Genomic DNA, 121896 nt, shown 5'->3' on the forward strand with positions numbered 1-121896 from the left:
TTTCTAAGAAGAAGATTTATAAAATATATATGTATAACAAACGTATATACGCGCGCATGGGTGTGCATGTGTGTGTAGTTCTTCTAATTGTAAGAAGTATTTGATTAAACCAATATCGCAAATCATATTAAATATCACTACAAATGATAAAATTTTATACACGCGACACACAAACGTATTGATATTTCTGCAGCAGCCCTGAACAGACAAAGCTATAAGTATAATCTCTGCAAATTGTGACCTATTTCTAATATAAAAATCTGCCAAGCCTCTCTCCCTGTTGCTTACACGTCACGAACGTGTGTAAATACATTGAGATAGTCGTATAGTTTTCGAGCAAGATCCACGATGCGAGACGAATCTCTCTTGTGAAACAAGTGGAAAGCTGCCAAGAGGTCTTCGTCGCCAGTTGCAGGGCAATGTAATGCCGGCACGTAACTGTGACCTACAGAGGGGGTAAGAGAAATGCGGCGGAAAGGTATATAATTTTTCCCTCGACGATGCTAAAATGAAATAGGGAAAGGGAGCGCGCGAGAAGATGGCGACAGAAAAACGAGAAACAGGAGAAACAGCGAGAGAGAAAATTGAGAGAAACGTGGCGAATGGAAAAAATGTAGGAGAGAAAGAGAGTTAGCGGGGAAACAAGAAAGAAAACAAGAGGTTGAGAGGAAGAAAAGACTGAGAGAAGAAACGCGTGGAGAAATGCCACGGGTAAAATTCAGTGTTTCTTTCGTTGATATTCAAAAAATCAGTGTAGGCAGGGGAAAAGAGGAAGTGTGTGCATGTGCGTGCGTGAAAGCCCGTTATTAAAATCCGGTTAAAAACACATCTCTAAATGCAAACGCATATTAAACTTTGCCGCTAGTTTAGAACTGCTTCGAGATGAGAATGAAACAGCAATTCAGGGCGTGCGCACACAAGACCTATGGAGATAAAAAATTATTAAATTCATACAAATGCCAAACTGCAATGAGAACATTAATTGATACGTAGACTTCGCGTGTATTGTTTATTTCGCAATTTTAACTTAAAATACCATAACTACCTTTCGACCCGCGCAAATGTTATGATATAGAATTCAGCACCATTTCAGTATATTAATACAAGGAAGCCTCATACATCGGCCAACAAACGTAATTAACATGTAAACTGTATAATTATTAAATTACGTGTTAATTTAACAGACTCGTATAGAATAATTGCGTAAAATTATGTAACGTGACACGATATTTCCCGCAACGGAATAAAATTTATACCTTTGGCGTGAAAGCCGTTCGCTTAACAAAATATATGCGGAACGATATCCGCAAATTAGCGAAGGAAAACTTTCGACATTTTTTCCAGCTGGCGCTTAAATTTCTGGACAACACCGCTGACCACAACGCGCGGGAATTAATAAATAAAACTTTAAGCGATTTAGCGTGACGTGAGCGGATTGGAGTCGCGGCCACCACCACCACCACCAGCAAATGCACAGAACCGCCTGGGCAGACCTGCCTGCGCTTGCATATAATTAAAACATGCTTAGCCACAGTTACATCTGCATGTGCGCCGGGCGAAACGGGCTGGCCGTCCCGCCCAGAGTTTTCCTGACGCGGGCACAGCCACGTTACCCCTTCGTCGTCTTTCCTCCTCGCGCGTGCAGAACATAAAGGGATGAGGGGCGAGCAAAAATAGACGAGAAAATTATGCTGTGCCGCGTACCGCACAGTGCATAAATAATAACATCGTGGGGACAGGAGAGACGGCAGCGGAAGGGAATGGAAGTCCGCCGTCGATTTATCCGCGGGCCACAAGTGTAAAAAAGAAGAGAAACGCGAAGTTACGTCGCGGGGGAGGATAACGGGGGTGGACGGTGAATCACGCGAGTAACGCTGAATAACGACTCAGGCTGGGATATGTTAGTGCATTTTTTAGCATTTGCATGCATTAAGCAGATACGAAGATTAAATGCCGACAAGGAATTCACTTGTTTGTTTACGGTGTATGATAATGCAAGCAGGGTTCCCCGCAAGAGTGTGCAATCTGCTTTCTCTTTAATTGTGAGCTATCGTTCGTGTATGTGTGCGTATGTGAAGGTGGAGGAAGGGGGAGGTTCCGCTTTTTATCTACTGCAACGTCGCTTTCCGCGTTCTCCACCTGCTCTTAAACATTCTCGCGGATTACGTTTTGCGAAATTAATTGCGTATACCACACACAAGTTGTAGTATAAAATTAGGATTATTGGATTGCTTTACTTAACTCGTTGCTACATTACAGCGTAAACCGTGTGTTTACGTCTAGTCGTAGTGTGCGCAATCTCTACTGCGAAACATGCAGATTTTTTTCGTTACCTTCATATAATTAAAATCTCTTTAAACTTTTTGTTCTGGCCAATTTAACAGTATGGTTTTATAACATGAAAAAATTTATAAGATATACATATATATCTTGAATTAAAATTGTCCTCCTCTACTTTTGACCTTAATTGTTCAACATATATAATTTTCAGAGAATTACGGTAAGTTTCATTATGTGAAAAAGAAATTAAGAAAAATTTCGGGATAACAATAATGCAAGGATAATTGCCTATATATATAGAAAGATTATAAATGTTATAATTACATGTAAAGGAAGCATTATTTTCTACCTAATACCTAGGTATAATCTTTTGCGAGAAAATATCTTAGATTGAAAAAACGCATTTTATGCGACATGTATTTCAACGGCGCTTATTTCGATTTGGATTGCAGACTGCTTATTCGCTCGACGCTAACATATTGTGCAGCAACATACTATTTACTCGCGATGAGGAAAATGCGTTTAGAGTTGCGAGTGTTTGCGAGTTGCGAAAAGACTGTTTCCTCTTTATTCTGTATTTTCGCGAAATCGCAACAAAATGCATACATAAACATAAAATGCATATATAAACGAGGGAAACTACCTATTTATAGCTGAATCTGTCTCGAATAAAAAATTTTCGTCCATGTCGCGAAATGAAAACATGAATTTTCTTGCTCTCTCCTTTCTCTCTCCCTCTAATTATTCTCGAACGATATAAATGTTGTATGTGTACCAGCCAGTGTTGGCTGGTTGATATTCGCTCAGTGCTGCATAGAGCACACGTACATAGAGACGTATGCATTATTCCGTAAGATCATGCCAGTACTTATAGAACGGTATTATCTTCGTCGTAAATACCGATTGCCAGTTCGCCCCTAGAGCGCTCGAAGCCGGAGCTCGGATATCCGATTACACGTGCCATTAAACAAGTACCACGACTTAAGAAAGTTTAATTTTAACGACTCGGGAACGAGTTTTTGAACTAATCCGCGGGACCACAATTATGGTGATACGCAATTCTTTTCGAGATCCATCGTAACCGCCATTAAATTCCGTAAAAAACGAGGAACACCTCTCTCGTCGGGGCAGCATAAATTGTAATTACAAACGGATAAATTTCGAATGCTGTGTTTGCTCACTAATTGCGGCCATGGAAACTTAACCGTCCGATAAAATTTACATTTTTACGAGTGTCGCCTCTTCTTTCTCTCTCTTTCTCTCTCTCTCGCTACGAAACCGACTGTAGTTTCACATCAAATAGCGAAACCTCAAAGCGTCTTCCACCACCGCGTCCAGTCAGTTTGTTCACTTCACTGCCGCTTTATCGAGCAGATAACAAATGAACAATTACGCGCATACTATTCATGCAGCCGGCAATCAACCGCCGAGATAGACACGGCGGGATAAAATGAAGCATACAATTTTGTTATTTTCTCTGAACTCACGAGAGAGCGAATGAACGTACAGCAATGAAAGTGAAGGCAAACAGCAAAAGGAAGAAATATTCAAGTATCGAAATGCGCGTTCGCGTATTTTAGAATTCAACCGTACTGACGCTGTAACGAAGTTAAGATACGAATGCATACTCGTGATGAAATAGGGCGCAGTTGGATATAAAACGGGATTTACCGGATCAAACCGCGTAACTGGAAACCGGAAACTCCGCGTGCACGCATGGTATTCATTATTTGTCTGATACGCGAATTCCATCGCGTATCATTCTCGGCGGAACAGGTCCTGAAACAATAATCGATAAAGTTTCGAAGATCTCGCGCGATAGGAGTCAGATTTCGAAAAGCAGACGAGAGCAACACGAGGGCATTGCAGCTGATACGTCTAAATATGACCAGCTAATCTGCAAACGGAACTGCGAAACGTTGCCCCGTTATCCTAATCCTCGCATTTCACGTTTATCGCGAAATTAAGCGGGCATGCATTCACGATAGTCCACTTACACCGTATCGTCCGCACTTGGATAATGCGCTTTGTCGTAACTTGCTCTGTTACGTTTCCTCGTACCTTTACTGTGCGTTTAATGTCGCAAGAAGACGCGGGAATCTGCGAATCTTAATCACCCGCTCGGGGACGCCGGGGGTGGTGTCTGATTCGTCGCGTCGGGTCGCAACGTGACATCCGCTTTAAGATCCCCAAGTAATTGGAACACGACAGTCTTAAGACGAATGTTTCCGTCTCATCAACCACAACCGAGTGACCCACAAAAACTAATCGCTCTTTCGTGATGGCTGCAGGGACGTCCGCCCTCGCAAGAAACTCTCACCGCGACAATACCGTCATCACCACCTCCGCTATCGTAAAATGCCACGTAGCACCACAGATACAAGCGTCTTACCGCGTCGAGATAGATAAATAAGGAGCGAGAGAGACGGAGAAAGGGTTAAGGCCCGGGAAAGGGTGGACGCGATAGAGAGGCGGCACAGGGAAGAAGGAAAGAGCGATGGAGAAGGGTCAGGAAGCGCGGCGGGGTAACGAGAGAGAAGACTGTCGCGAACGTGCTCGTAACTAAGCGCACTATTTCGAGCAATCCCGTTAGTTAGTAGCAGCATCACGTCAGGGGATTTATCTTGGACTGTGGACCGTGGACGGCTTAAGTGGGTGAGGTTTCGCGGTCCTTCTCCTGTACGTTCTCTTTCTCTTCTCGTCCTCGACCTTCCCCAAACCCTCTCTCTCTCTCCTCTGCCTTCACCATGGCCTTAATCACACGTAGCGAGGCATTCACCGCAAAGAAAACGCGGCTGAAAGGGCTGAGCTCTCGTTTCTGACACTCGCATGCCCGTGAGTGTGTGTATGTGCGTGTGCATCGACGTGTGTCCACAGTCATACCGATTTTCACCACCCTCGCCTTGTCTCTTCCCACGAACCGCAGACGCAGACGTACGTACATGCATATGCATGTATGTATCTCGCCCGCTGTCCTCAAGGGTTGCTGATGTCACTCTGAGGCTGCGCACAGGGCGGATTGCCGCTCGTAAATCTGTTATTTTGACGGATGTAAAAGAAGATTTTGACGCCGCGATTACTTGGCTCTTATCCTTACCGCGATGCACAATCAAATATATGCATGTTGTGTGTGTGTGTGTGTGTGTGTACATCTATATATATATATATATATATATATATAGAGAGAGAGAGAGAGAGAGAGACACGTTTCAGGATTTCGCCAATATTACGCCGGACGCCATGGCCAGCATGGGCAATTTTATTTCAATCGTTCGTTACGGACAATCGAGAGAAATGACGGACAGCTAACCATTTTTCTCGATTTCGATCATCGATACCATGTCACGTCGCACGTTATCTCGATGCAATTTTTTTATGAACAAGCTACGCGGAAATCAAACGGAGCATAACCAGGAATAAATTTAGCGTTAACATTATTCTTATACGAACGGCAACTGAAGCTAGTAACATCTCACGGAGTCATACAGATGAACGTAAATGTATCTTGTCGATACATGTAATATCATATATGTAATAATATGTATAATATTATTACATAAGTTATATTATTTATATGTTTAAATTTTTCAAAAGTAAGTTTTAATAAATTGAAATGAATTAAAGCAAACAGATAGAACATTATGATATGTCAGTAACACATACCATTAAACATCAAAGTACAAAATTTATTTAAAAAAACACTTATCTTGCATCTCATAATTAAATAAAATAATAACGATACAATATCTAAATAATTATTTCTTTTCTCGCATTAATGTGCTCGCTTAACAAATTTATAATAATTCTTTCTCTAACTGTGTAAAAGATGATATAGATTTGATTTAAAAAACTTTGTACTCCCTGCAGTCCATTGTAATATATATAAAGCATTGAATTTAACAGCAAACGTTTAACGGAGAGTGTGGAGAATCGACGGAAATAAGACTTGATCGCCGTTGTCGATCCGTGAAAATAAACCCAATACTTAAGCTATATGCCCTCGTAATCGGTTCTTTTCCCATAGAGAGAAAGTAGATCGTGGTAAATTGCCAGTACGATACTGAGAGGGTGAGGAACGGTTGAACGATCCGAGGTTCGCTTGGAAATAAATCTGTCTCTTCCCGCGAGACTAAACCGGATTTATTCCCGTAGTTGTAACTTTAACCGCGCCGCGAGGTTCATATAGGTCAGGCTCGTAAGTCTCCATAGTTTGGACATCGTTTAAATCGCGTCGTGTCGTGCAACTTCCGACGCAAGCCAGTTTTGTTACGCCGACATGGCAACAATTGTACAACCAAAGCCCGTAATCCACATCAATCCATGATCGCGTCGCATTTATGTAAAAATAGTTTTATAGAAAAACAATGATTCGGTTATTACAAAATATTAAAACTTATCGCATAAAACTGTTATATAATAGTAACAATTGTTGGTATATTTAAATGGCTTTTTCAGAATTGTTATCCATATTTTTGAACTAATATGGCATGTTATTTGATGACTACTAAAAAAGATCAATCCAGAATGTAATTAAGATGTCACAATTTGTACATGATATTATACAATATTACGCACACAACGAAGAACGCGTTAACACACAAAAATCGAATATTTCGATGATATTAATTCAATTTTCGTTGATTCACAAAAGTATGAGCAATCCGCATATCTCGAATTTCTCGCTCGTTATCCTGACATTTCTACATGTGCGCGCAACTACGAAACGTATAGATCAAATTCCATAGTAAAACTGCCGGCAAGTTTTTCGGGAGCGATCAGACGAGCGGAAGCGCACGGATAAAACATGGGGAAACTGGGAAAAGAGGGAGGTTTGCGCATAGAAGGAGTCAGAGAGGAAAGAGGTGAACCGTGCAAGAGAGAACGAAAAGAGCCCCTGCAGTCGGGGAGACATTCGTCTTAGAGAGGGCAAGGATTATGTTTGCGAGTGATCTCATGCAAAAATCCCATAAATTTTCTGTGTCGGTGCCGAAAGGGGTTTCCAACAAACGAGCGTATGAGAACGAGAAGGCCACGAAATGCTAGGAAATGTCAGCAATTTAGGTAATGTGCTGCAGTAATGAGTCAGCGGCTGTGGTTCGTACCACATAGGTTTGAAGAAATAAACGTATCCCTAAACAACCTTTTTAAAAAAAGAAAAAATATATACGCCAAGTACATAAAAAATCCCAAAAAATCCCTCGTCAAAAACCAAAACTAGATATTTTTCGCAAATTTCACATTAAGAATTAAATTATTCAAGATTATAATTTAGATAATAAAAGTAAGATAATAAAAAATAATTATCGAAAAAATTCTTTCCTTTTCCAACTTCATTTAATAAATCAAGACAAAATGCGTTAATAAGATTACGTTCAACCCTGGTAGAAATTTCGTGCATTTATTTAGTAGTTATTGAACAGTTTTGTTACATTCTGCCCAGTAATTGACGAGTAAAACTGTTGGGATCCCGATCAAGATGTAACGTTTTTCCTACAGTTACTGGACGAATAGAAAACACAAAGAGAATAGAGTTCGATTGAAAGGGTATGTGTAAGCAGTAGCTAACGTAACCAGATTGACGCCAGTAGTCAATTAAGTTTAAGCTTCTAATACTAAATTCGTCATCCTTTGTTAAGCTCTCTCTCAGCTCAACTCTCCTCAGTCAGGTTTGTTAGTTTATGCAAGCAGTATTAAACTTAGCAATCTCACTATGAAATACGATCATTTAAACGTTCCATTATGAGCACTGCTAATGAAAAACAGGCTAATGAAACGCCTTAATAAGACATTAAGTTACACTAATTGGATCGCGCAAATGTTATTACACGGATGTCAAGAAACAAAAAATTAAAAGACCTGTAGTCGACTTTTTCGCTTCAGGCGGCGTAGATCGGCAGGTCCTGATGTGGAAGTCCAATATTTGTAGGGATGACATAGCTAAGAAGACTTCTAAGCGATTAATACTTCCTGCCAGCAAACTCTCGATATCGGTCTCGATTATCTTCTATATCTTACAGACCAGAAATACAAAAGACGCATATAGGAATGATAATTCGTAATTAATAATCTTACACCGAGGAAAGCGGTATTTTGATATCTAGGTTTTTCTTTATATATTATATATTTTACGAATGTACTTTGGCAAGAGAATAGCTATTTCTGTCATGAGCGATATTTCAAAATATAATACAGAGTCAGTGCATTAAGCACGGAACATCAAAATCTTGCCAGTTCATACATGAAAGATGGCAGGACATGGACGCTTTCGTAAATACAATAAAACATTCCCCATAAATAATATCCAACTGTCAGCACTTGCTGTATCCAATATTACTTCGTTCTCTCGGGATTTATCGCGTGCAGCACAATGTGTTCTTACAATGTGCAAAAGAATTTAATACTGCAGAATGCACCAAAGAAATATTACGTACAATAACGCTTTTCGTGTTACTGCGAGCGAAATTCTTCTTAACCGCAGACTCTCATATATTCTGCTGTACCTAATAGTTTAGCGTGTTTTTCGTGAGGAATACATTTGTGTAGCATGCAATTTTTGTACGTCAAAGAAAGACGAAACGTTGCCCGCGCCGTAGCCTCATTACAGTTTAAAATACTTCACATCGTCACGTTTCGATGAACATTGCAAATGTACTTTACTACGTGCCTTTCAGAATCAGATTAATTAAAACATACTTCAGAGAGAGATATCAAAATTCTCTTTAATTAAGCCGACTGTGTCGCGAAATTATATTTTTCCTTCTTTTCGCGCGCTGTGCTTTTTCCAATTGTTTCATTGCTTCCTGCGTGTCTCTGACGCTCCATTGCGTAATATCATATAGGTACATTAAAAATAAATCAAGAAAAAAATTAGAAAAGAGATTATGGTTTTAATATTGTACAATATAAAACTGTCAATAAAGATAGTCTGCGCCGTTTCGTAACGTTTCAATAGCAGCGATATTTCGAATCAGCATTTTCCGCTGAAAAACGAGCATTACGTAACATCGACAATTTTTTCTGCAGACCAAAGTACTCGTATTGCTTTTCTTCGTTTTTTGCGAAGAGGGAAGAGCTACGAGTTGTTTGTTACGAGTAGTAACAAACAGTTTTTACAATGATCCGCGAGCGATGGAAACTTCGGAGTTACTTCGGAATCTACTGACGTGTTTCACATGCAAGAACAAACAATTAGTATTTGTCTTGCTGCATCGTGCGAATTACCATCAAAGAGCGAAATCTCTGAAATGTAAATAAACACATTGATAAACAGCAGTTATATCATTATCGTGATGCTAGCACGAACGTAAATCTCACAAGTTAAGCAAGTCGACCGAAGCGTTGCTGATCATAATTAAAGATCTTCATTTATTGGCGAATTATCGATCAGTTTCGTACACGGTCGCTAATGCGCGAGGTCAATGATCTTCTGCTTGTGCATCGAGTATGATCGATAATGGACGTCATCGGGGAATAAACACCAAATGATTTATCGAGCTTCGACTATCTACCATGACGTGGTGTTCTCCTACGCCTTTAAGACCTATCCTTAATATCCTTAGCCTCATCTATACTGTCTATCCCTATCATTAGTTTTTACCCACGAACACAAGATATTTAACGATAGAGCGATAAATTAAAAACATTCTGTACGCAATGTGAACTAATTTTACTGCACGCATGCAAAACACTACTATATAATTAAACACTTACGGCATGCGAACACCGAATTACAAGCTCTCTCTTTCTCTCTATCTCTGTCTCTTTCCTCTCTTCCCTTCTCCATCTCTTTTGATATAATTACACATATTATATGCATAACATGAAACATTTCTCAAATATCCTTAATTCAATGTTACTTTATCATTGTGATTATGCTTTATTATCTCGCAGTACTTCCGACGAAATATTACATCGTCGTGCGCTTATTATTTAATAAATAGTAAATTTAATAAAGTATTTACTTTAGGTGCCATTACAGTAGCGTATGTCTCTTACCAGTCGTGTACGCGCATTAATCAAAAGCTGTTTCAACACGACTTCGTTAATTTTTTAAAGTAACTCGCAGTTTCATATTTTCGCACAGTATTACTATTACGTTTGCGATGTTGGGAAAAGTCCATTTACGGCGTGACAAAAACTGTTCTGCGTTTCTCCTGACGCAATAACGCAAGTCTTATGATCTTTTATTTTCTTAGCACTCAATATATATGTGAACCAATTCTTGTATTTGATCTCATAAATTTAATAAAATTTAATAAATTAATAATATTTATTAACAAATCAAATGATAAATATTGGATCCTACATAGCTTACTTTTTATCCGACGAATGACAACTCTATACTCTCTATCGATTATTATAAATATAATATAATAAATTGATATAAATATAAAAAAATATATAAATCTATTTTAATTCGATTAAATTCTATAGTGCAATTGTGCAATTTGTAGCAACAACTAACCAAAATTAATCGATTATTGTTTAAAGCAAACTTATTAGAATTACTAAGCATAATTACTATTAGATTTCAAAGTACACTTTAATGGATAATCAAGAAAGATCACGACGTTTAAAAAATTATAAAAGATTTAATGACACGAACACAAAATAAAGAAGGAAGCTGATCGAAAGAGCATATCGGAGAGGAATAGAGCGCTTATTTAAGGTATTGTAAAACTCCGAATGCTGTTATCGCAGTACGTCTCCTTATCTACCTCGAAACTTGAACGAAAGGGTCTAAAAAGGCAATCAAAGTACCTTTTCTGATTCACCCTTAGATACTTTCGTTTGTGGTATCGCGCCATATGTTACAATAGCCGACCATTTTGGTCCGTTCATTCTATCGATTATTGCATCGTAGTTCGTTTTCTCTTTTTTCTCAAATAATTCAGTCTCTTTCGGTTATCATCACTATCCTTTTCATTTTTGGATTTAACTCGATATCTTCTTTAATTAATATCTGCCAATATCGTAAAATATATAACAGAGGAAGAACTGATTCCTTATTATTGCGCAAGGAATCATCTCTTTTCCTTCGTGCTACAATTTCAATGCGCAATTTATATAACTAAAAAGTATTATTTATCTATTTGTATTGAACTTATATCATAAATAAATATTAAACACATCACTCACATAAGAAAGATTTAAATGCACACATGACTTTCCATGATCACAGGATTAAATAAAATTAAATATATATATTTAATGCGCACATTCACCAACGCATCTATCGTGATTATTGCAAAAATCTAAGGGATCTAAGGAACGTCGCGTATTCTCGATATCGGTGATGGCACAGCGCATAAATTACCGTCATGTCAAGAAAAGCCCGTGGCGGCAGAATTTATTCACGGATTATCGCACTGCCTCCCGCACTACCTCCGTCCTCAAATCCCACCATTCTATCGTGAGAGCTGTCGCGTCGGTACGTATATTAAAATTCGCCGGACCACCAGAGGGTAGGGGACGATAAAAAAGATTCGAATTTAAAGGACGCCCGCTGTCAGGCCACCGTCCATGCGTCCATTCAATTTGCCGTCGATTACGGGGAACTCTCCTCTCCCCCGTGACCCGTATCTATCGCCCGTATGATCGACGAGCATTAACCCCTTCCGTCACGCGAGCTCTTTGTGAAAAAATTTTGTACAAAAAATTGGATCTGATCATACTCTCTCTCTCTCTCTTTCTGTCTCTCCCGTTTCATCTCAATCATGTGAACGAGTGATTCATGAAGAAAAAGTTATTATAGATATTCCGCTGGTGCTTTATATCTGACCTGACAGTCATTATTTGATCCTTTACCTTTACCTTACGTTAATAATACAATTGTGTTTTGATTCTGAATCTTAAAATTGTCTACTTCTGAAGTGTAAAATACGCGCATAATAATTGCATACAATAAAGTAGTAGAATCTTTGAATACAGTAGAAATTTAGTAGAAATTTTAAATACAGTCTTTTAGATTAAAAGACTATAACTTCTTATAATTTGCAGAAAGAAAGCAGTACAATTTACCGCTTTTCCGTAAAAGTGAAAAGTTAATTAACTACCATGCCACTTGTTATGAGACAAGCATTGTTACATTCTTTCTACAGAAACTCGAAGAGCAACGCAATATCGGAAAATTGAACGACGACAGGATTCTCACTCCGTAACTAAACACTTACGAAGTAAATATCGATATTTCTTGAAACTATAATAAAATCAAACTGAAAAACGATAATATTTATTTTTATTGCACATTATGCATGATAATAATCAAGAGCCAGTATAATAAGCAGCATTGAATCGCTAATTTATGCTGAAAATTTTTAATGGGCCATCTTATCTAAACTTTTGTGGAAAGGTAGCCATATTATTTCCCAAAAAATAGTGAAAATGGAAATAAAAATTATAAATCACAATTTACATACCTTTGTTGCATCTGACATTAATTATAGCTTAACTGTAGTTTATTCAACGTTATAGCAGTTTTTAGTGAGCACATGAAAAACTTTGCAGGCAGTTGAAGGTAAAAACATGATATAATATTCACAATATCGTTATTTGCACGATTTGCTGCATATTAAATAATACACGCACATAAATTACTGATTATCTTTAAGTTTGATAAATATTGATTATCTTTGAGAATGACTATAAAAACTATTTAGCGATTATTAGAAAAATTACAGCCTATGGTTAGCTTTCCAGTATGATTATTATATTCGCGTTTACCCTACATACGAATAAACGCATTCTTTTAAAGAGTTAAGTCGCTTTGGAAGGCTTCTATACGTATATATCTCATGCATTATTAGAATTTTTTATATCTGCTTGATCGACAATTACTTACGTTGCAGTGCCTGACTATGAGCTCGCCACATTGAAAATAATACGAATTTTTCAACCGCGGAGCACTTGTATATTATTCTTGAAGGTACAAACTACAAATCCAAATACAAAAAGTCTTTTTATCCTCCGAAGTGGCTTAACTTCTTGATTTTTCTCATTATTCTCTAATAGTTTAAACATTTATGATTGACTGATAAAAGGTGTCAATTGAATATTAATGATTGAAAATTACAGAAAAGGGAGGAAAATTTTTATTATAATATTCCGACAGCTAATAATTGTAAGTGATAAATAATGAGAAAAGAAAAACGTTCAAGGTAACCCGGTATCTTCCTTGACGTAGGAATGTCATATTCCTCAGAACTACTTACGTGCGTACATAGGTACGTCGACATGCACGACAGAGTAATGAGCATTCCTCTGTGCCACGAGTTACGTGTAGCAAGTTGGCCTTTCCTAATTACCAAATAGTCCGTCTTGACGCTAATTACTTCGTCAATTAGACACGATGGCACATTCGCGGATTAAGGGTGAGTCACTGTATTTTAAGCATGCAATTTTTCCCGTCGGAGGCGTACGTTTGTGTGAACAACAAAGAGATGCGAATAGGTCGAATCCCTGCCATCGAAAGAGAGTACTGTGAGTACACCATGGTAAAATTCGAAGCGGCTCGTTATCCACGTGTAAGAGGCTCAGACAAACAGCCTCGTTTGTCACGTGCTGACCTCCCTACCAACTTACCCCTATTCATTCCACCATCTCTCGTTCATCTCCGCCTGCTCGGAAGTCTGACACAAGGATGTAATATATTCCCCTCTTGGTCAAATTATACGTAGCGTGGTACTTTATAGGAATCAAAATACTCTTTTAATGTCTTCTCGTCCCTATCACCTTACACTTTGAAAAATTGTAAAACATATATTAAAATACTTTTCATCTCTTTATCCGATTTTAGAAAAATCGGAGAATTCGTTAACATTCCTCGCGCTAAAGAAATGCGCTTGGCTTACTTCGTAAAGGGAAATACTTGCACGTACCCTGGAAAATAGTCGATTCACGCTCCCTTTGTCGCCTTGCCAGCTTTAATAAGAAAAAATGGAAAAAAGCGGCAGCAGACCGAGATTAATTACGGACGACCGACTTTTTACTTCTGTAATTGACGCGGTCATGTTCACTGTTTTAACGGTGCCGCGTGTAAAATCAGTTTTAAAAATTAATTAAAGCAAAATTCCACGTAACCTTAGGCGTAAGCTGCAATTGAATAAATTGGAATTTATAATATATTTGTACTTTTTTCTTTTTTCTCATGAAAAATAAAATAAATGGTGACGGGGCTAAAGTGATCTTAGCGGCCACAAGTCTAGACGCTCATTATTGATCGAGCGTCACACAGAAAATGTTTGTTAATGTTCCATCTAAACTTTAGAAAAATTTTTGTTAAAATAATATATAAATTATATATAATAATTATAACTAGATAATAATCATTACATGAATTAGACAAAAACAAATAATGAATTAATATAAGGGTAAATACATAATTACTGCGTAAGATGATTTAAAATGATAATAAGTGAACATATAGTTCGTTACGGCTTCGATTATCGGCACTGAATAATTTTTAATTCAATAAGCGGCTAGAGTCAATTTTATTTCCAATTCGAATCGATAATAAATTTCCTCATTCTCTTGCTAAACAGCGTCGAACGTAGAACGACTCCTTCCTCCGTCATAATGAATAAGCCATAACGAACAATTACGCGAAAGTAATTCCTTAAACTACGAGGAAAATTCCAATTAGATGGAAGTTGGGTAGTAGTAGCTCAATAAAGATATTGCGTTAAGCACCGTAATTGATTAGCACCAACATTTAGGTCCTTAAACTTTATATTCATCGAGTTGAAAGCCAATCTCATGTTGATTATAAGAGGCCAGATGCATTGGTGATATCATAGATTTGGCAGCAAATATGTATGTGTGTATATTATAATAAACACAGATATATTTTATAACACATGTATCATTTAAACTAATATTAAAATGTCTGCTTACATTTAGAGAGAATAAAAATTTCTCCCTGATATTTATTTAGACCATTATTTAGGCTATTTAAAACGCGATTATGTACTTTCTCATTTTTTTAAATAAAACATGAGTCTTTAAAGATTTCCTCTTTTTTTACATATTAATATTAATTAACCACAATTTCAGCTTGGTACAAATGTTCGCATAATTACAGTTTAAAAAGCCGTGTTTATTATATTTTTGTTCTTTTCCACTTTTATCTCGTTTTTATTTTTAAGCGCCGGATCACATTTAATGTTCCATCTAAACTTTAGAAAAATTTTTGTTAAAATAATATATAAATTATATATAATAATTTACATTAAGGCAAACGGCGCCGTGCGAAAGCATGAGAGAGTACGGATTTGCGGGCTATTTCGGGAAGTTATGATGCCCTGGATGTACGAAACACCAGGAGAAACGTAACAAGCGGTAGTTTCGTCGACGCGATGGAAAAAGCTACGAGAGGCTACTGAACTTTTCGAAGTAGCTTCTGACTATGTACTGCCGCGGCGACGACAAATGTTAGCCCGGAGCAACGAGTTCGGGACAAATATATTTTTCACGCATTCTCTCTTATGCAAAGTGATGAACCTATTACGTTGAGCGATAGCGTGTTTTCCAGACATTGTGATATCCACCACGACGGTCTCTCATTTATTCACGAAATAACGTATCGGCGGGTTTTGCGCGAGATCCGCCAATAAGTCTGGCCAAATAATAAGTCACCGAGAAATAGAACGTCACCGCGTATTCTCCTTCGCAGTTTTATCTTTCAAGATATATATATTTCAATATTTTCGTCTAATAAAATATCTACGACAAATATACATATTTGTGAAAAGATGAATGTTGTGTTATTTATTTATGTATTATTTCCTAAAGTTATAAACTAAATGCATTCTGCCGAAGAAAATCTCTGTAGTATCATAAAATGTACAGTGTTTATGCAGGAGTTCCCGGCGACTTAATTCTATGACGTTTTATTTCTTAAAATAGACTCTATGGAGTTCGATAAGAGATACAAAGTTGAGATGGAAGTGGAAAGAAAGCACTTACTTTCATTCGCGCGTTCAACAAAGTACAAACCATTGTTGGAATATTATTAAATTGTCTTGAAGATAAACAACTATCGAGAAGCGATAGGTAAAATACAGAGGAAACAAAACATATATATTTGAAGTTACAGCGAGACATGAGAAATTTGGAATTTAAACATATCGCGTTTGTGTCGATACTGGAAAATCCGATAAATGTCATAACGTCAATATTTAGGGTCGGTTTTTCAATCATAGTTCAAACTTAGATCTAAGTTTAAACCATGATTGAAAAACCGGCCCTTAATCGACGAAACAAATTCTCGCTTTCATTAAATAAAATTCATTCATTCACGCTGTACGTATATATTGTGTGTTACACGATAAGAACAGTCGATCATAATTTGTATCTCGCCACGCTCAATCGTGTCATTTCAGAAGAATAAATTTTTCACACTTAAATTGACTCACAGCAATTGTCACGCTCAATTAACAGCTACATCTGTAACAATCCATTGAAAATGCAATTTTATTGCACAGTAAGGACGATAATCTGCTTTACATTATGTTAATTCGCACAGAAACTCAGGCTGGTAAATCGATGAATATAATGTCACTCGTGCGCGGGCCGTTTTCCCTATTTTTCGCATTTCCGAACAAATACGTTATTTCGGTACTTCGTACCTTTGAAACGTAATTGGTTTAATATCCGCTATTAAATCGTGCGTGTAACGTTTGATCAAAATAAGTTAAACAGAGCATTACAACAAACAAGCGATACAACTTGACGTACGGGTTTATACGTCCCATTTTATTAGCACATGATTATTCAAGAGATTGAACCGTGATAAATTTTTCGAATTTGTACGATCACACTCAACGTTACTCCCATGAACGCGTCTATTTTCGATCTTTACAGATTCCATATCAAGTACAGTCTTATACAGTCTTATCGTTTTTACTGCTTTCCATTATCTAGATAAAATTATTTAGAATTTTTTAAAATTCTTTATTATTCATTTATTATTATTTTTTTATCTAGATGCGATCATTGTTTATTTTATCTTTTACCTATATAATTAAAGTATGTAGCATCTTTTTCTGTATCTCAGATAAGAAAAGTAATATATTTTATAAAATTTTATTTTATCTAAGATAATGTAATCACTGCGCACTGCAATTTTTCTCAAAAACTATCGCGTATTCGCGATCAAAACATTGTTAATCCATTTTACATAATATTCTTATTATATGTAATGTATTGATATTGAAATATACCTCTATTTTTCGTAGTTGCCTCGAGCATATTATTTTTATATATCCTAAATTGGTTTAAATAACATCTTAAAAGTACCTAGATTAATGCATCTTTTAAAAATATCTAAATGCACTCAAATCGGAATTATCTTTATCTTATCTGAGATGCAAGCGAATATATTTTATATCTAATCTGTATCTAGATTATTTCAAGTTATCTAAACGCAAGACTGATCGTTTTAATGAGCGTTAAGAGTACCTACGCTATCAGTAACAAACGCTAGAGAAGCAAACAACAATAAGTCAATTATTTTGGAACTACCATGTATACTCGATATAGATACATTAGACCATCGAACCATGATGCATTTAGCTTACAGCATCAAGTTTGTAAACGACAGACCAGCTAACTACGTATCGGCTACAGAATGCTAATTGGTTGCTCGTCATGCAAAATTGGAAGTTCGTATGTAATAAGCGAGTTCGGCGAAGTAAGTATCGCGCAAGCAAGGTAACTTGGTACTTTGGTAGCGTTCCTCGTTTTGAAATATCTTGAAACATCATATAAAGAGAAAACTATCGTGTGGAGACGCAGAATACACAAAAAAGATTAACGAGGAATATCACGAAGGTATAAGGACCGTGAGCTAATCTGAGGGATTAGTCAGACGATATTCCTTAACTTGATTACCGCGCAAACTGCGTCAACACGCGAGTTCGGGGTTCACGGTATTTACGTGGAGCCGGTATTTAATGACGAGAAAAAGTTGGAAAGTTAAAGGGCTAAACTCTCTTACTGCTGCATTCCGACCTGTATGCGAGACTTCCCGCTGGATTACCGATTAAAAGTTTAACAGTCCGAACTCCCTTCCCAGCAAGTTCGCACAAAGCAGCCGAAGTCGAACGGGCAACGCCTGTGCCGTGCTAAAAAGGAGTGTTTTAAAGGCTGATTATGCATCAGTAACAACCATCTATCTGTTTTAACAGATTCCCGAGCGAGTTATTGGGTCGCGCGCGACTCGCCGGCCGGCCGTTAGGGAAAGCTCCCTCTTCTTTCCTTTTGTTGAAAGTATTAACCGAACGAAGAACTTCATGAAAGTAAAACACGCTGGGTCCCACGTTATGAAAGCGCCGGGTGATATTAGCATACCTTCTCGGCCTATAGGAGGTATATCTCCATGATAGAGCACGTCGAATATCGCGCGACCAAAAATGAACGGGGAGATTGATGGAATTTTTGAGTTGTTCCAAATATTCGTTCTCTTCCTCCCCGCTGTCTATCGTGTCAGCTGATGTGATGCCACTCTTCCCCTACGTACATGTGCGCGCATATTGTTTCAAATATACGTAGATGCGCGTGCCATCTAAATGAAAATGTTTTACTTTGTCGTTTGCGTAGATATACGTAAGCATAACTAACACATTTAGCATCCTGGCAAAAGAATTGTTTTCCAGAAAATGTTCGTCGTCGCGAAGGGAAACGCAGGAACGACCGTGTCGCGCGCGCACGCGAGAGACAATAAGTCGGCGAAAAAAGCTGAAATATTATCTTTTAAAGCGCGGACATTAAGAGCGTTATGAAGTTACGTAACAAAGGAGAAGTTTAGGTGCCAGGAATATTAAGTTCTAGCGGCGTGAGCTCAAAACAGAAAAAAAGAAAGAAAAGACGAGAGCGAAAAAGAGAATGAAAGTTCCGAGGATATAGTAAAAGGGAGAAAAATTAAAGTCGCGCGTTGTTAGCGACAAGGGAAAAATGGTGGGACATATTTCTCCGTAGGTGGACGCCTGAGAATCCGTCCGCGGAATCCGCGTGCGTCGAATTGAGACGTTGATATAATCTGCATATTTACTTGTAAGGCACGATTCCACGCACTCCGCGAAATGACGTGGGCTTGTTCGCCACAATAGCGGCAAACGTCGGGAAGAGAGAGGATGAAACAATGAAAATGCTCCACGAATGCGGAGACGCACGGGGAGAGGAGCTCTCGCCAACATCCTCTTGTGTCCAGAAGAAATTTCCGAGTGAAAACAGCGAAGCTATTCCGACGACCGCTTCGTTGCTTCTTCTAGTCTCGCAGTTCCGGGGGAGCGAAGTCGTCCCCGTTACCGTCCTTCCTCATCTGCATTTCGCTTTTATATACTTTCTTTCGCCTTATTTGCGCACCGTCTTTATGTAGCGAGGCAACGCAGAAGAAAGAAAAGCACTCCGCTCTCACGCAGATATTTCTCTTTATATACACTTGACATGTAAAAATTTCAACGGCGAGAATAATTCGTACCGTTTGTAAACAGAGCTCCGGGCAGTACAGCTACTATTGCATTATTGTGTATCCAAGCATGATAACCAAGTTAAAGGGAGATGAGGCCGGATATCATAAAGTAATACGGCAGAAACCACTAAAACGTTATTCAACATTTATGAAAATGAGAGCAATGTTTTAAAAAAGAAAATAAACAAAGTAGTTACACTAACGTTATAATCTTACAATCCATGTGAAATGCATTACTGTCGCAGACACGTGAAGTCGTGAATTGGTTTCGAATTTCTAATGGAGCTATTTTCAATCATTTTAGTAGTTACTTTTATAACCTTCAACATGACAAAATTCCAGCGGAGACATGTAATTGCTTTATAAATTTTGTTAAAAACAGAAAAAATTACTTATCAAACTATTAGATCGAAGAATGAGTAAGAAACAAGTTTCTATCAAACATGGCCATTTTACATGTTCTGCTAATGCAGAATATGACGAGGTAATACATAAAATTGATGATAATATCCTATCCATTAAATTACCGAAGGACAAACGTCGCGTACAAACCGTGGATACCGACGAAAGAGTTGCTAAACCTGCGCCTATCATCGATGTTAATTGTTTCGATAAGTATGGTAAAATCATTAATATTTTTATTATTATACAATATATTTTAGTTTAAATATTAAAGTTTAAACATTTATCTATACATGTGCATTATACATTTAAAAATGCATTAAATCCCTAACAAAATATTTTGTATATTTATGCAAGGTAATAAATGTAAGAAAGGCTGCCCGAAAGTCAATGTGATGCATAATCAGATACCTCCTCCGAAAAAACCGGAAGAAGAAATGTTATTACTAAGGACAATGAGGGAAATTACTCCGGCGGACGATATGAAACATATTCTTGAAGTGGAATTTAAATTACCACGAAATTATATTCCGTTACCGGAACCAGGGCCTCCCCCATCCATAATTATTCCAAAAGAGCTTGTCGAGAAAAAGACTAAAGATTAAAGTGAAAAAAAGGAATAATAAAGATAAATATCGAACAAAGTTTTCAAGCACAATCCGTGAAAAATATTTTATTTGCTTGAGTACAATCTGCAGAGAATTTTTAATTTGCGTGTAAGAATGATAAAAGAACAATAAAAATAACAATGCGAAAATGAGTTTTAATTTAATCACAAATTCAAGAAAAATTTGTTAATACATTTACTTAAAATTTTAATGATAATTAAACATTCTTTAAATTTAATTTTAACATATTTTAGCATATCACATATATATACATATATATGATATTAATTAAATTTAAATTTAAATTGCATTTTCGTAAAAACAAAGAATGTCTCGCTTTTTAATAACTAGCAACACAGGCGCGCGCTATTTTATTTTTCAATATTAATGTTTTATTTATCAATATTTTATCAATATAACCGCACTGACAGCCACTATGACATTCTGACATTCGCAACACGAAGTTCAAGCCACACGAAGTTCGAGCCAAGCGAGAGAACCAATCAGCATCGCGGAAAAGAGGCAACAATGATTTCGATTTAATATTTAACACGGCTTTTTTAAGAGTGGATAAAAAAGAAAGGAATATAAAATAAGCTGTAGTTCTTCAAGCACGTGATAGCGAATGTGTTAAATGGATTTAATCTCTCAAAATATATTATAATTTATTCCAAATATCTCATGCGACCACGCTAACTATAACAGTTTCATTGATAGCGCTCGTTCTTTCATTATTGTGACATAGATTGAACGAGTTTAGCGTTAGGTAGAACGACCGCCTTATAGATTTACGAGTTATGGGCGAAACTGTGTGAAGTGTTAGCCACTTGGCCGAAAACATGGAACCGAGTCGCCGAGCACGGAGTCGAACAACGGAGCGATAAATCACCGGTGGTATTATATTCTTGCTCGTCTTGGGAAACAATAGATCATACCACGCATACGGATACGTCGGTATTAAACGTTTTTCGGCGCATTGTCGCCCAACGTCGCCACGACGGCGGTGAGCTTTTTAAGCCGCGCTTTAAGTTTCCACCCTCTCGTCGATAAATCACGACGATTCTACCTGCATAGTAAGGGAAACGTGAACTTGAACGCGCTCAAAGGGAATCGGGCGTCCGATAAAGGATTGAGAAAGGAAGGATCTCCGCAAATATTCCATTACGAAGCGCAGCTAAGAGCCGGAAAAAGTATCACTCGAGGCTCATATTACATCCATCCTCCAAGAAGCTGAGAAGTATGTGGTAACGGAAAGGAGAAATGCGAGAGGATCGATATACGTCAGAATGATAAAAAAACTTTTGCTCAGTGTAAGATATTTATTGGAGCCGCAAAATTTAGAAAGCGAGATTCTTCAGCGACTAATTCTAATTTTCTAATTTTAAAATTCTAATTTTAGAATTTCTTTTGTGTAGCATATAATTTATTAAAATATTTTAATCGCAGTTAAAGTATACTTTTATACCCTCCTCCCCCTAATATTTATATTTCAGATTTTCTCCTAGCCTGCAAAGATCAAAGGCCAAGCTTCTAGAACCTTAGATTCATTTACTGTCCCTGCGTGATCTGCGTCCTCGGATCTTTGAATCAGATTTAAACTTTGAATTTCATCCCTCCTCACATGAATCAGAGCGCTTACGAGTGTCATGATTTGCGGTAAAGAAAATGCGCGGAAAAAAGCAAGAATAACGACGAAAGCCGATAAAAGATCACGTGGGTGACATTTTCGCGGCAGCGTAACGAGTGACGAATCGTTCCTGGGAAAAGGCATTGTAGTTACACTCGAAAATTGAGGAGAGGGATATCACTTCAGCGAGGGTCGGCACGAAAGATACATTCACAATCGAGAGGGGTGGAATGATGAAACGCATCATTTGTTCTGCGGACCCGGAATACTTACAGTAGGTACTGAACACGAAGAACATCGGGTGCGGTCACGAAGTCGTAAAACCCTGGCAACGACAAATACATCCGCCCGTTTCAAAGGTGCGCGCCAGTACGTACGCGAGTGTTGGCTCATACTGTAATTGGACGCTGATTACAGAATTCATTGCCGCGTTTAGGACCTTAAACGGCCGGGAGATGGATGACGATTAAACGTGGCCATCGGTCTAAATTCTAATGCCCCGTAAAACAGAATGTGATACTAAAGGCAACGTAAAAACTAAACGCGCATACGTATAATTACCACAAGCTTTTTGCAAAAATACGACGTGTAGTATGCAACAGCATAAAATATTTAATTGAAATAAAGTAATGCTTCTAACAGCATTTATCAATATTTATGAAAATTCTGCATTATACAGATAAATTATTACTTATACTTAATTTATCTTTTATAATATAAAAATTATTATTGTAAAAAGGAAAACTCTCCATATAGGTAAACATACATTTTGCTTCCGCAAAATTCTCATGATGCGTATTGTATTCCCGTAATACGCGTTCATACCGATAATCTGGCGCAACCAGGGGCAGAAATTTCGTTGCCACATTTAAGACCAGCCTAACCATAACACGGACTGGCTGCGTATCGAATTCGACGTTGAGCAAAGCTGGTGGAACCGCAATTTACATGCACCACGTACTGCCTTTAACGCAGCATGGCTATAGTCGGGCTAATGGAGGGTCTTAGCACAAGCGAAATTGATGATCGTAATACCAAAAGCTTAAGTCTGTTTTTCGATAATGACGAACATGTCAAAATTATAAACATTCAAATATTTGTACGAATAAATCTTTCTAACAAACTTTCTATTTCTTCAAAAACTTGGAATCATAATTAATAAACTTGCTGATATTTGTAAAATATAAAAATCAACTTTGGAAATCAAATTTGGAAGTAGGGGCTATTTGGAAGTCCTGCCACAATTTATTACTACTATACATTATTTTGCACCGCAAGAAAAGGAGCATTAATATTATTTTTTTTAAATAGAAGAAATATTATATTTTCAAAAATATAATAGTATAATAAAATATAATAGCATGCAAATGCAATTACGTATTAATTACGTAGAAAGCAAAGAGCTTAATGAAGCACATCTAATGAGCACGTAAACATCATATAAAAGTCTTTGTAAGTTATATTTCAATACAGGAACGTTTCATCCGCGTATTCAGAGTAAACAGCTTTTGCGTTAATGAGTATCAAAGACAACACAGTCAGAAATTTGATAACAACTTCAATGCAGAAAATCAGGGTGTAAAATTATTTACGTGATATGTCATTGTTTATATGTTCCAATAACGAACTTGCAATCGTATCTCTCTCTGTGTGCGATAGAAATATAATATAATGCTATATAATTATTTCATTTCGGTATTATATCTCGACAAAAATACATAGAATCAATGGGAAGAATAATTAAATCTGACATTGCTATAATTAAATTAAAACCAAATGATATTGTGTATTATAATTGAAGAAAGCATTGAAATTATTTAAGTCAATCATAATTGCATAGAGTGTAATATTTTACACTAACAACAAAGCATGTTAATTTAATATGTTTTTCCTTACAAAATAGAAAAATATCTTTAAATTAATTACTTAATATTATCTACATAAGTATATCGACTATTTTGAGTACTATACAATTTGTAATTAAATTTATTTAAATTATTTAATTAAATTTATTTAAATAAATTTAATTACAAATTACAAATAAAAAAATAGGTGTCGTTAAAAACTATAAAATGCGTGACATAAATAGAAAGCATGAAAAAGCAACAAACTAATCGTAACAAACAAAAATTTTATCAATATCAAATTTAATCATTTCAAGTTTGATATATTCTACATTTTATGAACCTGTACATAGAGTACATAGAGTAGTGAAAGCAAGCATGCGGAATTTGATGTTACCGATCGTAAAAGCATTCGCCTGTAGTTTAAACGATCTTCCCTAGCCCCCATTGTATAATTCAATAAAATTTGAATTTATTGCCTTGCATGCCCGATGCGGGCGGCGATTGTTCGCAAACGGTTCGTTGGAATTTCGTGTATGAAAATCTTACACGTGTATACACACGCCCGAAGCCCCGAATTCGCGCGCACATATATTTATAGGTATAGATCCATTTGTTACACGTTGATATGCAATAAATTTGATTAATCTTTCGCTCCTATCAGCTCTAACCGGCATCCGTGAGATGGTCTGGTGAGATGGATTAAATAAAATTTTAAATAAATGTTTTTGTTTAAATTCCATCTTGTTGTTAACTTAACTAGGAAGTTATATGTTTAATATAATGGGCTGAAGCAATATAAGCGAGCAATGTAAGCGAGGAACATGATTCTCTTGCTCAGATGCGTAACACTAACGGTCTACACTAGCATACTTTATAATTACTATGTAGTCGACGTTTCCATAGCGTTAATTAAATTTATCTTGATTAATCTTGTATCTGCAATACCCATACAGCACAGAAGCTTGCACCAACATTGCAGCAACGTTGCAACGTTGCAAATTGCAATGCAACAGTACAAAGACATTGCAGAGATATATATCCGCAAAATACCAGCACACTTGTAGCAACGTGACATTAATATTTCGGAAACATTGCACAATCAAAATTTGTAATTAATTAATATTAATAATTCATTTTATTAAAACATTGGAGTCTTCCTATCCTAACGAGATTCGTCCAAATCTATTCGACCAATGATGTGTGATGACCAGAATCTGAGCTCGGTAATATATATGTGCATGCGGTGTTTGTCTCTTTCGACTATCTAAAGACCATGGTGGTTGTACGACGCGAGCATCATTCTAAAAGAAAGTAGTTACGTAAAAGAAAAAGGTAAGTACTTTTTTATAATATTATGTCTAATTATAGCACTTGTGTGCTGTTAATCTTGTATCTATTAATTATAATAGAGAATCACTCTATTTGCCTATCTCACGGTTTATATCACTATAACCTCAAAATTATGGAAATTCATTAGAAAACTGCATATTAATAGTTGTAATATTTTTAATAACTTTTTCTGTTATAGAAGCTGTTCGTGAAATACACTTTCATGCCACTGATGCAGAAATTGCTGAATGCATTTCCAAGTGGCTTGCTCAAGCTCCGGTTAGAATTGAGAGATCAAAGTATGTTATTTTACATATAATTCTATTATACATACTTGCAGTATGTATATTTTTATGTAATTTTATGCTAATATATGAATTTTAATTCCTATTTTATTTTTACAGGCAACATACAAACAAAAACGAAGAAGATTCAATTATTTAATTAAAGGAAAAATATTTGAACATATAATTAAAGGAAAAATAATATCTCAAGAAGAGGATTTTTAAGTTTTTTTTTATAAAGAACAGTTACTTTTTTATAACAAAAATAGAGAAAATGTTTATTTCATTTTTTATTACTATTGTTATATTACATATAATTTTCTATGTTAATAAATAAAAATATTTAAAGTATAAATAATGAATAATTATAATTATTGCAAATTCATTACATTGCAATATTATTATGACGTTTCGTTGCAATGTTCCGAAAAGCGGACATTTTCACATTCCGGCAATCCCATAGCAATGCTGCAGAAACATTTCGCAGTGAATTTGCAATGTTGCTACGTTGCGGTGGAAGATTCCTGCAATATATATGCAATCTTTTCGTGCTGTATGGGTATCGACAAGCACGGATACTCGCTTCTAGATTCGACGCAGATATCGCGCTATTATATTTTTTCATAGCTTTCGCCAAAGGCTCTATTCAAAGCTCTATATTCAAAATGCGAGTCTCCGATCGCGAGTAGCGAATGCACGCTTTTTATGGTGCTCTCGGCACACAGTATCCAGGAGGCAGAACCTTCCGCTCGATCCTCCCGCGCACTCGCGAGACGTTGTATCCAGCGTGCCACGCGATAACCGACGTTATTCGAACACGTTGTGATTTTCCGCGGAAAATAAACCCGCCGCTGTTTTCGCGGCGTGCCAAGAATACGCGACGAGGAATCGGGACAAGGGTGAAAAGTCGACGGTTGACCGAGCCGACGCAAGAGAGAAGGAGAGTTTTGCTGCACACGACCAGTGCAACGAAATTTATCTTATTTTCCGCTTTTACGCACCCTTCCGTTATTTTCCGCCACCCTCGAAGCGTATAAACCTTTCGATGGTATCTGAATGTATCAGCGATAAGACCAAATGATCGTTCACCGATATCGGCATTACATGACCGGAAACTCTTGAATTTTCTTTATCATTCTATAAATACGAGAGATATTAACTTATCGCTTTGTGCACATTTAGCAATAAATCTTTCCTCCTTTGGTACGTGTAAAATTTCATCTTTATCTAAACATCGTTGGCTGTTCGTTGATGAATAATTGTTGGACAATGATAATCGCACGCGATGTCAATCACGTGTACTTTAAGCCCGTTTTAGACCATGCAATATATTGCGCATCTGCGACAATAAAAGTGGAATCATTGCGCGTTTATCGACCAGCGCATTTGTTCTACCAAGCAGCGTATGTACGCTTAACGTTGTATCGCGCGTCACGCATCGCGCGTCACGCATCGCGCAGAGAGCATTTCATGAAGCCAAGCGCGATCTCTGTAACGCTTCGTTTTATCTGGTCGCGTACATTGTTGCGCAGCAAACGTCGTCATGGACGGCTTTACGGCAGCAATCGACGGAATCGAATGAATCGGCGCATAAACGAACGCTGTCGCGCGCGGGTTTCGCGCCGAATGCATTCGCGCTCTCACGCGCTCGCGATAATACCGGCGGCGGCCAGCGCCGGCAAACAGATTAAGCGCGTTCGACGAGTCACGCAGGTGAACGCCAATTGCGTTCATTATTAACGTAATCAGCTGCAGCTGAGCCACGCATGAATACGCTTCAACGCGAGCGGTTAACGTTAACGATCGCGTCCACCGGCGACGGTTTGTTATTCTATCCATCGTATCGTTGCACATTGCCCGATAGTTTTCCAATCGCCGCGCTCGGTAATGAATCTGGCTCGTTCAAAAAATCGCCCGCGCTAATTCAAATTTCGCACGTACGAACGAGTCGGAGACTATACCTCGTTGATGTGTGTGTGTATTCACGTGCAAAACGGGGATTTGCAGTAACGGAATGGAAGATAACGTGGAATATAAATATTTTCGAGTTATGTTTCGGATATGAGGTTTAGAATTCAAATGTCGTACTATCGTGCATCGAAAACCGTTAGAAACTTTTTTTTATTTAGATGCTCGGGCTTTTAAAACTCGCATAATGTCGTGTAATGTCGTTTAAAAAGATTTGCAAGCGCTTCCGACATTGCAAATATTTATTCTATCGTTTTACGTTCGTTCATTAGAGGACGACAAATAATTCTGCGACGGTACGCAAAATTCTTCTGGCACACTTTAACATATTGAGCTTTTGTCATCAAAGATATCAAACAATGGTGGAACGATATCTGTGATGAATCTATATTTATGAACATACGTGCGCGCGTGTATATTTATACACGTGTAAGATTTTCGTATGCGAATTGCCAACAAACCGTGAAAGCTCTCATCAAGTATCACAAGGCAAGAGAAGCAACGATACCGCCAATACTCACGACAAGGTGAGCGAAGGGGACATACGGGAGTTTGAGCAGACGGCCTTTGCTTTTGAGACTGTGGGTCTTAGCGGGATTTTGGTGGTCGGCGGTTGTGGACGAGCTGGGCGGGAAGAAGGAGGTTTCTTGCGTCTTATGCTAGTGCCGAGATATAACTGAGCTTCCGTGCTGCGCGGTGAACCCCTCTGACATGGCCCGTAAGAGAACAGGGGGAGAGAAAGAGAGAGAGAGAGAGAGAGAGAGAGCGCGCGCTCTAAAGACAGGACTACATTTGCATTTCTCAACGCTTAGATGCGGGCGGTGGGTCGGCACGTTATGCAAATCTTAATTCGCCTCACTGGAAAACTCGTAAAATTACCGTGCTTTTCCGCAATAAAGCCTCAAATTGCTTGCACGCTCGTCCCCATTTTCCGCTCTTGCGCGGAGAGATCCAGACGATCATTCCGTTGCGCCTTCCTCGCCGCGCTGGATTAACGACAAACCCGCGTTGTAAAAAAAAACTGCGAAAATAATGCTATCTCGCTATACCGCCGACGATTTAAACGTTCCCGCGGGTTCTATCCGTGACACCCGGGGACAGATATCTTGATTTTCCCGCGCGCCACTATATCATTACCTCGTTATCGCTCCGCGCGCACGAAGAATGATCAATTAGCGCGCGCGTACACTGCGTAACACGTTTACGCATTTAGTTATTAGGTACACGTATGATTCGGTTTGCTCAATTATCGCAGTGGCGTAGCCGCGAGCGCGCCTCTAAAAATTGTATCGTTCGACGCTCTCACCTCCCTCTTCCCGAGCGATCCGCTGCAACACCCGGCAAGATCGATCGCACGGTGTTCCTCCGCGCGTGTAATGAGGCCGTATACATGCCCGAAAACGGCCAAATGCTGAGCTGTCGCGCGTGCGTACGTGCGCCGCTATTTACAAGCGATGGTTATTCATTCACTCAATAATTCATAATTCCCGCCAGCCCTGTGATACACCGCGTGCATGACGGGAATGACAGCTCCGGCGGTTCTCGCAACCACCATCACCACCACCACCAACAGTTGACCGGGGAATACCTGGTATATAATTTAGGTGATTTAAAGCGGGCGATAATACGACGTCACCTGGCTAACCAAATTGATTCAATGGTGAGGCTCGCGTAATTGCGTGAAGAGCAACCGCGATGTAAATGCGATTGGTCATGGGGTGCAAGCCTATCTTCGCTATTTAGCTGAACCATCTTGACCGTTGCATCGAATATAGCTTACTTCGTCAAATTTTAATAGTCAACGTCAAATCCGGATAATGAATTCTCCAATCGTATAACTTATCGTTATCAAAAGTAGAAATAAACAACTCGAAATACAAAATTTCCCTTTTTCGTAATATTTTTAATTAAAATTATATGCTTGTGAGAAGCAAATATATTTATTTTAAAGTAAACATTTATGTAATATTATATTAAAAAGAAAAATTTCGCGTATCGTCAAAGTATGGAGGGAGAAACTTTAAAGCACCTCGTGTACAAGGGAACTTTACGCGCGTATTTATTGGTAGATTTGAAGCAATGGTCGAAGTTGCAATAGCATTATATATCACACGTGCTCTAAAATAAATTTATAGATCATCGCGGATAGATACAATACTCAGGAAAAATGTGCGATGCCCTTATCGACTTTTATGGGGTAGATAAAGGAAATTTGTGGAACTGTCGTTTCCCACGGGAGCAAAACGCGAGATGATATCTTGGATAAAGTCAGCCTGTTGCAAATGGCGTCGCAACCTTACGACTTTGCAGATCGAAAAGTATTGTATTTTTATTTCATCTTCATTTGGTTCTGCGATGTCGCAAGAGGGCAATCCATATAATATATAATTTGTACAATATCCAAATTCATATAATATACAGGGTGTCTCAGACTTACCGTATCACCGGTTCAGGGTAGACTCCTCCAACTCCTCATTCCAAGACGAAAGACGTTCCTCTTGCAAAATCGAGGGTGGCGTAGTTTCGGATTGATGATGGGATTTTCGCGTGTCACCGTTCGACTTTTTGCGACATCGGCAGTACGGGAGACGAGAAAAAACGGACCGATCGCTTACCATATTGCACGAACTCGCGATACACGAGCAACTGTCAAATACGTGAAGTGCGGCGCGCTCCCGCGATGAAATCGATACGATCGATGCGACATGCGCTGCACTAATATCGATAACATGTAATTCATAAAGACGATACAATTTACAATTTTAGTAAATAATTACGCGTCGACAGTAATTATTGTAATTATTTAATAAAATTAAATTGCATCGTCTTTATGAATTACATGTTATCGATATTATGTGCAGCGTATGTCGCATCGATCGTATCGATTTTCTGTCATCGCGGGAGACGGGAGCGCGCCGCACTTCACAATTGTTTGACAGTTCCTCGTGTATCGCGATTTCGTGCGATATGGGCAAGAACTTTGCAAGAACTTTGCATAAGAAGTAAAAACTTAAATGCACCTTGGATGTTGCATATCTAATTGTGCAGATTGTATATAAAAATTAAACTTTTACATATATCGATTCAAATCAAACCAAAAGTCCATATTGCTCTTGCAATAAATGTAGATTTCAGGTTACTTTCGTCGATAATGCAGTTCTCGAACCACCATTACCGTTATTATCAGCAATTGGTAATAGTACCAACGATCGACATAGACGATGCATCATAATAATCTCAAGAAGAAGTATAAAGATAGCGTTATTTTCACGCTATCCGACTTGTCGCTGCTTTGCGTGGCAGCACTTACGGTTAAATAAAATTAAAATAAAGGTTACAAAGAGAGAGAGAGAGAGAGAGAGAAAAGTGAAAAACTTGCTACTACTGCTGTAAATAAGAAGATAATCGTAATTCATACAAAAGAAGGAGGAAGATATGTCTCTATTTCCAGCTTATTCGAGTGATACACATGAATCAACGAGCGACCACAACACCACCATAAGTAATTTTAGATTAATGCGTATATTTAAGAAGAATAATAATAAATAAATGTTCCACTGCTTGTAATTGCCACAATAGTTATATATCTCCAAATATTTTATGGTACGAGTACGATACATAACCTTAATTCTTTCAATTTTAGATGACATTTCCACAAATTGGTTATCAAATTCAAGCTTTCAAACGCAAGTGTCACTTAAAAAAGAGCTAAGAGCTAAAGAGCTTGATTCTTCATCCGATGAATCTGTAAATAATATATCTAATGCAAAAGAACAGTTAAAATGTAAAACAGGTCTCTGTGATGTGAAAATACCTGGGAAACAGGAAGAGATAAAAATAAAGAGAGCAAGGAAGACAGAAAAAAGGAAGCATGTATACGATAGTAAACGAAACAAGCCTACCTATGAACAAAATGTTGAGAATATATACTTTGAAGATAAGTACAGGGATAAGGGAAATAGTAATATAGATACATTTTGCTCGAGAGTGAGACCGTTTTACGATATTAGTGAAAAAACTATGGGCTTTGCCAAGTACAAACAACCAAAAAAAGACATATTTCATAGATACTATGTCAAGAATGTTGACTCTGCTGCAACATCGAAGAAAAAGGACACGGTTATTAGAAGAACAAGTGAGAAAGAAGTTGCAAAGGATGAAGAGGCGGATGAGAGTTTTTATTCCTGGTGTAAGAACATAGACGAGGAACAAAAGTGCAAAACTCGAGAATATAATGAACAGCTGGTGGAAAATCCGTATAACGTTGACCTTTGGTTGCAGTACGTCGACTTTCAGGTATTAAACAGGACGTCTCTTTTCTGTTTAAGTATATTTAAATTGTTTAATTGTAATATATTTTGATATTTGAGCCCTAATAACATTCAAATTCATCCTGTTCTTACAGGATTCTCTAGTCTATCAACGAAATCAATTAACTAAAAACGTACATCGTTTGACAACATTGAAAAAACTGTCTATTGTCGAAAAGGCACTCGAGAAAAATGCAGATTCAAAGGAATTATTAAAATTAAAGTTATGCTTTATGTCGGAATTAACTCCTTCCGATGAACTCTCGAATCAGTTGGAAGCATTGATCAATAAAGATTTGGGAAACATTCTGCTGTGGCAACACTTCATTATGGTTACGCAAGGTTCAGTAGCAATGTCTACCGTTCCACGAGTTTTGGAATTGTATACGAAATGCTTTTCCGTCTTGAAACAGCGCTCGAGAATGAATCCTTCTGTTTGTGATGCACAGTTACTGCGTAAGTAGATACCTATGTTTGATCAATACTTCATAGGTCATAGTATTTCGTAACATTTGGGATTTACTTCAATGATGAATCAGAGACACAAAAATAATTCATACAAATATGTGACGTTATTCCCGAGTTATAGATATTTTTATGCTCCAGCGATGTGAAGTTGCGTACCTTTATGATATAAAGTGTTCAAAATAGCTTTGAGCAAATCTGCGGTTGTGTCAAAGAATTTCTCAGTTTTTTTTTTAAATTCCAGATTTGTTAGATTGAGTTATATTCTGCATATCTATACAAGTGCATTTTCTGATTTGAATACTTTTTTGATTTGATTATTACTTCTAACGTACAGGAAATTATATAGTGAATTATCAAGCGCTCTCTTAGCAAGAGAACGAATTGAAATAAATAAAATCAATATCAATCAACACGATCGGAAGATATCGAGCATTGTTCATTAAATACAAGTCAAAAATAGCCATCTCGGGCACTGAAAATAAATATTGAAGATAAGCTGCACATTATTGGAGCACGAAAATGGTTATAATTCGGAAACAAGGTCAAATAAGATACATGTATGAATTATTTTTGCCGCCCCCTGCCTGGGAACTGCAATGGATTCCACATATTATGAATACGTTATGAAACATGTTAGATATTTTTTACGTACCTTAATTTGTTAGATGTCTGTGTTTTTTTTTTATTTAGAAATGCTACATCACTGTATGATTTTCTTGAGGCATACAGGATTATGGGAACAAATGTGGGAAACGATACGTCTAAATCTAAATTTGAATTTGAATTTAGATAAAAGCAGATTATCTTTTCAAGGATCCATAGATGAAAAGAAGTTAAGTAAGTATATGTTGTACGTAACGGTATGCAATAGACTCCTATTAAGCACGAATCATTTATATTGCAAGTTAAATACAATGATTTATTTGTGTTAGAGTGACACAAAAATATACTACTGTGCAAAAACTGGATATAATTATATGACATTAAAATTGATAAAATATTATTGATATGCGGCAAGCAAATTTAATGAAAGCTTAATAAAAAATATATGGAAATTAATGTAAGTATATAAAATAATTAGGCTTTCCAAGAACTTAATGGGAGTCTTCAATAATATTATATAGCGATCATTGCGATTCTAGCAATAATAATGTCGATTTGTAGTTGAGATGGAAGAAATGATATTAATGTCGCGATTGCCTCTTAATCAACTGTGGCAAAGGACCGAATCATTGAGAGAGAACTGTCACTGGATTAGTGCCAGTAGAGACGAATTAGAGTTGATAGGAGATGCTCGAAGATTTGTTCTGCCAGAAGACGTAGCAGACTTTGTGCATCCAGTTCTCTCACATAATTCAAATTTTCAAATAGCCATACATTCTCTATTGTGTCTGAAAGTACCGCTGCTACCTTGTCGAGATTGTTATATGAAAGTAAGTTGAATTATTTCAAACAAAGAAAGAGTAAAATATATACTATAGACACAATAGCAAATATTTCATCCTTTTATAGGAATTGCAATTAAAAGATTTTGATTGGGGAGTAGAATCCGTAGAAGCATTACTCCCATTCGCGTATCCCATGGTAGGTGAAATGGCTGGTCATGACCAGAGGAGAGAATTACTGAGAGGTATTCTTGAGGGACGTTTGACATCGGGTCCCCAATATCTCACGTTTCATCCAGCGCAAGAACCATATTTAGATTTCGTACGTAAAATATTTCATACGATTGCGGAAAGTTTACCCTCGTCGCATCGCACGAGTACGTATGTTTGGTGGTTGCGACTGGAAAGGCTGTTGGTCTCCCTCGGCAAAAACCAACACTTGAAGCACGACAACAAGTAAGATTCCATCACACCTGTAGCTTTAATACATTCAATCGAGCGCAAAAGAAATTATACTAATTATATTTTCTTCATTATAGAGCAAAGAAATTGAAAGCAACGTTGAAAGAGTTCCTAAAGAAGAATGAAAATCGCAACAACTTGTACTTCTACAAGGAGTACGCTTTGATAGAACTAGAAATGGACAGGTTCAGTAGCTGCATCAACATTCTCGAGACTGCCATTCAGTCTCGAGAAGCGTGCCCTTCCGCGGTTACCAACATCAACGAGAGAGCGGCGCTGTTCAGCCTCTACAGAACGTTCATAGAGGTCTTGCTCGACATTAGGACGTACGACGAATCGCACAGACAATGGGCACTAAAGATCTTTGGCCAGATGATACCTAACAAGTGCGAGAATCAAGACTCGTTGGTCGAGATATATTTACATTCGTGCGTGCAAGATTTCCTACGCACTTCCCCCGATCGAAATGATGACGAAAATATTTTCTTTCTCTCGAGCTTGGAATGCGATACTATTATATGCTACGTCTATTTCCTCTACGTCAAAGACGGTAATAATATTCAAACTGTCATCCAAGTATTGAGAAACTGCATTCATCATTCCAAAGAATGTCCTTATTTGCAGGTATTAATTTAATTCAATATAATCAATAATGAACAATCGTAGATTAAAATAATTCTCGCGAGCTATTTTACAAGTAAAATGTATAATATATACTATAATTTATTTTATGTTTTATGTTCAATATATTTTAAAATTCAGTTGTTTTAAAATTGCAGGAAATGCTGTACGAAAGTCAAGTGGCAATATTGCAGTTGCATTATGAACGGACTGAGGATTTACGCGATACGTTGAAAGAAACATTAAGCAGAGCTTTAAATGCATATCCGGATAACTTTTATATTCTATCTGTCTTCGCTGGTATGCAGGTAAGAGCTCGTGTGATTCGATCACGATAAGCAAAGTCATTCTCTATAAATTACTAACTTTCTTAGACTGTAAAATAATTATTGTTATAGAGTGAATTGCCAATCCGAAGATTCAATAGCAGAAATACTAGTGTCCTTTTATGGCAAGCTGTTGTCACGTGCTTGGCTGCTCGCAGACGTATTGATCTGATGAAATTCGATCAAGCAGTGGCAATGAATGCTGCATTGAACAAACTTTTATCATTTCATGCAACGCTTTCCAAGTATGGCATAGATCTTTGTACGTCAAACTTTCACACGTTTTTATGTTAATACAAAATCTTTTTCAGGATACCATCAATCAGACGCTGCCCGCTATTGTGGAGACTGTACATGCTGCTCCTTCGCGAGCATGATTTGTGTGAAAAAAAGGGAGAGGAAGTTTATCACGAGAGTGTCACACAATGTCCGTGGGCAAGGAGCGTTTACATAGATGCGGCTGAAGTGGCACCTCAATTGCTTACACAAATTCAAGACGTAATACGTGAGAAAGAACTGAGGATGCACGTCACGCCTGAGGAATTGGATATTTTGCGTGGATAGTGTCGATTGTCAGCTAAAATATCCAAAGGAAAAATTCTAGAAATGTATACAAAAATGTATATAGAGAAATATATTCTTTATAATATTATGTAAACTTCATATGATATGTGATTTCACTATTTATGATAATATATAGCAATCTTAAAATAAGCTTGTATTTGTGAATAAATAAATAAGCTTATTTATTTATTTCATAACATAAAACATAACGTTTAAATTATTTTCAGATAATAATTCATTATTTTTCCGTAATGTGCAAACATTATACAAATATGTTACATATGGGGCTGCTCGAGTATGAGATCGGTAAAAGGATCTTGGATTTCCGAGGGATTGGTTAGAACCTAGCGACGTGTGGTGCAGAAAATTAGGCATATTTTTCTTTTTAACAAATCTCAAACATTTTTCGTAGATGAAGAGTCTTGCTACTTTGAATCAGATATATATATATATATATTGTTTGCTAATTAAAATAATTGATAATAATGACTTGCAAGCACAAAACGTCAATAATAGACCTAACCTCAAATTGACAGTTCGTATATCGTAAACATAACATGTACATACAATGTAATAACAAAGACGATATAAGTAATATCTATAAAATCATCTTTTAAATAAAAACATTAAATTTATTTATTATTTATTTATTTAACAAATGAAGAATTTAGTGCATCCTTGGGAAATTGCATTTTAGAAGTATTTCAAAGTACGTGTACATTTTTAGTCTACTGATATGGAAATTCTGTAAACTGTCAGAAGATGGATTTGAAAGCTACAGTCGTTTCTGGGGAAGCTCCAGAGTCTGATGATGATGCGTCAAGTATTGTTGCAGTATGTCGTATTACATTTTGCACATTTTAAACTTAACGTAATTCATTATTTATGTGTAAACTTTTCGTCACAAATATACAGGGTCTAGGATTTCTTACAATGCAAACACCATCAACTTATTGCGGTACCATTATCTCGGGTGAAGCACCAGAATCTGACGATGGCAAGTTTGCTAATATGCACCAATTTATACCCAAGTTTACCAGAAATTAGATAATGTGCAATTTATTGATAGATCTAACAAGTTTGAGCAGCATTAGTGGAGCTGTAGATGTCATGGCATGTCCTCCTTACACAGATTTCAAAATACCAAAATCTAAAAAAAGTTCTATCAAGTATAACAGTTTGCTTCACAAGAAATTACGTAAGTAATTGAATGGTTGTAATATTTTAAGACGTAACCATGCAACTTTTTTATCATTCTCTTTATGTGTGACTTGCGCATGCATACTCTTTACCAACAAGATGTTTCAAAGAAACAGATGTTCTTTTTGTCAACATTCTTTTATTAATTTATAGCAGTACAATGTGCATAACTATAGCTAAACAGTATTATATAAGACTGTCATGTGTCGAATATTGATAACTTAATTTTTTTTATAACATATTGTATATTTTTCTCTAACTCAACTTCGATTTGCTGCATCTAAGGTTCGACAATCGCACAATTATCTATCTAATTTATATTGTACAAAGAATTCTCTTACAAGTTGTTATAAAACAGCATTTACAAAAACACATTAAACGATATCGCAAACCAAGTATACATATGTGTGTACTACTTATCAATTTTGGACATCACTTAAACAGACGTGTATTCAACTTGAACAGATGAGTGCAATGAAACTCTGGACAGAGATATTCTGCAAATGACCGAGGGCACAATCACAACCAGCATACAAGAACTGTCGACTGTTAATCGACAACTGCTGAGAAGTGAACTGATATTACAAGAGGCTGGCTGTCAGTTACGTAATGCGTCTAGTCGAGTGAGGGATGCCTCCAACACTCTGCGCCAACTTATAAACGACAACTTCTTGCATTCTATTAAAACTTAATTCCTAAAATTATTCAGAGTGTTTTATTTATTTTAATACTTAATACTTTTGTAGCGATAAGTAACAGGCATTTTAGCACGTTAATAAATAATGCTGTTTTTTTTTCGTATCACGCATTACATGCAGGTATGAATAAATTCGCATCCTCTTTGTGATTGTTGGGACATCGTTGAGCATTGATCAATCTTTTTTTTTTAATTGGCAGTACTATTTGATGTAACTTTTTTTTTAAGTACTTTCTAGCATACACGTGGTAATTCATTTCGAAAGAGAATATCAATCACTTCAATTCATTATAGACTAATACGTCCTAGGATTGATTTGTCGGAATTGAATATATATTGCGGTCGGTTTAACGACTTGATATATATCTGATTCGATACTGGTCTTTATGCTTTTCACTTCCGTAAGGTGTGTATTTAAATTTAAATAGCGATCCCATGAATTTCAATGTAAATGTATATAACGCGGTTAGTGCGTAAGAGAGTATGATGATTACATGATACGATATATATATGTATATATCAAAGAACATCACGATACATATTGCGAAACAGGATATTTCTGTGGAGAATAGACATACACTTTCATTAGAATTTTAGAAAATGTAAATGTGTGTTACCTCGTTCCGAGTTTATATCACGTGAATATAAATATGACATTGCTTGTTACAAGGATTATATAATCGTAAAATTGCAGTAGTATTTAGTACCTAGTTATTTGTGTGTATGCATAATCTTGTCACAAAAACACCTGTCCATTTTCTCTCTCTCTCTCTCTTTTCTGTAGATTTCTTGATTTTTTTTTTATCAAATGCACAGCTTTGCTTGGTATCAAACAACGGATATCGATTTTTTTTTCGTTTGCGTTATTACTAATGTTAGTGTACAATGAATTGGTGATTTTATTAATGGAGATAGTTCTCGTTTTCCCTATAAATTCAGTCTTAAATATTCCGTGAATTTTCGTTGAACTAAATCTCAGTAAGACGTATCTAAGTACAAAAATCTTATAAACAAAACGTATTGCGCTAACACTTGATATGATAATATCGCGACAGAATGCTCGCTTCAAGATGCTTATGCAAGTTTCTTTGTGTGTGTGTGTGTGTGTGTGTGTGTGTGTGTGTGTGTGTGTTCACATAAGTTAGCAGCTAAAATTGCGTGTGTATAACTCTGCAGACACGTAGCAAGGTATTTCTTACGTTTTATTAAAGCAATTCCGTACGTTCACTAAGGATGTCAAGTATTGCCAACGCATAGCTGTCGTCATCATTGAATTATGTATATATGTAGATTCAGAAAAAAAAGAATTCTACAAAAATCTTATTTTCATAGGACTAGAATTGCTTGTATAAAATAAAACCTATTATCACTAAACGTTGGAAAAACGTAAGCTACTTTGTTTCTCCGTACCTCTGTACAATTATTCCTGTTATCCTCGCACCCTGCGGGTGCTTCATGAGCGAGTGAAAATGACTGAGAGCTTCGTTGTTAACGTGCAACTTACGCTCTCAACATTTTACTCCATTATATCCGTGTGTAAAGAAAGATTCAAATGGGCTCAATTCCAGAATAGGATCAGAGTTTGTTGCAACTGGCGACCTTTGTAGAATATGCGACGTCGCACTCTATACATGTTGGCCAATGTGAGGGCGCCCACCCCCCACATGGCCTACGCTCGCTCCATCTCACCGCCGCTCGCGTACATCTGAAGAAGGGCCATGGATTCCTGCGCCTGTCGCTTCTCTGCCAGAAATCTGCCTGAAGCTTCCTTCAGCTGCTCGAGGAAGAGCCTGAAGAGTCAGCAAACACGAGGGGATCAGTGATACCCTTTCACTGCGGAGGAACACACCACACCGCGATTATTCATTTCACTTACCTGTCAGGTACAATGTCAGCTAAACTGTCCGGATCCATGTCGCTGAGCAGTTCCAAGTCATTGCCTCCGAGCAGCGAGATGTGCGAGGGATCACCGTGCAACGACGACACCAAGGGCTCTATAGGTGTTCGCCGTCGTCGCAGCTTGTCGGTCCGCGAGCTGCCCTCCACGCTGTCCACGTCGTCCACAACAATGTACCGAGAGGCTGGCTTACTGCTGCCAGCGGCGATCCATTTCTGATCACCGTGCAGCACCATGAGGTTCGTGTTCTTCTCTAGCGTAGCAAAGTACTCTTCATCATCTACTTCTGTTCCTGCAAGAGACGTTTATCATGCATTTGTTGAACGAACAGGTACAAAAACTAAAGACTAAACTAAAGAGGGAGGAGGTCACACACTGCAGTGAAAATTTTCATTTTCTTACCATCTTGCTCGAGCACGATTGTCAGGTCGGCGTCAACAGGCAACGCCAGGCGGCTACGCGCGATGTTGGTCAGCTCCTTCAGCGACGAGGCGGTGATGCCCTTTCTCCGCTCTCTCGTATGATCGACTATCTTGTAAGGATTGCCCATCCCCTGCGTAATCCCCGCCGTGTCCGACATTTTTCCTCACGAATGGCAAGTGTGCTGGTTAACTCGGGTGATCAGCCCGGATGTATATCGCGTCACAGTCTCTACGATCTCGGCACTCCCCACAACGACGACAAGCACAGAGTGTCTAAGTCAAAGAGGGTTCACTTTCTCGTGGAGAATTGACTGTTGCTAAGGCCTGATTCTCGTTGCACATGAGTCGGTCGCTGTCACGACGCCGTCGCGTATATCGAGAAACTCCTTCGAGCGCTCCGCGTGTCCGATGCGTAACGGATGTCAGATTCGGGGTAGGAGGAATACGCCCTTGCGGGGTAGGTATAACGGGTACCGCCACAGTAATGAGGACGACGCGCCGTGCGAATTCACGCCTCCGTTGGATCTGTTTTAACGTCGATTATTCCCTCGACGATGACGCACCAGGCGACGATCTTTGAATAAAAAATCGTATCGCTCGGGAGAAACGCGCGAGTATGAAAGGGCAGTGGATCGCTCAGGATTGCATTGGATCGACCTTGCTCCAGGATCGCTGGATTAAGGGAGAGACTCGAACTGGACTCGCGACGTCGATACGCGGATAAAAAAATCGGCGGTGGCGGCGATTGTGCGACGCGACGAGGGAGAGAGACAGAGAGACAGATAGAGGGAGAGAGAGTGAGTGAATAATGCCTCGAGTGACTGAACTGACCGTGTGTCAACCCAACACTGGGTCAACGGTGCAACTACCCCTTCTATTTATACCCCGTGTAGACTCTCCCGCAGGTATATACGCGCGAATGAGAGACACAGCGCTACCCCACCTACTTATCTAACCCTCCACTGTAGCACCCCTACACAGAAATCAATAACCTACCCTCACTTCGCGTGGTCGCATTAATTTTTTTATCAGCCGCGAGACGAAATTTCCAAAAATACTTGCACACCCGCTGGGACAACGGCGAAGGACAATGCGACCTTCGAGTGCACAAACACAATTAGCGACATAATTCATTAACGCGCCCAATCGATCTCGTTGGAGAGCGCGATTGAAGATAAAAATGCCTCGACGATGCTAACATATGGAATTCGGAATATTTGCGTATTTTGTTTGGAGAAACTAAATGTTAAAGAAATTTCGACGCGTGTATTGAATTATAGAAATTATAAAAGTATCTTGATAGTCAGATATATCTATCTCAAATTTAAAATGCAAGAAAGTGTATCACGCCCTTTTTTCACCTCAATAACAAATGATATTGATACAATTGAAAAACAAATTATACCAATAACAAAAAATTTATTTTAATATTTACAAAAAAATTATATATATATATATATATATATACATAAAACTTGATACTGCAATTGTAATGAAGCAATTTTTATGTTTTCAAGCATTCTCATGGCAAATATGGTAATAATTTTTTTGTAAATATTAAAATAAATTTTTTGTATAATATATTACATATATATATATATATATATATGTAATATATTATACAAAATTATTATTATTATGCATTACTTCCCCACGCTACGTTAATTTTTATTTCCCTTTTCTCGCAACGTACATGCTAAAATTTATTACAATACAATTAAAACAAATTGTCATAAATAATTTAATAAAATATAAAAATGATAAATTTTATATTTCAAATATTTCAGCCTACTTGGATCTTTAAACATCGAGCACGGCACTGCAGTTAAATTTAGATCAATGAGACTAGATACTGTTTTAAGTTTAAAGTTAGCTCAGGCATAGCCCAGTTAAGGTTTCTGGGCGTGCTACAGGACCTATTCGAATGGAGTCGATCAGATTTAATTAGTTTTCGTTAAAATCTCCGCGTCAAGAATGCCGTCGTCCAGTGGAAACAAGGAACCTGACAACAGCCATACGTGGGAATTGGCAGAGAGATGTCTGCTGCCCATCGCATTTTCGCACGCACTGGCAGTCATCCTGACAACTATATTAAATATATTCGGGATCTCGCAGACGTCCACCTTCGTGCTCTTTTTATTATTAATGTCCATATCTATAGGATTCACATTGTTCTATCACAACTTGAAGGTAAGATATCTCCGTCCTATACATGTTCCTAATATAGCAAATAATTTATTTTTCCAATTTCCCATGTCATGTATCCGATTATCGCAATTCTGCTTATCTTCTCTTGCATGATAATTTTATAAAAAATTCTACGGCTGTGTATAAAAACAATTAGCTTCGACCTTCGGTAAATTGAAGCGCATGCTACCTCTACGATAGCAAAATTGTCTTCCTTATATCCTTTATAATGTCAAATACTTGGAAAGTTTAAAGGCCTTATATATCGGGATTTTCATGGATTTTCACACCAGGTCTGACTGAGAACCTTGACATTTTTCCACGTAATACCGCATAATGCATCCGTCATCGTCGCAGGTGGCATACTTCCTGCTTTACAATTTTTTGCAAAGAGCCTCGAGCTCCGACTTTTCGACAAAGCATTCCGTTATTAGATTATGACTCACAGTCAGAACAATCAAGATGATTCTATAAATACCAAGTTTGTTAAAGGTATGTAAACGATGCAACAGGTTACTGCAGCAGGGAAAGCGGTACTAATCACCGGTTGCGACTCACGGGTTGGATATGCTCTAGCTAAACAACTGGACGACCTGGTAAAATGTAACCCGCATGCTGCCGACTAAACAATTTAAATCCTGTCTATAGCTCCTCTTCGCCTTCCTTTCAAGGGCTTCACCGTGTTTGCTGGATTTAGTAACAAAGCCGAGAACGAGGAGATCATGCAGAAACTGAAGGATAACGCTTCCGGCAGACTGCACATGCTGCAACTGGACATCACCAGCGAGCGCGACATACACTCGACTTTTCTCTACGTGAACGAAAATCTACCCGACGGAGCTCCTGGTATATCTGTCCTGAACCTTTGTCAAGTTATGCACCTTTCGTGTTAACGGATTATTCCATCATTATTGACGCGTTATTTTAGGATTATGGGCACTGGTGCATGCTGCTGCCTGGGTGACTCTTGGGGAATGCGAGTGGGTGCCCCCGTCCGTTCTCAAGCGAAGCATAGACATCAACTTTATCGGTTTAGCACGTTTGACTCAGGTACACGCGTTACAAATGTCAAAAGGTACGAAATGCATGATATAACGCATGTAATACTCTCTCTCTCTCTCTTTTTTTTTTCTTTCCCCTTGTTATTCCCTCAGGTATTTCTGCCACTGGTCAGGAGGTCGAAAGGTCGCATTGTTTTCGTTAGCAGCCTGCTGGCACGAGTACCCAGTCCCGTGCGAGGCATTTATTGCGCGCTTAAGGTGAATCTTCCCTGTCATTTACATCACGGAGCGTGTTCCCAGCCACATAATAAAAGTGAAACGGAGAGTATTAATAAAAAAACTCGAGTGTAAATCAATAAACGATTATAAATATATCTTACAGGCCGCTGTGGAAGCCTGGGGCTCCTGTCTAAGGCTGGAAATGCGAAGATGGGGAGTGGATGTTGTGATTGTCGAAACTGGAGAATACGTGTCTGGTAACGCATGGCTGAAGGATAATACCGCGTTGTTGGAGCAAGCCAGGGACATGTGGACCCAACTGGATCCTCAAACCCGGAAGGAATATGGCCAAGAATTGTTTCAAGCGGAAATGTTGGCTCTGGAGAAATATACCCAGGGGCCAGAGGCAGACCTAACAGCTGTTACGAGAGCTCTGACAGACGCTATAGTGAAGACTTTCCCAATGAGGCGGTATACACCCGTGTCCCACAGTGAAAGAATGCAAGCATTGTGTAATCATTACTTACCAAAACCGATTTACGACATATTATACACGAATTAAATGTCCTCCTGCGTGTGCGACGCACACTGGCATCATTGTTGAGAATATACTTAGACAGCTGCATCTTTTTTAATAGATGAAACACACATATATGGAAAATAGTCTTAAAATGATGCGAGAATCCTTTTAGCAAATTATATATGAAATTTTTGGAAACGGTATCTACAATATAAAACAGTTGGCAAAGTGTACAAATAGTCCATCAAATTGCAATATAATTTTGCGCAAATATAAAGTCTGTAAAAGTTTACATAAAAACAGTTACTGCTCCAATACTATTATTATTATTCTCCAATCTATACATGCTTTTAATTATTTCCTTCCTTTCTTCTAAATATTCTTGACTTTTTAACGCTTCATCTAATATATATTAGATAAATCGTTCATGCATCGATTGCATCTGAAGAAATAAATTTATGCAAAATGTTATATATACACGCAATCAAGTAATCGAAAACTTTGTATTTTTTTTAAGGCACCTTCAATTGATTTTCGAGTATCGTCGTGTAGCATTTCGGGGAAAATTGTAACAGTAATCATAACTCGATGTGACTATTGTTAACTTTCTTTCAAAACTGTTACGTAAATGCGTCTAATAATTGAAAACGAATAAGAGAGCCTGTAATATATAAAAGAGTAATCCCCAAACCACTTTTTGCACATACATTTATACTGATTTATTTATGCTAACGCATTTGACACATCAAATTGCGAAATTCTGCGCACGTATGATGACGTACGTGCATGTGTGGCGCGTATAGAATCACGAATTATGACGGTGGAGACAAGAAACCGAGCTGTGCAATTATATCTCCACTCTCATTGGTCAATTCATCTCCCATGGCGGCCAACATTTCGGCTCCGCCGACAGCTACCAATAGCAGGTGAGCGCACGCGCGAGCTTCGAGACTTCGAGCATCGACACGACGGACGCGACAAATCTGCTGACACGAAGCCGCAGAGTTCACGTAAATCCGTGTTTACGGTTCGATTGTTTCCGCACCCTGCAGAGTAAGTGTTTGCCCGGCTTTTATCGTGAATTACTTCGATTCGGTAACAAAATAACAAGAATGATCTTGCCGGGGGAGATTGCGCTTTAGTTGGGCATTGAATCGAACGCGAACGCGTGTCGTGATTGCCATGACGCCCATCGGTCGACCAACCGGACCAAGCGCCGATTTGCGGGTCGGAGTCGACTGATGCCCGGTTCCATCGACGTCGCTTAATTTTAATTGTAGTTCAACTCACTCTTTGTCTCTTTCTAAGGTGGATAGTTAGAAAGAGACGAAAAGTGAATTATTTTTTCAAATTGTGTTTTCAGCACAGTGTCAGTGAAATCGATGGGAATACTACGCAAGTGGTAGATACCGACTATTTCCTGTACTTAGGGGACTGCTCCTCCGAGTATTGTAACGCAAAATGGCATTGCCGCCGAATTACAAACAAGTCGCAATGGCTACATCGAACATCGTAGCCTCCAACCGTAAGTGCAGCCTTTCATCTTTTCTCTTGACTTGGAATGGACTCAAGTAGCCAAAGTCGAGCAAAGAGATTCAGGATCGAACCATTCAAATTATTATTATATTTTATAGAACGTATAAGAGCGTCTGGTAGCAGTGCAAGCAGTTCGACCAATAGCGTAAGTAGATAGTAGTATAATTGCAAAGAGTTATACTGCCAGATTGGTTGATTAAATAAAAATCGATTTGAATAAATACTGGTGAAGATAAGGAATTATACTGTTTTAATTTGGTCTTACTTAATTTATATATGATGACTCGTTCACTTTTAGAAAGATACGCAAAGTCCGTTCATACAGACAGCACATAGTCACCCTGGATTTACACCTCAGAAAGTTGGAAAAAATACTAATGTACGTATTTACCTTTGCGTAACATTAAAGTATGTCTATAATATTGCAGCAATATTATGTTAATTTAAATGTACTCTATAATGAAAAACACTTGGTTGGATATTTCTAACTTTGGATAATTTTTTGTCAGGCTGATTCTCGCATGCCTAAGCCACCTAAGCCACCGGAGAAGCCGCTTATGCCGTACATGAGGTACAGCAGAAAGGTATGGGATCAGGTAAAGGCTCAGAATCCCGAGTTAAAATTATGGGAAATAGGCAAGATCATTGGGCAAATGTGGAGAGACCTGCCGGAAGAGGACAAGACGGAATTTATCGAGGAGTACGAAGCTGAAAAGGTTTGCAAACACAAAAGGTTTTAATTTCGCGTTGTATAATCTGTCGACTAATTTATGTCATTCAATTATTGATTATAGGTAGAATATGAGAAAAGCTTGAAGACTTATCATAATTCACCTGCCTATTTAGCTTACATTGCAGCTAAAAATCGTGGAAAGTCCGGTAGGTTCACTGTGTGTAGTTGCGGTAGGCCTCTGTGGTAACAGAACTATTTCAATAACATTACAATTGTCTCTGTATCTAATGCAGCGTTGTGTGCAGCACAACAAAGCAATGATGACCGAGAGAGTCATGAACGGTCGTCAGGCAGCAGTAAAAGTCAAGCAGCTCAGGACAGAAGGATTGATATTTTACCAGCTGAAGATGACGATGGTAGATAAACAATAGCGATTTTTGTTGTTAATTAATAATTATTTATTATTAGGCATATTTGTTAAATTCATTATTGCTTAATTTGTAGATCAAGATGATGGATATTCCGTAAAGCACGTAGCATACTCGCGTTACACTAGGAATCACCGGCTTATTAATGAGATCTTCAGCGACACTGTTGTCCCAGATGTTCGTTCCGTAGTTACAACTCAGAGAATGCAGGTTCTACGTCGTCAGGTGCAGTCTTTAACGATGCATCAGGTAATTAACACAGATTAAATGTGATACACAAATATATAAATTATAACATCTTGCATATTTATTTATTTATATTTCAGAAAAAGCTTGAGGCCGAGTTGCAACAAATTGAGGAGAAGTTTGAAGCAAAGAAACGTAAATTCATAGAAACAAGCGAAATATTTCAAGAAGAATTGAAGAAGGTGTGTAAAATTTTTTAGCTTTGTCTCTATATTTTTTCCACTTTCCAGAAAGCTTCTCCAATAGTTTTTGTCGGTGACAAGCTCATTCCAGGGTTTTCCTATCATGCTTCTTGCTTAGCGCAGTATAGTTTAGAAGACTACCGATCGTCCTCTGCGTGAAAGTCTAATTTGTTCGATTTGCTTGCACAATTAAGTTTCCTTGATACAAAACCGTCCGGTCTTCACTTCATATGATTACCTTGATGACTTGAATTTCAAGGGAGAAGGTTATTGGTCCCCTGTCCCAACTAATTATAAGCAAAAATTACTACTTGTTTCAGCATTGTAAACCAGCAGTGGATGAAGAAACGTTCAACAAGATGGTAGAACGCCAATATGAAGCTCTTAGACGAGAGAGATTAAAAGGAACAGAGGAAAATCGCTCGGATGGACCAGCGTCTAGTGAATCTACTCCGAATTCCACTCCTACTCCAACTCCTGCGCCACTTAACGATGAGACTCAACATGATGTAATAATACTAAATATTGCGTATAAACATATCAATTTTACATAATAAGATATATTCTTATTCACAGATTTCGGACGACACGGTCGAGAAGAAACCTAGCGGTGCTGATAAATCCAACGTCGAGATGAATAAGAAAATGTCGCCTCCGTACACCGAGAACAAGACCGAGCCATCATTACAAGCGAATGTCAATCAGCAACACGTGCCCAACCCTGGAATGTACTGTAATGTGGTCAATCCGGTTCAACAACATCCTCATCAGCAACAGACGCAAACGCCGCAGCAACAACAGCCACTGCCGCAACAACAACCGCCGCCACAACAGCAGGCGCCGCCGCCACCGCCGCCACCGCCGCCGCCACCACCACCTCCACCACCACCGCCGCCGCCACCACCGCCACCACCGTCAACTCAACATCAGTCATCGCCTCCTCAGCATCAGACGTCGCCACCTCAACAACCGCATCAGCTGCCACCCCAATTGCCGCCCCAGCAGCAGCAGCTGCAGCCGCAGCCGGTACAATCGCTACAACCGCTACTCGGAACAGCTCCGCAACATCAGGCAGTACCGCCTCCATCACCATCACAACCGCAACCGCAACCGCAACCAACACAGCAGCAACAACAACTACTGCAACCGCAGCAAACATCCACGCCGGTGTTGCCGCCGCAACAACAACCAACCACGACTGCTGCGCCGGCAGCGGCTGCAACCGTGGTCGCAAACGCAACTTCCGTAAATCCTGCTCCGCCGAGCATGCCGCCAGTGTCCACGCCGACCGTCCCGATCCAGCATTCGAATTCCCATCAGCAAGGAATCCTGGCGAATCACTCGATGCCGCCGCATCAGGCGACACAAGGCACTCAGGGCACGCAAGTCATGTCGCCACAGGGACCAGTGGCGAATCCGCATGCTCCCCAAATGATGCCGCCTAATCAGGCGTACAACCAACAGTATCAGTCCGGGCCGGGTCCGCAACAGTCGCAGAACGTTCCCTTGGCCCCGAGGCCACCGCATCCTACCTACAGCTACTCTCAGCAACAGCCGTACCATCAACCCTATCCGCAGTACGCTCATCCATACTACCATCAACCGTACTCGCAGTACTCGCCTCATCCAATGGGGCGTCCTCACAATCATGGTCCTCACAGTCCGCACTATCACCCGCAATCGCCGCACACGGTCACTCCTGAGAGCACCAATGCCAACACCACTGGTGGCACGGTAGTCACTGCCACCACTGCTTCCGCACCCACACCCGATAACAATCCCGCGTCTTACTCATCCGCGGGACACTGCGAGAGCGAGCGCTCCGGTCCGCCCGAGAGTCAGGACGGCCAGGTGGACGCCAAATCAGGTTCCGCTTAAGTACCCTTTATTTTTATCCTCGCTTTTCCTATCGATATGCTTACGATTATTCTCTTACATTTTAGCGGATACTGATGCGTAATCCTTCAATTTATATAATTAAAAAAGAAAAAAATATATATGTATGCAATGGTAATTCTTAATTTTATTATGGCCTACGGCGGACATGTACAACTGAACTGTTCACTTCATGTGGCAACACTGATGGATCGGTGGATTTTGTTGTTGCATCACGAGGTGAAACGGAAACGTGTAAAATCACTCTGCGATTATACACTTTGGAATCTCCAATCTCACTGGTTTTACTTTACTGGTTTCATCTGCCAAAGTCCATCATTCAAGTAGTGGTGGTTCTCTATGCCTATTCCCTTATTAACTTTGATACTGCAAATTATGGATTGAAAAATGCTGTAATGTGTAAAGTGAAGATAAATAATATAAATAATTCCATCTTACATGTCTTCCGTTGACAATGTGGTAATTCCAACGGCCAATGCGTGTTGCTTCCCCTCTGCCATAACAGCCTGTATCTTGAGTTAAGGACTTTTATCCTAATCAGATATGATGTGCTTTTATTTGTCGATGAAGCTAATAAATGAACATGTACTGCAATTTATGAAATTTATATTACGCTTAAAGGATACGACAACTGTTCCTTTCTCCACAGTCGTCATCTTTGCACCCTTCGATGTTAAACCGGGACACATTATATTAGCACCACTGAGAACAAACCTAATGGCACCTTTGTCGACCTGTTGCATTGGCAAAAAGAATGGATCTGAAAGTTTATAAATTACAATGTTGCAAATTGTTTTTATTTGTCCTTTGACGGATCGATAAGAGTACTTACACTTGTGTAATAATTTCAAAGTGGGCATCCAGGGGCCCTCACGTTGGCGGAAGAACAACAACTCTCCTGCCGCGTTCACTATGATTTCTATGTGATCGTGGCTAATGGAAAACAGAATCAACATGTTAAATTAAATTTAAAGGTAAATTTCGTGGAAAGAACGACTCACCATTTCACGATGCGGAAAGCGTCTTTCTTTGGTATTATAACGTCTATGTAGGTCTCAAGATGTGGATATAGTTCCAACAATTTTGAACGTATCCCTTTCTGGATCGACGATTTTAATTGTTGAATACCAGAAACGCTATCCTTTTCGTCGAATCTGAAGGCGGAATATTAAGGCGGAGATTTAAAATAATATTACAGAATAATATCGAAACAATTTACATATCGATTTGTATTTGTACTGATTTTATATAAACATCGCGCAAAAGATTTCTACGCCCACAGTCATTGAAATTTGTTTTTAAAAGGCGCAGAACATTTGAATTGTTTAAATTATCACAATTTATTTAATCAATCCTTTTTTAACCCCTTATTCACGCTACAGAGAGGTTAGCATACCGACCGCTGGCACATACTTTTTAAACATTTTCTTAATTTTCCAACGTTTTGAGCACTTGCGAATGAGCTTAATTATCCTGTCATAGACGTCGAAATGTCAATCCGTCGTAGATATATTTTGTCTTCTGGTCAACGTGAGGTTAAATCAGCTAAACTCACAATCAGTCAAACCACCATGCACTCATGTATCTATTGTACACTGAGGTGCATAAATGACTTCCTCTTTCGGTGTAAATGGTGTAGATAAGCGCGCCATCTGCGTGGTCGAATGTATGCTTCGCTTATCTACACCTATCTACACCGAAAAAGGAAGTCATTTATGCACCTCAGTGTACATACATGTGTCTACCTCCTCTGCTGCGTCCTCGAACTCTTTCAGACGCATTTGCATGGTACGCGATACACGTGTATGACGGCTGCGCAATTCAGGATAAGATTTTTATCCAATTAACGAACAAGCGTGACAATTTGCGTTCAATTAAAATAAATTGCCAAGTTGTGAATCATTTTTGGATAATAATAACGTATAACGATATTTTCCGTTCAGTTTCTAGGTTTAACCTCAAATGTAAGGTAATTTATTTAAAATTTAACTTCCACAATATTAAATATAAATGTTTTAAATAAATTTTTTCAAAGGAAATAATCTAATTAGAAAAAATGTGTGTGTATATATATATACACACACATTTTTTCTAATTAGATTATTTCCTTTGAAAAAATTTATTTAAAACATTTATATTTAATATTGTGGAAGTTAAATTTTGTGTATATATATATATATATATACACACAAGTTATAAAGACGTGACTTTTACTTGTATGATTGCATCCTTTGTGAAATTAAAAAAATTATATGAATAGTTTATCCCACACACATCCTTACCTTCTACGAAGTGTTTGAAAAGAATAAATTAAAATATGCTACAAAACAGCGATAAAATGTCAATCGATAAAATTAATTTTTTTTAAATAGAATAAGTTCGCATATATGAGATAAATTTTTATTCTTTCTTAAGAACTGTTTATATAGCGAATATCAGAACTTTCAGTAAGAATACAAATAATCTTTTAACAAAAATTATTATGGGACTCGTGTATGTACGTATATTTTCTTAACTTCATCACGATTACTTGAATAAATATTCCTTTCTGAAATAATTATTTTGTGGATTAATATAACATATCCAAAGTGATAAGCAAGGGATTAATGATGTATAATACATATTGCAAATTGCGATATTCGCTGATATACAAATCCTCATTAAACTTATCAATCATACAAGTTAGTATTTACATCTAAAATTCTTTTATCTATCGCGAATGTACTATATGAATCGATTTAATCAATTTAATACAATAAATGGAAAACCAAGTACAATGCCGAAGCTCTAAACAAGAACGCAAAATTATATAATTGGATAGCCCTAGAGCATTTTTTATCAATGATGTTTTTGGCATTTAAAAACTAGCAGCGAGGAAAAACAAATATATATTAATTTATCTATTATTTATTTCATCATTAAGGTTTGAAAAATTATTCTCGATACTCGTACGAATTCCGTATATTCTATCTATATATATATATATTTGCTGACGTTTTCATATTGCTGCATATTGCTTCAGAGTCCGAGATAATCAAACCAGATTAGAGTAAAAGGGTCTTGCGGTGTCTTCTCCTCTCCCTGTGACGAAATTGCGCAATCATTGAAAATTGAATTGCTTAAGTGCTAAAGACTGATCCTTCATGGGATCTTTTATTTTCTTTCAGGAGGACAAAGTGAGAGTGGGAGAAGAAAACGGGGAGAGACTCGCGTGCGACCTAAAACAGTTTGTGATTATTACTTATGAAAATGCATCACAGCGTTCATTTCATAAATATTATGACACAACCACAAGTATGCAGAATTACGGTACTCTGTATGCACCACCACCCCAGCCTACATGAAAAGTAGCAAATAAGTTATCGAAAAAGTAATCCAACTGCGATAAATATCAATTATTTAATTAGTCAGTCGGTCAGTCAGTTCGTTCATTTGTTGCTCCAGGTCCAGGTAAAGTGATCGAAAACGCAAGAACGCAAGAGTGACCGTTCATTACATTGCAGCAAAATTGTTGGATCGCTATACTGAGCGGCAAATAATTCAAGTAACAACCGGTTAGATGCACAGTATCATGTTATGTATATTTGTGGACTCGCATTTATAAGTAACATAACTCGGACACAACTTTTGTTAATAGATACAATGAACAAATCGATAGTTTTTAATTTACACAACAGTTAATAGAGAGATAATTCTGTAAACTCTGAAACAATCTAAAAAAACAATCGCAACGCAGGACAAAAGGGTATAATAATATCTAAAATCGTGTTCGCATATACAAAGTCACACATTGGTATATGCGGTTGCGTACATATCTGAGAATAAATTAATTTCTTCGTTGATGTTTCCCGTCACAGCGAACTAATCCGTGAACAATCAACAATCACGTATACTTGGACTGCTAAGGATCAGTAATACATTCCTTCCTTCGTTTTTGTTTGATCTAAATGACCTAAATCAGATCCAAGCACGGGCAAAAGGAGTAAAACGAAGTTACAGATGCTGCCACTGGGTTGGCAGGAGATTGTTCGTGGACTGCTCGATGGCCCTGGCTATGGACTCGTGGATCTCGTGAGCGAGCCACATGTGATTCAACCGCCGGTATTTTTCGTGGCACAGATGTAACGGATTGCCGCGGCGCAGACCTTGATCCGTCTCGCCGTACTCGTCGAGGTACGGCGGGCAGACGAAGGAGCCGCGGTTCGGCGTACGCAAGAACAGAATCTCGCATTCGCGTATGCGCAGGAAAATACCGATGCCGTGGCCGCATTTGCTCGCGTGATACGTACACGCACCTACCGAGACCTTGTTCAGTTCCATTTGGCAGCAGTAACTCTGCGAGCACAGCATCTCACCGCAGACCAGGCACATCGTCGGGGTGCGCGAATCCTCGCGGTCGCTGTTCGGGCAGGTGAACTGGGATATCGAATTGATGAGCTCACTGTAGTCGTCCGGTAGCTCCACCAGCTTGTTCACCGTCAACGGATCCTTCACTATCGATACCTTCTTCACGCCCATTATGTGATTCCAGACGGTGGGGTGGTTCCTCCACACGTTGAACAGCTTCAGAGTGGCGTCCGAGTGAGAGCGTATCAGAGCGTCGCAGGTGGCGGGCAGTCCTAGGTAAAGGCAAAGTTTCTCATACGTGTCGCCGTGCGTCTGCGTCAGCTCGGTCGGCGCCGGCACGTCGGTCACGTAGTGGAAGTAAATGGCGCAGCAACGCAGGAAGGGCCGACAGGCGGCCTCCACCCGACGCCACACGTCGTCCGCTCTCCGCTTGTCGAAACGCACGCCCAGCACGTGGAAAAGGACAGCGTCCGAGTCGGCCTCAGCGGTCTCGACGTCCGCCTCGTGGCTGTCTACGTCCATAATCTCCGAGAGGTCGAAGGTAAAGAGGATTTTCGCTACGTGAGACAGGAATACGAGCTTCACCAGGTGCGAGTCAAACACGCCGCCGGTTATTATGGGCGGTGGGTTCGGCGCCGCCTCGTCCGCCTTCGTGTGAAAGACGCTGGGTAGCAGGTTGATCAGCGGTACCAGCACGCCGAACGGATCGATGTCGAAGATGCTGGGTCCAGTGGCTGGATTCTCTATCAGCAACGTCAACAGCAGAACCGCGTAGAGCATGATCTGGTCACGGTCCGACCAGATGTTGGCGCGGTTCGAGAAACTCGCGCCGAGGAGAGCCGACAACCGCACGATGCTCTCGAGACTGTCGCTCTGCCGAGAGGTCATGGCGCCCAACAGCGGTTTCTCCGTGTCCCGCAGAAGGAACTCTATCGCGTGGATCGTGTACGCGGTCGATTTCCAGGCTAGCAAGGGCACCTTCGGGTCACCGTCGAACCCGCTGAACCATCCCTTCATGTACGTAGCTTGTGCGAAGAGCGACGCGTACGTGTGGATCATGGTCTCCATCTTCCGCGCGAGGCACGGTCCGAGTCGCGAGTATTGAGCCTCGAACGGCTCAAACGCCTCTTCGATCTCTTGACGGAGAACGGTCATCGGGTTGACCACCTTTTCCTCCTCCAGCACGTCGTATTCCGGATTGATGGACTTGCCGAATCTTCTGTTCGGTTTGCAGTCCATCGTGAGCACCATCACCTTCAACCACGTCTCGAAGCTGACGTTCAGTTGCAGTTCCTCAGGCTCGGTCGGCTGTAGCTTTCCCAACGGCGGTACAAGTAGGAGAACAGTGTTGCTGAGACACTCGCACAGCGGGCAGAGGTACTCGTGATTTTCGGCGTCGAAGCTCGCCTGCTGACGCGTCCTGTAGTGGCGTCGGTTCTCCTTCACGAGCACATTGTCGAAGTAATCCTGCCAGCAGCGGGCATGCATCACGTGGCCGCACGTGCTGGTGTACGGTGACGCGCCCAGCTTGGCCGACAAGTACATGGGCTCGGGTTCGTGAAGATCGTATCGACGCTGACACAATACGGTGGATTGTTGGACGAACGCGGCCATTACCATTGCCAGCCCGGATTCCGTTACGGTCTGGTCCTCCTGGCACAAGATGCACGTGTAAGTTTCCTGCTTGCACATTCTGCTGGTTTGACCAACGCCGAGTGCGACCGGTGCTGCGTTTTCCTCCTGCGAGGGAAGCTCAGTTAGATCCATCGCAGAGTTATCGTCATCGTCGTTGCTTTTCTCAGCGTCTTGCTGTTTAGCTTCTTCGAACATACTGGCGTTCTTCTTCATAAAGTGCTTCTGCATAGCCATTATCTGCGCCATGACTTTGGCGCGCTTCTGAGCTGCCATCCTCGTTCGCCATTCCTTATCCGTTTCCTTGGTGTCGACGTCAGCGTCGCTTACCTGTTGTTGTTGCTGTTGCTGCTGCTGCAGCAGCTGCTGCTGTTGTTGCTGCTGCTGCTGCTCGGATTGTTGAACAAGGGTCGAATTCGCCTCTACAGCAGCCGAGTTGGTGACCTCGCGATACTTGGCCAAGACCCACGTGAGCAAGTCTTTGTGGCCCTCTATGCGCGGACTGCTGGACAGATCCTCCAGTAACTTGAAGATGTTCCACTTGGCCGCTCGCTCGGTGAACGTGAGGAATGGGTAGTAGCCGGACTCTTGTTCCTGTAGCGCGTAACCGATCAGGTGGAGTATTTTGTGCACTTGCAGCTCGGAGAAGCTCCTGGTTATGAAATTGAGCGCGCGTTCCAGCACGATTCGCATGATGTGCAGCATAACGTCGCACTGAAGCAAATTCGCTACCAGGCTGAACGACTCGGTCAGTTTGGGCAGCCTCGGTGGTGGACAGCACTCCAGTTCCCCTTGCGCTTTCCGTCGCTTCCGCTGAGCCTCTTCGGACTTACTGTGTTCCTCCTTTGTGTAGTGATAAAAGAACACGTTGTACTCCGCGTAAAGATGCGGCTTCAGCTTGTACACACCCTTGCCCGCCGACGCCTGCGACGGCTTCGTAAAGTCCGCCACCTCGTTTATCACTCTCTCTATGTTGGTCTCGAGATGAAGAACGTCCTCCGGCAAGGTTTTGTTCAGCTCCGAGTGCGAAAGTGGCTTTATGCACAGCTGTTGTATGATCTCCTTCTTCAGGCGGTCATCCGCGATCACTTGGCCAACACCGGGAACGTACCTCTCACCAATGATCGTGATAAGTAGACCCAGACATTCTTCCACCAGGTTGATCGTCTGCCGCATACTGTCCTCCTCAGGATTCTTCAAGGCGTTCGTTTCGAAATCCGTTTGCGCCCAGTTGAGAAGATTGAACTTGTTGAGGACGTGAATCAAGAACTCGTTGCTCTCGATCAGGGACGCGCCGACTTGCAACAGAATGATATCTCGGTCGAGCATCTCGCTGCGGCATTTCACATTGTGATAAAAGTACAATTGGTTCAGCAGGGAATAGCCATTTCGTCGCCACATGCCTGAGTGTACTTGCGAGATCATGGCTTGCGCTGCCAGTACCGGCTCGATAATTTGTTCCGGTGTCGGTCGCGTCTGATTGACGAACTCGTGCGACTGAAAATGTAGGTCATACTGTTCCAAGTATAAGAATAAACCGGCGAGGAATCTCGAGAGCGGCAGATGTATGGAGACTGGTTCGGAGGACACGTCGTACTGCAGACAAGTCGCGCTATGATCCGCCAGCTCACGAACTTGAGTTGGCGTCGGTTCCTTTCCCAACTGATCGTGCAACTTCCTCAGCAGCAGCTGAAAGGTCTTGATCAGAACGACTCTATTGGCGCTGCACCAGTCCAACGCCAGAGTAATGACCGGCGAGAGTTTGATGTGCAGATTGAACGCGGACTCCCACTCCGGTTCGTACTCCATGTGTTGTCCGACCTGCCGGAGCACAGCGTCCATACTTTGCATGCTGTCGAGGAGGGTAAACAGCAGCGACATTCCCTGCAGGAAGCCGCGTTTCAGATCCTCCGTCCACTCGTCGGGCTTCGCGCTCAGCAAGTACCGCAAATCGTACAGGATGTATTGAGCCCTCTTGAAGGTGTGATGCGGCATGTTTCTCTCAAACTCCAACTTGCCAGCGGTGTTACATATCCGAGAACTCTCAGAAATGAACGTGTTCAACAAGATGAACAATACATTGTGATGCGCGATGAGATGGTGCGCCAGAGTCGGCACGGTGAACAGCTGAACGGAGAGCGAGACGATCGAGAACGCGTGATCGTGATCGTCCTTGATGAAGTCCTTCATGACAGTGCCGTAGTTGTAAGTGAACACGATGGCAAGCGCCTTCTTGCTCTCGTATTCTATCAGCATCCCGGATATGAAGAGCCTGTGCCACGCGGTCCTCGCCGATTTCCACAGCTGGGAATCCCTCATGAGTATCCCCTGGACGATCGACGTCTCCGGTAGCTTCGTATTGAGCGCGATGTTGCTGAACAGCACGCGAAAGCCTTCGCACTGGCTTATAAATTGTTGCAACCAATTGAGCAGTTTCATAGCGAACGTTTGATGGGCGACTGTGTGGGTATGAAGGACGACTACTTTCAACGGTCGATTACTATGCCTATACGTGAACCTCTCGATATCGGTACGCAGTTCGTTACACTGCCGGAACGCTGAACACTTCACCAAAGTCCTACCCTCTCTGTCGATGTTGGTCACAAACTCCACGGCCTCCTTCTGCGAGCACTTGAGAACACGCGTCAGCATGGTTATCACTTGATCGAACGTGTGATGCTCGTCGTTGAAGACCACCGTACAGTAAGAGTTAAAATTGTCCTCCTGCTCGAGATTCAGCGAATTAATTCCCGTTTCTCTCAGACAAAGGTTCGACGGTAGTGACAACGAGTGCGTCAGGGTCAGGAGTTCGTAACAGTATTCCAGCACGGTTTCAAAGACCACCACTGCTCTCTCCGCGATATCACCAGGTAACTTGTTGCCGCCGCGCGTCTCCTTCGAATAAGTACCCGCTAGGTGTATCTTGCAGAACGGCTCGCTCTTCCAGGCCTCCGTGTCGCCGCAGTCGCAGCAGCCGCCCCCACTGGACGCGCCCATTTTGTACTTGTGGTTCCGATGAGCGGACTGCTTGAAGCAGTCCACGCACAAAACACACGTCGGGTCCATGCCGCATTCCCTGCAGCTGTACGTCGGCTCGGCCATTTTGAACACTTTGCCGCACATCGACGGTGGATTGTCCATCTTGCTAAGCTCCTTCAAGATTACTTGCGGATCACCACCACAGATGAACTCCTCCAGAGTCTTCAGCAGCATCCTGTGCACCACTTCCTCATCGATGGTCCACTCCAAACAGTTGCCGTTGCACTCTGGACTGTATATCTTTGGCACCCAGATTCGCCAGTACTCTCGAAAATTTGTGCTCGTCAGTACTCCCTTGTTCATCTTGTCCATCCATACATTCACGCATGACGTGTCTGTATCGGGAAACAGAGGCTGCATCGGCGCGTGATCCATGTTCTTCATTGCCAGCAATGGCGACTGACTTTCTGTACTTTCGTTACTCATCTTGTTTCATTTATACCGTTTACCATATAATGTCTACTGAAACAATAAAAACAAGATCATTTATTTGTGAATGATGTGATAAAATATCAACTTTGCATGAAAACAAAACAAGATATATACTAACCAGTACAATACATGTAACAAAAGTAATCGTAGATAAAACCCAGAAAAATACACATTTTAGTAAATGTTCTTATGTCGCTAACTTTTGTAACAATGTTTTATTGTTACAAAACATTTTTAGATGACGTAATAAATCCTGTACGTTTCACAAATTCCACTAATTATTTTCACAAGCACTCTACTACGCGTACAGCACCATTTCCAACAATTCGAAATCTGAAAATAATCACGTAAATTTATATTAATATGCTGAAATAGTTATTTAAATTAATTATATTTAAATAAAATCTGATGCTTTGAATCCCATTTAAAAAAATATTCTCTTTAATATATATAATAGTATCACAAGCGCACATTTCTTACACACTTAAAATGTGTATTCAAAATTGAAAATCCAAAAGCGCAATCACAATAAATACAACGCATTTCTCTAAACTGTACTGTCAGGTGTCCCACCATTCCTACATATTATTTGCGAGATTGATCAACATGACAAGTGCTTTTGTGTAACAGCGTCCATTATACGTTGGCGAGTTTTCGGCGCGGTAAAACTATTTTTAACTCCCATCCTAATACTCACTGTTGTCAACGAGCGGGTCAAGGTTAATAAAATGTATTCCGTGCGTGGTTCCAATTCTTTGTCCCCTTGCGAAACTCACGACTGTCTTGTAACGTGACGATTGTGTTGCTGTAATGTGATCGGCGCGTTTGTTTCATGCGTCCCCGGACGTGGCAATGCGTCGTCCTTTCTCGCGTAACGCTATACGCTATGCAGACCGCGCGAGCATGAGCGCTGACATTTCAGAGCCAAACGACAATAATCTCGCACAGCTGCTGCAACGATGATGCACCAATGCACAAAATGGCTTATGAACCTCCGTCCGTAGTCCCAGGATTACACGCGCATGAGAAAAGCACGATTATATCACGATCATGATATAAAGAAAATAAAGATGGAGTCTAAACTAACCTAAACTCCCATATTTCGAGAAGGATAAAACTAGAAAGAAAGAGTCGCAATGCTCGCTTTTCATTGGACAAAATACTAACGCAGCCATGGACTATAGCTTCGCATGTTCACCGTATGAGGTCCCCAAGGTCAATTCGGAGATCGCTCATCAAGTCATCAGTCTCGTCACTGCTGTGGACGCTTTTCACGGGTTTCACCGTTCGGCGTTCACGTTGTCATATCGAGTACGCTATTGAATGAATACTGTTCAATACCGTCATAGCGATTGAAATTCCTAATATGGCGAGTGCGAAGAAATCAACGAAACCATCATCAAAAAGTACGAAATCCAGTGAAGAGATACTGTCAGAATTCCAGACGCTCCGAAATGAGCAAAGAATGCTGGCGAATAAACTGTCCGAAATGGAAATGGAATTGAACGAACACAAGTACGAATCGACTAACCTAGAAAGTGTATTTTTCTTCTCTTTTCACAAATAAATCGAATAAAGAACAAGGAAATAAAATTTCTTGATAACATAAAATGTAAAATTTAGCGTAGAATATTTCTTAGTTTTTTTGGGGGTAAAAATTCGATTGTTGTGAAATAAGTTGTACAAAGTAAACTCGCTGCCCCAGTGATCACTTAAATAATACGAATAACGTGTTTCAGAATTGTTATTGATACATTAAAGAATGTGGATCCTAAAAGGAAATGCTATAGAATGATTGGTGGAGTTTTATGCGAGCGTATAGTGGAAGACGTAATGCCTGCTCTTGTGACTAATAAAGAACAGGTACGATGCAACGTTATTATTCCCATTGTATTAATATTACTACTAATTAATATTAATAAGACATTATTTCTACACACGTGATAATGTGAATATATTTCTTCTAGTTGATGAAGGTGATAGAGGCATTAAACGAGCAGGTAACGAAAAAAGGAATCGAGATAAATGAGTACAAGGAGAAGCACAATATCAGGATTAGGGGACAGGACGATCTACAGCAGCAAGAGGAAGACAACAATAACAAGGAGGCCAAGCGAAATGCCATCGTTGTAAATCCGATTGTAGATTAGGTATAATAAATAATTGTTTTCTCCTATTATATATTATGTATGCTATTTTTTGAAATCACTGCTTGAATATTTAAACATTAAATAAATAATATGTCTAATAAAAGTATTCTTAATTATATATAGTAATTTGCATCGTGTTATATATTCATGTATCAGTTATCACTATATTGAATCTATTCTAAATACATTTGAGCAAACATTGTAAATTTCTAAGTAATATACATATTTGTTATACATGATGCAATTATCAATTTTCTTTCATGCACACTTTTTCTGTTCTTATTACATTTTTTTAAAGTTCCATAAATCAAAAATTGATACCATTGTAGTTACTCGCAATTATATGAATACTATAACTGTGAAATAATAATAAATAAAAACTTATTTTAATGTAAAACAACATATTAATTAGTTATGCTTAAACATGTAAACAAGGTAATGAAAGCAGATACAAGTTATTCAGTGTAAACTGCTAGATAAGTCAATAGATGAACGTACTGACATGTATAGACCCGCGCGCTTGTGTTCCGTCGATTTATGATCTTTCTTCTTCTTCTTCGGGATAATATGGGCGGGAGGACGTATATACGTCATTGGGCAGCACAGGCCCTTGCATTACGCATAGCGCACAAGGAAATATACCAATCAGAATCCTCCATTTTTATCCCTGGGATGAAGCGACATTGGTAGAAACGGGCCTGAAGGTACCTCTCCCCACTATATTTACTCCGCGACACTGCCCAATTGCTTACGATTCTCTATAGGGAATCGTGAAAGTACGATCTATTTCAAGGGAATTTTTCGATTATTGTCACGCACCATCCGACAGATTGTTGTGACATAATTGGAAGCTTTTATAAAATTAAATAACTATTGAGAGAGAGAGAGAGAGAAACTAGGTTGTTGAAAAAACAATGTTAAGGGATTTTTCAGCAACCCAGTCTATTCAAATAATATCTAATATAAATTGTTTCTAATCATCGTAACAATCCATCTCCATAATCGACGGATGTACAATTACCTTGTATGCCCATTGGCGTAATTGTATGAATTTTGTTAAACGTCTATGTCAAAATTTGTGATGACGGCGATGTTGAAGGTTAGTGGACACTGAATAAACAAATTATTACTAAGAAGCATGGTAAATTCTATTGATTTGGCTAAAATAGAATTTTAGCTCCGATATTAGTGTCTAATATTTAATGATAAATGCAGCAATAAGCGCGATCACCACGCAAATTCATCACCGATGTTGAAACTTGTTTAGCAATAACAATCTGGAAAATACACATTCGTTTATTGTTTCCTGTGTCTTTTCAGTTCACATTGTAAATTTTTATGGTTAACTGAGTCTGTTGCAAATGTTAATTATTGTTTTCTTTTCCATGATTTGATTTTCAACTTTGTCCCTCACTCAAGCTCGGCCATGGCAAATAGTGTCTCGGTTTTTTTTTTCTTTTTTAACACAGTTAACAGAATAATTTGTCATTTAGGACAAGACACAATTTACGTTTGAAGACAAGTGGCCATGTATGCGACCGATCATACTGAAACTACTTAAACAAGAGCCAGTGACACAGGCGGAATGGCAGGATTTATTTTATGCCGTTCACGTGTGTTTATGGGACGATAAAGGACCACTGAAATTACGAGATGCTCTGGAAGAGGATATAATGGATTTTATAAAGCAAACTCAAAAACAAGTGAGAAGCAAATAAAGAATAAATTTAGTGATAGATGCAAAGTAAATTATGTTTCAACTATGCTTTTGTTTTTATTGTACTTTCTTATTTTTGTCTCGCTGGAGCACAATAAGACACTACAAATTATGATATTGTGCAGAAAGTTTTAGCTCATCAAGAAGAACAAGCACTGTTGAAAGCGTATGTAACCGAGTGGAGAAAGTTTTTTACGCAATGTAATTATTTGCCGACGCCATTTAGACAATTAGAAACGTATCTTACGGGAAAGACTAGCTCCAGTACTCAAAAGAGGAATCAACCTGATGATATTGTTAGAAAGGTAAAAGATATGCAATATAGCGCGTAGATAATTGATACTTATGTGCGATGCTCTCCTATTTTCTAGCTAATGTTGGATACTTGGAACCATAGCATATTCAATGAAATCAAACAAAGACTTCAAGATGCGGCTATGAGATTAGTACGCGCCGAAAGAAACGGCGAAGTATTTGATTCTCAACTTGTTATTGGTGTTAGAGAATCTTACGGTAATTTGAAATAATAATTTAATTATATGTATTCTATCTGTTTCTCTATATGTATTATATATACATACATAATAAAATGAGATGATATATCATTTTGTTTTATCACGTAACATTGTGACATTTCAGTAAACTTGTGTTCAAATCCAACGGATAAGCTGCAGATATATAGAGAAAATTTTGAAGCAGCGTACATACAAGCTACCGAGGCATTTTATTGGGTAAACGCGCCGGAATACTTGCAGTTGCACGGCGTGGAGAATTACATGCGTTACGCCGATACGAAATTAAGAGAAGAGGAGCTGCGCGCTCAGAAATATCTGGAGCCAAACACCGCGAGTATGCAACGACTAACGGACTGCTGCGTGAAAGTGTTAGTAGCGAGTTTTAAGCCAGCCATACTTGCCGAGTGCATACGAATGATTCAACATAATCAAACTGATAGTGAGTACTTTTGTTGCTCTGCTGTCGCAGTGGATTATTTTTTATATTAATTATGTAATAATTATTTAACTTTATAATAATATTTGTCACTTGCGTGATGTGATTATAGAGCTTCGCCTCATGTTGAAATTGATGGACAGAGTACCCGATGGTGTCGGTCCGATGTTAAGAAATTTGGAGGAACATATCACGAGCGCAGGTCTATCAGACATGATGGCAGCCGTGGAGATCATCACTCAGGACTCTGAAAAATACGTGGAAAGACTGTTAGACCTGTTCCATAGGTTTTCCACGCTGGTTAAGGAAGCGTTCGATGATGATCCGCGGTTTCTTACAGCGCGGGATAAAGCTTATAAACTGGTTGTCAATGACGCCACGGTATTCAAATTAGAATTGCCTACTCGGCAGGGTTCCGCAATTGGTGGCGCGTCCGTTTTAAATAATAGACCTGTTAACAATAACGGACACGCCGAGTCAAAGTGTCCGGAACTTCTCGCGAATTTCTGTGATATGCTTCTTAGAAAAACGCCTCTTAGCAAGAAACTGACCACGGACGAGATCGAAAGTAAACTAAAGGACGTAGTGAGTATGAAGAAATGGGGGATTTATGCTCGTCGCGGAAATTCGAAAAATTAATTTTCTTACTCACGTTTGATTTCAGTTGTTAGTACTGAAGTACGTCCAAAACAAGGATGTATTTATGCGCTATCATAAAGCGCATTTAACTAGGCGCTTAATATTGGACACAACCACCGATTCAGAGAAAGAAGAGAATATGGTAGACATGCTTCGCGAAGTCGGCATGCCCGCGGACTTTGTTAATAAATTAGCTCGTATGTTCCAAGATATTAAAGTGTCTCAAGACTTGAATCAGCAGTTCAAGGAGCAATGCCGAGCTGCCATAGCAGATAGCATAAATATTAAGGTATTTAAGCTACTTTCTCACATCTATTCGAAAGGTATTAATCCTACTTCTTGATACGATACTCTAGATTCTCAATGCTGGTGCATGGGCCAGAGGTAGTGAACGCGTCATCGTGAGCTTGCCGCTTCAGTTAGAAGATTATATTCCAGAAGTCGAGGAATTTTACAAGAAGAAGCACAGTGGAAGGAAATTGCAGTGGCATCATCACATGTCTAATGGCACGGTATAGTATAGTTTACTAAATCCTCTCTATCCTCGTATTAACTTGATATTACTATAATTATTAAATAAAATAAAATATAAATAATTATTAAATAAAATTATTAAATAATATTCGTTATCTCCATGACACTACGGCTTCCCGTCCAATATTCATTCTTCGACGTTTCAGATAACATTCACGAATAAAGTGGGCCGCTTCGACATAGACGTAACGACTTTTCAAATGGCGGTGTTGTTCGCTTGGAACCAACGACCCAATGAGAAAATTTCTTACGAGAATCTCAGATTAGCTACGGAACTTCCGGATCCCGAACTGAGACGGACTCTGTGGTCCTTGTGTGCCTTCCCGAAGTTAAAGCGGCAACTTCTTTTGGTCGAGCCGCATGCCGCTACTCCAAAGGATTTTGCGAATGACACAAGATTTTGGGTCAATCAAGAATTCGCTATTGTGTTCGTATATTTTATTTTATCAAATTAGTAAGAAGCATTAAACGATGGATATAGCATCAAATCTTACGTCAATTATCAATTATATTCTTCAATTCCATATCTATATATGCACTAAACACGTTATATAGATTTTTCCTCAAAATAATATTAATAAAGTTTATCAAGTATGTAATATAATAATTAATTTCGATATTTCTGTATCAGAAAAAACGGCAAGATGCAAAAGCGGGGAAAAATAAACCTGATAGGACGTCTTCAATTGTCAACTGAACGCAGCAGAGAGGAGGACAACCAGTCTATTGTACAACTTAGAATATTACGAGTGCAGGTATGAATACACTTAAGATTTCAAGTGCAATATATATATATATATATATATATATATATATAAAATATATATATTTTCTCTTTGTGTGACTTTACAGGAAGCTATCATCAAAATTTTAAAGATGCGCAAAAAGATCACTAATGCACAACTGCAGACCGAGCTGGTGGATATACTGAAAAACATGTTCTTACCAAGCAAAAAGATGATAAAGGAGCAGATCGAGTGGCTTATCGAACACAAGTATATTCGTAGGCATGACGATGACATCAATACGTTTGTGTACATGGCATAACACGGGATTATATATACGTATAAGATTGTTCGAGCTATATGTTTAATATTATATTTTTATAAAAAAGAATTTAGGTTTTTTATCTTTAAGGATACGTTCCAGTCCGCTGTATCGTTTTGTCTCACCACTTTTCTTGTAACACTGTGAAACGAAACAAAACACTGTGCTATTTGACTTAATTTTGGGATGTGGAGTAAATATTTGATAAAGGGCAGGTCATGCTGCTTTCATCCAGCTATCGATTGTTATTATTATTATTATTATATGAATAAAGTAAAATTGTATACTTAAAAATTGGAGTCGCAATAATACTAAGAAGACATTACGCAATATATTATATGGTACTGTATCCGATAAAACGAAACTTGTGGCATTTTTTATTTTGACATTGAATGATCGAGAAGGAATTGAAGAAGGTAAAATTACAATTAATAGCCATTGTTTCTTCAATTGTCTATAATTTGCTGAAAAGTATTTCTAAATATTTTTGGCGATTTCGAAAATATTTTCATGAGAGAGAATCTGTGTCGTTAATCAAGTTTATTGCAAGAACTTTCGCGTTGGAACTTTGGTACACAACAATTTGGCACTAGGAACGTTACTACGTGTCCTTTGCACAATTTTGAGCAATGGTGTACATTATATTAATTACATTTAGTCATAAACAATAAAAATTCATACTTTGAATACGCGCGCACGCGCGTGCACATACACATTACAATATTCTTGCAGACGGATTTACTTGTTCCTAATTAATAAATGTGGTATATGTGGAAGATTTGGGCATTTCCCATATGATATTTTTAATTTAGTTCAGGATTTATATATAATGAAATTTGCGGACGACATTCGAGTGTACTCGTGATTTTCATTTTGAGAATATATATATATATATATATTCTCCCAGCGAATAATGTTATCCAATGGCCTACAATAATTTAATATGCGTAAGCATGTACCTCGCAACATGATAAAAATATGTGTATTTGTATGATGATTTCTATATCCAAAATAGTCACGATAAGATTCGAAGATCCTCGGATTAAGTCAGAAAAAATTAGTCATTTAAGCAATTAATTAATAAAGGCGGTTGTGTATGTATAAAGCTTTTATAATAATAACTTCAATAAGCGAAAACTGAGTGTGTGTAACGTTGTGTAAAATCTTAGTGAATTAAACGACGAAGCATTTTTAACTGTGTACATTATGTCATTATCGAATATCTCGATAATCAAATTTTATTTTACCTGTTATATCGTATATCGTATACGTAGGAAACGTGAAAATTTCACGTAACAACGAGAGCATTTACATATTAAACTATATAGAAATATCAGAATTTGTTAACGTAAAATAATTTATATTTATATTTTCTTCTTTGATACAAATAATTTGTACATTATTACTTCCATGTAATAATTATTTATATTACTCGCGCGTTCAAGTCTTTCGTTAATTAGTGAAAAAAGATTGAAATCAAATGATCGAATGGTTTTACAGCATTTTTTATCATCGGGAAAAATATAAATAACGGTACAACAACGGTATGTAAAGTAATTGTGTTATACTCTAAAGCATTTATAAATATTCAACAATTATTTTTAGGTCATTTAAATCTTGCATTAACAAGAACTATGTTTCAAGTACGGAACAATATATACATATACACAATCACCACTGCCGCGCTGCATAATCATTAACGCTGATATGACCATGTATCGCTGTCTAGCCTATTTTCTAATGACTTAGTCCTCAAAGAGCAAAGTGATAACAATTTTTCTTCGTAACTTCTTCATTAATAAGAGACCATAGAGATATAGATTTAGGGTAATGTGTAATGTTCAAGCTATAACGTGACCTAGCTTTCTATAGAAAACACAGAACGGAGAATAATAATTTTAGAACGATACATTCGTATACACACACATATCACATACATATTAACGTCATATATCTTCGTAGATTTATTTTTTCTTGCATGCATGCAGTACTTAATTGAACGTTTAACCGACACAATTTTGAAAATATTCTTGGAGGAAAGAAAAAATACAGAAAAAAAACCGTTCAACTTTGTTCCTTTGATTCTATGGATTGATTGGACTAACATTAGTATCATTTGTAGATTAATAAGAACATCGTCAAGCGTTACGTGCTATTGAAAAATATAAATAACCCACTGGTGAGAGTCGGAAAAATATTTCAGTACATCATTAACGACGTCTGTCTGTCCGTCTTCAACCGATTTCACCGATTTCTTAGTTTCATCATTGTGGACGTAATTTTTTACGATTTAATTTAATACGATTTAATTTTTTTACGATATACTTTATGTAATTTTTTATATAATTATTGGTATTATTAATGAGATAATAAATATGAAATTGCCGATTTCTTGAAAACTTGATGTGTATGCCGTAAGAGATAGGCAACGCAAGTGTACTTTGTAATTAAACGCTCCATCTCGAAATATAATAACAGATATTTATAGATATCACCGCTACGCGTGGTAAGCTTGGTAAATATTTAGACCGCTTCGTTGTTTGCGAGCCGAAATCTTCTTACGGCACATCACCTCTTTGTCATTTAGGTGTTAGCCGTACGTACGTGTAATCAATAGTAACTTTGACACGTACTAATTCAAACTTGCTCGCTAGATACTCCTCTGCGAGCTTCAACTTAGTTTTAGTTTTGTAATGTAAGGATGTATACGTGTGCGCCAAACCAATTTGAAACTTGAACAAAAGCAAAAAGTTAATGCTCTGGACATCGTGTGTGTTGAATACGAGGCGAATTTTTCGTTGGATTTGCGTTCTCACAAACGTGCACGACTATGCCCGGCTGTCCCGATCCTCCCGGATGCAACTCGTGTGTTCCACCTGCGCAATTATTTATTGTTATTTATACGGAATGCATGTGCACGGCTATATATTATTTCGTATACACAGAGTGTTTCAACCTATGTCCGAAAAGGCTTTATTTAAGTCATCAAAAACAAAACATTTTTCACCTACTCGATAATAAGCTCGATATAACTCTACCTTTTGAAACACCCTGTATAAAAGAAACTAAAGAAATAATGAGAGATAACAATAACCTGCAGATAAATTGGCTATAGCGGCTAATAAATCATGATTAACAAGCGGCTCTCCTTCCTCTCGCGGCTGCCAACCAATTGGCGGCGAAGCAGGTGGAGATATGAGGAACTGTTTGGTAAGAGCGGGTGGTTGCAGATGCTGATCTTCCATATCTAGAAATTAACGTTCAATAAATTACACAACACGCGCGCGCGGGTACACATTTGTGTTATAATTGCATTAATGCGATACTTCATTTTTGATATATAATTGTACATTACCTATTGGCGTCACCGGTTGTGCAAAGTAACAATTAATATCAGTTTCTCCAAAATGTGCTTGATGTAGCTGTAATCTTGCGTTTGCCGCCGCACTGGGAGAACTAAAATTTACTCTCATTCTTCTGAAAGACCTGAAGTATTGGAACGTAGCAACCTCACCGAATTGTTTGAAGAGATCTTCTATAGCTGGCTGTGAAGACACAATGTATCACAATATGCCAAAGATTTCACCATTATTTTATTATATAGAATTAATATAATTTTTCTTACCTTCAAATCGTCATCCTTGAAGACTCGTGGATCCACATTGGTGACAATTACAGAAGTCGGTAAATCTTCATCGTGAACCAATTCATCAATCGATCTAATATTTGCGTTATCGTGTTTTTCTCTTTCAAATTCAAGCTGTAGCTGCTCATAATTTGGATGTAAATTTGGTAAACCGTCCACTTCGTTAATAATTATATTTTCAGAGTCTTCCAGTTCCTCTTTCTCCATTATACCTTTACTGCATTTCTTTTCCATTTTTTCTATCATGTATAGTTAAAAACATATAAATATATGAAATAACAAAGATGATAAATATAAAAAATTAATATAAAAGCATAAAGATGAAAATAATGTATGTATTAAATTAAAGATAGTAAGTTTAAAAGTTTAAAATATTCAGGAAAATATATTAATATATCAATATATCGAGAATACACAATAATAATTATTTGTATTTATAATTATTAATTATAACAATGAAATAAACAAATACAGAGGAAATAAATATTTACAGATGAAAAGCAGATTGTGTGATGCAATAACAATACATCTTTGAGATAGAGATTCTTTTTACATACAAATATAATACATATTTTTACTTAAAATTCTTTACATTAATAAAGCAGTTATTACGATAAAATATGATCTTTATAAAACATGTTTTAATATTTATATATTAATTTTGAATGGACAGAGATATACAGATCGGCTTTATTCACCATATAAGTGTTATTGCAAGTTTGTATCTGTCAATGTACGATAAATATTATATGCATATATATGTATATGTATATGCATATACATGTATATATATATGTATAAATAATATACGATTCGGCATTATCGCAAACATACAATCACAATGTTCGTAAAAATATGACAATATACAAGACGTATATGACAATATATGATAATAATGTACAAGATATATTTCTCACCCGATTCGATCTCTGATGAAGAAGAGGCAAACACCAACGAGTACTATCGAACCGCTACAGATATTTTGTTACGTACGTAACGTTTACTCCATCTTAACAAATGTAATCATCCAGTGTGAGCATTCTCGGAATACACGTACACTTTTATCGTGTGCCATTAACGTTCGCTATTTCATCGTTGTTACAACGTAATCGCGCATTATCGTCGACTTTACAACACGAGCAGTAGGTGCATCAGATTCCGCGCGTCGTACTCGTATTCCAATACGATCGAATGTTATGGTCGGTGACAGGTTAAGTTTGGTGGAAACGGACAGTGGTGACAACTATTGACTGCGACTTGTGAGCAAGTCCCGAAACAGGAGAAAAGATAGAGGGCGTTTTCCGGTAAATTACCTAGAGTCCCTAAAAGTCTTCCAGAGTTATCCAGATCAAAGATCTCTAGCAGCAAATTACGATAATCGAGTAGCAAATATTTATAACAGCATATCATTACAATATATGTATAAGGCAAATGTTATTCCCGATATTTTAAATAATATTCAACGTTCTTTTAAAGATGTTTATTTCGAAAATATATAAATATAAATATCATTATTTTGATAATTCATAAAATTAATTTATTACACACTTGTATCTTAAATTTTGTACATTTTCTTTTAAACTCTGTGTTTATTAGAAGAAAATATAAATTAATATATTAGACACAAACAGTAAAATATATAGTGTCTCAAAATAAATGATAATAAATTTAAAGACAGATTCTATGGGAGATCTAAAGACAAAAGTTTCTAAGACGAAAAAATATCGGAGCTACAATAATTTTTAAATGGGAGACGATTGAAGTTTATTAATAACAGAGCTGATATTTAAAATTAATAATCTAATTTTTACAAAAATACCGATTAAATCAAGATCAAAAGAAAAGAACTTAAGGGGGGAGCCTGCTTTAGAACGCTGAAAATAAGGTATATTTTACGAATTGTTTTTGGAGAAACTATACGGCGGATCATTATAAAACTTTTATGCATTTATTAGTACATGTTTAAAGATAAAAAAAATTATTTTTTGATTTGAATATATCGCCTGTAGAGGTCGTCCTGGAGGCATCTTAGTGCAGCCGGCATTGTAAATTGGTGAGCATTCTCCTGCCTCCAAATTTCATCCAAACTGAAAAATTGAAATATTTTCTTGTTATTTATGAATTCCCATCGTCGATGAACCTTTAATATTCATAAAAACATTAAGTTAAACAATTATTTTTGCATGAAAAAGTTCAAAAACTTTGCCTAAAAATCGTACTTTTGTGTTCTAAGCTCCACCATTTTGGCACTTTTCAACTTTTTTCTTCTTTCTTTGGTTCATCGACGATGGGAATTCATAAATAACGAGAAGATATTTCAATTTTTCAGTTTAGACGAAATTTGGAGGCAGGAGAATGCTCACCAATTTGCAATGCCGGCGACGCGGCTGCACTAAGATTTCTCCAGGACGACCTCTACAAGCGATATATTCAAATAAAAAATAATTTTTTTTATCTTTAAACATGTACTAATAAATGTATCAAAGTTTTATAATGATCCGCTGTATAGTTTCTCCAAAAAAATTCGTAAAATTATACCTTATTTTCAACGTTCTAAAGCAGGCTCCCCCCTTAAAACACAGTTTACTGACACTGATACTTTTAAATCACACAATGCCTTCTTTATAGATATTTTTTTCTTTCTTACATATTTTTCTTAACACAAAAACTAATAGAAATATTTCAGAAACTAACGTTAGATTATTCAACTATACGTACGCGTAATATGGACGTGCGTATCTCGTGTTTTCCTCGCCACATATACATCCGAAAATTCGTGAATAATACAAATACTTGAAATATAAATGCAATATTCGTACAGATCTCAATACTCGTGATAATAGCGGAAATCTATCGCGAGCGTCCAATATTCTATTCGGAATCACTATCAACAACAGTTTTAATCCGTTTAAATGTATTGAAAGCTTCTCGATGTCCTGGCGGTGTACTCGGAGATATTGCCTTCTTACCGTTATCTATATTTCTTCGTGCACGTGTAACGCGTCCTAAAATACAAATTAAAAAATTTAGTTTATAGATTATTCACAATATTATAAGTTAATAACAAAATAAATTACAATATTGACCTTCAGATATAATATTAGATACATCTAATTCCGATATTTCCCGCATTTCCTCATTTTTTTCTTTCACTCGTTTACATTTTTCCAACGTTGGCCTCCCACTGACGCCGTTCTTTTCCAATAATTCCTTCAGGCGTTTAATTTTCGCTGTATTGGTCTTGCAATCTGCCCAAATATCATTGTAGGATCTTATCTTGATCCCAGCAGCACTCAAGTATTTTTTCAGTGTTTGTATGTGTTTGTTCCATCTCTATAAAAATAATGTAATATTTCATATTATAAATAATATATATGTTATTTTCTGATAGGTAGGTAGTAGTTTATCTATTATTATTATTTATTTAGCTGTATTACACATTAAGCTCTTACATCATTACTACGTTTTTCCCTCATATTCTTTCTCGACTTCTTTTCATCCTCAGAAGTTTTACTCTCACTTTTACTCGTCGTCGTCGAAGATTCCTTTTCCGACAAATCCTCTTCCGTGTCCGTGTCATTTTTCATTTTTATCGCTTCTTGTGCCACTGTTATGTCAGCATCAGCTTCATCATCAGATGCACATTCTGCATTTTTCTCAGGAGAGTTCTTCTTTGTACTTTCGCTTCGTTTCTGTCTCTTCATTGTCGATCTCTTGATCTTTTTCTTAATTCGCGGACTGTAATCCTCGTCTGAATCGTTATTGTGACTGTCCTCCGACCCAGAGGTTTTCACTTTGCTCGAATTTACTCGAGCATCTTTTCTTTTCACATTCTTTTTTTGCACTTCAACTTTGATGTTAAGGATCTCTTGCACATTAGGCTTTTCTTCCTCCGTTGAGCTACATTCCACCTCTGACTCCTCTGGTTTAACTTTAACGATTATCGTCTTCTGCCGCGGTTTCACGTTCGTCTCGTCCTCACTCTCCGAGCTCAGCTCTTTATCACTTGCGCATTCCACTGAGAGTTCTAATCCGTCCACTACTTCCGTATCCACAGATCGATTATTAGTACAATTCTGTTTTGTTTCGACTTCCTTGACACTTTCTTCTTCATTAACTTCATTTTCTTTGATAAGTTCTTTTTTTATTTCCCCATCATTGGAAAGAAACATTGCATTTGTATTTGCAACTGGCTCTCTGGTTGAATTATCCTTTTTCCATGTAAAACAAATAACGATTAGATAATATACTTTATCTTAAATATTTGAAAATATTTAATATGCAAGGAAACCACTACTTTTACTTCTTTTCAATATTAAAATGTTAATATTAATAATCTCTTGTATCATTACTAAATTTACTAGATAGAAAACCTAATTGAGAATAAATATAATTAAAAGATATGCATATATGAGAAAAAAGGAAATTTGTATAAAGGTGAGTAGATTCTTTTAAATCGCACCATTTTAACATTCAATGACAATATAAATTTATGTTGCGTTACCTCACTTTCTGTGTCCTCCTTTTCAACCTTTATTTTAACACAAGCTTCATTACTGGAAATGTTCTTATCCAAATGACTTTCGCTCTCATCTGTTTGCTTTATCGACTTGTCTTCTTGTTTCTTTACATTTTCCCTATCCATATCTAATTCAGATGGCAACTTTTTATCAGCGTTCTCTTTGCTTTCTAAACATGTCCTATGTCTTTCTTCCTTTCCATTGTATTCATCTGCATTATTCTTGTTGGCTTCAGCATTATTTTCATTTAATATTTCCGACTGTTTGCTGATTGAATTCCGATGTTTCTTAATAGGCAATCCTTGTTCCTCATCCTCGGAATCTTCCATTCGTGATCTTTTTCTTGACGTTGTTGCATCGGTATCGCTATCCAATTCTAGCTCTAACTTAATCATGTTTTCTTCTTCCGTCTCACTGTGATCTGACTCTACCATCTTCATCGGTAATTTGAAAGGATACATTATTAATATCAGATGCCACGGGAAGATATTAATAAGAAGACGTCATTTAATACATCAAATGTGTATCGTTATATTTAATATGAAATTTAAATCGCTAGAAGACTGAAAGATTTTAAACGTATATACATTTTGATGACACATTGATGCAAGACAATTTACCTGCAAAAGGACTGCGTCTCACATAAATTGTGTTTGCGAGGTTTAATGATCAAGTTTGCAAAAATAATTCTTTCAGGAAAGTAATAATTCGATATTTCTGAAATTTATGCACTACATCAGTTTACGTTATTTCATAATCTCACATGGATACGTATTAAAAATCTATTCCTTTTACACGGCACTTTCACTAGTGCTTCATGTGAAATAAGAATATATTTCAAAAACTGCAATGTACAAAAGATGCATTCAAGACACTTCTTTTTACTATGAATACACATGTATACATGCATGTTATCACGCGCGCTTATACTAAAAAACGAAAGAGGAGAGGGAAAGAGAAACATGCCACGTACATATATGTGAAGAAAGTATACATATACACAAGATCTTGAGTAGAAAAGAGGATAAAAGGGTAATTATGAAGGAGAGTCTCCCCCTCACCGATTTCTTTCAACAGAAGCAAAATTAAACTACTATCGATATGATCGTCAAATAGAATTTAGTTTACGTAGACTGTCTTCCGTTATTACTTGCAGTACGATCAGTAGTTATTTTGTCTTTATTCAACAATTAGTAAATAAAGAAAACAGAATGATTTTTGTCAGTTGGATATTAAATACATCATAAATAACGATACAAAGAAATGGCAGAATATCAAGAAATGTAAATAATAATTTTACCATAAATATACGTTTAACGATTACATACGTTTGCGCGGCAAAACTACGCGGTAACGACACTACTATTCGCTGACACTTGGCCATGGAAAACAAAAATTGATGATACTACAGAACATAATTATTTTGCACTTATGATACAGCACCATCTGCGAATTGATTGATGGATATCTGTCACTAAGGCTGTGTTCCAAAATTCACTGCCAGCGCTGAAAAGCTGGCAGTGAATTTTGGAACACAGCCAAAGAACAAACGTTCAATGCTTTGGAGCTATGAAAACGTGCAATGTAACCTCATTTCATGCAAGTGTAACATAATATGATACATAAAATAAAAGAATTTTTATACAGAGTGAATCTAAATAATTAATATTTTTTTGGTGTAAATTAAGAATTTTATTATAAGCACAAGAAAACATATAGCAAACAATTTATAATGGAAATACGAAAATGGGAAGAATTAGATGTGCAATTAAGCAATCCTGTACTAAAAACACTCAAACAATTAAAATTTTTCAATATGACACCAGTTCAGGTAATATATCATGTAGCATGTAGCAATAGAAAAACGTGCGCTACTTTATACACCTATATTGTGTAGTGCATTTATCTTTTTTTTTTGTAATTTTTATATACATATACACAGGCATGTATTATTTGTAGGCTGCTTGCATACCATTATTATTGAGTGGTAAAGATGTTGCAGCAGAAGCAGTTACAGGTAGTGGGAAGACACTTGCTTTTCTTGTTCCTCTATTAGAAATATTACAAGTAGGTACTTATTATGAATATTTATTATTTATTAATTTAAAATATTTATTTAAAAAAGAGAGCACCAGATTAATTTGTACGTCTAACATATAAAAAACTCCACAAACTATTTGCAAGAACAAGAATTATTAATTATTATAATAAAATGTTTATCCTTCTGCTAATAAATGCAATAAATATATCATGTTTAATTATGAATTGTCATTCAATATGTAGAAACGACTAGAAAAGTGGAGAATTATGGAAGTAGGAGCAATAGTAATCAGTCCAACAAGAGAATTAGCTACACAAATTAGTGAAATTTTGGAAGAATTTTTAAAAAGAATTCCATTAATGAAGCAAGTTCTATTGGTTGGAGGTGTGACGCTTAAAGAAGACGTAGAAAGATTAAAGAAGGGAGTGAATATTATTGTTGCCACACCTGGACGATTGCAAGACATTCTGTCCAATTATAATTCTATAAATTTGAACATAAAATCCCTGGTAAGTAAATTCTCCTCCTCTCATCCTTGCAATAAAAATAATCTTCGCATGCGACGAAGCTTTTAAGGAATTTATTAATTGCACATAATTTTATTCTTAGGAATTTCTTGCATTAGATGAGGCAGATAGATTACTAGATTTGGGCTTTTCTAACACTTTAAATAGCATTTTGAGCTACTTGCCACGTCTTAGAAGAACAGGATTATTCTCTGCAACTCAGACGAAAGAGTTGCAGCAACTGATTAGAGTAGGATTGAGAAATCCGGCGCTAGTTGTTGTGAAAGAGAAGTCCAACATATCGACGCCCATAAATTTGAACAACAGTTACGCGATTGTTCAACCTGAGTGCAAATTAGCTGCGATGATCAATTTTATACGTTCAAAGGGATTTCGAACAAAGTACATGATATTTTTGTCCACTTGCGCGTGCGTGGATTATTTTAGTCGAATTGTTCAAACGTAAGACAACTTCAAGCATTAAGCAGTAAGATATTAAATTATTTTATAAATATATGACAATCGTCTTAATATATTGTAGTTTATTGCCATCGATAAACGTATTTGCTCTCCACGGTAAAATGAAGAGCAAGAGGTATAAAATATTTGATGAGTTTCGACAGGCTGAAAGTGGCATTCTCATATGTACCGATGTAATGGCTCGTGGAATTGATATATCCGAGATAGAGTGGGTGATACAATATGACCCTCCTTCTACTGCTAGCAGTTTTGTACACAGGTAAATACACATATAAGTCACGTGTAAACTGATATATTAATTAATTAATTTATTTATTTATTTATTCTTCATAGATGCGGTAGGACCGCTAGAATTGGCAACAAAGGGAACGCATTGCTGTTACTCCTGGAAACAGAAGACGCGTATGTCGATTTTATCAAGAGGAATCAGAAAGTAGAGCTGCAAAAAATAGAATTGAATCAGAATTCTGTGGAAGAATGTTTGCAGTGCATGAGGAATTTGCAACAAAAAGACCGGCTTGTGTTCGACAAGGCAAATCGCGCATTCGTTTCGTATATTCAGGCATATGGTAAACACGAGTGCAATCTAATTCTTCGATTAAAAGACATAAATTTAGGAATGCTGGCAATGGGTTTTGGACTACTGAGAATGCCAAGAATGCCTGAACTCAAAGGAAAAGACGTGTCATCCTTTGTCGGCCCTGAGGTTGATATTAATTCGATACCATACGCAAACAAACAACGTGAATTACATAGAATGGAGAAACTTACCACGTATCAAAATACTGGTGTTTGGCCGAATAAGAATAATAATAGGAATAATAATAAGCGAAAACAAACTGAATCCTGGTCAGAAACTAAGAAGAGAAAGCTTGAGAGGCAAGAGAAACGAAGTAAACGGCAAGAAAAGAAAATATTGAAACAACAATCTTCAACGACTTCTAGTAAGAAGAAAAAACGAATGGATAAGGAAGATATAGAGGAATTAGCAAAGGACATAGCGCTAATTAAAAAATTTAAAAAAAAGAAGGTAACACATTGATTCTATTCTGCATCCTAGAGACATAAATTTCTTTCAATTTCTATTACTTGTTTCATTTTGTATTATTTTATATGATGCTTGCAACGTTTAATTGCAGATTTCGCAGGAAGAATTTGACGCAGCTTTTGCAATCTAAACATGTAAATTATATATAAGACACCCGTGATGGAATAATACCTCGCTAAGATGTTTCGGAACTGAAACTCTTATTCGTTTAATATTTTTACCTTACGTGTGTGTATTTCTTCAAAATATACATGCTATATCAAACTGATAGTACAAACACGTTAACGCAGTATTGTATTTGTTTTTAGTACCATTCCTTTGCATATTTTCTATGAATTATAATTATCTTTTATTATCTGAATAAAATATCGAGTTTAGATTATAAAGATAGTCGCATTTATTTACGCGATAAACGTGATAAATATTTGTTTTGCAGGAAATAAGAATCTTTGTTTCGTGGGAAGGAATTTTATTGCAGAGTTTTATTTTTGCGAATACAATGAGACTCGCAAAACTCGCTTCTACAAGGCCCACTACTTTATTCATCCCCACCATCGACCTGTAAAGGCGTTCCCTCTATCTTCCAAACCATAGTCCAGCGGGCATTACAGTCTCAAAAGGGGGGGATCATCAACTTCCATCGGAACGACTGACTGTCTACCGCTTTAATGGCTCACGCATGTTTGCGTAGTGTGTCAAATAATTGCCTGAGATAAGTTTAGTGTTGTCTGAGTTCAGAAGAATATGATAGAATATAAATATTAAGAGGTAAGATAATAGATAACGTGTAATAAAAAGAAATACGATTGAAATGTTTAAGTGCTTTGTTATCATTGCTAGAAAATGGAGGAAGAGACAGCAAACCGTCCTAAGTGGCTATTAGAACTGGAAAATCGTAAGCGAAAGGTTTGTAAAATATTAAAACATTTTATATTATTTATTATTATAAAAGTTTTATATTAAATACTATATTAAATTACTTTTATCAAATTTCAAACATGATACAGCAGATACAAACACTGTGTAAACAAGAGCGAGATTGGAATTTAATGAATCATGACGTATTATATTTATTTAGCCACATTTAGCACACGAAACTGGAGCTGGTGCACCTTGCATAAACTGTAATTCCGCGTGTCCCGGTCTGGATCTCCATTTCTGGCGAAAAATTTGCAAGAATTGCAAGTGCGGTCGGGATGATCATGATGTCAGTGACGATGAATTTCCACAGTTTGATCTGTTGTTCGGACCAAGTGGAAAATTTAAAAACAAGTCCATTCGTAAGTATTAAAAAAATGAGAATAACATTTTTAGAACAATTTTTCGAAATAATCCAGGAAAATTTATTTTCATATTACGTTAATTTAATGGACATTAATGATTTCTATATGCTTAACTTTTATTTAAATTTAATGATTATAAGTGATATATAAATCATAACTTTAATATTTATTTAAAAATAGGATTTATTTACATAAAAAATATAATATATAATTTAATATACATTAAACCTTTAATTTTAGATTTGCAAGTAAATAACAAAAAACAAAGCGACGAAACGTTTGAGTGGGTGCCACCAGATATAAGTAAAGAGCTTGCTATGGATTACATGAAAGCTTTGCCTGTGGAGAAACTACCAATCAAAGGATCTGTTGGTGCTGCTTTAAGACGGCAATTATTACAGAAACAATTACCGCTTCACGATATTGATTACAAAGTCTGTGATGAACTTAGCGAACAAGAGCAAAAGCAATTTGAAAAATATTTAGAGAACATAAAAAAATATGTAGGACAAGGAAAAGTAATGAAGGTATGTCTCTCTCTCTCTCTCTCTCTCATATTAATATTAAATAAATATATATGAAACATATTTATTATGAAATATATAAGGGATATATTTATTTAATATTATTATAAAATAAATCATGCCACATTTCTCATGCCTACAACTTCCAAGCGTTTATAGTTGAATGTCGCGTACAATGCGTTAAAAATATATTTCAATTAAATCAAATTCGTTAAATAATGTATCTAATAAAAGTTAAATTATTTTCAGTTATTGGGTGCTCAGCCGTTTGATTCTTCTCGCATGACGTCACTTATCAATGCGACCAATAAGCAACGTTGCAATTTGCAATATAAATCTCACATTCCACCTTCTACCGGTGTTCACTTACGTATACCGAGTACCTTCGTACAAAATTCATGTGCAGACCCTCAGAACCGGCAAGAAGCAACGGTCAAAATTGATAACCAAGTTCCTACTGTACAAGGCTGTAATTATTCGCTGGATAACATGTCTATTAACAGCAATATCGTGAAGTCGCAGCCAATCGAAGGAAGATTTTATGAGAACTCTCGACACGCAGATAACATTCCGGTAAACGAAGGAAGTACAAATAGCGAGGTGGTCAATTCTCTAATCACCTCGCATCTCGCTGAACAAGAGACTGTACCCACTCAGGAGGTGCATACTTCCGGAGAGTATGCATCAAGTGAACGAAGAGTGCCGACGCACTCGGACGGACACGGACAAGCGCTCAACAATAATGCGCCGTGCCGGCATTCGTTGCATTCGGCAGCTGTCGATCGTGAGACAGCTTCCATCGCGGAATCCATACTGACGGACGCGTTACTTCCGCCCAGTGCGATACACGCCAACGATATTATCGGAAGCACGCTGGACGAGAGAGAATTGATGTTTATAAGGGAAAAGTTGACTGACAAGTACAGTGCCGTGGAGTGTCCAGCGATACACGGTCTTCCGAAATCATCTCGATCATTGGATACAAGTGAAGTATCAAGTGTCCACAGTGCTAAAGATTTTGCGAGTATTAAGGATGCGGAAAAGCTGGCCTTGAAAAATCCTGACAGAAATCTTGCCTTAACGGAAAAGACAGAAGTGAGTAATGTCGTCTTTTTTTTTTAATTTTTAACTCTTTAATATTTTAATCCTTTAATTGGCGTCGAGTGTCTATAAAAATCATTAATGCAAGGTTTAAAATCATTAATATTTATATGAAATTAAATAATTATATAAAATTAGAATTGTCTATGATGCGCGCGCGCGATTTGATTTTCATATTACATTTATCTTTGCAGATTGGCTCGCAGTATTCTATTAATGGTAGTCCATTACAGGCTGAGTTGAATAGTTCCGTTTTGCCATCAACTATTATACACTCGGAACAGTTGCAAAATCAGATATTTCCTCACATCGTTGAAGGCCCCAATGAATCGGTACAGAACGCGCAATATACGGAATGCTTAAAAAATATCGAGAGCCTAAAGATAAATTCGACGAAGGCGCAGAAGTGTGAAAAGTGTCATGAGGATATTTACGTCGGTGACGTGGCTGTTATCGTGGAGAAAGCCAACAATGCCTCTTGGCATCCTGGCTGCTTCGTTTGTTCGATGTGCAACGAATTATTGGCCGATTTGGTATACTTTTATTATAAGAATACGTTGTATTGCGGCAGAGACTTGGCAACATTCCTAGGTATTCCTCGGTGTTTTGCTTGCGACGAAGTAAGTATTATACATACAATGCAGAATGCCTTAAAATAAGTGTATCTTGAACTATGAGCATTTTTTATATCATTTTTTTACATCTTTTTGCGCAAAAGTGAACCGAAGAAAGAAATCGTCAGTAGTACAATTTTCCAGGTTTTAACGTTATCTATTTAAATAATTACAATTTTTTTAATCTGCTTGAAAGAAATTAAAATATAAAATATATAATCATGAATTTCACTACGCTCATATTACAGTCTTGAAATATATTATGTGAATTTTGTATCTTGTACTGCACGCACAAAGAATTTAGCTTCTTCACGTCCTTACATTATTATATTAACTAGTTTCTCGCACTATTTGTAGTTGATTGTGATACAAATAATATAGAGTGGTAAAAATATGTCATAAAGATTTTCTTTCCATTTAACATGTCTAAAATAATAAAAATAATAATTTAATAATTTAATTAAATATTTAAATTAAATATTTAATAATTAAATAATTTAATTTACTTGTTATATTTTTTACAGTTAATCTTTGTACGAGAATATACAGTTGCGGAAGGACACAATTATCACGTGAAACATTTCTGTTGCTGGGATTGTGACATACCATTAGCCGGGCAACAATACATTACCGAGAATGATCGTCCGTTATGCCTATCCTGTTACCAGACTTCATACGCAAAAACGTGCGCTACTTGTAACGTGGTCATTGCTGCCGATCAACAAGGTGTCGCCATAAAAAATTTAAACTTTCATGCAACTGAAGCCTGCTTTTGTTGCTACGGCTGTAAGAAAAATTTATTGAACGGTAGAATGGCAATAAAAGAAAACAAACTGTTCTGCAGTAAAGAATGTATCGCAAAGTGTCTTAACCGATAAATGACACAATATTTTTGATATAAAATATATAATATGTTATTTAGATACCTAATGTGTTCGTGAAAATTTTCATCCATTAAGGGATCGACGATAAAAAAACATAAATATCCAGGATAAATTTCTTGCTAATTAATACTAAAGTTAATAAACTAAAAGTGAAAGCGTAATTAATTATAAACAAATTAAAAATCTATAATTAACATATACATACATATTATCAGATCGTATACACATACGCATATGTAATGTGTAGAAAAAAAAATATATATATATATATGATATATGTATACAGTTATAATATTAATGTTGCTCTGTATATTTATGATATATTTTGTATATACATATGTATTACAGAAAATAAAATATATTTGAACTAAAAATTATTGAATTACGTGACTATTATGTTATTAAAACAAATTTTACTTTTATTTTAGCATTATATTTAAGCATATAACATTTTCCAATACGTTTATGCCGCACAGTAATGCTGAGGAAACAATTGATTTTCTAAAGTTTCAATTTTTAATTTAATTTCATCACAAAAATGATGTTTAAATATCCAATATCAATACTGAATGATTTTAAAAATCTTCCTCTTTATTAATATCTTCAATGGACAAAGTAAATATTTCTTAAATATTTCTATTATACATAAATAGGTCATGGTAATCATGGTAAGTAGTATTCAATTTTGAATGTGTTTTTGTATTTTTTAATCAATAGATTATAAGTATACTTATTATAAAAATTTTAAGTATTAATTTTTAATCCTCCTTAGAAAATAAGAAATATATTCTTATTGATTATATTTCTGTATAAATTTTGTTTTAAAAATGCCGCGTATACCTGATGTAGAAATGCAAATAGCGATTTTACCGGCAGCAAAATCGGCTTTAGTTCTGGCGGCAGCCGTTTTTCTAGTAGAGGCTATATAAACATTGTGAGAGTGAATATTGTGAATATTGTGAATATTTAATATATAATTGGATAAAAGATAACAAAAAAGCTGCCAAAATGAATTTAGAACTGTTAGGTAAATATATTAAATTATTTGAGACTTGTACATGCAGTAAAAGGGAAATAATTTAATCAGAAAAAAGAAACTATTGAAAAATTATAAAAAATGCCCTTTTTTTCTTCTGAAAATTAACAGAAATTATACTTGTACATTTTATTTCTTATTAGTTTTACAATATTGTGTATTCTTTAAAACACACGATTGACACATGACAGATTTCCTAACCTCACAACTGTCACTTTTTAACACTTCGTAACTTCTTTTCTATCTGAGAGCGGCGATTTTAACTTACATATTCGTGTTTTACGCACAAAAATACACAATACTGTAAAATTTCAAGCAAAATCGGAGAGGATGACGCTCTCCTTCAATTTTATCATGGTATTTATCCCTCGAATAAGATTAATATATTTTTGCAGAATCGTTTGGTCAAAACTATCCGGAGGTATGTCCTCAATATTAATCATGTTTTTATTAACGAAATAGAGAGATTAAAATATATATTATTTGTAATAATTAATTTTATTAGGAATTTGATGGTACATTAGATTGCATATCCCTTGCTGTAACTTGTACATTTAATAAAAGAGGTACTCTACTTGCTGTTGGGTGCAACGATGGCAGAATCGTAATTTGGGATTTTCTCACCCGTGGTATAGCTAAGATTATTAGTGCTCATGTGCATCCTGTATGCTCATTGAGGTATATATAATATTTCTTTTTATCTGTATGTATCGAATATACATGAAAATTAACACTGAATCTATTGTGGTTTTTTTAGTTGGTCTCGAAATGGTCATAAACTGTTGAGTGCTTCTACAGATAATAACGTGTGTATATGGGATGTTCTATCTGGAGAATGCGATCAAAAATACAGATTTCCTTCGCCAATATTGAAAGTGCAGTTTCATCCAAGAAATCTGAATAAATTTTTGGTATGCCCAATGCGCCATGCCGCTGTTATGGTGGATGTTGAAGGAACGCACAAGGTTATTCCACTTGACGAAGATGTACGTAATACATATTATATATTAATTTTTATTAATTAATTAAATGCTGATAAATAACTGATTTTAAAATAGAGAAACATAACGCTTTGTATAAACTTAATATTTACTTATGTCAATCATGGAATATTTTGCATATATTGCTTTCCTTAATTTAATATAATCCTACTTAAATCCTATGTAAATAATTATTATATATATATATGGAATACATTTAATATACAATAAATATGTATGGTAAAATATTCTTTTAATTTCAGAGTGATTTAAATATAGTAGCATCGTTTGATCGACGCGGAGATTATGTATATACCGGGAATGCTCGTGGCAGAGTTTTAGTTCTCGATGCTGAAACGTTAATTGTAAAGGCTTCTTATAAGATATCGCAAGGCACTGCTAGCAATACGGCGGTAAAAAGTATAGAATTTGCACGGCGTGGTTCTTGTTTCTTAGTTAACACATCCGATAGAGTGATTCGCGTATACGACAGTACTGAGATATTAACGTGTGGTAAGAACGGTGAGCCCGAGCCTATTCAAAAGTTGCAAGATCTTGTAAATAAAACAATGTGGAAGAAATGCTGCTTCTCGGGCGATGGAGAATACGTGTGCGCCGGGTCAGCGAGACAACATGCGTTGTATGTGTGGGAGAAAAGCATTGGCAATTTGGTGAAAATATTACACGGAACTAAAGGCGAGCTGCTACTCGATGTTGTGGTAAGGAAATTTATCTTCCCTTACCTTATTATCTTATTATTTTCAAAATTGAATTGAATTAATAACACAAGATATTGGACTCTTTTTCTCGTAACAGTGGCATCCAGTGAGACCAATAATTGCCTCGATATCGTCAGGTGTAGTTTCTATTTGGGCACAAAATCAAGTAGAGAATTGGTCTGCGTTTGCGCCAGATTTTAAAGAGTTAGACGAAAATGTTGAGTACGAGGAACGAGAAAGTGAATTTGACTTGAGCGATGAAGACAAGTCTGTAGTACAGGGAGAGGAAGCGCAGGATGAAGAAATAGAAGTGGATGTTGCATCGATCGATCGAGTTGCTGCATTTTGCAGCTCTGACGAAGAAACTGAAGATATTGGTTCTCTCCAATTTTTACCTATATCTCCCGATGTGGAAGATTCTGAAGATAATCAGGTGACGCCGCACGAACCACCGATGAAGAAACATCGTTCCCATGATATAAATTTGCAAGGCGCACCGACTGATGGTAAGATTTCAGTGATGCAAAATGATTATATTTAGAGGCGGCTCTGGATCCTAAGGCCGGTTCTACAATGAGAATTTAAGACATAAGATTGAAGCTTTAAGCTGTAAGAGATTGACCAGTCACAGTCGGAAAAGAAATCGTGATTGTGATTGATCAATTTCTTATGGTTTCAATCTTAAGTTTTATACCTTAAATTCTCATTGTAGAACTCGCTTAATATTCTATGATATTGACATAACATAATTTACAGAAACTCATCCCCTACTGAATAAAGGAAAAGATAAACCAACCACTAAAAAGGGAAGACCGAGGCTAGAACATAGAAAAGGAAAATAATTTAACATGTAAGATATTGTGTAATTCTTTTACATGATTATCTAAAAGAATGTTTTCTTATAATTATACAGTTTTTATATCTTATATCAATATTTTCTTCCTCCTTTTTTTTTCTCTTATCGTAAATTCCTTAATTTTAAAGGTGTAATATGTTAAACGTATTTTAGAACTCAAACTTGTATTTGTCTTTAACACCTGTTCCCTGCCGCGTTTACTATTTTCGATACAACATTACTGAAACTCATTTTCAGGCCAAGTGATATTTTTATCATTGGTAAATAAAGTGCAACAAAATATATGATGATGTTTGTTAAGTCGCATCAAGTTTCGCTATTTACTCTAAAAAATAAATTTCCAGCAAAAAAATTATCTATTTTTTCGCTTTTTCTCAGATAATTTTTGTAATATAAAACCGTGTACCGTTTTTATATGAAGTAAGAAGTGACCGATCGAAATCGATTATTTCAAAAATTGACCAATGGCAACTTTTCTTACTTACTGACAATTGTAGAATGGGCTTCATGCGAGCGTTACTTCTAGTTATACTATGGTTCATGGCTAAGTCCCCGTTTACGCGCAGTACAATAATTAAGTTACAATAATTTGAGTAAGTTACTGCAGAAGTAACGCTCGCGTAAAGAATATAATTCAGCGTTCCTAGTTAAAAAATAATATTAGGCTTTCATTCCATTCGAGCGAAACAACCTAAACATGGCGTAGCCAATCAGATTTATCAGATTTAATTTGATTTTTATTCTGTTCGGATGCCGTTATTCTCTGCCTAAAAACCTTACGTTTTTTAAATTATTTAAATATTATTTCATAACAAGAAAAGATCCAAGATTTTTGTAAAAAAAGCTTCTACGCATTTTAAAACTTATCGAAAAGAAAGAATGTGAACTTGTTATTTGCTGCGTGTGCGGCCATCCGTTTCGTTCGAGACGCGTATCGACGATGTTTCCCGTCCGAAAGGAGAAAAAAATCCTGGCGCTGCGCATGCTCGAGAGATCGCAAAGCAGGAGCTTTGCGCGGCTGCCGTGGCGCCTGGCGAGACGGCGCAGGGCGAGAGGACCGGAGGGAGGGGAAAGAGGCGAAAGGGAGTGGAGTGCACGGTTACCCGGGCAGCCATTGCTAGAAATTTGTACGATATCGTGAGCGTGAGCTCGAGTGTCGTACGGTATACGAACGAAAAATCTAGGAAGATCAGCGGCCATCCTCTTAGCAAAGTGGTCTGTGTAAAAATCTAGACGCACACGAGAGCCTGGCCTGATGGCTGAGACCGACAAGTTGAACATCGACAACATCATCGCTCGGCTTTTAGAAGGTAAAACTGCTCGATTGATGTGTGCTGCTTCGGCAAAAAGGAAAAGGGGGCTGGCGGCGACGCGAGACGACGCGAGTCTCGATCGTTCACTCGCTCGCCTGTCCGTTCATTCGTTCATTCGTTTGCTCGTCACTCGCGCTATCTCGCTCGCTTCGTCGCGTACGATCCTCCGCGCTCTTTGCGTGCCGTGTCACGACACACCCGCGCGATCCGGCCTCTTCCGCTCTCAAGGACGGTGAAGTATCATCCTGACCATTATCTTTTGCCTCCGCCGTTACGCAATGTCCCCGAAACTGGTGACCGCGTCTCGACGGACCCGCCACCCCCTGTGAAGGTGGCACACGCCTTGGTTTGTTTATGTGAATCAAAGTTGACAACTGTGTATGTACGTACACCTGCCTAGATGTCTATGCGTCTTGGTCCTACACAAGATTTAGTTTCCCTGCATGACACATCGTACAGCTTTTACATGTCAGCAAACGTTTGCTTCTTAGCAACTTTATTCTCCTGACCAGCAAAAATTGGTATTTTATTGTTGGATTGGGCTTAAGTGAGCAAACTGGTTGATTTGCGCTTCTTTGTTTTAGCAAATAAAGGAATATTATAGGTGAATTTCATTTTTTTTAGAATTTCAGTGAAGCAAGTGTTTATGGGTAGAAAGCTCATTCCTGTAATGTTTTGTGTTGCTTTTTGTGAAAGCACTGTGTGATGCAACATTCGACAGATTTTCTGCAATGCCATGTATTGTTAAAATGTACAGATGAAGTTAGAATTTCGTTTGGTATACTTCTTTTAAAATATGTATATCTCTCATTTTGAAGATAGTAAATAATATAAATTAGTGATTTATATGAATATGATTCATATTTTTGTGGTACTATTATGATTGATATTGATGCCAAAAAATATTTACAATATTAAATTTATTTTCTATACATTATCTCTTTAGCATATTTACTGAAAGATAATATATAATCAAATATATGAATAGAAAGTGATGTGTGAAAGTGATGTCAGTAAAATACAATTTGCAATATAGGATAATGCTTGTGTTGATTATTAATATTTCTTGTACTGATATTATCATCATGCTGTAGTAATAAAAATATTGCATTTTTATATATTTTTAGTACGAGGAGCCAGGCCAGGTAAAAATGTTCAGTTAACAGAAGTGGAGATTAGAGGACTGTGTCTCAAGTCGCGTGAAATTTTCCTTTCGCAACCCATTCTTCTAGAACTCGAAGCACCATTGAAAATATGTGGTAAGCATTAGAAAACATTAAATTGGAGTATTAAAGAAGAATGATTTATTATGATTCGAATGATCATCATTTTCTTCTTGCAAGGTGACATTCACGGACAATATTATGACCTGTTGCGATTGTTCGAATACGGTGGTTTTCCTCCTGAAAGCAATTATCTCTTCCTGGGAGATTACGTCGATAGAGGGAAACAATCGTTAGAGACCATCTGTCTTCTTCTCGCGTACAAGATCAAGTACCCAGAAAATTTTTTCTTGCTAAGAGGAAATCATGAGTGTGCGTCCATTAATAGGATATATGGATTTTATGATGAATGTGAGTATCAAGAAAGATATAAAAATAATTGATCAATAATTGATATTATTTTTATATAATTATTATACAATATTATATAATATTAAATAAGACAATAATTATATGATATCAATCAAGATAAAAATAATACTTTATAAGATTTTTAACTCAAGTATTTACCATCATTTGTTATCATCACCTGCACAGATAATTCCTTTGCTTCCAGGTAAACGTCGCTACAACATTAAGCTATGGAAAACGTTTACCGATTGTTTCAATTGTCTACCAGTCGCCGCTATAGTAGATGAAAAGATATTCTGCTGTCACGGAGGCTTGAGTCCAGATCTGCAGAGTATGGAGCAGATCAGGCGTATCATGCGGCCGACAGACGTACCTGATCAGGGACTACTCTGTGATTTGTTGTGGTCCGACCCCGACAAGGATACCATGGGCTGGGGGGAGAACGATCGCGGAGTGTCGTTCACGTTTGGTGCCGAAGTAGTTGCCAAATTCTTACACAAACATGATTTTGATCTTATATGCCGTGCGCATCAGGTAAAAACGTCTTAAAAAATTTCACAGTGCATGTGCTTTGGAATTTTCGTAGGATTATGATGTATCGAAAATTTTCTCATCCTTTTTTCAGGTCGTGGAGGATGGTTACGAATTTTTTGCCAAACGACAATTAGTGACTTTGTTCTCGGCTCCGAATTACTGCGGCGAGTTTGACAATGCAGGTGCTATGATGTCTGTAGACGAGACCCTCATGTGCAGTTTCCAAATTTTGAAGCCGGCCGATAAGAGGAAGTTCACTTACGGCGGCCTGAACGCGGGACGGCCGGTGACGCCGCCACGGGGAGCGAACAACAAGAACAAGAAGAAGTGAAAAGCCTCGTCTTTTCAAATGCGACGCTTAGGAACTTACGACTGCTACTTTTCGACCCACCATTTGTTGAGATGTTAAGTTCTTGTAAGACAAAAAAAAGGAGAGAGAGAGGGAGGGAGGGAGAAGAACAGAGAACGAGAGAGAGGGAGTTATATATAATAATAATTATTATAATTATTATTCTCAGTTATAATTATCATTATTTTATTGACTACACTTGAAGCCCGCAGAGAGTTAGAATCATAAATGTGTCGATCGGAAAATCCGGAGAGGCGTTGCTCTTCACAGAAATTGTCGAAAGTAGTAAATGATAGCGTTTGTAACTATAAATGTTATTGTATAAAAAAAAAACATAGTAACGACGAAGCCAATATATCGACGACGAGAGGTGATTGTACGATCGCAGCATTCTCAATAGTAATTGCAAAAAGTAAGAGCGTAACGTACTTTGATTATAGTTCACTTCTAGCATTCGTGAGTCATGATTTCTGTTGATCCATCGCTTGTATCTACTCATCAGCCTGTAATTGTTAATTTATCGAAATCTCTTGATAGTTTTTGTGGTATAACAGAGTCGACAATTATCGCGCACTGTCACAACATAATCCTTGCTTCACATTAGCATGTACCGTATCATTAACGAGAATATCGATATTCTAGTAATAAACCAGCAATCGTCTAGACTTATTTCTCTAAAGTATGATAGATAATTACATAGCTCGGTACTTCCGTAAGTTGCACATGTTTGTAAACTGTATATCTATTATATCTCGTACATATACTTTTATAAATATACATTTATATGAATTATAAAAAATACACAGGGCAAAGAGAGAAGGAACGTTCTTCGTTCCAGGAATAAGAATCAGAACGTTGAATGAATAAACTAATGTACATTTGTCGTTTTGGTCTCCTATTAGCCGACAGAAGTAAGTATCGCGATTATTCGGCAGCAAGGCTTCTCTGGATTAATTACAATGACTATATAGTCCGTAAACGTGGACGAGTATTAATTAATAAAGTCGCATTGTATAGTCAGTCTATGTCATCACCGTAAATAAGGTTCTAATTTCGAAATAATACCAAAAGAAAAAAAAAAGTTACGATCGGGAGTTTTTCTTTCCCAATCACGATCATGAACGAGGATAGTTCTCTCCTAAACGAAACAAATCATCGACACTAATCTTCTATGCTAAACTAAAATACACTTGACGACACTTGATTCATTGAAATTTTTTCTTTTTTTCACTCACGTCCAGAGTCCCATTAGCCAATGCATGAATAATATTACAGTTAACTCGGATAACGACAGAAAAAATAGAATATTCATGAAAAATTTCGACAAGAGGATTTTGCAGGATCGAAACTCGCGTTTCACACTTGTATATTAATTTCTTTTTATAAATAAAATTCACACGTTAAAGTAGTTGTTTTTTTAGTGAATGTATACGTCCACTGTCTCGGTAGATAATTTCGGACAATTCTGATACGACTGGATTGATTGCGGTTTATTTTGGATTAAGCGATTCTCAGTACTGCACATGTAACATATTTAATTTTGTCTATAAATATATCGCGGATACTTATGTAATGTATATCTTGCAAGAATACTATTTAAATACAGCTCCTATTTGTATTTCTTACTCTAGATGTAACTCTATCTGCATTAAACGTGTAGACGTGCAGAACGTATACGAATATTATAAATGTAAAATTAGCACCAATCATCATCGTATTTTATTGATTTTTTTTCAATAATAGTGTTCGTAAGTTTTGGTTTGTGTCAATTTCAGTAACATTAATATTTATCATTATTAAATAAAGGTTTGCCCTAGGTACATTATCTGCAAACCATTTTCTGCTATAGTTTTGTTACTATGTAGGTATGCACATAATTTTAGTGAAAGTATTTAAAATTAGGTAAAAAATGTTGATACATTCCAGAGGCAATAAGGAGAAGAGAAAGATGTGAAAAGGAATAGATTTAATTTATGATCAATATTATCTTTTATTATACATATAATTATAATATGTGTATAATAACTATCTTTAATTTTCTAAGCAAAGCAAAATTTAAAAAAAAATTTTAATTTAAAGCAAAATTTGGTTTAGAAATTTTGATTTAGAAATTTCGGCGCTTTTCCTCTAGTCCTTAATCATGGCACAACAAAGATTTATAAGTTTATGTGTGTACGCGCATGCAGAAGAATGTATGCAGAAAGAATGCGTCATTATTAATTAATTAGAATGAATTTTAGCACTTGTTTCGTTGAAGTTCGTTAAAAAGTGATACAGGCAAAATTTAGTGGTACGATAAAGTAAGTAATATTTTTTTATTAATTCTTTCCTTCATTGCAAAATGATGTATTGCAAATGTGCAATTGCATTTTTTTCTTTCATGCATATCTTTCCTACGTACGTAAATTGATTTTTCTGTTGTGCTATGAATATTAGGCGCTCAAATTAATTCGATGCTTTTCTTGAAGAAATTGAGCCTTTATTACAATAATAATAAGAAACATGTCAATCTTCGAAATATTCGCCAACATTTTTTAATACTTTTCTCTATCTCTATACCGAGCAGAGAGGGGATGATAAATTCTCTCTCGAAAAAAAGAAAGTAAATAAATCTCAATGTCTTGAAAAAAAAGCACCGAATTAATTTGTACATCCAATGCTTTATTCAAGATGTTCAAACGTATCACTGTTACATAACGATATTTTTTTACCTGCTTGTTTATATTCCCTATTAAAGTATCAAAATGATCACTATTTGTGTTTTTAAACATTTACTTCAATTTGTTTTTTTAAGTTTTTAACAATAAATAAATAGGCATGAATATATACTTTGTGTTTGAAATAATTCTATAGCAAAAAGTCCAGAGAATTTAATTTAAGTTAGGCGAATATGACAGCAAAAGTATCAGATTAGATGTTCCAAACTATTCTTTATCATAAAATTTTTCTTAAATGACTTGTTGCTATAATAATGTATGCACATAGTTTTGTTATTTAAAATTTATAATATTTAAAATTTATTTGTGCTTGCAGAGGAATATATTAATTATTTATTGCAGAAAAAATAACTGGCACATATTCTAGAAAATGTCAATATCTCAATATTCATTGCCTTATGCGTTCTCAAGTATTTATAATCAATGTATAATCATAAACACAGTAATATGTGACGGTGGAACGGTGGTTTAAATATTTCCTCGAGTAAAGCATACGCGCCACTTAAAAATTTCAAATATCTCATGCAATGTTTACTTCTCGAGTGCCTCAACCTGACACTTTTATACGCAGAATTTTCGCAGGAAAATCTATTTATGTATAAAGGAAAATATGATTCCGTTAAAGAAAAAGTGCAATTACATTTTTTCATTCCATTGTTACATGTATGGAAAGGATAAATCGATAAAAAATAAACTTGTAAGAAATAAAAGATACACAGTATAAATAGAAGATACAATTAATAAATAAAATTATAAATTATAAATAAATAAAATAGAAGATACAATTAATTATTTTTTCTTTCTTCATCCAAACATGTGCTAGAATCTATCCCAATTTCATGATGTATGAAATCCTCTCTTGTATGTATATGTGTAGGATAGGAATAGATATGCATGATGCGTGTGTGCGCGCGCGCCTTATAAAAATTTCTTCATATTATGATAACTGTTTCACGAAGATAATTTGTTCTACAGTTTTAAATATCTTGTACCTCTCTGAGAAGTTTTATTTAAGAAACTTATATTTGCGAATATGTACTTGGTAGTAACATTGAGTGATTTACGTTAAACATCAATATACATATGATGATGTCAAATAACTATATTTGATAATATTAAATTATTATAATAAATAAAAATATTAATAAAACTTGAGAGACAAGTATTTAGAAGTCAGAAAAATAAAAAGGTACGATTATTATGGCCAAATGGTAAGAGCGCAACAGTAATAAAACTGCGGCAATGTAAGTGGTACGTATATATTATGTACCAGTGCCCCTGAAAGGGTTAAACTTGAGATACATTCCCGGGTGGCGGGACGAAACGACCCATTCCTGAGTCCACCGTACCTACCTCTAATATGATTTCCACCTCGAGACTCCGCCTTCTGCCATCAAAACAGATGACTGAGGATCCGCGCAGCATCCTACAGTGGTCCATCGGCAGTTAGCGTGGGCGCTCGTGTAGGAGGATCTTCCGAGAAGCCCTCCTCTGTTCCGTTTCCCACCCTAAGCTCTCGCTCTATCTCTCTAGAGAAGCGGGACAAGGAGGGCGAGAGAGAGAGAGAGAGGAAGAGGGGAGAGGGAGCGAAAAAAGAATGAGAGAAAGAGGGAAAGAGGGAGAGGGGACGTTCTCTACTTTGAGAGAGAATGATGCCTCGATGATAAGCCGCAAGTAGTCGCTCCGGTCGAGTTCTTTCCGATTTCTTCCCGGGATCCGGGAAGAAACGCGCGGCTTTGAGCGTCCTTGTCAACGTCCAGACGCGGAGGTGAGGACAAGTCCTGTTGGCGGTAGAGAGCGGTTTCATCTCGACGATGTCGGGAGTCGTCGGGTACTCGGGTAGAATTGGGACATCGGCATCGCGCGAAGTCTAAAGCTTGACAACATAGCCGAATCTTTTCTAATGGCAAGTCGCCTGAAGAGAAAGAGAGAAAGAGAATGCTGAAGCAATCCGTCTTCCGGTCTTACATTGCCGATGACACGATTGCATAAGAATAACAAACGAGGGAGGGATCGCAAATTTTTATGTAATCCAAGCACGTTTAATGCGCGGTCGATACGTATATTTTAGTTAAACATTGAACGACTATTACTGGTGTACGTGTCCCGAGATGCTGCTCAGGTGTATCGCACGTATATCCCCGAATGAGAGTGCGTTGATGAAAAAATAAGATGAAAGTAATTCGCGAGTGCAAACGCTGTTCTCCTTTACTCAATTTATATGGAAAATGCCGAAGAATCGCGCGCGCACGCGCGCTCGCGTACAGTGTATTTTGCGATACAAATTGTGATGTGTAATGCAAACTTACGTTGGCGTTTAATAAGTGTTTAGTTATGTAGTATTGAGGTACAGTAATGGTATATAGTGATTATTAATGCTGATAGTGGTAATTGACGCTAACTCTTCTTCCCTCCCTCTCTCTTGATAAGCATGCAACCGCAGCAGGAGCAACAATGCGAAATTGCAAATAACTATTGTTACCAGCAATGGTCAGCGCATGATCATCACAATAATCATCATAGTAATTATCATCATCATCACCATCATCATCACCATCATCATCTCCATCAGCTTCACCAGCATCAGCAATTGTCCGCTGCACCATCGCCAATGCAACAAATGGAAGGTAAACTTCTTTACTTCACTTCAAAAATGCTCGAAACTTTTAAATATACGTACGTTTAAAAAAATCACATGGTCCTGCTGCTGTCAATTGTTACGCGATATTGAATTGTGCATTAAATTTTATTTACATTGACAGACTATAAGAACACGATGATTATTTATTATATTAAACGAAATTCTAATAAATTTCTGGAAAAAGTTCCGTTTCATTTATATTAAATTTAAGAGGTAAAATTCAGGTTCTTATACAATATTATATAATATAATACGCTAATTATAAAAGCGGTGAGATTTTCATTTGTTACCACATTAATATTCAAAGACTGAAAGAAATTAAATATCCTTGTAACAGTCAACATTAACAATCCGAATCTGAAGAAAATCTAAAATCTAAAGCAGGACCGAGATATTTGAATACTGTACATTCATATAAAATAATTTATATAAAATGTGGTTATTAAATTTCTTATTAAAAATCTTGATTTGAAGTTATAATTGAGAGACTTGAAAAGATTGAAAAGTGACGATAAAGAATGATATCTGTCAATATTAAATTTTCCTTAAAGCAGAATCAATTTGAATCAATTCGAAATCTTTGAGAGTTTGGCGAGAAATATCCTATATAAAACGTAATTTTCCATCTTCTTTGAAAATTTGATGCCTGAATCGATTATTACAATTGGACTTATTATGAAACATTATTGTTTCAGCCTGCTTGCAAAGTGCCGGAAGAATGAAGCAATCGCGCTGTCCGAATTTGTCGAAAATCACTTTGCCAACCCACATGGCAAATCCAATCTCTTCGGCAGCCGAAGTAGAGTCTCGCAATGATAATAACAACAATAATCATCATCATGGTGATAATAATCAGCACATAAGCGACGATGGTGCGTCTTCCATCAAAGAGTTAAACATCAAGCGACCGCTCCATCCGGCGTTAGTTGGCGCCGATGCCGCTCTCGAGGCAAAATCATTATGGGAGGAATTTCATCAGCTGGGTACCGAGATGATTGTTACGAAGGCTGGAAGGAGAATGTTTCCTACGTTCCAGGTAAATTGATACTTCCTTATATAGGTAAAATTATTTCCTACATAAAATTGTTTACCTTTTTTAAATAAAAGTTCTTTTATTCGTAGATGGGCTTTGTCATGATATTTTTCTATTATAAATTATAGTTTAAGTTATTAGATTTCAAAAAATAGATCGTAATACAACGTGAAAATAAATGCCGGAAATTTTGATAATCGATAGTGTCGACTATTCGGCTTGGACCCCAACACGGAGTATCTGATGGTAATGGACTTTGTTCCATGCGACGATAAGAGGTATCGATATGCGTTTCATAGCAGCGCCTGGGTTGTGGCGGGTCGCGCGGATCCTGTATCACCTCCCAGGATCCACGTACATCCTGACAGCCCTGCGAGCGGTGCTCATTGGATGAAACAACCAATCTCCTTCGATAAATTGAAACTGACGAACAATCAGCTTGACGATAATGGACACGTAAGTCGCTACATTTTGTTTTGCCTCTACTGAATTTGATTTTTGATATTGTACAATTGTGGAATACGAGAAAAGAAATATTTAAAAAAGAAGCATTTTATATTAGTATATTTTATATTAATATAATTTTATATTAATAAACAGCGAATCTTTTAATTAGCAACATAAAACTCATTCCGTCGGTGTTGCTCCGCGCTGAGATTCAAGTGTGTAGTAAAATAAATTAATTTCACTTTCTCTTTATTTGTGGAACTAAAATTTGTTAAAGCATTTATATATAATTGATTAATAGAAATGTTAATTATACAATAAATGACGAATTGCAAATAAAAAATGAGAATATATTTGCTAATCCAACATATTTTGCTGCATAAAACTATAACTACGTATTATTTTGCCAATGTCCGATTCACTGAAATTTTTCCTACGTGGCCGTTGCGTGTCAGTTGTTTTGTAAAATACACCTACATAATAAAATAGGATAAGTGGTGAGAGATTTCCTCCACGTGTTTGTCATTTACGGACGAGTTCGCCTTAATTGACCTGAGATACGAGCCTGTCAACCGCAAGAAATTACGAAGAACGTAGGAAGGAATAGTATGTTGCAACGTAGTGATGTTTTCATGGGGATTATTCGTCATTTAAAGATTTAAATTCGTCAGTTGTAAATTAGTCACTGCATATCTCGCCGCTTTCCTTCTTCATTAAAGAACATGCATATTAATTGTCCTAAAATAATTAACGATTGTCTTAGAATATAATTAATATAATTGAATCTCTCCGTGTGCATGTATATGTGTATTCGCGCGCGTCTGCCTGTATATGTGTGTGAAACGTGCTAAAAATGTTTAATGACATTTTCTAGCCGCAAATTTTTAATCAAATAAAGTGCCTTCCTCTTTTTCCTCTTTATTTTTCTCTTTATTTCCTCTAAATTAAATAAAAATCTCTTCCTTCTAAATTAAATAAAAACAAATATTTGGTAACAATTTATGACAATTGATATTATTCTTTTATGCAGAGATTTGTTTTTCCTTTACAAGCTTTTACAGTTTTATTAATCAAACTCCTAAATTAAGAAAAGGACAAAATATCAGATATACAATCCTGAATTTTCTTCAGAGAAAAGTAAAATAATTTTAATTTAAGACATTTTTTTCTATGATTTTCTTTTGTGATTATGTAATGTTACTTTCAAACTACGAAATATAACATATTATTTGATTGGGCAATCAAAACGTAACATCCGCAGCAAGAAAATGATGCTCCGCATTTAGTGTGTGATTGGAAGGGTTGCATTAATTACTTCGTTTCAGAGAAATTTAGACAGATTTATTAAATAAAAGACGCTTATATCACAGTAAAGGAAAAAGACCTATCAAATTGCTTCGCAAGATCTCACGTTGTCTACTCGATTAAAAATGCCCCACTAAAATTTAACTGGAAAGTTCGATCCCATTGGGATCTGCATTCACCAGACATTGCCTCTTCCGACTACCATCTGTTTCAGTTACTGCAACATGCTTTGAATGACATATATATTTCCGAACGTTAGACAACATACGGAAACAACTTTACCTCGTCCAGGTCATCAAGCTTCTATATGAATACGAATTCATAAATTGCACTACTGATAAATGACAATATTAATTATTTTGATAACTGGAATTGGTTGTTATTTCGAAAAAAATAAAAAATAAAATAAAAGATAATTCCATACAATTCCATAAAAAATCTTCGATAAAAATCCTGATACTAAAAGCTAGAATATATCTTGGAATGTATCACAAAATCTTGCTCTTAAAATTACTACTGGTAGTTTTGAGATATTCTGTATAATTGGAGCAATTTCCCAAGTGACAAATGACAATGTCACAATTTTTATAGAAAATTAGTTTGCATGTGTTATACTTAACACTTTTACTTTTTTTACATTTTTAAAAAATGTTTAATAAATATTAATGCACAAAACGACGCATGCTCACACTATAACACAACTATATATTCAGAATCTGATTATTTCATTTTTCTAGCGAGATTTTGGAAATCAGTTTTTACCAAGTGTATTCGCAACAGTATCGCTGTTGTGTTTCAACTTCCTTCCAATTGTGCATCTGGTATCATTGAGCTCAAAATAATCTCTCCGCGGCCGTGCCAAATCTATCAAACCTGAGACTGCAAACACCAACACGATTACGATCGTGAAATGGATCGTTCAATATTGCAATATATCGGTATTGCGCACCGATGAACGCGTACATGAAACTATATTGCGCTTACATTACATGTATTGAGTCAGTCTAAAAGTTTCGATTTTTGCGTTTCAAATTTCACTTTATTGCATTCAGTAGAAATAAATTATTCAACAATCAAGTAATCACCAGTAATCTATGACCATAGACAATGATGGTGATGGTTGAATAATTTGTTTCTACTGAAATTTAATGTAAAAATCGAATTGAACCTTTTGACTGATCCAGTACATCGGTAGCGATTTTACGAAGTAAAATGAATGAGAGCACAGATGCAATTCTCGAAGTAATTTTGTAAAATATTACAATTTATTTCACGATAGAAAGAGTTTTGAGACAGAAAAGAACGAAAACTTATTCTTTCTGTCCTCCGTTCTTCGCTCGCGTTCCTCTTAAGAGTGTATTATTCACTTCTTCTGCAGAAGGACTTTTGACCTGTGACAAATGTTCGTTCTTTTTCGTGCTATGTAGAGTAGTTTGTCCCTTTAATTGCGCACCAGAAAATGTGTCACCGGGCCGTGTAAAAAACCTGTAGGCAGGTCAGGAATGTGCTGAGGCTTATCTTTAATTGACGCGTTCGCTATCACAGGGCATTTCCAGATATTTGAAGATGACTGCCTTGAATATTTTAAACTATGAAGAGGAGTTTATATTTAGGAAGATAAATGAAATAAAGAAAGTGTATATGAAAATAAATTTTAAAAAAGAGGAAAAATGAAATTCCGATTTAATTTTTTTCAATTTACATGATATTAGAATTAGAACATAATAATAATTTGTATGATTATTTTAACGATGAATAAATATGAATACGTGAAATTCATAATGTGAGGAGCGCGACTCTCCTAGCAAATGCAAAATTCTGCGTTTAAAAATTAATTAAAAATTAATACAAAGTTTTACGTCTGAATTCTGCCAAAAGAATCCGTACGGACCTTCCGATAATGCTAAACTTTATATTAATTCTTAAATCAAGGTATTACTGTTACAAGAAATCGCTGTGTTAAAGAAAGCTAACGGAAAATTGTTTGAAAAGATGTTAGAGTGCCAGTGAAATTATTGTTTCGTAGAAGTGACGTATCAATTTTCAGGCCACACACGAGTTTTCTTTTATTGTTGTGTAGAATGTGCATATATGTATATATACATGCTACATAGGCCTACTGACACACATGCCATTGTGGAGCATATGTTCGTGATGGCTTGTGAATGCGCAGAGAAAAGGACGAAGGGTGTCGGATTGCGAGGTGGGGGTTACTTTTTACACTAATTAGTCACCGACTCTCTTCTGCCTGTCAAACATAGCGACTGTTCCCCTATAATGTTTTTTTCCTTCTACCGAATTTGAGCATCATGCGTCTTCATCTTTTATCTTTTCTTTTTCTTTCTCTTTCGATTTTTTTCTCTGTCCGTGTCATATGATGATTTTACCAAATTATGCCTACCGATCTCTGTTTCTTGTCTCTGTGAAAGGAATTTTCATTATTTTTACGTTCGTCAAAATATTCATTTTTGGAATATATATTTATAATTAATAATATTTATAAATTAAAAATATTTATTCATCTTTTCATATCATTTTACAATATTTGCATCACAATACAATATTTGCAGTATTACGAAAGTAACATATTGCTGATTGCTCAGATAGATCTACTCTTGTATATGAATAGATCTGATCTATAGATCTGATCTATAGATCTGATCTATAGATGAGTGTATTGTAATATAAAAAATATGAATCGATAATGTATCCATTTACAACACTACCATGTGGAAAGACCTTTGACGTTTGTGTGAAACAGGATAATGCGAGTGTAAATTGTGTATAATTCACTATTCAATAACAGTTATGCTAATTCACTTATGTTAGTAAAAGTTGCCAAAAGTTGCTTCAAAAACGTGCGAAAGAAAAGAATATTTTATACAAAATTAAAGCCAGCAAACAAATATCATGAAAAAACTCGCAAAAAATGCAATATTTGATGCGAACGCAAGCGATATGGATGATATCGATTTCTTATTTAATATTCTTAAACCCATCGATCGAGAAATGTTATGGAATCGGTCATTCATCAAGTTGGTGAATGCTAATATGAGACTCTCCGGCTATATTTACTGCTGCAACTGCAACATTTTGTAAACTTGATGACAAACGTTTTTAAATAAGTATTTCTGCCAAGCACGCATTTCACAACACGATGAATGACAATGTGATTTATATATCGTCGGTTTAGGTATCTTTCGTGATATTCATGCTGCTTCTCTGTAATTTTCAACAAGAAACAACTTTGATCTTTCTTTTCGATCTTTTTATTACAGATTATCCTAAACTCGATGCACCGTTATCAACCGCGCTGCCACGTGGTGGTCGCTCCATCGCCACCTGGTTCAGCGCCGGATCCCCACACGGAGAACTTTAAGACATTCTTCTTCGCCGAGACCAGATTCACCGCGGTGACTGCCTATCAGAACCACCGGATAACCCAACTGAAGATCGCTAGTAACCCATTTGCTAAGGGTTTCCGGGATTGCGAGTCCGACGAGTGCGAAGGCGTGGCTATCGCCGGGGTGCAGAATCCTGCAAAGAGACCGTCTGCGGGAACTGGAAGCACCGGAAGCGTTTTGCCGTCCAGTTACAACACGGTACCGGCGACGATGCAGATTCCGAGCATATCCGCTCCTCAGGAGCATCATCAGTTCTATGGGGCAACCACCGCTGGTCACTGGACGCATTATCCAAGTCACCATGGGCAATCGTCGACGCACATTAATTCGATTCATTACCCGGTGCACACGCAGCATTCGCACTCGACTGCTTCTCTCTATGGATCTCGATAATTGCAACAACTTTCAACTTGCATCATCCTTCATTGATTTCTAGCTCGCATGTTTGTGGGATTCCAGTATTTTCATATTCTGCTCTCTATTTTATTTTTCTTATTTTTGTCGATTACTATAATTGATCATTTCTGTTTTTCATCAATGGAGATTTAATATATTTTTGAGAAAGAGTTTTCTTTAAGAAAAATTTGGCTTTACATTCGTTTAAAACAAAAAAAGGATATAGTTACTTATAACTTATTATAATTATATATTATTTATTAACTTTGCTTAATGCAATAATCAATGATTTATTATCAGGGGATTTCATCTAAAATACTTATCAAAATTTTGTATGTAAAATACGGAAATATTAAGTTTTGATTATTTTTACGAACATAAGGATTGTTCATGTTGATTTAAATGGCTCATAAAATTAATTTAACTTAACTTATATACACATGTACGATTTTACATCATAATTTTGCATAAGAATGGTTTTTAGTCTGAGATTTTTTATTCTTCTCTTTTCTTATAAGATATAGAAGATATATAATTGATAATAATTTACCGTGCTTAATATAGCGTAATAGCGTAACTTGTATTAAAGATCGTGTCAGTATTTGATTCTATGAATCGATTTAAATTATGTGCAATAAAAAAGTTTCTTAGTGATTTTCATATTTATATTATACTCGATGATAACTGGAAATAATATTTAATCATTGGAAAATCCGTAATATTAATTGACATTGCATATGCTTATTTATATTTGTGAAAGGAAAAAATATTTTTCTTTTACCTTTGTATTAAACGTGCAATATTGAGAATATCAGATCAAACAAGAAAATCAAAAGACAAGGAAAATATATGTTTATAAAACATAATTAATGATATCAAACTGTTTATTCGCAAATGAATTACAATATCATTATCTGTGTAGAAATCTTTCTAAACGTTCGAAATTTTGAATTAACGAAAAGAGATAAATTGGCTGATCAAAGTTGCTAGTGAAGTTGCGGAAGACCGGGATAGTAAGTGCCTTTTGTAGGAGCAAAGTGCGTCTATTTTTACTGAGTGTCTCAAATGCCGAACGAGCCTAAAACGTTCTCTCGAGCCAAGAGACGAGAAAGTAAACGCGCCGTGACACTCCATGAGAGTGCGCAGCTATTAAGTGCCATAATAAATTATGCCACAGAGTATCGTGCTTTGTTATGCCTTTAACTATTAAAGAGCTCTTATCCTTGTTCATTGTACGATAATGGTACAAAGGCGTTTTGTAGCTAAACAGAAAATAAATATATAATGTAATTACTTCGTAAAATCATACGTAATTTCTTTTTTCCGAACCCAATCTTTTTTTTCTACGAAATTGAACAATCTGGTATTCTACTTCAAAAGCGGTCTTATATACACACATGGGCGCGCGTTAATATATACACGTACGCTCCCTATGTACGATGCCTCCGCAGGCACACATATATACACATATACACATGTATATGTAGATATAGAATATATTTCTTATACACCAGATATATCGCCCGTACTTCATAAAAATATATTCTTAAAATTATTTGGAAATAGAAATCTTAATACCAAACGTCAAAATTATAGCAATTTCTTGATGGGATTTAAAATTGAATTAGCCTGTTAACTTCTTTCTCTCTGTGTTTTGACCAAAATCAAAGACGAAATATTTTTATTTTCAAATACTTTTAATCATTAATGTATGCATCGTTTTATTCCACAACTTTAAATCTTCTTTCAGGCAATTTCATGATGCGGTTCTCGTAGATTTTTCATCTTCCTAGGCGAAGAACTGCTTTAGTGAATTTTACAGGCTTCCAGCAAAGTGAAGTTCCTATTATTAAAGGAATTTTTTTAGAGATTGGAATAAGTGATAATGTGATGGTATTAAATTGTGATAAGATATCCTAGGTAAGCTACACCAAGTTTTGTTTGCAAAACGGTCTGTAAAACACATGAAGCGTCATTTTCATGATTGCTTGATTATAAAGTACATCAATGTTCTGTTTTGCTTTTGGAAAACTGTGGTTTGACATATCGCGACTATCAAAATGACAAACTAGCAGCGATGAAGAAAAATGGAAAGAAACCTAAACTCTGGGGAACGACAGACCGACGCGACGTTCACCGTGATTGATGACTGTACGAAATACAACGCTCTGTGTAAACATTTTAAGTGTTGTCTTAATGACCGTCAGTGACTCTCTCAGCTAGTCTTTTGGCGTTCCGTATTTTTAAGAATGTCCCTGTTGCCCTAAAAGAGGAAATAAGAAGATATGAATTAAATATATTGAAGATATAAGTTAAATATTAAATATATAAAATATATAAAAATATTTTTAATATTAAATATTAAATATATAAAATATATAAAAATATTTTTAATATTAAATATTAAATATATTAAATATACATATAAAATATATAAAATTATAAAAGTAATATGTAAGATTAAAAGAGTAAAATACAATTAAGTTGTAACGATAAATCGCAGAATAAAACATTTGATTCCTCTTACAATTAGATTAATCTATTTCACTAAACAGGTCTTATCAGACTTTCGTTCAAATTCGTTACGAAAGAAGAGTATAATTGTAGGGCAAAATGTAAAGGACGTTTCGCCTCTTCAATGTTCTTCTGTCACTCCAATTTCAGAGCATTATAAAGCCACGAGACTCTCTGTCATCGGAGAAGCTGCGCTTATCGACGGTGCGTGACGGCACCGGCAATAAAACGTTAGTCTTATATTCTTTTATCTTCGCCGTAGGTGCTGCGGCTAACCAGAGTTAATCCGAAAGGTCAGCTGACACGGTGCCGTCGTTGGTGACACTTCTTCTAAGTTTATGCTTACAAGTCAAAGGTAACAGCCTTTCTTCTTCTCGCTTGATGTCAAAAAAAAAGAACGTTGTGTAAGTTAGTTCTTACACTCTTGTCTAGAAGTATTCTCACATATACATATATTCCTGCTTTGTGTTAAAAAAGAATTTATCAATAATTAGTTAACATACAGATTAAGCGTAACATTAATTAATATTGTTAATTACTTAATTAATTAATTACTAAATTAAAACTGTTAATAAAGCTATTGCAAAACTACTTCTTGTTGTTTTGTGACTATTATTGAGGAATTCCTGTAGATCCCACAAAAGACTTAAAGACTTTCCACATTGTTATTTCATTTATTGATATCGATCTTATTGTCAATTATCAAATGCGACTGAGTTTAACAAGAAAGACGTTGTGGACAGAAAAAATAAATTAACGAATCTCTTTTCTGGCGGTAGTTTGTTAATCGCGAATCAAAGACTGACAGATAAATCGCCCGACAGATGGGAGGAGAAAGGAGAAAGAAAAAGGGGAAGAAGAAAGATGCGGATGTACATTTATGTCCACAAGAGAAAGGTGCTAGTGTATCAGGGCTATGATGAACCTATCATCGCTATACATCATGAGATTCTATACATTTCGGGGGTGCATTATAAAAAAATTATGTCACGGAAGATTTTATAGGTTTCGTGTTAATAATATAATGAAATTTTCTGAGGTCCAAAGAAATGTTACATTTTTCTAAATATAACAACGTAACAAAAGATAGCAATATTTTCCGTATTATACATAAATATTTAATTCTTGTACCTTCTGACGCTAATTATAAAATGTAGATATATAATTTTACTAAATTATTAGCCAATGACGATGTAACAAGAAATGATATTACAAGAAAAATTTCTTTAATTCTTTTTCTACAGCTATGTTTTGGAACTAAATGTATCCACTAAAAGTATAATTTAGAATAATATACAAAAAGGATAAATATATAATTGAAAAATACGTATATTATTTGTTTTTATATTTCTTAAAATATATATATTACATGAACTTTTTTATAAAATTGCTATTACCAATATTATTATTTTAAAGCAATAATTTAATTATTTTTTCGGTTTTGCCATTGAACATGTGTTACTTTGGAAAGATCGGGAACTATTTTGACTCTCCAAAGAAGTTAACCGTGGCCAGATCTAAGGAAGCGACGCGGAGCGGTGATACAACGAGCAAAAGTTCATATCCTGCACACGAATACTGCCCCAATGACAGATTTACAGATTCCAGCCATCGCCATCGTCCTCTTTCACGACGTGACTCTTAAAGCGGAAGGCGTGCTTCGTAAGAACAGCCGGAGTACATGTCAAATCGCACCTCGAATGTTTACGCTTTACGTCTACAACTTTTCGTCCCCCTCGACTGCCTGCCCCTTTCGCTTTTGCCGTCGCCATACCCATGCCTCGTCCTCTACCACTGCCATATTTTGACTTTCCTCCGTACTTCTGTGCGTTTTATGTGGTTATTTAAGTCTGCGAGACGTGGTGCGAATGATATTGCGGGTGAACGCTCCGCTACATGAGAAATCCTTGGTGTCGACCAAGATAAACACCTTGATAACATCCTCTTTTATTTCGCTTCGTTACCTTTGTTCCATTGCAATGATAGTTAAAGCATTTCTACGTTTTGGTATCGCTAATTTATCCCTCACACGAATATGGATGCACACGCGATATGTGTGTACGTGCATATGTATGATTAAGAAAGGGAAGGGAAGGAGAGAGGGGAGAGAGAGAATTCTTATTAAAATTTTTATAGATTGAATGCCCGTTCATTCTCTAAGAAGAGAATCTTGATAGACTTGGAAGCTTCTGGAACTTATATTTAATTGGAAGGCGAAGTGCAATTGAAAATAATTTCAATAATTCTTTAAACATTATAATCTTTTCGCGTTTGAACAAAAGTAGAACGCGGCTGAAGTAAAATAATTCGTTCTATTGTGGTACGATGTCTTAATTTAAATAGTACCAGGTAGCACGCAAAGGAAATTTTGAAAGTACGCAGTGAACACGATATAGTGAGCACGCCGCAATTATAAAGTCTGTCCAATGTTATAACGGCAGAGAATTGTCCCTCTGTTTACGACATAATGTAAACTTCTTCTGGGTACTCATGGTAGCATCTGCTTTCGTGTGCTTTGCCTGCTTGGACAGTTTTCGCCTTTAACAATGAACATGTCTGCATTTATCTCCCACTGCGAGTTCTTATAAAGTTTAGTTAAATTAAAGTTCCACATTTATTTTAATATTATTGACCGTTTGTAGATTATATTGAAGATTTGCGCAATATATTGCGTCAATCAAAAGTTCGTTGAAATATATTGCGCAACCTGAAAATATTGTATCGTCTGTGGATATTATTGCGCAAATGTTAAATTATTATCTAAACGCAGAAAGTTTTCATAATCGTTTGGCTCACTAACTCTTAATTCGTTCAGAAAATATTCATGAGTATATCTTTGTCTTTCCATATATCATTTCTTCATCCACTTTCCTTTCTTTATTTATAACAAACTAAAGCAATGGCTACACAAGCTGCTTCGATATCACTTAAAATTTTCGTCGAAATTAAATTATTGTTTTGAGAGTTACTATTGCACTGTCTAGAGAGAGAATGTCATTAATATTAGCAATATTGTGTAATAATATTCGTCTAAGGGCTACTTTACAACTATAGAGTTCGGTGGTCGCAGGAGCTTGAAGCTAAAGTCGGGAGTTGTCAAAACTTGATCAGATGTCCTGGCTTTATCAGCCAGGAATATTTGGTCAGGGAGTTCGTGTATCAACAGCATCCGGCTAACCGAAATACCTGTTTCCTACATGAAGGAGAATCAGGGAGGACCCCGCCTGGAGATATAGGATCGATTAGGTAATTAATCGAAAGCAGAATCGATTCCCGACTGCGGAAGCCCAGGTGCCCCAAGAGCGCCTATCTCCTGATCCCGCGGTCTGTCGGCAGAATCGGTCAGGATAAATCAACCTGCGGCTGCGGAGATCCATCTGAGAGCGCCCGGATGAAACCAAGAGCGCTTGTTTTTGGTACGGAGGAAGCACCTGGTGCTTCGGTTTCGAGGAGCAGTCTTGTCTGGATCAGGATCGGGATAGGACTGAATATCTTGGTTTGCTCTAGCTCTCTATTTATACTTGGAGCGACGGTCGAGTAGCGGATGTGGACGGTAAAAGGAGGAAGCATACGTGGAAGTTTTGTACTAAGCGCTGTCTTCACCTGGACGGATGGTCAGTCCATGATAGAAGTAGGGGGATGTATTTCGGAGGACCAGGACACATGTTCGCACCTGCAACATCCATGACAATGACAATAGGCTGCCTGAAAAATATAGATGAGGAATTCTTGACAACTGAAGCTATATAGGTCCCTTCACCGCAAGGTGACTCTACGAAGGGGGAAAATCTACTAGTGCTTGAAAAAAGTGGACCTGCGATCCTGGTGGGGCTAGAATATTAAGCTCTCAACGTCGGCTAGCATTCGTAACTTATGTTATTACTGTCATTATTGTATTGAGCATGACAAGGCGAGAACGTAACGTCATATTACAATCATATAGATGTAATCATCTAAATAACGAGGTGGATGTTGACTATATTGTTTTTGTAACATTGTTTTTGCTCAGGTTTTACGTCAGAGATTTAAACATTTTTTTTTTAATCTAACAAATCTAATTTCTTTTTTAATCGAACATTTTTTTAAATCTAACCAGAAATTTATTTCCCTTTCGATTGCTTATTGTTCTCGCAACAAAATTCGCTAGATTAAAAAAGGAGAAAAGCTGACTAGATAATATGCATTATTTGATATGCTGGCTAAGATTTTTCGTCGCGCCCGGCATAGTCGGCACGCACATCCTATCTCGCCGTTGGAATCCTCATATGTCTGTCAACGTTGCTTTCCAACACCTCGGAACTTTGAACTGCTTCGCTGCCGCAGATACCCGCGGATATGCTGAGGCGCACGGCCGCGCCAGCAATACGAGACGAAGGCAATATCTCGTGCTCATTCGACTGTCCCAGTTGGACCAAAATATCGTCGGCGACTAGTGACCAGGACTCAGGGCTATATATTTATCGCAGAATCTGCTGATGCAAAAGTATTTACCTTGGAAACCCTCGTTGATAAAAGACAATTAATTCCTGTGCATATATGCGCTCTACTATTATTTTTGAAAAATTATTTTACAATTTGCAGCACATGAATAAAAAAAGGACATTATATGACATACACGAAAGCTTATTCTTTCTGGTGCTTTTATAACTTATTATAACATTTTCAAAAGGAATTTTGGATTTCTCAATATTGCAAAACTGTGTGCTCAATATATAGGTAACATGTCAGCGATATGCAAAACATGTGGCATTTATTCGACATCTGTTAAAAACATGTTAAATCCAATTAAAAATGTTAAACAGAATGTTACTAAACGAGAAAGAAATGATACAATATTACATATGATTGCGAAGTTGTAATGAATTGAATATAAAATTTCTTATCTATCTGATGAAAAAGCCAAATCTTAGTTAGATATCTGCAAAAACAGGATTTACAAAGTGATAGAAATTTTATTGGTATCAATTAAAATTTAGTAAGCTTTGATGACAAAAGAAGACGGCAGATTGGCAGCAAAAAGCAAGATTTCCCGTTTAAATGCAATATAGTCAATCTTATTCGATTTCTGCTGGCACTCTATCATTGAATTATGTCGGCTAAAAAATTATATGGCTGCCAACAATGAAACAATTAATGACTTCGATTAATTGTAAGTTCCATTTAGCAATTGCATCGACGCGAGCATCATTTTATATCTCTGTTCAATATTCAGTGAGCAACAAAGACAGAGTGACGCTCAATCTCTTTAGCGGTCGCTAAATTGAAAGAACTAAAGAAAGTATTTCTGCCTACAGACGTATGAAAGGCAGTTGTTTGAAATCTGATTATGACACTTTTTATATTTTCTTATGATTATTTCACTTTTTTATATCTTCTTTTCTTTTGGAAAACTCTTATGTTAGACAAGTACGAAAGACAATGAACTGTATTATACGTGTACACCTTTTAACTTTTAAATTTTCTCAACAAAAAATTCTAAATTTCTTATTAATTATTGCAAATATTTTCCTAAGTTATATAGGGGAGACCGGGGCGAAATCGTTACTTTTTTTTGGTGCCGATTTTTAACAACAAAATAGTTCAACCGGTATGGAGTAAAAACGACAACGGCAAAAATTGAAATGTCAAAATTGCCGGGGCGGAGTCGTCACACCCCCGGGGCGGAGTCGTCACTTCATTCTCGTACTGGAATTTAAATGAAAAAATATAAGTTCGATCATGAAGAATGATAGGATATACATTTTATTAATTATTTTTTAATAGAAAAATATAAACATTTAATCATCGGAATCCGATGATCCACTGCATCTTCCTTTTGAGTTTGATTTTCCACTGCTCGTCGAAGGCTGCGGTTCTAAAGTTCATCACGACGAGACATGGAAGAAGTCGTGGCATCGAATTCCGTGCTTTACAAATTATAAGAAAAGCAATTATATTTTCAAATATTTTAAAGCAAAAATAATTTTGCAAAGCATCAAGAATAGAAGCGTAATATATTATCTAACAATAAAGCTCAATGTTGAATTAAAGAATGTGGAATGATGTTTTGTAATAATTATTTTATGTGAAATATTTTTTTATTATTCATGATCATACAAATTGTTCAAATTGTTCAAATTAATTATGTAATTAAGAAAGTTGTATAATTTTTTTTATTGAGAAAAGAATACAAAAGAATCGTAGGACGGTAGTCTATAATTGACTGTTGAGGAAGTTACAGAAAGGAAAAAGAAAAGCGAACAAATACAAAGAAATCGTGCGAAAGTGACGTATCCTCTCTGAGATAAAATTTAAAACTTAATTAACTTGGCAAATTAAGCTGGAGCAAAAGTTAAATATAGAAAGTTGTATACTAACTAAATTAAAACGTGGCGTCATCTAACGTGTTAAAGGGAAGCTGGAGTCGTTTGTATTACCGACAAAATTATATATCCTTTAAAACATATTTTGCATAACAAAACAGTTACATAATAAGACATATAAATATGCAATATAGCAAAATTTGATTACAAATAACGTTTTGATTTTCTTATGTTAATTACAGTTAAACAATTAGAGAGCGTCATTTGTTTATTCTTATTCTTTATCTTTGATATAAATTGAGAAAGAAAACCGTGATTTAATTTCAGATGATATTTAGAGTAGAGAGACAAGAATATAATGAATTAAAATGTAAATTTAACGTACGTAAAATTTAAACACATTGAATATTTCGTAAAAAAATTAAACATTAATTTGTATTAATTATATGTATATAAAATACATTGACAACTTAGTAATTATAAGCAAATATGCGTAGAAATATTAATAATACAGTTGCATAAACGATCATAAACTTTATCTCTCACTGACACATTTAAGCAATTTACGTACCCTATTAATTTCTTAAGCCTTTTTTTTGGTTCTTAATTTGAAGCGATCGTCTTCCGACAGTGAATTCAATATTTTCACCTATATTTTTGTTTCACTGAAATTAAACACATTGCCGGTCATCTAAAACACATTTTAATATCATGTTAATGAAAATTATAATATAAATATATAGCTATTAATTTTCTAAGGTAACTTATCTCGTGTCATACGTTTTGTGTGAAAAATGATGTGAAAGATAAACAGAATTATATAAATTATTTGCAAGACTGTATGTAATACAATATTTTATTACATTATTTTGTCTTATATTCTTTTTGTAATGTTTAAATTAAATTCAAATGCCAATTCAAATTTAAATTTAAAATAGTGGCGCGAATTTGAAATGTGAAAAGTAAAGGAAATCATTTTTCACGTTCGTTTTCTTATTCTTTCGCGGATAGCGGATTTACCAAAGCTGATGAAAACTGATATTCTACTATCTATTAGGTATCTCTTAAAATCTTGTTGAATAACAATATAATTTATGCATTCTTTTACGTCACTCACAATCTGGCTTCTAGCGGTGGTTGCACTGAACGCAATTAGCGATGAGCGAAGAGCGGCATCCAATGAGAGCTCTGCTTGTCCTAGAAACCCTCTGTAGGGTCTCTAGCTTGTCCAAACGTCTCTATCTCTAGCAGAGCTCTCATTGGATCTCGCTCATCGCTTGTCGCGTCCAATGTGCAGTGGCCATAAGATGTATAAGTCCGTTCTCTTGTTGATCTTTTTAATTATATTTTCTGTAAAATTCAAGTGAGACAGCAGATATTAAGCATACATTATTGTGAGGAAAAATAAAAATTGAGCAAAGTGCAGCCTTGACAGCACAAAGTGTAGCTAAAAAGGGACAATTCCATCAAGTGCACATGATAAACTAACCAAGAATTTCGGAGTGAAATGAAACATGGAAATCCTTTAATAAGTTACATGACATGGTGTAACACGCACGGATTTGCTTCGTAAATATTTGTGATACACTAAAATATTTATATTTGTTTATGCCAAAGAAAAGGATACTGCTTAGCGTTATAATTTCGTTACGTAACCTAAATTGTGAATACACGCAGTGAATACACTCATTATACACAAAATGAATAGTAAGTTCCGATTCAGACATTGTTAAATAGATTTTTAGTTAATAATTAAATTATTTATTTATTTAAATATTATTTTATTAAAAAAATAAAACAAAATGTTTATATGTTTATTTCTAGTCATCGATTTAAATATCTATATTACATCTATTAACCTCTTTGCTTTTAGGTTCCGTTGTAGATAGTCCAGGCTCCCAGGCTCTGGAGACTGCCAAGAATATAAAGGACCTGGCTGTCTTTAAGAAACCCATCGGGTCTGCAAAGAGGAGCAAGAATGCTCAGCCGAAGGTCTTGGATGAGGATACGTACATCGAGAGGATGGGTGAAATCATACAGAGGGATTTTTTCCCATATTTGGAAAAGCTACAGGCACAGAACCAGTATCTGGACGCGATGGAGCAAAATGATGCGAACAGGATGCGAGAACTCTACACCAAGTACAGTTCTGACCGACCCGTCACAGAGAGACCGATCAGTCCAGCGACTTTTGAGACCCCGCTGTGCAGATCCGAGTTGGACGACTTGCCAGGCGTCTCCGAAGCGTCGTCCCAGGAAGTACCTGCCAAACCTACGAAAAATAATAGCAATGCGGAAAATAAAATTAACCTGGATAGTTATTTGAGCAGCCACACGAGTGAGGACAATGCGAGCTTCGAGGAGATGATGGTCGAGGCGGAGAAAAAGCGTAAATTAAAATGCGCTTGGCTCTACGAGACGGAGGAGAATTCGAGAGCGTGGCTTCCCATCGACAAGTCGACAACTGGCGTCTTGGCGATCGAGGACTCGGAGGACTCCAGGCCCACGCAAGTAGACAGTTGGGCGTACAAAAATAAAAATTATATCATGTACATTCCTGACGGGGTGGACCTCACGACTGAGGAAAAGATAGAGCTGGCCAAGAAGAAGCAGATCGTGATGCATGAGAATACCAGGCTGAATGCAAATCCATTTAACGAGCAGCAGAATAAAGAAACCATCAGCGAACTGGCCAAGTCCCAGTCCAAGGCTAACGATGGCAAGATTGGGGTGGATGGCAAGGAGATCGTGAGGAACGCAACTCCACGAGTGAACGGTTTCAGCTTCGTTGCGACACCGAGTCCAAGACCGGGAGAGTGCGAGAGTCCACTGATGACGTGGGGTCAAATTGAAGGAACGCCCTTCCGATTGGACGGTGGTGACACTCCGTTATTGAGAACGAGTCAAGGCCCTTCTTTTAGAATAGCGGAACCACCAAAACGGGAACAATTGGCGTTACAGTTGGCTGAAAAAGTTGGCGAAAAGCACAGGAAACAGAAAAACAAGGCGTTGGAAGCAGCTAGGAAGTCATTAACAACGTAAGTAATATATTTATATTTGTTTTTAATCATTCAATTTCGTCTACGCAAAGGAAGAGATTAATCCTTGGATTTTTGTAAATTTGCATTTACATAATTTATATGTATATAATTTCTCATAATTCTTATTTCCTCTATTATGCAAAATTGTTTTTTTCTACTTGTTTTTTTTTCTATTATATTTTTAATGTAAAAATTTATAAAAAATTACTCTCTTTCTAGTCCGTCGCCAAGATCAACTATAGACCGCTTGAGCACGATGTCTCCTGCAGCGAGAAGATTAGCGACTCAGAAGCTTCGACTATCAAACACGCCGTCCCCGAGGCGAAGTTCACTGTTCATGGGAATAAGGACACCTGGTACACCACGTACGACGATACCGGCTAAACACGTCACCTTGCAGAAATCAGAAACAAACGTCATGCGGACGCAAGGACCCGTTCTCACCGATAATTTACTCAATTTACCGCAGCGGCAACGAACATCGAGCTGCCTGAACACATAAAAACTTGTTTGTCTGACAATTATCCAAAAGATTTAAAATACCTATATGAGAGAGTTGAAACGCATTGTATATATGTTGTATAAATAAGCTTATGCCTGTATATTTTATTAATATTAAAATATTTGTGCTAATAGCTGCGTTTTAATACAACAATTACAACTCGAAGCCCATATACATATTATAATATATTTTTTACTTTTGTTCTGATGGATTTCTGTTTCATTGATTATTATAAATACGGAAATGAAATTATGCTACTTGAAAGATCCTCTAAGAAAATAAATGTTTATAATATTTCTGGGCGAATAAATGCCATAAAACTATAAAACAGGTTTTCAGTATAGCTTATTGTTGGAATGTGCGTATCCAGGAAACGACAGTAAAGTCATAATAAATTTCTCACATAACATTGCAACAGGAAGTATTTAAGCATTTCCCAGCTGCCCAAACAATTATTGTTGATCAATTGCAAAATCATCGCTTATATCAAAGGGAGGGTAATTTCTTATATAAATGTAGTGGCGTCCGAAAGAAGAGAAGGAAAAGGAAAAGAAAAAGGAAAGTATTGTCGCATTTGTCAAATATGAGGTGTTCTTTGAATGTGAGAACTGTCTTATTCCTGACGATAGCAGCCGCGTACATCGTCCAAGCACGCAAACCAGAATGTATGTGCGGAAATTTAGGATCAGGTATGTAGACTATACATCTATATTTTGTTTTGCTATTATAATTAATATAATTCGGATTGATCAAAGTGGATATATAATAATAAAGTTATAATAAATTGATTATTATTATTACACGATAATATATAATGACAATTTTTTACTTTTAATTCTTTGATTTCAGGTATTAATCCGTGTAGATGCGGGGAAGTAGTAGTAAAAGCAGCAAAAGTGCAAAAGCCACTGTTTTACGCATCGCCAGAGGCAATCAACCAAGCTGCAGCAGCACGCGAGATTGGGATGAGAAGATTCTCTGCAGGACCAGTGTGTGGAAATGTGGTATCTTTTCCGAAATATAATCGCTATACTAGTGGCACATATAGCACTAGCACTAGCAGTGGCAGTAGTAGCGCAAGCAGCGGTAGCATCAGCTCAAGTGCATCTTCTGTCGGCAGTTTTGGGGAACCGTTTGGTGGAAGCAACGGTTTCCGCTATTCCTTTTATCCTTCTACTTCGAACAGATTAATCGATTCCGGTTGTGGATGCGGAAAGAAATCGACCTCTGAATCTCTAGAGACTCGTGATCTTTTGTCCCATAACATCCATGGGAAAGTTGTACCCAGGTATCCTACAAATTATATATGTATATAGTATATATATTCTATATTGAGAATATTTAATATATTATTAATATATTTTATTTCTTTAATTTATTATTAATTTAAAATGCTTTACATTATCTCTTTTTTTATTATACATTATATTTTATATCTCTTTTATACATATTTTAATATTGTTTCGACAGCTTCTCGCCGATCGGCGACTTGTGTTATCCAAGCTCTCACAACGAAAAATACCAAGTGACCACGAAAGTGACTCCAGCATATCCCGGCAAAATTAAATGCTCTCCTCCTATACCTTATGAAGTTTGCCTGAAAATACTCAATGGACAGATCGACGAGGCTGGATTAAGAAGACTCAGTCAAACAATCACGCATAGCGACATGAGCGCAGCCGATAGATTTAGAGTACTCAATGGATTAACTAGCGGAAGCGCATCTGGTACTTCAAGCAGCCTGGATCAATATATTTCCAATAATGTAAACAATGTAGATCGGTACAACAGTGTTAGAGGATATGATAATTCAGGTAGCTTTGAACGGTACAGCTCGAAATATGATAATTTAGTAGGATTCGGTTCGTATCAGGGTTCTAGTATAGGTAGCTTGGGACAATTGAGCTCAAACAACTTTGCAACAACACACGGAACGTACGGAAACAGTTTTGCAACATCGAACAACGTTGCTTCAGCATTGCTTCAAGGATCGACCGGAAGCTATAAATCTAATTGTGACGCTGCTGACTTTGGTGATGATCCCGGTATATATTTATTTATAACACATAAAATAAGAAATGGCAAGAACAGAATTTTTTCTTGCCATTTCTTATTTTATTTTGCATAAATAGCAATCAGAAAATGGTATGTGCTTATGTGCGCGTGTTGCGTGGTAATTAAGAACAATGAAATTTATATTGATAAATTTATAAATTCTTATTGCTAAATTTAAATTTAAATTCTTTAAAGTCTTTAAAAATTATTATTATTATTCATTATACATATATCTGACACACGCGCGCGCGCGCGCGCACATGCAAAGAAGGCTAACAATGACATTTGTTTATAATTGTTTATTTAGAATTGCCTGAAGATTATTCGTATCCTCGATTACCAGCGGATCCGGTCTCGCTGACTCTGGCGTATAAAAATCTCTTTCCGCAAACTGTGATGTACAATAGGAGAACATTCGTACCAGAAGATAAATTAGCATTCGGCCATAGGACGGTACCGATTGAATCACTACCTAGTAAAAAAATAGTAGACGTACCTGAGGAGAAGCTTCAGATTCTTGACAAGCCTGTCGTCGAACTGAAGCCGATTTTGCCTACTCCAGTTGCGTTCGGCGTTTACAACGAACAGGAGGAAGCAAAGCTAGCGGAACTTGAAGCTATTGAACGCGAAAGAATAAATCAGGAAGAAATTGCCGAACAACCACAACAAAACTTTATCACATACGGGTAAGTTAAGCGAAATGTTTGATCGACAACTTAAAGTATCAAGTAATTATTTAAGTGTGCAAATTTAAATCAAGTGCTTCTTTTTTAGAGATTTGAGCCTTTATAAAAATATAATAAATGTGTTAATCTTTGAAACATTCGCCATCATTTTCTGATATTTATGAACATTTGATAAAATATATAAATTGCAATAAAAATCCAAATGATTTTTCAAGACAATCCAATATTAATTAAGCGATATATGTCATTCATTGAATAAACAATTATGTTTGACGTGCATCACACATTCGTATGTATCTCGATGTATTTTAGAGACTTGGGATACGTACCAATCAACGGAGCAGTATCAAGCGGATCCATAAAAAGCGCGACACATTCCACAATCGATGCGTTCAATGCAGAAGACGGCGAAGCGGCAGGTTACGGCCCGCTAGGACCACCAATGCCCGATTACGTTCCCGGCAATGTCGTAATCAATCGAGAACTCGTAAAGACTGAAGGTGAGGTCGAGGGTACCATTCACAGCGGGGACACTGAAGAAGTATACGTTCGTCATTACTCGAACGACGAGGGCAGTGAAGAGGAGGACGATATCGACGGTCCGACGGCTGGGATATTTGCCAGACTGAAAAGTGTCGCGCGAAAACATAACCCCACGTGTCTTCAATGATTCTTATTATTATAAAAAGAAGAAATTGAAAACAATTACGATAATGCGCGATCATCGAAATAATTTTCGATAGCTTTGAAACGACATGAATATCATACTGCTAGTCTTGTGTGTTGTGTGTGATGTCACTGTGATGTTCCTATTGTTAAGATAATATAATAAAAGCAATCTCTAAAAGATAAATTATGGAATTTATTATACAATTTTTATTTATATTTATCCCAATTCTGATTTATTCATTAATTTAATTATTAAAGTAAGGATATTTATTTGATTACAAGATGAGCAAATAAAACTTGTATTATATAATTTATATTTTATAAGATGACCAAGTAAAAATTATAATTTTTATTATATAATTATATACAGGGTGTCCCAGAATTGTGTATGAAGCGCTCGTGAGCGGGTAGAACGCATCGAACTGAGAAGAAAAGTCCTTTACCGTTTTGGAATTTTCGCAATAGTTAACGAGTTATTAATTATTAAAAATCGCTATATTAGTCCGGCCTACCGCCGAATGTAAGCGCGCGGCGAGATGCGACCGCCTAGAGATCGAGGTTGCAAGGGGAGCGGAGAATTGTTTATTACAAGTGGCAATGGCTAGGCAAGAGCGATAATATAGCGATTTTTAATAATTAATAACTCGTTAACTATTGCGAAAATTTCAAAACGGCAAAGGACTTTTCTTCTCAGTTCGATGCGTTCTACCCGCTCACGAGAGCTTCATACACAATTCTGGGACACCCTGTATAATAAAATTATATATACAACTTCGGAAATTATGTTTTCGTTTTATCTTGCTACTCTGCATCAAATTTAGAAAAATTCTTTCTGACAAATGTCCTAATCTAAAAAAGGTAATAATAAAAGACTCATTTATCAAGCAATGATTTATTAAAGAATCGAATGATATATCACTTGCGTGTAATTCCAAATGCCTGCACGGTAACATTACCAAAGAGAGTTTATGACCTTTCTTCAGTTTCCTTAGTTTTAAAACACGACTGTCAACATCTCATAAACATCTCGGTTAGAGAGAGGGAAGCGCCACGTGGTAATGCATGATAATCTCCGTGAAGGAAATAATATATCTCTAAAAGTGAGAGTGAACCCATACGCGGTTGCTATTTAGGGATGCTGTATAAGTTCTTATGCTCTTCGTTAAGGTATCTTCCTTTTTCTTTTCTCTCCTCGCGTAAGCGTATGAAATTTATAGTGTCTATGCGTGTATCAGACTAATTTATGTTAGGTTTATAGCGTATATAAATTATAAGCAACTATAAAGCAAATAAAATAAAAGATCAAACAATACACTACTCAAAAATAAAATCGATATATAACGCGTCACTTTGGATTAATTGTGATCTTTATTATATTATGTGAGATATTTTATCTATATATAATAATATTAGATGTGCACATTTTAATTCAATTTTCTTTTCTTGAATAAATTGAAAAATTTTATAATATTACAAACAAATAATAATGTCAAGATATTCGTCATCATTTTCTAATACTTTTCTCCATTTATTGGACGAATCCCCTTTCAAAAAAGAGAAAGTAAATCAAGACTCAGTTTAACAAAAGAGCACCAAAGTAATTAATTTTTAATTAAATAATTAATTTGCACGCCTAATAATTTGAAATATTTTTCTACTATCAAAAATATAAAAATACTTGAAACCAAAGTTATCTATTTGTCAATAAGAATAAGATAAGAGTGTGAGATTAACTTAATTAAATTATAAATTATAAATTTAAATTAAAAATTTAAATTTTGATAAATGTCATATATGAATGGCAGTTATTTTCTATTTCTGTTTTGTTTTGTTTTTTTAACAATTTATATCCATAAAATAATCGAAAAAGAAATTAATATAGATAAATTTAACACTAATGTATAATATATACGTACATACATATAATATTATATTATACTACGTATTTATATCTCTCTGATATAATGTAATAAATACTTAATATATATTATATATATATTAATATACATCATATACCTCTTAGCAGTTAGTATATCAGATGCCCATCTTTATCTTAATGTATGATACTTTAATGAACAAAGCAATTTTTACTTTTAAAACCAAAGTAATACAGGAAATGAGAAGTTTCGTATGGACACGTACCAAGAAAGATACGTGCTTGTTCTACTCTTTAGTCAAGCACTTCGGTCTTACGGGAAAATAATAAAGGCAGATTGTTATTCAGTTGTTAAAATCTTCACTTTGTAATCTAAACAGGAAATACTCGACGGATTTGTCTTCAACATGATTACTTCTATATCAGGGACACAATACATTGCGGATCAGTTTAAGTCTTGTGATTCTTGCGAACATGACGATGTTCAAACTTCAATATCTTATCATTCTCAGCGTCTGTTTATATTCGAGGTTTTCTTATGGCTTTCCTTACGAACTGCTATACAATGGGGCTAAAATAGTTACATATGGCGAGCCATGTTATCCAACACGTTATCTGTCTGGCAAAGTAGAGGTATACGTATATCGATATCTTCTCATAGCATAACGATATACATAAAATATAAAACTCTGTTTTTTTATCACGTATTTTATAAACATTACATTATGTACATTATGCTAATAAAATTATAGGTTTAAGATATAAAAATGTGGTATTAAAAAAGACTATAATCTGAAGGAACTAATTAGAAAGAATGACAATTTATTTGAAATTTAAATAATTATACCAGAACGCTGAAAAAAAGACCAAAACTTTTGCATATTTTTAATTATTATTTTAATACAAACGTTAATACAACATGTCAGTATAATGTCAGTATTTTTTATACAAATTAGTAAATAGTAATAATTCATTTAGTAATAATAACTCTGTGAAATAATTTACAGGAACCCATTCTACCCATGGCAACGGAATCCACTTTATCTAAAGTTTACCAGCCACTTAAATTGAACTATCGAGTTATCTCTACCGAACCAGTTTCCTGTCCACTGCAAAGAGAATATCCAATCTCCGTCGAGATTCCTCAAATTCCGCAGCCTCTCACAATAGTCACGCCAGATATTTTTCGAGGAAAATCTTATGAATACAATATTCAAGTTCCATCATTTTCACCCATGCCAATATCGAGAAATTACAATTTTGACGTTCAGGTTCCACTTCCACCATCCACGTAAGAATTAAAAAATTTCTAATTTTAAAAGAAAATAAATTATCTATATTTTTTATGTTTCAATGAAATCCTTGAACAACAATTAATAAATAATATTACATTCAAAATACACTTGGTTTGACCGAAAAGTCCAAACTTTTTAAATAAAATTTAAACTTTGTACTAATTTTTAATACTTTAATTTTCGGTTAAACCAACAAAAAGTGCCATTTTCTTAAATTTTAAATTTTATTTAAATTTAGGACAAAAATATTTGACAATAATTAATTTTTATTTCAGAACAATACCAAAATATACAAATTATAAATTTTTAACAAACCTCACCAGCAAAGTCGATAAAATTTTAATTCCTGCTTGCGAAGTGCCATCTTCCAACTACAAGACCTGTGTGTGAAATGACAAGTTACGTCCAATAAAGTGTGTGCGTCTTACTCATTCACAAATTATTATGTACATAATATTTATTTAGGAAATAAATAAGATTAAAAACAAATTATTCTGATATTTAATATTTTTTTATTTTATGTGTGTGCGTGCATGCGTGCTTGTGTGTACATTTAATTACATTTTATTCCATTAAAAAAATTAAAATATCACTTGTTTCGCTTCTTTTAAGAGATTGGCGACAATACTCTGTCATTAAAAAGGCCCCAATGAGCCATTATTTAAAACCTACAAAAATAATTTTCTTCGTTATTTTTACTAGTTTTGAAGAAAACACCTTGTATAACACTTTGTATGATACATCCTTATATGTATATGCAGGGTGTCAGAAAAAGAGTCATCAACTTTAATAAATATAATACTATGGATCAAGATAAGAAGAAAAGTCTTTAAATAAACTTGGATCCTAAAATTCCAATTCTTAAGAAGTTATAAGCCATTTTCGTTTGAGGCATTTTGTTATTTAATGTTGTCCAAAACGTAGTTTTTAAATAAGCATATCGCCTTAGGATAATAAGTCCACTAGCGGAAATCGACCACGAGATGAACGAGGATCGTCAACATGATTCGACCATTTTTCCTGATAAACTTATCTCCCGGAGCCAAAATCTATTTCTAACATACGATCGTTAGATTTACGTATATTGTCGACTTATCGTCGTCGTATCGTTTCGATTCGTCCAATTAAAAAACTGTCCAGATTAAATGATTTTGTGAAATGGTGAAAATATGCATTTTATTATAGCCGAACAAATGAAAATAAAAAATTAATAAGAAAACTCCTTTATTCGACCAAACTGGCAGTTAGGTGACAATCATACATAACACGACGTTTCGATCATAACTAAAGGAGTTATCATAAATAAAGGAGTTTTCTTATTAATTGTTATACCTGGCGATTCTGAATAAAAGTTGTTTTGGAAAATAAAAAACTTGTTAGTCGATGCTCAAAAATAACCAGAGTATAGACATCTTTCAGATTTTTATGGGATATTTAAAAGTAATAGTTTATGAAAGAGCGATAG

The 121896-nt window shown here is 36.6% G+C and overlaps 20 protein-coding genes and 1 long non-coding RNA gene across 38 annotated transcripts; 15 read left to right on the forward strand and 6 right to left on the reverse strand.

Moving 5' to 3' along the window:
• The first annotated feature begins 20100 nt into the window (after positions 1-20100).
• Positions 20101-20754, forward strand: LOC113561759. Its single transcript, XM_026968914.1, has 2 exons — positions 20101-20367; positions 20507-20754. The coding sequence occupies exons 1-2, from the start codon at positions 20163-20165 to the stop codon at positions 20752-20754; spliced, it is 453 nt and encodes a 150-aa protein (XP_026824715.1). The 5' UTR covers positions 20101-20162.
• Positions 20755-31092: 10338 nt separating this feature from the next.
• Positions 31093-36129, forward strand: LOC105287154 (protein NRDE2 homolog). The gene is made up of 10 exons (XM_011352632.3): positions 31093-31314; positions 31456-32108; positions 32218-32578; positions 33281-33427; positions 33755-34023; positions 34103-34431; positions 34515-35061; positions 35217-35366; positions 35457-35629; positions 35696-36129. Exons 1-10 carry the CDS (start codon positions 31248-31250, stop codon positions 35946-35948), a joined length of 2949 nt encoding a protein of 982 aa, XP_011350934.1. The 5' UTR covers positions 31093-31247; the 3' UTR covers positions 35949-36129.
• Positions 36130-36236: 107 nt separating this feature from the next.
• LOC105287152 lies at positions 36237-37852 on the forward strand. 5 transcript variants are annotated; one of them, XM_026969414.1, is made up of 5 exons: positions 36237-36319; positions 36676-36782; positions 36864-36945; positions 37018-37146; positions 37614-37852. In XM_026969414.1, exons 2-5 carry the CDS (start codon positions 36711-36713, stop codon positions 37838-37840), a joined length of 510 nt encoding a protein of 169 aa, XP_026825215.1. In that variant the 5' UTR covers positions 36237-36319; positions 36676-36710; the 3' UTR covers positions 37841-37852. The 5 variants fall into 5 exon arrangements, with proteins under 5 accessions (XP_026825215.1, XP_011350931.1, XP_011350933.1 ...); XM_011352629.3 differs by lacking the exon at positions 36237-36319 and adding an exon at positions 36329-36518; XM_011352631.3 differs by lacking the exon at positions 36237-36319 and adding an exon at positions 36329-36507.
• Positions 37853-38747: 895 nt separating this feature from the next.
• Positions 38748-40979, reverse strand: LOC105287150 (DNA fragmentation factor subunit alpha). The gene is made up of 3 exons (XM_011352624.3): positions 40145-40979; positions 39722-40034; positions 38748-39635 (listed from the first exon to the last, which is right to left on the reverse strand). Exons 1-3 carry the CDS (start codon positions 40320-40322, stop codon positions 39515-39517), a joined length of 612 nt encoding a protein of 203 aa, XP_011350926.1. The 5' UTR covers positions 40323-40979; the 3' UTR covers positions 38748-39514.
• LOC105287151 (D-beta-hydroxybutyrate dehydrogenase, mitochondrial) lies at positions 40931-44406 on the forward strand. 3 transcript variants are annotated; one of them, XM_026969413.1, is made up of 8 exons: positions 40970-41069; positions 41682-41700; positions 41952-42354; positions 42864-42947; positions 43023-43197; positions 43280-43401; positions 43506-43610; positions 43735-44406. In XM_026969413.1, the coding sequence occupies exons 3-8, from the start codon at positions 42139-42141 to the stop codon at positions 44131-44133; spliced, it is 1101 nt and encodes a 366-aa protein (XP_026825214.1). In that variant the 5' UTR covers positions 40970-41069; positions 41682-41700; positions 41952-42138; the 3' UTR covers positions 44134-44406. The 3 variants fall into 3 exon arrangements, with proteins under 3 accessions (XP_011350927.1, XP_026825214.1, XP_011350928.1); XM_011352625.2 differs by lacking the exon at positions 41682-41700 and having other exon boundaries at positions 40931-41069; XM_011352626.3 differs by lacking the exons at positions 40970-41069; positions 41682-41700 and having other exon boundaries at positions 42250-42354; positions 42844-42947.
• LOC113561875 lies at positions 44331-44909 on the reverse strand. Its single transcript, XR_003406507.1, has 2 exons — positions 44613-44909; positions 44331-44533 (listed from the first exon to the last, which is right to left on the reverse strand). It is a non-coding gene; the product is annotated as an uncharacterized LOC113561875 (long non-coding RNA).
• A 120-nt stretch (positions 44910-45029) lies between these two features.
• On the forward strand, positions 45030-49134 carry LOC105287149 (pollen-specific leucine-rich repeat extensin-like protein 1). Of its 4 annotated transcripts, none has more exons than XM_011352622.3 (12): positions 45031-45144; positions 45455-45616; positions 45726-45772; positions 45926-46006; positions 46137-46343; positions 46422-46506; positions 46594-46716; positions 46805-46977; positions 47055-47156; positions 47477-47665; positions 47733-47962; positions 48332-49134. In XM_011352622.3, exons 2-12 carry the CDS (start codon positions 45553-45555, stop codon positions 49032-49034), a joined length of 2004 nt encoding a protein of 667 aa, XP_011350924.1. In that variant the 5' UTR covers positions 45031-45144; positions 45455-45552; the 3' UTR covers positions 49035-49134. The 4 variants fall into 4 exon arrangements, with proteins under 4 accessions (XP_026825211.1, XP_011350924.1, XP_011350925.1 ...); XM_011352623.3 differs by having other exon boundaries at positions 46606-46716; XM_026969410.1 differs by having other exon boundaries at positions 45030-45144; positions 47733-49134.
• A 25-nt stretch (positions 49135-49159) lies between these two features.
• LOC105287148 (malignant T-cell-amplified sequence 1 homolog) lies at positions 49160-50666 on the reverse strand. The gene is made up of 6 exons (XM_011352618.3): positions 50466-50666; positions 50054-50206; positions 49885-49985; positions 49679-49812; positions 49491-49558; positions 49160-49418 (listed from the first exon to the last, which is right to left on the reverse strand). The coding sequence occupies exons 1-6, from the start codon at positions 50474-50476 to the stop codon at positions 49337-49339; spliced, it is 549 nt and encodes a 182-aa protein (XP_011350920.1). The 5' UTR covers positions 50477-50666; the 3' UTR covers positions 49160-49336.
• Positions 50667-51943: 1277 nt separating this feature from the next.
• Positions 51944-59551, reverse strand: LOC105287147 (E3 ubiquitin-protein ligase UBR2). 2 transcript variants are annotated; one of them, XM_011352616.3, is made up of 3 exons: positions 59200-59551; positions 58621-58835; positions 51944-58529 (listed from the first exon to the last, which is right to left on the reverse strand). In XM_011352616.3, the coding sequence occupies exon 3, from the start codon at positions 58494-58496 to the stop codon at positions 53046-53048; it is 5451 nt and encodes a 1816-aa protein (XP_011350918.2). In that variant the 5' UTR covers positions 58497-58529; positions 58621-58835; positions 59200-59551; the 3' UTR covers positions 51944-53045. The 2 variants fall into 2 exon arrangements, with proteins under 2 accessions (XP_011350918.2, XP_011350919.2); XM_011352617.3 differs by having other exon boundaries at positions 51944-58532.
• Positions 59552-59753: 202 nt separating this feature from the next.
• LOC105287146 (prefoldin subunit 2) lies at positions 59754-61043 on the forward strand. Its single transcript, XM_011352615.3, has 3 exons — positions 59754-60017; positions 60242-60365; positions 60470-61043. The coding sequence occupies exons 1-3, from the start codon at positions 59869-59871 to the stop codon at positions 60650-60652; spliced, it is 456 nt and encodes a 151-aa protein (XP_011350917.1). The 5' UTR covers positions 59754-59868; the 3' UTR covers positions 60653-61043.
• A 472-nt stretch (positions 61044-61515) lies between these two features.
• On the forward strand, positions 61516-66731 carry LOC105287145 (cullin-5). The gene is made up of 11 exons (XM_011352614.3): positions 61516-61751; positions 62146-62355; positions 62495-62674; positions 62741-62882; positions 63009-63323; positions 63433-63905; positions 63985-64248; positions 64316-64471; positions 64640-64920; positions 65125-65248; positions 65346-66731. The coding sequence occupies exons 1-11, from the start codon at positions 61719-61721 to the stop codon at positions 65538-65540; spliced, it is 2373 nt and encodes a 790-aa protein (XP_011350916.1). The 5' UTR covers positions 61516-61718; the 3' UTR covers positions 65541-66731.
• Positions 66732-67029: 298 nt separating this feature from the next.
• Positions 67030-70424, reverse strand: LOC105287144 (protein sarah). The gene is made up of 5 exons (XM_026969418.1): positions 70104-70424; positions 69166-69425; positions 68896-69085; positions 68635-68787; positions 67030-68416 (listed from the first exon to the last, which is right to left on the reverse strand). Exons 2-5 carry the CDS (start codon positions 69418-69420, stop codon positions 68292-68294), a joined length of 723 nt encoding a protein of 240 aa, XP_026825219.1. The 5' UTR covers positions 69421-69425; positions 70104-70424; the 3' UTR covers positions 67030-68291.
• Positions 70425-71785: 1361 nt separating this feature from the next.
• On the reverse strand, positions 71786-75144 carry LOC105286374 (HIRA-interacting protein 3). Of its 7 annotated transcripts, XM_026968849.1 has the most exons (6): positions 75007-75025; positions 74327-74423; positions 73691-74140; positions 72639-73397; positions 72273-72519; positions 71786-72191 (listed from the first exon to the last, which is right to left on the reverse strand). In XM_026968849.1, exons 3-6 carry the CDS (start codon positions 74138-74140, stop codon positions 72058-72060), a joined length of 1590 nt encoding a protein of 529 aa, XP_026824650.1. In that variant the 5' UTR covers positions 74327-74423; positions 75007-75025; the 3' UTR covers positions 71786-72057. The 7 variants fall into 7 exon arrangements, with proteins under 7 accessions (XP_026824650.1, XP_011349611.1, XP_011349605.1 ...); XM_011351309.3 differs by lacking the exons at positions 74327-74423; positions 75007-75025 and adding an exon at positions 75035-75144; XM_011351303.3 differs by lacking the exon at positions 74327-74423 and having other exon boundaries at positions 75007-75136.
• Positions 75145-75261: 117 nt separating this feature from the next.
• Positions 75262-78534, forward strand: LOC105286386 (probable ATP-dependent RNA helicase DDX55 homolog). Of its 2 annotated transcripts, none has more exons than XM_026968847.1 (7): positions 75262-75537; positions 75666-75773; positions 75990-76256; positions 76357-76715; positions 76795-76992; positions 77067-77763; positions 78218-78534. In XM_026968847.1, exons 1-7 carry the CDS (start codon positions 75439-75441, stop codon positions 78344-78346), a joined length of 1857 nt encoding a protein of 618 aa, XP_026824648.1. In that variant the 5' UTR covers positions 75262-75438; the 3' UTR covers positions 78347-78534. The 2 variants fall into 2 exon arrangements, with proteins under 2 accessions (XP_026824648.1, XP_026824649.1); XM_026968848.1 differs by lacking the exon at positions 78218-78534 and adding an exon at positions 77873-78167 and having other exon boundaries at positions 75263-75537.
• LOC105287301 (testin) lies at positions 78433-82445 on the forward strand. The gene is made up of 7 exons (XM_026968846.1): positions 78433-78549; positions 78622-78687; positions 78860-79061; positions 79305-79591; positions 79838-80683; positions 80884-81309; positions 81828-82445. The coding sequence occupies exons 2-7, from the start codon at positions 78625-78627 to the stop codon at positions 82179-82181; spliced, it is 2178 nt and encodes a 725-aa protein (XP_026824647.1). The 5' UTR covers positions 78433-78549; positions 78622-78624; the 3' UTR covers positions 82182-82445.
• A 631-nt stretch (positions 82446-83076) lies between these two features.
• Positions 83077-86062, forward strand: LOC105286375 (retinoblastoma-binding protein 5 homolog). The gene is made up of 7 exons (XM_011351311.3): positions 83077-83214; positions 83619-83644; positions 83729-83901; positions 83981-84209; positions 84467-84922; positions 85020-85428; positions 85679-86062. The coding sequence occupies exons 1-7, from the start codon at positions 83196-83198 to the stop codon at positions 85762-85764; spliced, it is 1398 nt and encodes a 465-aa protein (XP_011349613.1). The 5' UTR covers positions 83077-83195; the 3' UTR covers positions 85765-86062.
• Positions 86063-86836: 774 nt separating this feature from the next.
• On the forward strand, positions 86837-90762 carry LOC105286376 (serine/threonine-protein phosphatase alpha-2 isoform). The gene is made up of 5 exons (XM_011351312.3): positions 86837-87088; positions 88219-88350; positions 88435-88665; positions 88871-89199; positions 89291-90762. The coding sequence occupies exons 1-5, from the start codon at positions 87034-87036 to the stop codon at positions 89528-89530; spliced, it is 987 nt and encodes a 328-aa protein (XP_011349614.1). The 5' UTR covers positions 86837-87033; the 3' UTR covers positions 89531-90762.
• Positions 90763-91321: 559 nt separating this feature from the next.
• On the forward strand, positions 91322-102788 carry LOC105286377 (T-box transcription factor TBX1). The gene is made up of 4 exons (XM_011351313.2): positions 91322-94892; positions 95602-95942; positions 96144-96395; positions 100970-102788. Exons 1-4 carry the CDS (start codon positions 94697-94699, stop codon positions 101486-101488), a joined length of 1308 nt encoding a protein of 435 aa, XP_011349615.1. The 5' UTR covers positions 91322-94696; the 3' UTR covers positions 101489-102788.
• Positions 102789-111574: 8786 nt separating this feature from the next.
• Positions 111575-113981, forward strand: LOC105286378 (splicing factor ESS-2 homolog). The gene is made up of 3 exons (XM_011351316.3): positions 111575-112014; positions 112181-113345; positions 113568-113981. The coding sequence occupies exons 1-3, from the start codon at positions 112008-112010 to the stop codon at positions 113848-113850; spliced, it is 1455 nt and encodes a 484-aa protein (XP_011349618.1). The 5' UTR covers positions 111575-112007; the 3' UTR covers positions 113851-113981.
• Positions 113982-114376: 395 nt separating this feature from the next.
• On the forward strand, positions 114377-116595 carry LOC105286379. The gene is made up of 4 exons (XM_026969012.1): positions 114377-114539; positions 114700-115138; positions 115321-115895; positions 116213-116595. The coding sequence occupies exons 1-4, from the start codon at positions 114434-114436 to the stop codon at positions 116593-116595; spliced, it is 1503 nt and encodes a 500-aa protein (XP_026824813.1). The 5' UTR covers positions 114377-114433.
• A 2965-nt stretch (positions 116596-119560) lies between these two features.
• On the forward strand, positions 119561-120920 carry LOC105286380. Its single transcript, XM_011351318.2, has 3 exons — positions 119561-119769; positions 120144-120427; positions 120707-120920. The coding sequence occupies exons 1-3, from the start codon at positions 119611-119613 to the stop codon at positions 120819-120821; spliced, it is 558 nt and encodes a 185-aa protein (XP_011349620.1). The 5' UTR covers positions 119561-119610; the 3' UTR covers positions 120822-120920.
• Positions 120921-121896: the final 976 nt, after the last annotated feature.

Source organism: Ooceraea biroi, chromosome 4 (genome assembly GCF_003672135.1).
Source record: "Ooceraea biroi isolate clonal line C1 chromosome 4, Obir_v5.4, whole genome shotgun sequence".
Taxonomy (NCBI): Eukaryota; Metazoa; Arthropoda; class Insecta; order Hymenoptera; family Formicidae; genus Ooceraea; species Ooceraea biroi.

Bases quoted from the DNA above. Each gene is read 5' to 3' on its own strand.
- LOC105286379 (XM_026969012.1), top strand. From the start codon at position 114,434: ATGAGGTGTTCTTTGAATGTGAGAACTGTCTTATTCCTGACGATAGCA. The intron at 114,540-114,699 runs GTATGTAGACTA...CTTTGATTTCAG, and splicing joins GTGCGGAAATTTAGGATCAG to GTATTAATCCGTGTAGATGC. The intron at 115,139-115,320 runs GTATCCTACAAA...TTGTTTCGACAG, and splicing joins CATGGGAAAGTTGTACCCAG to CTTCTCGCCGATCGGCGACT.
- LOC105286380 (XM_011351318.2), top strand. From the start codon at position 119,611: ATGACGATGTTCAAACTTCAATATCTTATCATTCTCAGCGTCTGTTTA. The intron at 119,770-120,143 runs GTATACGTATAT...AATAATTTACAG, and splicing joins ATCTGTCTGGCAAAGTAGAG to GAACCCATTCTACCCATGGC. The intron at 120,428-120,706 runs GTAAGAATTAAA...TTTTTATTTCAG, and splicing joins GTTCCACTTCCACCATCCAC to AACAATACCAAAATATACAA.
- LOC105286376 (XM_011351312.3), top strand. From the start codon at position 87,034: ATGGCTGAGACCGACAAGTTGAACATCGACAACATCATCGCTCGGCTT. The intron at 87,089-88,218 runs GTAAAACTGCTC...ATATATTTTTAG, and splicing joins CATCGCTCGGCTTTTAGAAG to TACGAGGAGCCAGGCCAGGT. The intron at 88,351-88,434 runs GTAAGCATTAGA...TCTTCTTGCAAG, and splicing joins AGCACCATTGAAAATATGTG to GTGACATTCACGGACAATAT.
- LOC105287149 (XM_026969410.1), top strand. From the start codon at position 45,553: ATGGCATTGCCGCCGAATTACAAACAAGTCGCAATGGCTACATCGAAC. The intron at 46,507-46,593 runs GTAGGTTCACTG...TATCTAATGCAG, and splicing joins TAAAAATCGTGGAAAGTCCG to CGTTGTGTGCAGCACAACAA. The intron at 46,978-47,054 runs GTAATTAACACA...TTTATATTTCAG, and splicing joins AGTCTTTAACGATGCATCAG to AAAAAGCTTGAGGCCGAGTT.
- LOC105287152 (XM_026969414.1), top strand. From the start codon at position 36,711: ATGGATTTGAAAGCTACAGTCGTTTCTGGGGAAGCTCCAGAGTCTGAT. The intron at 36,946-37,017 runs GCAAGTTTGCTA...ATTTATTGATAG, and splicing joins AGCACCAGAATCTGACGATG to ATCTAACAAGTTTGAGCAGC. The intron at 37,147-37,613 runs GTAAGTAATTGA...CAACTTGAACAG, and splicing joins TTTGCTTCACAAGAAATTAC to ATGAGTGCAATGAAACTCTG.
- LOC105287154 (XM_011352632.3), top strand. From the start codon at position 31,248: ATGTCTCTATTTCCAGCTTATTCGAGTGATACACATGAATCAACGAGC. The intron at 34,024-34,102 runs GTAAGTTGAATT...ATCCTTTTATAG, and splicing joins GTCGAGATTGTTATATGAAA to GAATTGCAATTAAAAGATTT. The intron at 35,367-35,456 runs GTAAGAGCTCGT...TTATTGTTATAG, and splicing joins CTGTCTTCGCTGGTATGCAG to AGTGAATTGCCAATCCGAAG.
- LOC105286386 (XM_026968847.1), top strand. From the start codon at position 75,439: ATGGAAATACGAAAATGGGAAGAATTAGATGTGCAATTAAGCAATCCT. The intron at 75,774-75,989 runs GTAGGTACTTAT...TTCAATATGTAG, and splicing joins CTCTATTAGAAATATTACAA to AAACGACTAGAAAAGTGGAG. The intron at 76,993-77,066 runs GTAAATACACAT...TATTCTTCATAG, and splicing joins GCTAGCAGTTTTGTACACAG to ATGCGGTAGGACCGCTAGAA.
- LOC105287145 (XM_011352614.3), top strand. From the start codon at position 61,719: ATGTCAAAATTTGTGATGACGGCGATGTTGAAG. The intron at 62,883-63,008 runs GTAATTTGAAAT...GTGACATTTCAG, and splicing joins TGGTGTTAGAGAATCTTACG to TAAACTTGTGTTCAAATCCA. The intron at 64,249-64,315 runs GTATTTAAGCTA...ACGATACTCTAG, and splicing joins CAGATAGCATAAATATTAAG to ATTCTCAATGCTGGTGCATG.
- LOC105287150 (XM_011352624.3), bottom strand. From the start codon at position 40,322: ATGTCGGACACGGCGGGGATTACGCAGGGGATGGGCAATCCTTACAAG. The intron at 40,035-40,144 runs GTAAGAAAATGA...CGTCTCTTGCAG, and splicing joins AATCGTGCTCGAGCAAGATG to GAACAGAAGTAGATGATGAA. The intron at 39,636-39,721 runs GTAAGTGAAATG...CTGACTCTTCAG, and splicing joins GCTGACATTGTACCTGACAG to GCTCTTCCTCGAGCAGCTGA.
- LOC105286374 (XM_011351303.3), bottom strand. From the start codon at position 75,090: ATGGCCAAGTGTCAGCGAATAGTAGTGTCGTTACCGCGTAGTTTTGCC. The intron at 74,141-75,006 runs GTAAAATTATTA...TTACCGATGAAG, and splicing joins TCGTTAAACGTATATTTATG to ATGGTAGAGTCAGATCACAG. The intron at 73,398-73,690 runs GTAACGCAACAT...ACATGGAAAAAG, and splicing joins AGGAGGACACAGAAAGTGAG to GATAATTCAACCAGAGAGCC.
- LOC105287144 (XM_026969418.1), bottom strand. From the start codon at position 69,420: ATGGAAAAGAAATGCAGTAAAGGTATAATGGAGAAAGAGGAACTGGAA. The intron at 68,788-68,895 runs GTAATGTACAAT...GTTAATTTCTAG, and splicing joins ACAACCGGTGACGCCAATAG to ATATGGAAGATCAGCATCTG. The intron at 68,417-68,634 runs GTTATTGTTATC...ATAATTGCGCAG, and splicing joins TATAGCCAATTTATCTGCAG to GTGGAACACACGAGTTGCAT.
- LOC105286377 (XM_011351313.2), top strand. From the start codon at position 94,697: ATGCAACCGCAGCAGGAGCAACAATGCGAAATTGCAAATAACTATTGT. The intron at 94,893-95,601 runs GTAAACTTCTTT...TTATTGTTTCAG, and splicing joins GCCAATGCAACAAATGGAAG to CCTGCTTGCAAAGTGCCGGA. The intron at 95,943-96,143 runs GTAAATTGATAC...GATAATCGATAG, and splicing joins GAATGTTTCCTACGTTCCAG to TGTCGACTATTCGGCTTGGA.
- LOC105286378 (XM_011351316.3), top strand. The intron at 113,346-113,567 runs GTAAGTAATATA...CTCTCTTTCTAG, and splicing joins GCTAGGAAGTCATTAACAAC to TCCGTCGCCAAGATCAACTA.
- LOC113561759 (XM_026968914.1), top strand. From the start codon at position 20,163: ATGAGTAAGAAACAAGTTTCTATCAAACATGGCCATTTTACATGTTCT. The intron at 20,368-20,506 runs GTAAAATCATTA...TATTTATGCAAG, and splicing joins TAATTGTTTCGATAAGTATG to GTAATAAATGTAAGAAAGGC.
- LOC105287151 (XM_011352625.2), top strand. From the start codon at position 42,139: ATGCCGTCGTCCAGTGGAAACAAGGAACCTGACAACAGCCATACGTGG. The intron at 42,948-43,022 runs GTAAAATGTAAC...CTTCCTTTCAAG, and splicing joins CTAAACAACTGGACGACCTG to GGCTTCACCGTGTTTGCTGG. The intron at 43,402-43,505 runs GTACACGCGTTA...TTATTCCCTCAG, and splicing joins GTTTAGCACGTTTGACTCAG to GTATTTCTGCCACTGGTCAG.
- LOC105287301 (XM_026968846.1), top strand. From the start codon at position 78,625: ATGGAGGAAGAGACAGCAAACCGTCCTAAGTGGCTATTAGAACTGGAA. The intron at 78,688-78,859 runs GTTTGTAAAATA...ATATTTATTTAG, and splicing joins TGGAAAATCGTAAGCGAAAG to CCACATTTAGCACACGAAAC. The intron at 79,062-79,304 runs GTAAGTATTAAA...CTTTAATTTTAG, and splicing joins ATTTAAAAACAAGTCCATTC to ATTTGCAAGTAAATAACAAA.
- LOC105287148 (XM_011352618.3), bottom strand. The intron at 49,813-49,884 runs GTAAGTACTCTT...ATAAACTTTCAG, and splicing joins TTTGAAATTATTACACAAGT to ATCCATTCTTTTTGCCAATG. The intron at 49,559-49,678 runs GTATCCTTTAAG...CTCAAGATACAG, and splicing joins TGGAGAAAGGAACAGTTGTC to GCTGTTATGGCAGAGGGGAA.
- LOC105287146 (XM_011352615.3), top strand. From the start codon at position 59,869: ATGGCGAGTGCGAAGAAATCAACGAAACCATCATCAAAAAGTACGAAA. The intron at 60,018-60,241 runs GTACGAATCGAC...AACGTGTTTCAG, and splicing joins ATGGAATTGAACGAACACAA to AATTGTTATTGATACATTAA. The intron at 60,366-60,469 runs GTACGATGCAAC...TATTTCTTCTAG, and splicing joins TTGTGACTAATAAAGAACAG to TTGATGAAGGTGATAGAGGC.
- LOC105286375 (XM_011351311.3), top strand. The intron at 83,645-83,728 runs GTATGTCCTCAA...TAATTTTATTAG, and splicing joins TTGGTCAAAACTATCCGGAG to GAATTTGATGGTACATTAGA. The intron at 84,923-85,019 runs GTAAGGAAATTT...TTCTCGTAACAG, and splicing joins AGCTGCTACTCGATGTTGTG to TGGCATCCAGTGAGACCAAT.
- LOC105287147 (XM_011352616.3), bottom strand. From the start codon at position 58,496: ATGAGTAACGAAAGTACAGAAAGTCAGTCGCCATTGCTGGCAATGAAG.